General features: G+C 47.0%; 7 protein-coding genes across 9 annotated transcripts in view; 5 read left to right on the forward strand and 2 right to left on the reverse strand.

The window, feature by feature from the left end:
• The first annotated feature begins 4,407 nt into the window (after positions 1-4,407).
• On the forward strand, positions 4,408-30,759 carry SLC5A5 (solute carrier family 5 member 5). Its single transcript, XM_028713790.2, has 15 exons — positions 4,408-7,255; positions 14,559-14,624; positions 15,423-15,474; positions 15,758-15,825; positions 18,145-18,299; positions 18,418-18,558; positions 20,484-20,613; positions 21,099-21,187; positions 23,244-23,356; positions 23,762-23,832; positions 25,832-25,918; positions 26,259-26,464; positions 27,578-27,681; positions 28,071-28,174; positions 28,697-30,759. The coding sequence occupies exons 1-15, from the start codon at positions 6,884-6,886 to the stop codon at positions 28,889-28,891; spliced, it is 1,953 nt and encodes a 650-aa protein (XP_028569623.2). The 5' UTR covers positions 4,408-6,883; the 3' UTR covers positions 28,892-30,759.
• A 2,338-nt stretch (positions 30,760-33,097) lies between these two features.
• On the reverse strand, positions 33,098-34,701 carry LOC144326092 (vomeronasal type-2 receptor 26-like). Its single transcript, XM_077922014.1, has one exon. The coding sequence runs from the start codon at positions 34,517-34,519 to the stop codon at positions 33,608-33,610; it is 912 nt and encodes a 303-aa protein (XP_077778140.1). The 5' UTR covers positions 34,520-34,701; the 3' UTR covers positions 33,098-33,607.
• A 1,091-nt stretch (positions 34,702-35,792) lies between these two features.
• On the reverse strand, positions 35,793-38,457 carry LOC144326094 (extracellular calcium-sensing receptor-like). The gene is made up of 3 exons (XM_077922019.1): positions 37,421-38,457; positions 36,448-36,666; positions 35,793-35,861 (listed from the first exon to the last, which is right to left on the reverse strand). Exons 1-3 carry the CDS (start codon positions 38,312-38,314, stop codon positions 35,793-35,795), a joined length of 1,182 nt encoding a protein of 393 aa, XP_077778145.1. The 5' UTR covers positions 38,315-38,457.
• An 11,968-nt stretch (positions 38,458-50,425) lies between these two features.
• On the forward strand, positions 50,426-58,171 carry LOC114588655 (cathepsin S-like). Its single transcript, XM_077921827.1, has 7 exons — positions 50,426-50,554; positions 51,125-51,250; positions 51,968-52,126; positions 54,558-54,782; positions 55,781-55,940; positions 56,612-56,711; positions 57,909-58,171. The coding sequence occupies exons 1-7, from the start codon at positions 50,426-50,428 to the stop codon at positions 58,000-58,002; spliced, it is 993 nt and encodes a 330-aa protein (XP_077777953.1). The 3' UTR covers positions 58,003-58,171.
• A 9,830-nt stretch (positions 58,172-68,001) lies between these two features.
• On the forward strand, positions 68,002-88,945 carry LOC114588516 (cathepsin L2-like). Its single transcript, XM_077921825.1, has 8 exons — positions 68,002-68,092; positions 73,285-73,421; positions 76,927-77,037; positions 77,276-77,434; positions 78,690-78,914; positions 80,931-81,099; positions 86,147-86,261; positions 88,299-88,945. Exons 2-8 carry the CDS (start codon positions 73,293-73,295, stop codon positions 88,396-88,398), a joined length of 1,008 nt encoding a protein of 335 aa, XP_077777951.1. The 5' UTR covers positions 68,002-68,092; positions 73,285-73,292; the 3' UTR covers positions 88,399-88,945.
• Positions 88,946-92,517: 3,572 nt separating this feature from the next.
• LOC114588517 (interleukin-27 subunit beta) lies at positions 92,518-104,035 on the forward strand. 3 transcript variants are annotated; one of them, XM_028713878.2, is made up of 7 exons: positions 93,621-93,832; positions 94,955-95,072; positions 96,264-96,509; positions 98,957-99,071; positions 99,698-99,870; positions 100,655-100,818; positions 103,118-103,403. In XM_028713878.2, exons 2-7 carry the CDS (start codon positions 94,985-94,987, stop codon positions 103,268-103,270), a joined length of 939 nt encoding a protein of 312 aa, XP_028569711.2. In that variant the 5' UTR covers positions 93,621-93,832; positions 94,955-94,984; the 3' UTR covers positions 103,271-103,403. The 3 variants fall into 3 exon arrangements, with proteins under 3 accessions (XP_077777971.1, XP_028569712.2, XP_028569711.2); XM_077921845.1 differs by lacking the exons at positions 93,621-93,832; positions 100,655-100,818 and adding an exon at positions 92,518-92,666 and having other exon boundaries at positions 103,118-104,035; XM_028713879.2 differs by lacking the exon at positions 100,655-100,818 and having other exon boundaries at positions 93,604-93,832; positions 103,118-104,035.
• A 26,130-nt stretch (positions 104,036-130,165) lies between these two features.
• Positions 130,166-140,801, forward strand: part of YJU2 (YJU2 splicing factor homolog) — an 11,267-nt gene continuing 631 nt past the window's right edge. Inside the window, exons 1-8 of the mRNA XM_028713672.2 lie at positions 130,166-130,339; positions 133,249-133,349; positions 134,021-134,165; positions 135,251-135,385; positions 135,546-135,727; positions 136,716-136,839; positions 138,361-138,523; positions 140,252-140,801. The exon at positions 140,252-140,801 is cut by the window's right edge and continues 631 nt beyond it. Of these exons, the coding sequence (XP_028569505.1) occupies positions 130,316-130,339; positions 133,249-133,349; positions 134,021-134,165; positions 135,251-135,385; positions 135,546-135,727; positions 136,716-136,839; positions 138,361-138,523; positions 140,252-140,373 (996 nt within the window). The 5' untranslated portion in view covers positions 130,166-130,315 and the 3' untranslated portion in view covers positions 140,374-140,801. The remainder of the gene's footprint in view (positions 130,340-133,248; positions 133,350-134,020; positions 134,166-135,250; positions 135,386-135,545; positions 135,728-136,715; positions 136,840-138,360; positions 138,524-140,251) is intronic.

Here is a 140,801-nt window from a genome sequence, read left to right on the forward strand (position 1 = left end):
TTTTGGCCCGGTTCTCCAATCTGTTACAGCCATAGAATCATAGACTGGTATTTGGCCACTGGGCTAGATCACAGAATCATGGAAGAGTTGGGAGGGACCCCGAGGGTCATCTAGTCCAACCCTCTGCAATGCAGGAATCTTTTACCCAATGTGGGGCTCGAACCCACAACCCTGAGATTAAGAGTCTCTTGCTCTACTGACTGAGCTGTCCAGGCCCTTTGGGTCTCATCCAGCAGCCAGGCACTTCTTAGGTTCTTCTGCTTCTTTATCATAGCAAAATCTCAAGCAATGAAAGACGTCCACCATAAGGAATGTGGGGTTCGCAGTCTGCCCCGCTGCCTCTGGCACCCTGATCTTTCTTGCAAGATTAAAAGTATTTCCTTGCGAGGCAGGCGCACCCTGCGTGTAAGGGCCCCTCATGGCTTTCCCACCCACCCAGCCTGGATTATGAATTATGCAAGCGCTATTGATCTTGGCACCTGGGGAACAAAGGTGCACAGAGTGATGCAGCAGAAAGGAGGGAGATGCGTTTCTTCTCTAGGGTGTGGAAGGGAAAGATGATTAAGAGACGGGAAACTCTCAGGGAGAAGGAGGAAATGTTTCTTCATGGCGACTGAGGGAAAATGAAAAGAACATTTAGTTCAGAGGTCGTCCACAAGCCCTAGGCATGACGTGTCAACATTTGCTTTCTCATGAGGACTAGCGACATGGGGATTAAAAAAAGAGAGAACATTTACTTCGGTAGACAGAGGAAAGTCCGCAGACCCTGATCAATGACTCAGCGACATTTGCTTTCTCATGAGGACTAGCGTCAGGATGTGGTTCATTACATCATGGCCATAAGTTATATCAGACCAAAGGCCTTTCTAGTAAATGATGCTCAATGTGGCTGCCGAGACCATATAACACCGGTCCTGAAAGACCTTCTCAGTACGCCCTGTGGAAAGCCCTCCCGTCAGATGTCAAGGAGATAAACAACTATCTGACTTTTAGAAGACATCTGAAGGCAGCCCTGTTTAGGGAAGCTTTTAATGTCTGATGTTTTATCACTATCATCATCATCATCGCCATCATCACCATATGCGGAAGGACAAGCCTGTCAATTTCAAGGACTCTCCGTTCCACGTTTTCCCAATCCTCCATTTTGTTTGCCAGGTTTTTGGGAAATGTCCTTGTGAAAATCCACCAGAATTCCAGCCTGCCTTTCCCCTTCCTGCAAGCCCACATGCAGTGCATCCCTGTATGTTATTTTTGCAGGTACCTACCTGCATTTTTAAATGCACATTTCCCCCTAACATTTCTTTGGCTGCAGAGATGCATTGCAAAAATTCGGAGATGCACAATTTCCCCCCTGAAGGATAGAGAAGTTTTTGGTTCACGTGTTGTTTTGGAGAGGGCCACGAATCCCGACTTCTTCTCCATCTCCGCATCCTCTGCTCCACTAGGCTGATGCTCTTCATTCAGATTCTACCTGCAGGGTGGGAGAGATCCTGCCATTCAGGCCCTTCCCCACGTGCCCCATGAAACCAGCATCCTTCCTTCGCCACCTGCTGTTCCTGAACGGGAAAGGCAGGCTGCTCAAAGGGCAGGTTGCGCATGGCATCATAGAATCATAGAACTGTAGAGTTGGAAGGGACCCCAGGGGCCATCTAGTCCAACCTCCTTGCAATCCTGGAATCTCCCTCTGCTTAAAAACCTCCCAGAAGGAGAGTCCGCCACCTTCCATCCCATGGTTGAACAGCTCTTTCTGTCAGAAAGTTCTTCCTGATGTTGAGTTAAAAACTCCTCTCTTGTCACTTGAAGCCATGGGTTCGAGTCCTACCTTCCAGAGCAGGAGAAAACCGGTTTGCTCCATCTTCCCTGTGACAGCCCTTGAGCTATTGGAAGATGGCTCTCCTATCTCCTCTCAGTCTCCTCTTTCCCAGGCTAAACATCCCCAGCTGCTGCAACTGTTCTTGGACACATAATAATTGTGAGGATTCATTCTGTCACATGTGGCTGCTTGTACGGAGTTTTTGTCTCTCTGTGTGATGAAGGTTGTTGGGTCAAATTAGCCATGCTGTCAGGGGGCTTAGGTTGTTGTCTTTTGGGGCTATATATATAATAAAGGGGAGCCACAACAGGGTGAGGCCATCCACTTTCATTTGTGCTGATTTCAGTTTGTTGGTTAGCTTTTCCAGCAGGGCTGTTTCTGATTTCTGTTTGTTTGTTAGAGTATAAAGAAAAAATGCACAAAAATATCCCACCCCAAACAAAAACTTGAATCTAAATATCTTATCAAAGGAAAAGAGGGAAGAAAAAGAGTAAGGAAGAGGGAAGAGAAAGAAAGAAAGGGTAAAAAGGAATGCCAAGGTTGCAGGTTCGATTCCTGTAAGGGACAACTGCCTATTCCTGCATTGCAGGGGGTTGGACTGGATGACCCTCAGGGTCCCTTCCTACTTAGATTCTGTGGATTATGTCCCCCTCTAGTAGGGTTATTTCTCATACAGTTTTGTACCAGTGGCCCATGTTCACTCCTGACAGGTTTCTCCAATGTCTAGTTATGACACTCCTATCTGCAAGTAGCTTATGATTTTTTTTTGTAATGTTAGTGTGCATTGTCATCTTGAAAAATATTTAGTAGGGCCGGTTCTGGAGAGGCTCCTAATACATGCTTAGTTATTTTGCAGATTTCTCCTCAGAATGAGGTTCAAAAGCATTGGATTTCTGAGCTGAGGCATCCAGAACTACACACAGTATTCCTTACTCTCCATATACTCATTGTATGGAAATTGACAACAGCAAAAATGGATTCTAGGCTGCCCAGTGGTGGCCAAGAGACTGATATGGATGAATTGGAATAATAATAATAATAATAATAATTTTTTATTTATACCCCGCCCTTCCCGGTTCAGAAAACCGGGCTCAGGGTGGCTAACAACAAATTTAAACCACTTAATTGGTGCAACAAAAAACAGCATAAAATACAGTATAAAACGTGAATAACAATAAATTTAGAATTCAAAAATCAGTTTAGGGGGAAAATCCATCAAATAAACATTAGATGTTTATTTAGCCGGGGCTAGCTGGCTAAATTAGTCCTATTTGGGCCAGCGAGGAGACCAGGGGAGAATTAGCTGTGGGGTCTCAGAGCGGGTAATCTTCATAAAAAGGGGAGAGGGAGGGAAGGAAGGAAGGGGAATAAAAGATCAGACTAAGTTCAAACTGAAAGCCAGGCTGAATAGCTCTGTCTTACAGGCCCTGCGGAAGGAGGTTAAATCCTGCAGGGCCCTGGTCTCATGGGACAGAGCATTCCTCCAGGTCAGAGCCATCACTGAAAAGGCCCTGGCCCTGGTGGAGGATAGTCTGACTTATTCATGGACCTTAAGGTCCTCTGTGGGGCAGACCAGGAGAGGCGGCTCCGTAAATACGAGGGCCTTATTCCCTCATCAATGGCTTGACAACATGACAATATTGGCAGTGTATGAATGGACTTCTTATAGAGGCAGACTTCCTTTGGATAAATACCATGATATTGGGAATGAGTTTTACACAGAATATATTAGGTTACTGACAGTTACTGCAGAGGTTGGCTGGCCATCTTTCCTGGAAGTTTGAGCTGAGATTCCTGTATTGCAGGGGTTGGACTGGATGACCCTCGGGGTCCCTCCCAGCTATACGGTTCTATGATTCTATTTGTATTAGGATAATAAGAATATACACACCTGCATATTCATGTATGTTAATGTAACAGTCTTTTTTATTTTATTTTCCAATCTCATTGTTTAAAAAACAATGTTGCTCGCTCTCAAATGACCTGGTCCCTTCCAGTGATTATAAGTGTGCCGCCAAATCCCATGCATGCAACTTGACCGCGTGGGCCTTGCAGCAATCGGGGAATTTTCCAGCCCGTGTCTCTGATGACACATTTCTCTCCACAAACTTTCTGTTTTGTTTTGTTGGGGCTGTTTGAGTAAGGAAGGGATTTTGAAGAGAGGCAGCCACACAATTCAGCAGCTGCAGGCAAGACATGGTCATGTGAGAGTAGGGCTGCCGTATTTTGTGAAATGTGAAAATCCAGACAAAAAGTTGGCAAAGTTGTTGTTGAGCAACCCTAGACTTACTGTTCTTACTGATTTTGGGCCTTTTTGCAGGTTATTCAGGTGGCAGGGAGTGAAAGGGCAGGTGCTGGGAGAGCAACAGCCAGTAGCCACCAAGGGACCCCCAAGGGTTATCTAGCTGAACCCTCTGCAAGGAAGGGATGTGTTTGCATATATATTTTTTTTAAAAAGAGTACAGTATTTATTTGCAAATGACTGGGTCCTTTCTGACAGATGCAAGAAGGCTTGCAGTGCGTGCAGAAGGAAAAGAGAAATTTCCTGGTTGCACAATAACACAACCCAGAGATGTGGGGCTTTTTTCTCTTGCAGGTTATGCAGGTATGGGGAGGGCAGAGAGCTGGCCTTCTTCTGAACTCCCTCATTTCCTGAAGGTGTGTGTGCCTAAGAGATGCCAGTGGGCTGGCAGGCGATGGGCGATGGGAGATCTGAAGGGCTGCCCCATGGGAGATGCCCCATGGAAATACCCCTAAGGAACCCTAAGGAATCGAGATAGACTGCCTCTGGTGCTGGAGGTTTCATAAAGGCACAAGACAAGCCTCTTGGATCAGGCCAATGGGGGCCCATCTGGCCCACAAGCAGGATTCAAACACGAGACCAGCCTCTGATAGACCTCTCCTCCATGAATTTATTGAATCCTCTGCTGAAGCCGTCAGGGTTGGTGGAATGGGTTCATAATCCCCCCATAGACTATTTGTTTATTGGTAAGTGACTTTTTCAATGTTTTGCGACATCATTTCACTTGAGGCAGATCTAAACCATACATTTGAAGTTCATACATCATTACCACGGGAACTGCAGTTTTCCCTCTTACAGAGCTGCAATGCCCAGCTTGCTTAACACACTACAGTTCCCAGGATTCGGGAATCCTGTGCTTTAAATATCCCTGCATTGCAGGGGGTTGGACTAGATGACCCTTTAAGATCCCTTCTGTCTACAGACAAACGCCGGCTCCCTCAGTCTGAAAAGTGAGATGAGTGCCGCACCCCCATACTTGAATTTGCCTGGACTTAACTGTCTAGGGGTCCTTTACCTTACAATTCTATGATTTTATGAAATTTGCTTTCAATGTTAGGTGTTAGTTAGGACACTTCTCCCTAACAAACTCATCTTTCTCTCTTTTGCGAATTTGCAAATAGGTAGCTCTGCTTTCAAATGCCGGAAAAATGAAAATTCTACCCCATACCTGCAACTGAGCAGCTTTGCTTGTTGCTTCTATAGGATATTTTGTCTTTTTATATATGCTGCAAGCCACCCAGAGTGGCTGGGGAAATCCACCCAGATGGGTGGAATATAAATTTAAAAAGAAAGGAAATAGCCGGTGTTCAGCCCTTGTAAACAGCGTCTGAGTGGAAATCACTGACTGTCTGAGAAAAGAGCTCAAAAACTCTTTTTGTGTCTGGATTTTCACTTTTTGAAATATGGCCGTCATGGATGCTTGACAGATGTCAAGGTTGGACGGACACCCTGGGGGTCATCTAGTCCAGCCCTCTTGCAAGGCAGGAATCTCAGCTCAAGCACCATTGACAGACCCAACCTTTGCTTAAAAACCTCTCGGCAAGCATTTCATTTTCCAGTATTCTGATTATTTCTATTTTTATTTGTTTCCTTGATTTAGGGGGTGGGCAGCTGCCCCCTGCCTACGCCCAGGACCTCGCCCTCTGGAAGACTTCCTCTTGCAGAAACCCCAGGTTATTTTTGTGCCTGGGCTTCCTGATCTCAGGGCTGAAAGGGCGCAGAGAAAGGGGGGGGGGGGAGAAAGAGAGGGAACCTGGAGCCAGAATTGCACTCGCCCGGGTCCTTCTTTCCACCAAACAGATCACCTTTGATAAAGAAGAAAGGGATGGGGGGGGGCGGGAAAGGGTGACGCCTCCCTCTCTCATCGCTGGCTTCATAAAAGTCCTCGCAGGTGGCTGCAAGGAAGCTCTGCCAACAGCTGATCTCGCCTTTGCAACCCGGGCAATTCCTCTCTCGGCTTCCCCTTTTGCTTCTTCTCAGCCGAATTTCTCTTTTTCCGCTCACCTCGGGATCTCGGCCTCTTCGCTGAACCTCACAGGACAAATCGCTCGCTTTCTCCCCTTTTATCCACCTGGCTCCTTTGCTCGTCTGTTCATTCATTTCCTTTTGAACTTGCTATCACCTAAACCAGATTTTCGTTTTTTCAAGAGACAGTGGCAGAGAGGATAGAGTAGACTCTATAATTGCAAGATATAACTTATCTTCTTATTTGATTCCTACTTTACAAACACCAATTCTGGTGGCGCTGTGTGTGTGTGGGGGGGGGTCTTTGCTGACTTTTTATCCCTGAGAGATTTTGGGTGGGTTTTATTTTCCTAGCTTGATTCCTTCGCCCTTCCTTGGGTGGGGGGCTCTCCTTTTGCTTTCCACACTTTTTTTGTTTCTGTTTAAATAAAACCTTTGCTCCTTTCCTCCTCGCCTGCAAACTTTTTGCTATTCCAATGTATCACATCTTGTGGTTAAGTTGTTTGCTATCCAGGCACCTCCAAATCTTGTAAATAGTAATTTGTGGAGTCTCTCTCTCTCTCTCCCTCCCTCTCTCTCTCTCTCTCTCTCTCCATCCCTCCCCCCTCTCTTTCACCCCACTTCCTGTACTGAGCAGAGTTGGACCTTTACTCCCTTCTCCCCAAAGGACTGAAGCTCATTTCTCTTCCCTCTGCTGTTCTCCTTCCAACCCTCCAAGTCCTCCTCCTTTTTCTTTCTCCGCTGGACCCACCAGGGGTTGACCTCTCCATCTGCTGTGGTGCTGGTCCTCTCAGCTGCCCAATATGGCGCTAGGAGGTGGTTTAGAGGTCTTCCGAGCAGAGATGCTCACCTTCAGTTTATGGGATTATGGGGTCTTTGCCTTGATGCTCCTCATCTCCACCAGCATCGGCCTCTTCTATGCCCTCTCCAAAGGAGGCCAGAAGACTTCTGAGGACTTCTTCACAGGCGGGCGGCAGATGTCGGCCATCCCCGTGGGGCTCTCCCTGTCCGCCAGCTTCATGTCGGCCATCCAGGTTCTGGGGGTCCCGGCCGAGGCCTATCGCTATGGGGTGAAGTTCCTGTGGATGTGCTTGGGGCAGCTGCTGAACACACTCCTGACCGCTTACCTCTTCCTGCCGGTCTTCTACCGCCTCGGCCTCACCAGCACCTACGAGGTGAGCTCATTGCTTGGTTTCCTTTATTGCAATTCTTTTAAAAAATGTATTCATCAGTTTTTGAGTGTTACAATTTTTTTGCAGCAAATCACAGTGCATAAAATACCATGAAGCATACAAAACCATGTAAAAGGATCAAACATGTCATGCATTTTAGTTATCCTTTCCCACTGCATGTTCCAATCAATCTGTGTTCTTTTCTTTTTCAATCTTCTCTGTTAGGTTTACACTGCTGAATTTACTCTAAACCTACTAACGCCTTAATCCGTTCAAAATAATATTTTTAGATATTCCAGAAAACTTTTCCAATCTTGCTTAAAGACTCTTTTCTTCCTGATCTCTTGATTGCTTTGTTGCATCTCTGCATCTCTGTCCCAAGATAAACTGACGCACGTGGTTCTTCTTCCACTCCTGATTTAGCCCCCACAACAGCCCTGTGAGGTAGAGCAGGCTGAGAGGCAGAGGCTGCCCCCCAAGGTCGCTCCCACTGAGCTTCATGGTTGAGTGAGACCTCTTCCTAGCTCAGTCAGTAGAGCAGGAGCCTCAGGATTGCAGGTTCAAGCCCCACATTGGGCAAAAGATTCCTGCATTGCAGTGGGTTGGGCTAGATGACCCCCGGGGTCCCTTCCAACTCTACAAGTCTAGAATTCTATCACTTGAACCCTGGTTTCTTCCAGCTCCTGGTCCTCATTTAATCCCCACAACAACCCTGTGAGGTAGACTAGTGCCCGCCAGGTCCCGCCTAGTGGACTTCATGGCTGAGTGGGAGGACTTGAACCCCGGTCTCTTCCAGGTCTTAGATTGTGCTGTGATTCCTGCATTGCAGCAGGCTGGGCTAGGAGGACCCTTGGAGCAATTTATGATCCATTGAAGGTTTTTAAACAGGGCTCCTTCCAACTAGGAGATATCTGTGAGAGTTTGGACAGGCATCTGTGAGTGATTCTCGGCAGGGAGTTGCCAGACTCCTTCTTGTGGGCTTCCCATCGGGGCAGGAGGAAGCGCTGGATGGGCCCCTTTGGCAGGTCCAGCTGCTGCCCGGCTCCTATGTCCCTAAGGAACTTCCCAGGCCAGAGGCAAACTCTCTGGATTCCTAGGTTCTATGGGGTATTGGGCCCCTGGGAGAACAGGGGGCTGGGCTCTGTCCAGTTCTGCAGATCGGAGAGGTGACGTGTTTATTGTGGTTTGACCATGTGAAGCACCTTGAGACTTCCTCCCTGAAATCTCCACCATCTGGGGATCCCTGGATCTGGACTGTTTTCACTCACTGATACCCCATCCTGTAGAATTTAATCAGTTATATTTCATCTGCACAATTGGAACGAATTTCTGGAACCAAAATGCCTTTTCTGTGCAGCCTGAGCAGGATCAGTGAACAATGCAATAGTGAATTGTTGTTGCTTGTCTTCACTCCCCCCCCCCCACCTGCCCTGCTCAGAGTTGAGAAGAATATTCTTACATTATGAATGGTCCATGTCTCTGGTATAGAGGCTAATATATATGCAGACTGTTCAAGTGACTTTCCTTTAAGTTATCACAGCTCTTAACCCAGTTCAGGGTCGTCCTCAGAACTAGTCAGATGTTTCACTGAGAATCAAGCACTGTCAGCCCATCATTTGAAAAATAAGATTTTAGAGCTGTCTTGCCCCAAAATGGCAACTAGACATTCCATTTTGGTTACTGCAACCTCAGTTTAGGGAGGCTTAACTGGTTGCTGGCTGCTGCTCTGCGGGTGAGAGAAGGAGCTCTGAGCGAACTTTAGCTGCTTTGCACCCAGCCTTCCAGCAGCAAAGTGACCTCAGGATAAACCGAGGTCAGTCCTTTTGCACAGCACTAATCTTTGTACCGTCTCCTGTGGACCTTGTGGTTTTGTTTGGGTGCTTGTCACTTTGGCACAGTTAAAAACATACCAGATGATTTGTGTTGCCTGCTCAAAACAACCTGAAACAAAACAGAGTAAAAGGCAAGGCTGTCCATCACCTTGACCCTAACACTGGGTGATCCTCGCACTCGCATCCCACTTGCGGGTTTCCCATAACAGGAGGCTGGACTAGGTGGACCATTTGCCTGATCCAGCCGGGGTCTTTTTATGCTCATAAGGGCATTAGGAACACAGGAAGCTGCCTTAGAATCATAGCATTGGAAGGGGTCTGCTGCTCTGCGGGTGAGAGAAGGAGCTCTGAGCGAACTTTAGCTGCTTTGCACCCAGCCTTCCAGCAGCAAAGTGACCTCAGGATAAACCGAGGTCAGTCCTTTTGCACAGCACTAATCTTTGTACCGTCTCCTGTGGACCTTGTGGTTTTGTTTGGGTGCTTGTCACTTTGGCACAGTTAAAAACATACCAGATGATTTGTGTTGCCTGCTCAAAACAACCTGAAACAAAACAGAGTAAAAGGCAAGGCTGTCCATCACCTTGACCCTAACACTGGGTGATCCTCGCACTCGCATCCCACTTGCGGGTTTCCCATAACAGGAGGCTGGACTAGGTGGACCATTTGCCTGATCCAGCCGGGGTCTTTTTATGCTCATAAGGGCATTAGGAACACAGGAAGCTGCCTTAGAATCATAGCATTGGAAGGGGTCTGAGGGTCATCTAGTCCAACCCCGTACAATGTAGGAATCTTGGCTAAAGCATCTGTGACAGATGGCCACCCAACCTCTGCTTAAAAAAGGAGGAGTGTCCTGAGGGAGACAGTTCCATTGTGGAACAGCTCTCACTGTCAGAAAGTTCTTCCTGATGTTTAGTTGGAATCTCCTTTTTTTGTAACTTGAAGCCATTGGTTTGGGACCTACCCTCCAGAGCAGGAGACAACAAGCTTGTTCCCTCTTCCATGTGACAGCCCTTCAGATATTGGAAGATGGCTCCTATCTCCCCTCAGTCTCCTCTTCACCTGGCTAAACATACCCAGCTCCTTCAACCATTCCTCGTAAGGCCTGGATTTGACCATCTTGGTTGCCCTCCTTTGCACATGTTCTAGTTTGTCGATATCCTTCTTAAATTGTGGTGCCCAGAATTGGACACAATATCCCAGGTGTGGTCTGACCAAGGCAGAATAGTAGAAGTACTAATCTCCAGGATCTGGACACAAGACTTCATGAAAGATGAACCCCTTGGGCCAAGCTATTGCTTTGGGTGTGTGCTGCAAGAGCTGAGCTTTGCAAAAGGTTGGCTGCAAACCCAACTCCCTCAACCATTCCTCATCAGGCTTGGTTTCCAGACCCTTGATTATCTCAGCTGCCCTCCTCTGCACACCTTCCAGCTTAAATTGTGGAGGGTATTCTAGTGTTCCCTGAGTTATAGTGTTAGGACAGAGGAAGAAAAATGCCCCTCTGCTCACGTTCTCCAGGCCCAGCTTGGTTTTACAAACCCACGTGACCACATGCATGTTTCCAGCGCACATGCCCATGCGCTGCAGAGGCCTCTCCTGAACCAGATGGCAGGATAAGGGTGTTTTCTTAGCGTATCTTGAGACTCCCAAAACAAACCACCTCTTGACTTTTGAATCAGCCCTGTCTGAGCACCCTCTTGCAGAGCAAACATATCCAGGCCAGCTGAGAAGAGATTTTGGCAGCCGAGGCAGCCTTGTTCTCACTCCGGGAATGTTGGCCAGGAATGTGCCAACCTGTGTAAAATTTACAAAGCAAACGTAGCCCATTGGAGCTCTCTCCTCAGTTAGGTTCCTCGTGCTTCTGATCTAAAATCCCGTTTTTGCAGCAATTTGCTATTTTCTTTTTTTTAACCCTACCACCGCATGCAATTTTACTAATACTTTAGAGCAGATTTCTCCCAATAAACACATTTTTGCTGTCACTTTTAGAATCATAGACTTGTAGAGACTTGGGTCTTGAACCTACAACCCTGAGATTAAGGCTCTCATGCTCTACCTGCAGAGCTATCAGAATACATTTTTCTACGTCATATTCACCCATGAATCCATGTGGCACAGTGGGTCTGACTGTTCACCCAAAAGGCTGGTGGTGCATTGAAGGGGGTTGGACTGAATGACCTCTGGGGGTCCCTTCCTTTCCCCCTCTACCATTCTAGGATTCTGCGATATAGCAAAGGTGTGACGAGGTGGCTTCCTGTCTTCCAGCTAAGTACATGCCCTCCAACATTTCTCTGATGAAAACAGGCATGTCCTATTAAATAACAATAACAATAACAATAATACCATAATAATTAATTTTATTATTTATACCCCATCATTTATATCACAGGCACTCTGGGCAGCTTCCAACATATATAAAACATAATGAAACATTACACATTAAAAAAAGCTTCCCTATCCAGGGCTGCGTTCAGATGTTCTCCAAAGGTTGTCTAGTGACTTATCTCCTTGGCTCGGGGGTTGCATAACTCCAGACCCCCCAACATTTCTCCAGAGAAAATAGGGATGTCCTAAACAGTGGCGGAGTTTCATCCTCCGGCACCGGGGGGCGGAGAGCAGGCGGGGTGGGACTGGTGTGTGTCCTGGGGACGTGGTGCCCAGTGTGGGCGGGGGGAGCAGCCGCCATGGCACCCCCCCCCCACCAGGATCGCGCTGCCGGGGGCGGTGCACGCCCCCCGCACTCCTCTTCCTCCACCTAAAGGAAAGCAGGACATTTCGGGATCAAATCAGAAATCGGGCTGGCTTCTGTAAATCAGGGAGTTTCCCTGGAAAATAGGGACACTTGGTGGTCTGAAAGTACGCAGTGGATTACATTTGGAGGAATGTTGCATATAAAGGATTATATTGTTTGCCTCGGAGTCGGTTGATGCTGTCAGGCAGATCAACAAATGACTCAAGGAGTGAACCTCAAGTCTGAGTCACCTGTTGACTGATTTCAGATTTAATTCTCCACATCTGGACTAGATCCCTGGGATCACACTGCGGTGTCCCAAAGCCCTGCAGTCATCTTGTTTGCATTGCATAGCAGCCTGCAGTTAGCTGGGATTACTATTCTTAAAGAAATTGGGGTTTAGGAACTGCCAATCTTGCAAAGTGGTTTGGATTGCGAAAGAGAAGGGCTGAGAGTTTCCCTACCTGTCGCGCAACACAAGAACTTGTAGCCAACGGAAACTGAGGTCAGATAAACGAAGAAACCGTCTGCACACAGCAAGTAGTTGAACTGTGGAACTCCCTGCCACAGGGGGGAGTGAGGGATTCCAAACTGGATGGCTTTAAACTGTGCCTTTCCCCCCCTAAAAATAATGTTTAGGGTTATTCTCATTTTCCTACTCATATTGAAATACTGCCCCTCAATGAGGCCAAACTTTGATTCACAAAATGTTTGGCAGTATGCGTACCTGTTTGGAGTCAGCCATGCTTCTGAGTCCCAGTTGCTGGAAACCGCAGGAGGGGAGAGATGCTCTTGAATCCTGCTTGCGGGTTTCCCTGCTTTGGGGCATCTGGTGCACTACCGTGAGGACAGGACCCTGGGCTAGATGGGCTTCCGTTGGCCTGATCCAGCTGGCCCTGGTTATCTTCTTCTAGAACTTCCAAGTCCAGAAGCAGTTTACCCAGATTCCTAGGTGCTATGGGGCCTTTGGCCACTCTGAGGACAGGGTGAAGGACTAGATGGGCCCCTTGGACCTGGGTTCTCACATGAAACCCAGGCAGCCAGGCCTCACCTGACGCAAAAGCCACCATCACGGACTGGGTGCTTTTGCTTTCATGGCTGGGCAGGGAGCCAAGAAGCATCATCAAGAGCTTTCAAAGAGGCAGAGAGCCATGTAGCTCTGGAGTGAAGGTATCTCGGGTGGGTTGAGGAAGCCAGCCGTGGAAGGATGTGGTGCGCATTTGCGTATGGTAGTGCCGCAGATGGGCCGATGTGGAAGCTTGGTTCCACAAGGAGCTCTCAAGGACATCATGGCAACGTGGAAGGTGCCTCATAATCCAGGTGGACCTGTAAGAACATCAGAGGAACCCCTGTTGGGTCAGGTCAAAACCGCAGACCATTGAGCTAGAGGTGAGAGAAGGCTCAGGGGCAAAGTCCCCATCCCTGCACTTCTTGACCTCCTGGAAATCATCAGAGATGGTGTGAAAGGCAAAACACACACACACAGTGGGGTGTCTCTGTGTGTTTGCAAAATCAATAAACAAAATGTGTGTGTGTGTGTGTTTTGGAACAAGGGAGGCAGTCAGCTGAGATGCTGCCCTGAACGAAGACTGCTTACTATCTTTGGCAGGGAATGGCTGAGCTGAAAGAATGATGGAAACAGCTGGAATCCTGCCATAGTGCTGAAAGGAACCCCGGGGTCATCTAGCCCAACCCCACTCAAATCCATGACTCTGAGATTTGGAGTCTCGTGCTTTGCTGAGTGGGCTGCCCGAGCCAGACCACTAGGCGCATCTAACCCAGTGGTGCCCACACTGACTGGCAGCCGCTCTCAAGAGTTTCAGGACAGGAGTCTTTCCCAGCCTTCCCTGGAGGGGCCCTTTGGGACTGAATCGGGGACCTTCTGCTTGCAAGGATGCTGAACCGTGACCCTTCCACTGAAAATATTTTTTAAAAAAGATTCTAGTCCACACCCTTATTAGAATCATGGAACTGTAAAGTTGGAAGGAACCTCAAGAGTCATCTAGTCCAACCCCCTGCAAGGCTGGGATTCAGCTAAAGCAACCATGGCCAGTTGATTCAAGAGGAACAAAGGAATCTCCCTTGTAGCCTTGACCCATTCACCACTGTGTTGTCTAGACAGCCTGGCAGCTATGGCTCTTCAGGGTTTCAGATTCGGGGGTCTCTCCCTGCAGCCCGTCCTGGAGATGCCCCTGGGTGACCTTCTGCATGCAATATAGGGGCTTGACTGCTGAGTGAAGGTCCTTCTTCTCCATGCCCTTGGCTCAGTTGGTAGAGCATGAGGCTCTCTATCTCAGGGTCATGAGTTCGAGCCCCGTGTTGGGCAAAAGATTCCTGCACTGCAGGGGGTTGGGCTAGATGGCCCTTGAGGTCCCTTCCAACGCTACAATGTTACCTGAATCTACAATTCTAGGATTCTTCTTAAACCAAGATGAGGCTCCTGCCCTCTTGTTTCTGAAAAAAGGAGGGATTTAATTGCAATCTGCGTCATACCAAGTTAGATTGCTAGTCCATGTAGCTCAGTACTGTCTACACTGGCTGGCAGCAATGAATCACCCGGACTTCAGAGAAGAGGTCTTTCCCAGTCCCACTTGGAGATGCCACCATGGGACTGATCCTGGGACCTTCTGCCAGCAAGGCAGTCACTCTTCTGAGAGGAATCTCCTGTGGAGACTCCTTTGGAAAGATCCCACGTGTTCTTCTCCCTCTCCTCTCAACTCTCCACCCCTCCATCTTCTCTTGACAGTACCTGGAAATGAGGTTCTCCAAAGCAGTTCGCCTGTGTGGGACGATCCAGTATATCATTGCCACAGTAAGTCGCTGGGGGTCAGTTGGGCGGGCAAAGAATCTGTGGGAGAGAGGAGGGCAGAATCAGGGCAGAAGCTGAAGCAGGAGAGGAGGGGTCAAGGGGGAGAGAGGAGTCTGGCTGGGGAAGAAGCCAGGGGGTCTCCCCCCTGCTGCTGCGACAAGCTCCCCTCCTGCCTGATCTCCCAGAACCAGGAGAGGCATGAAGAGGGTGGAGGAGAGGTTGGCTTGGTCTTTGATTGCTTGGGGAAAACCCTGGAAGGGAGGAGTCTTGGGCAGTTGACATGGACAGGTTGGATGCAGAGGAATGGGGGCAGGAAGCAGCTAGGGAACCCCCAAGGGAAGAAGGCTCAGAGCCCGGGGCATGGCGGTGGGACGCCAATGAGTGGTCAGAGGAGGAAGAGGGAGCAGACGGGGGGGGGGGAGAAGCAGAAGTGGTAACAGGGTATTAGTGAGCAGGTAGAAGCTGAAGCAGGAGAGGAAGGAGGCAGAGAGGAGTCTGGCTGGTGAAGAAGCCAGGGGGTCTCCCTCCTCCTGCTGCAACAAGCTCCCCTCCCCGCTGGTCTCCCAGAAGCAGGAGAGGTGGGTTTAGGGTAGCACAACTGGGCGCTATGCTGCAGGGGACACCAAAACAACACTGTAGAACGGAGTGCAAGAAGTGGGGGGGGGGGCACCAAATTTTAGCGTTGCACAGGGCACTGTTGAAGTTTGAAAGCCCAAAGTCCACCCCTGTTTCCTCCAAAGTTCCTTCTTCTAAGACATGGATGCAGATGTTGAAACAATTCCTTCTCCCCATCCAACACAGATGCTGTATACCGGGATTGTCATCTATGCTCCAGCCTTGATCCTCAACCAAGGTCAGTCTTGTGTTGTCTCTCAGGTCTGGAGAGCAAGCCAGATGAGGAGTGGTTGAGGGAGTGGGGTCCGTTCAGTGGAAGGGCTCTCGCATGGAAGGTGGAGCAAGCTTTGTAGAATGGCAGAGTTGGAAGGGGTCCCCGGGGGTCATGCAGGGATCTCAGCTGACAGGTGGCCCACCAGCCTCTGCTTGAAAACCCTGAGCTCACAGTCCTCCCCTTTTGAGGAGCAACGCTTTTCGCCGGCAGCTTCAAGACCAACCTTTCCTCTTGCTTATGTCTCTAGTGACTGGGCTGGATATCTGGGCCTCCCTGCTCTCCACGGGGATCATCTGCACCTTCTACACAACCATTGTGAGTACGACTGGGTGGGCTCATTTATTTATTTCCATTAATTAATTTCTTTTTTAAAAATATTTTTATTGCCCAATTTCCAAATAACAAATTATCAAACCATACAATCACCTACGTAATCCCCCCCCCCATGGACTTCCCTCAGCTCCTCTCTCTGATTTTGCTGCACATATTTTCTCTGCATATTATAAAATTATATATATCCTTCCATATCTGCCCTTCATGTTATCAACAATAAATTTGTGTATTCAAAACCTGCCAAGGAGTCCAGTTCATTTTGTTGTATTTTTAAATAAGTTGTCTAAACTTCCCATTCCTCCTTGGAGTCACAGTTGTCCTTGTCTCGCAGTTTGTATGTCAATTTGTATGTTTTTATGGAGCAGTCAAGTAATTTCGTTGTCCCCGAGAGGGGGTAATGACAATAAATATATTATTATTATTATTATTATTATTATTATTATTATTATTATTATTATTAATTTGGTCCGTTCTGTGTAGTTCATCAATTTCTCTTGCCACTGTTCTTTTGTCGGGATTTCTTCATTCTTCCATCCTTGTGCTATCAAGACTCTTGCCGCTGTTGTAACATACATAAATAAGTTCCTTATTTTCCTTGGCAGGTCTTGCCCTACAATCCCTAACAAAAATGCTTCTGGGTTTTTTTTCCAAATGTCATTTTAAACATTTTCTTCAATTCATTATATATCATTTCCCAAATTTTTAAAATTTCTTTACAATTAATTAATTTCTATTTATGCACATTCAGTTTGTGTGCAACCTCACACACACACACACTGATCCCGGAAGTGGCCTGGAAACGTCACCAGAAGGGACGGGGCATTTGCTTAGCTTTGCAAATGTGCTGGCAGTTTTATCGTTGCACCACCTGGAGGGTAAAAATGCACAAGCCTGCTTTAAAATAAAAATACTAAAACTAATTACTATGACCTCACCCTTCTTAAGGTAGGCTTGGAGAAACAAGGTTGTTTTTAGCAGGGGCCAAAAAGGGAGCAGGGAGAGTGCCTGCCTGATGCCAAGAGGCAGGGAGTTCCAAAGGTTAGGCACTGCCATCCTAAGTGATTGATGTGCTTGGGGGTCCCTCTCCACCCGGGGGTGAGCCAAAGTCCTCCCTGACCCATTCCGTTAGATACCTGCTCTCCAAGTGGTATGCAACAAAACTACCAATAAAATAAATAAAGTAAAATAAAAAAATAAAATGAGAAAACCACTCTTAAAAATAAGAAATCAGTATGACACACTGTTCCTGGAAGAATGGAATATTTGAAATAATATTTTGGAATATTTGTAAAAATATCACAATCAGATGACATTATGAGCAGGATTTGGAATATGAGCAGCAGCAGAGAATGATAATATATGAAAAAGGAGAATATATCTTGGGTGAAATGTTTATTAGAGTGCAGTGTGTTGTTATTTGATATAATTTTGTTTTATCTACATACAAAAGTTGGTAAAGGGACAGCTTGAAGGACAAGGAATTTGCTTAAAAATGGGTGTTAATTTGAGATATATCTGTAAAATAAGCAGCATGTAAAAGGGTATGAAGGGACACGGGTGGCGCTGTGGGTAAAAGCCTCAGCGCCTAGGGCTTGCCGATCGAAAGGTCGGCGGTTCGAATCCCCGCGGCGGGGTGCGCTCCCGTTGCTCGGTCCCAGCGCCTGCCAACATAGCAGTTCGAAAGCACCCCCGGGTGCAAGTAGATAAATAGGGACCGCTTACTAGCGGGAAGGTAAACAGCGTTTCCGTGTGCGGCTCTGGCTCGCCAGAGCAGCGATGTCACGCTGGCCACGTGACCCGGAAGTGTCTGCGGACAGCGCTGGCCCCCGGCCTCTTGAGTGAGATGGGCGCACAACCCTAGAGTCTGTCAAGACTGGCCCGTACGGGCAGGGGTACCTTTACCTTTAAAAGGGTATGAACTGGAATATATCTGAGAGAGTGGGAAGCCAGTTTTTGCAGAAACCTGTATGAAATTAATTTTAATTTGGTTTTGATGTGTTTTAAATTTGAAAATGAATAAAAATTAATTGGCAGAAAAAAATAGAATACATTCTGTAAATGGGATGGGATTAAGAATGGCATGGAGAGAAAGACCAGAAGTCAAAGTTGAAAGAGAAATGCATAACAAATTTGGAATGTAGAATTTATATGTAAAGATGTTAGTATTTAATTAAATAATTGACAGAGTGCGACACTTTTAAAAGCATTTGAAAGAGGAAACCAGCCACGACGCGTTTATTTCTCTGTGCGTTCTGCAGCCAGGCGACTTGGGCGCCCCTAACTTTCCCCTCCGTCTTCCAGGGAGGAATGAAAGCCGTGATCTGGACGGACGTCTTCCAAGTGGTGGTGATGCTTTCGGGTTTTGTCGCCATCTTGATCCAGGGGACCATCCTGGTGGGGAGCCCCGCACAAGTCCTGGCCATTGCCTACAATAACTCCCGCATCAACTTCAATGAGTACGTCCTGGGTTGTGGAAACTATAGCGCTGTCGGCGCCATCTCTGGGGGGTCCAGAGGCAGTCTATTGTGATTCCTAGGTCTGTCTTCCCACATTCCTCCCTCTCTGTTTCCCCAGCTTTAACCTGGATCCTCGCAGCCGCTACACTTTTTGGACCTTCATCTTTGGCGGGACAATGGTCTGGCTTTCCATGTACGGGGTGAATCAGGCCCAGGTCCAGCGCTACGTGGCCTGCAAGACAGAGAGAGAGGCGAAATTGTGAGTTGAGTGGAAGGGGAAAACCTGAAGGGAGGGCTCATTTAAGCATCGCCCTTAGACGCCGGAGGGAACTGAGAAGGAATAACCTGGGGCGTCTTTTCTCAGTAGAGCAAGCAGAGACCCCCAACCCAAAAGGGGTGCATATTTGTGTCTGATTTTCCTAGAAGCTGCATCTGATCAGCTTCTCAGTTCCCCATTTCAGAGGGAACTAACAGAATATAGAGAAAAGCTGCCCCTATTTTCACTGAAGAAATGTTGGAGGGGCCGGAGGGAACTGAATCGCCAAAGTGGTGGAGGCTGATATACATCATAAGGAATATCAATCAATCAATCAATCAATTAATCAATCAGTTAGTCATAGACCAGCAGTTTAAAAAAGGCTAAGAATACAGTAGTTGTAAGAACAAGCCGGATAAAAGCAGGGAGACGAGTCGTCAACCAGCTAGAATTTTAGTTGTTACTAAAATGATTCGAAGAAGAGCCATGTGTCTGAAATGCAAGATTTCATAAAAGGAATTATAATAATGCCTCTCTTGGGCTTGCTGTCTTGATTTATCATGATTTTCCTGCAGGTAACAGCAGATGCACAGAATTGTGCTACATTGTGTGTAATCAGAGGGTTTCAATCTGATAATAGGTATTTTAAATAGAATGCTTCAGATCTCCCTGAATTGGGGTAATGAGCTGTTTGCGGAGGTTGTAATTAAAAGGGCAATGGAATAATACATTGGCACTTCCCATGTCACAGGGAAATTACCACTTTTAAACAGGGATCTTATTATTTCTGCCTCTGAGGAGTAGGGAAGGTAGAATTTTAAATCTGGTTAGCATAAAAGCTTTCCTATATTGGGGGATGGGTAAATTTGACATCTATTTCGGCATTATAAATGCTCCCGCATAGCCCTTAATAGGGACTAATCCAAGGTGACTTTTGCACTGGGGCGAACAGAGACTCCCCGCCCCCCAAGGGCTGATTTTTGTGTCCTGTTTCCTCGGAAGCTGCTGGCTGTTTCTCTGTCCGAGGCTTCTGAGATCCCCATGGCAGATCCTGCCAGGTAGTTGCGTTGCTCCGTGTCCTTGAGTCTATAGACTCAAGCTGTATTCCTGGGGAGGCTCGATAACCTGGGGGCACCCTCTTGGCCACCCCACCCAGGTGCCCATCCCACAGCCCCACAAAGCTATCAGCACCTGGCTGGGCTGTGCTGATAAAAAGGTTGGCTGGGGACAGACTGGGAGATCCAGGGCCTTCCTGCCTAGACCAGGCAAGGTGCCAGACCTCAGTGCTTCATTTAATCAGGGCATTTATATCACAGCCTGCCTGGGTCTCCTCATTTACCGCCCCCCCCATGACCCTGGAAGGTGGGCTAATGCCACAGGAGGGGAGAGAGGGCTCTTGTGTTCAAATCCTGCTCCCCTTCGGGGCACCTGGTTGGCCGCTGTGGAAACATGACACTGGACTAGAAGGGGCCATTGCCCTGATCCAGCGGAAGCCTCTGATTACAGAATCACAGAATTGTGAGTTGGAAAGGACACCGAGGGTCATCTAGACCAACCCCCTTCAGCGCAGAAGTATGCAGCCGGCCCATACAGGGATTGAACCCATGAACTGAGAAGATAGCTCAGTCAGCAGAGCATGGGACTCTTAATCTCAAGGTCGTGGGTTCAAGCCATTCATTGTGCAGAAGATTCCTGCCTTGCAGGGGGTTGGACTAGATGACCCTCAGGGTCCCTTCAAACTTGACAATTCTGTAATTCTACAATTCTACCTTGGCACTACACTCTGACCAACTGAGCCACCTTCTGGGCTTCCCATCCCTCTTCCAGACCCTTGTAAGCTCCTCAATTGCTTGATTTCCCCTATTCTCCCTGTCCTGGGTTCAAATTTTATTTTTGTCCTCTCTGCTTCCCCTCTTCTCTCTCCCCAGAGCTCTCCTTGTCAACCAGGTGGGCCTCTTCTTCATCGTCTCCAGCGCTGTGGGCTGTGGGATTGTCATGTTCACCCTCTACAAGGACTGTGACCCCCTTCTGGCCGGATACATCTCTGCACCTGACCAGGTACCCCTCTGCCTCGCGGGGTGGGGCTGGGGCTCAGAGGGGGCTTGGAAAGCCAAAGCAAACTGCTTGCCGTAGGAAAGAACAAAGGGTCAAACGGGCAAACAAACAACCCCCAACAGAGAAGTTCTCGTGCTGCAGTCGTGCAAAAATGTTATGGGATGGCGGGAGGTAGAACACACATTGGAGAAATGATGAAGAAAGCAGACGGGGTGGAAATTGCTGAAGTCTGTTTGTTTAATTTAAGAAATTTATTAGTTAGCTTGTCGGGGGTGGGCATAGAATCATGGAACTCTTCCAACTTTATGATTCTATCATTTTCTTGTTAACAGTTCCTGCATTGCAGGGGGTGGACTGGATGACCCTCGGGGTCCCTTTTGACTCTACCATTCTATGTGCATCTTGTGGCCAGCTTCAAATCATGGCCATCTCCCTGCCCTCCTGCTGCCCCTGAAACAGAACTGACACTTTCTCTCCTTTTCTCTCAGTACATGCCTTATTTGGTCTTGGATATCTTTGAGAAATACCCCGGGGTGCCTGGACTTTTCCTGGCTTGTGCATACAGCGGGACTCTGAGGTGAGTGTGGGAGACCCCCTCTTTGCCCCACGCAGAATGAACCCCCCCCCCCCAAATACATTTCCTGCAAAGGAGACACAAAACTTTGATTCCTGCGTATAGCTAAAGCTATCCAATATTAGAAGCTCTAACTTCTTTTATTGCATCTGCTTCTGGGGTGGAGCATGGTGCCCCCAAAGTCCCCAGCTTGTGGCTTCTCAGTGAGCGTTTCCGTTTCAGATATTCTGAGTATTTCCAGCACTCTGGTTCAGCGCAGGATGCTGACCTGAAATTCAACAGCCATCCTAGTTACCGTAGGTTTTGTACACAGAATGGCAGTGGCAAAATGTCCTGGGCTCAGCCTGAGGATCTCTAGGGGCCTCAATAGGGGAGGCCTTGTGAGTTAGGAACACCAGAAATACACGCCTCACTTTCTTCTAGAACGGGACGGGTGTTGGTTTACGCAGATTAAAACGCTGCAGGTGAGATGCAAAAAGCGAGGAACATATAAAAATAATCATGAATTTAATAGAATTAAAACAATATTTCTACATTGCAGGGGGTTGGACTAGATGATCACTGGGGTCCCTTCCAACACTACAGATTCTAATATGAAAAAGATTATTTTAATATGAATAGATTCTAATATGATTCTAATATGACACATTAGAGAACTGGGCCAAAACAAAGAAGATGAATTTTAACAGGGAGAAATGTAAAGTATTGCACTTGGGCAAAAAAAATGAGAGGCACAAATACAAGATGGGGGACACCTGGCTTGAGAGCAGTACATGTGAAAAGGATCTAGGAGTCTTGGTTGACCACAAACTTGACATGAGCCAACAGTGTGACGCGGCAGCTAAAAAAGCCAATGCAATTCTGGGCCTCATCAATAGGAGTATAGCATCTAGATCAAGGGAAGTAATAGTGCCACTGTATTCTGCTCTGGTCAGACCTCACCTGGAGTACTGTGTCCAGTTCTGGGCACCACAGTTCAAGAAGGACACTGACAAACTCGAACGTGTCCAGAGGAGGGCAACCAAAATGGTCAAAGGCCTGGAAACGATGCCTTATGAGGAACGGCTAAGGGAGCTGGGCATGTTTAGCCTGGAGAAGAGGAGGTTACGGGGTGATATGATAGCCATGTACAAATATATAAAAGGATGTCACATAGAGGAGGGAGAAAGGCTGTTTTCTGCTGCTCCAGAGAAGCGGACACGGAGCAATGGATCCAAACTACAAGAAAGAAGATTCCACCTAAACATTAGGAAGAACTTCCTGACAGTAAGAGCTGTTCGACAGTGGAATTTGCTGCCAAGGAGTGTGGTGGAGTCTCCTTCTTTGGAGGTCTTTAAGCAGAGGCTTGACAACCATATGTCAGGAGTGCTCTGATGGTGTTTCCTGCTTGGCAGGGGGTTGGACTCGATGGCCCTTGTGGTCTCTTCCAACTCTATGATTCTATGATTCTATTCTATGATTCTAATATGAACATCTATTAAAAGACACATAATAAAAACAACACAGCACTCTTAAAAACCGTTTCCTTTTGTAAAAAAAGACCCATTGAAATAGAACAGGATTCACTTGCCAGCAGAAGGTCAGCAAGGAGGGAGCCAGCTTAGCTTCTCTAGGCAGGGAGTTCCATAGTTGTCTGGGAGGAGCCACCACCAAAAAGCTCCTCTCCCGCTGTATGGGAAGATATAGTCCTTCAGATAGCCTTCAGGATCAGGCCAAAGGATCATCAGGGTCTGCATTTTGTTCCTGGAGGGGCCAAATTACCCCAAAGGACCTAGGGATCTAGATAAACTGCCTCTGGACCTGGAGGTTCCACAAGTCGATGGCACCCACCTGAGAGGTGCTGGAACTGCACTCTGGCATTCTCTGGCTGGAAAAAAGCACTGCCAGAAAAGCATGGCGTGAGCTGAACGGCCGTCTCTTGGGATTGCTTCCCCGGTGCATTTGATGATAGACTGCTCTTGAAGCTGGAGGCTCCTTCCTAGCTAATTCAGGCTGTTGGTGGCTTTGTCCTCCGTGACACGTCATTGTAGCATCTGCCCCGTCCTCCCTCCCTCTGCAGCACGGCTTCCACCAGCATCAACGCCATGGCCGCCGTCACTGTGGAGGACCTGATCAAGCCGAACTTGCCCAGTCTCTCCCCACGGAAGCTGACCCTCATCTCCAAAGGGCTCTGTGAGTGAAGGTGGCCAGGGCATCCTCCAAAGCATGGGGAGGCTGAGCTGGGCATCCCAGGAGACCCCTTGGGAACAAGCCTAGTTCCGTCAGGAGATTCTTAATTTCGGGGTTGTGGGTTTGAGCCCCACATTGGGTAAAAAGATTCCTGCATTGCAGGGGGTTGGACTAGATGGCCCCCGGGTCCCTTCCAGCTCGATGATTCTACCATCCTAAGCCAATTGTTTTCAACAGATCTACTCCTGAGGATTTGTTCATTTCATAAAATTTATACACTGCTTGATTGTAAACAAACAAACAAGCAGTCTCCAGCAAGGCCAAAATACTAAAATGGCCAATGAGAAAAAATAGCAGTAATAATAATAATAATAATGGAAATTGTGCTTTTATTCTTAACATTTCCAGCACTGATTTATGGGACATCGTGCATCACCGTTGCAGCGCTGTCTTCGTTACTGGGAGGCGGGGTGTTGCAGGTAATAATAATTTTATTATTACTATTTTATTATTTTTACTATTTATGCACTGCCCATCTGGCTGGGTAACTGTCTCCGCTTATGACCCCGTCCCTCAATTTCTTCTCTTTCTTCCACAAGGTTTTGGCTCATGTGTTTTTTCCTGAAAGCACAATCTGCATTCGAGATAGCAACAGGGTATTTTGCAGGCCACACTTCTCCAGTGTCTTCTTCAGGGAGCCAAACTACTTAAGAACCCAAGAAGAAGAGGCTACTGGATCAGGCCAAAGCCCCCCCCCCCCAGTTCAGCATCCTGCACTCACAGCAGCCAAATGTCCTTAGGAACCTGGGAATTGAGATAGACTGCCTCTGGACCAGGAGGTTCCATAAGAAGATCATAAGAGTTTGGCTGCCTGGATGAGGCCAAAGCCTCCTGTTCTCGCAGGGGCCAGCCTGCAAGGGACGCCCACAAGCAGGATCTGAGCACAGCTGCTGCTTCCCCAGCATCTAGTATCCAGAGGTAGACTGCTCCTGGGCATGGAGGTTCTGCTGTCACAGGAGTCCTCCTTAAGAAGAGCTTGGCTGCTGGATCAGGCCCATCTCACCCTGTACCTGTTCTCACAGGTACCCCCAAAGGAAACCCAGAAGGAGGTCCTTTTAGGATTCCTCTTGCAGGGAGTTCCCCAACCCTTCTTTTTATCTGTAGCTGTAGAGTCTAGTAACCACTGATAGCCTCCTCCTCCTCCTCCATGAATTTGCCCCGCCTCTTTCGAAGTCCTCCAAGTCATTGGCCTCTTGTGGCAGGGAGTTCTGTAGGTTAACTACACGGTCCAGCTTAACTACGCTGCTTGGTGTAGCAGTTCTTCAACAAGCTTGAGAGGGTGGGCTGCCAGGCTTTTAAAAGGACAAATCCAGCCCTTTGCATCAGGCCCTGGGAATGTACTGAGGACCAACGCAGGCTGATATGCGTTCTTGCCAACAGTCTCCAAGGGGCAGCCCCATATGAGGTGCATTGCAGTAGTCCAGCCTGGAGGCCGCCGAGGCACGGAAGCTGGCAGCCAGGCCTCTGCCTTCCAGTCATGTGTGTCGGTGGCTGGTTTTATGACGTAGGGAGTTGATTCTCACGCTCAGCCCAGTATTGTCTCATCTTGTTTCAACAAGGAGGCCACTCCACCCGCCTTTGTAGCAACCAGGAAAAGTTTGCATTCACAGATGTGTGCACACACGGCTTATCGGTTTCTGCATTGTATCTCACATGTTAACAACTCGAGCTGCATAGCTGCATATCTGGGAGCTGATTGGCACTTTCAGATTGCAGCTGCTACTCGTGTCTTAGAGGTGACGCGATAGAGGTTTGCACAATTGTGCGTGGCGGGGAGACAGTGGACAGAGAAAAGTGTTCCTCCTTCTCTCGTGACATGAGACTCTTGGACAGCCAGCAGAGGATTTAAGACGGATAAGAGAAAGTCATTCTTCACAGAGTTAATCTGCAGAACTCCCTCCCACAGGCCACCAACTTTAAAAGGCAGATTTGACCAGAGGCGGTTTTAGGGCAGTGTGACAGCTTGCCCTGCGCTGGGCGCCTGGTAAGCAGTTGCCCAGCTTTGGGAAGGAGGTGTGAGGCCTCTAACAGAATCATAGAATGGTAGAGTTGGAAGGGACCCCGAGGGTCATCCAGCCCAACCCTCTGCAATTCAGGAATCCCAGCTAAAGCATCCAGGACATCCTTGTGACTTGAAGCCATGGGTTCGAGTCCTACCCTCCAGAGCAGGAGAAAACAAGCTTGCTCCCTCTTCCATGTCATTGAAATATTAGAAGATGGTTCTCCTCTCTCCTGTCAGTCTCCTCTTTTCCAGGCAGAACATCCCCAGCTCCTTCAACCGTTCCTCATCAGGCTTGTCTTCCAGACCCTTCACCATCTTGGTCGCTCTCCTCTGCTGCACACCTTCCAGCTTGACAACCTCGTAACAACAACACGCTTACCCTTGCCTTCTCTGCCCCACTTTGTGTTTCTGCACAGGGTTCGTTCACCGTCATGGGCGTCATCAGTGGGCCCCTTCTGGGAGCCTTCATCCTGGGGATGTTTATCCCAGCTTGCAACACCGTGGTAAGTCCCAAAGAGGATGCTTTTGGGTGCCTTCACCCTTCATAAAAGGCTGTTGGAAGAAAGGTGCTGTGCTATGGAGGGGCCTTACAGCAAAGCAGCAGGATTGGAACGAAAGAACACAAAAATACCCCTAACAATGCAGGAATCTAGATAGACTGCCCCTGGACTTGGAGGTTCCATAAGGACATCAAAGGGTGCCCATGTATCCCAGCATCCTCTTCTCACAGTGGCCAACTGGATGCCTGTGGGGAATCTCCCTTCCCATGCAAAAATTCCTGGGTGGGGGGTGGGACTTTCAGCTCAGCAGCAGCATAAGACCCGACCTCTCCTTCCTTCCCAGGGGGTGTTGACTGGGCTTCTTGTGGGATTCGCCCTCTCTTTCTGGGTGGCTGTGGGGGGCACCCTCTACCCGCCCAGTGCCGCCACCATGGGGGTGCTCCCATCCTACGGAGACTTGTGCCTGCTCTACAACGCCTCCGAGGGAGCCAACGCCACCATCGTGCTCGGCCCACTGCCACCCCGGAACATCACGGAAGTCGCAGACAGGTGAGATGGTTGTTGATCTCTGGTGCAAATTCAAATAAGTGGCTGGGGCAGCCCAGCCAGATGAGCGGGGTATAAGTAATAAGATATAATATAACACTAAAGGAAAACACAGCAAAACAACATTTCTTTGCCCAGAGTAGAATTCAGGAGGATTCAGTAGAATTCAGTAATGGGGCAACACCATTTATGGCCTGTAAGAACTAAGGAGATTCTACAGTGCGCCTCAATGCACTTTGGTGCTGTTCAATGTGCTTACAAGCCCTGGGACAAGGCATTGCTGAAGGTTCATAACAAGCATAAGAAGATCTTGCTGGATCAGGCCAAAGGGAGCCAATTTGGTCCTCACAGTGCCCCCCCCCCAATAAGCTACGAACTGTCTGCCTGCAGAGCTGGAGGTTCCATGAGAACATGAGAGGAATCTGCCTGCTGGACAGGCCAAAGGGGGGCCACTGACCCCAGCATCCTCTTCTCACAGGGGCCAACCAGGACAAGCAGGGACAATGTCAGGTTCTGCACTTGGGCAGGAAGAGCCAGATCCACACTTGGCACACTTGCAGGACATGTGAAAAGGATCTAGGGATCTGGGTGGAAACTTAAAGAGTTGGAAGGGACCTTGAGGGTCCTCTGTTCCAACCCCCTGCAATACAGAAATCCTAGTAAAAGCATCCATGAGACATGGCCCCCCAGCCTCTGCTTAAAAACCTGCAAGGAGGTTTCTGGGTCACTGTCCCCCGCCCCCCCCCCCCAGGAGTCCCTTCCACATCGAACAGCTCTCAGTGTCAGAAAGTTTCTCCTGATGTTTAGTCAGAATCTCCTTTCTTCTAACTTGAAGCCAAGGGTTCGAGTCCTACCCTCCAGAGCAGGAAAAAGCAAGCTTGCTCCATCTTCCCTGTGACAGCCCTTAAGATGGCTCTCCTGTCTGCTCTCAGTCTCCTCTTTTCCAGGTTAAACATCCCCAGCTCCTTCAACCGTTCCTCATCAGGCTTGGTTTCCAGACCCTTGATCATCCTGGTCTCCCTCCTCTGTACTCCTCCCAGATTGCCAACACCTTCTAGGAGCCAGAACTCAATTATTCCTCTTCCTGCGGATCTCACCATCTCACTTCCTTTGCAGGTCGGCCATTGTGGATGACTTCTACGCCATTTCCTACCTCTACTACGGTGCCTTGGGAACACTCACCACGGTTGTAGTTGGGGTTCTGGCAAGCTGCCTAACCGGTAAATTGGTGGGGTGGAGCCATTAGCTAGCTATTAATTTGCTTCATTTGTTTTTTTAAATAATATTTTTAAAATTAAATTTCCAATTTTAACCAATCCTTTTAAAATGCAACCAGCACAAATCTCTCATATCTGTTGACACATTCCATGGTGTTCTTTTATTCCCTTATAAAGCTTCTATATTACTGATATTTTATCCATTCTGTACATCAATTCCAAATTTTTAAATGACAAATTCTCATCTGCGTACATTTTGACATAACCATTATGCCCCCCCCCCAATATTCTACAAAAGAATACCATTTTAGAAGTTGATTTCAATACTTCATGTTTCATTGCCTTAAAGTGTGCAAATTCTCTCTCCCTCGTGGTTCTGGGTTTTGCTGCAGGGCCTGCGAAAAGGAGCTCAAAGAAGCCAGGCGTGCTCTGGTGGGACGTCATGAAGCAGACCGCCATGGTCTCCCCAGAGGGGCTGAAGAAACCGTTCACCAAGGTAGGACAGTGGGGAAACTGGGCACTCCGATAATGGTGGGCAGTGGGCAGTGCGTTGGAGCTGCCATCATTCAGCGTAGAGAACAGGGACCACCTGAACCCTCATATTCCAGCTTGATCATCGTGATCACCTGCAGCTGCAGGAGCATCGCTGGCCGTTCCCTGGTTTGGAGAGGCTCATTTGACAGCAGCCTTTAGTATCATCATTCCGGTCCTGTGGAGCTCTCTGCCACTAGAGCAGCATTACCTGAATTTGGGTCTTCAGCTGTTTTTGGACTACAGTTCCCTCCAACCCTTCCCACTGGTCCTGCTAGCTAGAGATTTCTATTGATCAATTCCTGCTCATATACCCTTACAAGGAAAACAGAAACAAAACAAACAAGGTTACTCTGCCCCTTGCCTTTCCACTTTAAATCATTATTTGTGGTTTCTTTATCATTTCTTTCTTTTCATCTTGCTTGGGTGTAAATCTGGATCCATCCTTTCTCAATGGCTTCCTTCCATTTCTCAACCGTCCACACAGGATGCAGGGAACTCTCCCAATCTGCAGAAGAAAGCCTTTGGCTCAACGTCTCTGGTGCCCAGCTTCCCGGCCGAGGAGAAGACCCTGATGGCCAAGGAGGAGAAGGCATCATCAGAGCCCTCTGAGGAGAACCTCTGCGTCTGCAACGCTTTTGAGAGCAGCTATTTCCACCTGCTCAGAGAGACCAACGTGTAAAGGGTTGGGCAGCTGGAGGCCAGAAGCTTCCTGGACCAGCTTTACTTGGGAAAGGACCCCATTTGGGGAGGGATGGACCTCATTCCACAAAGAGATATTTGTTGGCCAGACCAAGCTGCAACCTCTGGAGAAATTTGGGCAGGGCATTCCTGGCCTGTTATCAAAATCTGGCCAACAGCACGGAGCGACGTGGACCCTTGGAGGCTTCTGTTTGTCCTTTTAGAGGACACGCCTCACCAACTGGGTCCTGTCACGAGGGAGCTTCTTCATCAGTTCATTTATTAGTATCAAACAGAAGCACAGGAGATCCATCAAGGCTTGAGCTGCTGCCCAGGGGGCCTGCTCCTCTCCCCAGAAGCTCGCTTTCTGCGTATCAGACCCAAACTGCTGTCTACGGTGGCTGCCAAGGGACCCTTCTAGTTTTCTGCTCTCTGACATGGTGGAAACACCTGGTTTTAAGGGAAGGAGGGGGATCTATCAGGCTCTCAAGGGACATCATATCAACTGGCTCTGGTACTCTCCCTATCACATCTGACTCCTGTCTCTATTCAGGGCTGGTGCATCTGCTAGCTCGCCCCTGTTCCTTGCCCTCCAATATTTCCCAGTTCTCCTCCTTCTCCTTCTCCTCCTCCTGTTTCCCACCACCAAGGACCTGGGTCCACACTATCTTCTTCTGCCCCCTCCCTGGGCGCCTCTTAGGGTGGCCGTCTCCACTCCTCCTCCTCATCTAGCCTGATACCTATTCTCCATTTTCACCTGGAAATGGAGGAGTTTGAGATTGGCAAAGATGAGAAAAAGCAGATGTTGCAAACTGGAATAATAATAATAATAATAATAATAATAATAATAGTTTTACTATTTTACCCCACCCATCTGACTGGGTTGCCCCAGCCACTCTGGGCAGCTGATGTATATTTTGCTCTCGGAGGCTTCATTTGTTCAGAATCGAGTCAGCACTTCCAGAGTTAACACTAAATACATCTCTTCTAGTTAAGGAACCACCATCGCTGCTAGAAGGCTGTGGAAATTTGTGTCCTGGGCTTTTTAGACTCATCTACCCACGTACTATCAGAAACTAAAGGGGTGCCCCGGTTGCCAGGTGTGAAATATTTCCAGCTCACCTGCCCCCGCCATCCTTGCCACTTCTCAGGGCCCCCTGCATCGTTTCCTTTTGGACCTTGATCCTCCTGCTTGCCTCCACCTGTCATGGAAAAGCCACTCTGTGCACGCTCAGAGGCTGGAGGATGGGAATAGAGTCCAGCTGGGTCCCTGCTGTGCCCTCTCCTCCATATTCCGTCCCATGTTGGCCGTCCTCCTGTCGGAAGTGTGTAGACAGGAGTATTGGCATCTCCTTCTGTCCTCTTCTCCACCCCCCCACCCCCCGCCTGATATTTGCCATGTAAATAAGATGCACCAGGATGGAGATTTGGGACCTTCAAGCTGCACAGGGGCTACAGGGCCTGGGTTGAATGGTTGGGCTTCGCCAGAAGGTGTATGTTCCTATCTATGCATATAAAGATATATATTCAGTCTGCTCTGGCTTCCAATGATCAAAGGACTCTGGTGTTGTACCATTTGAGGGGAAACGCTCGGCAGGAAATAAAGAGAATGTTGTACAAAAGCCAATGCTAATTCTGTGTTTGGAATGACAAATTCAGAAGGGAACGGATACATATCCCTGTGGCCCAAATGAGGACGTTGTGCAAAGCTGAGCAGGGTGGCTACAGGACCAGCTTAGCTTAATTGCCATTGCTCATTTATTTGTGTAGCCGAAGGTATTACAAAGCCAGATGCATAAGAACAAAAAAACGCTGCACAGATTTTTAAAAAATTGTTTTTATTAAAGATTTTCTGGGGTTGCAAAAGTACATCCATCGTCTCTGTTTTCAAATCACGAAGCCCTTTCTACAGATCTGCAAGGTTTTTACAAGCCCTCTACTCTCAGCAGCCAGGAGCATCATAGCAGGACACTAGAGTGATAACTTTTTGACTTTCCTTTTTTCTTCAAAAACAAAAATGATTTCCTGTATCATAAAGGGATGAACTTCTGCTTAGAAACACTGAAAAATGGACTAATTCTTCTCAGTTGTGAAAAATGGTCACCCCAAAATGAAAAATTGGAATCACTGTACATATAACCTTACTACTCATAAGTATGAACACTTTTAAAAACTTCAAGGAACTGTTTGGAACTTTTACAGCTGTCTGAAACTACCTAAAACTGTCTTGTAGAAGCCCTGGAAGTGGGAGCCATCCAGATCCCATCTGTGCGCAGAACATGCAACCAAACTGATGTGGGAAATTTATGGTGCTTGAAGCAGAAACCAAGGCTTGATTTATTCTAAGCAATAAGAGGGGATGTACAATGTATAACACTTTGTGCAAGTATTAGAAAATTTGCAAGCTCAATTTTCCCCTGTATTATACAAAAAGTACATTATACAGTTACATATACGAAAAATGATTTGTGGATTTTGGGGTGACTTTTTTTCAAAAGATTTGGAAATGACAGTTCATTCCTTTTTAGGCAAAAGTTTATCTAACTAAGCTTCAGGAACAGCAGGTTGTAAAAAAAGTTATAATCCTACTGGAAACTAGAGGGATCTGTCTGGAATGAACATGGACCACTGGTACCAAACTGTATGGATAACAGCTGTACTACAAAAACTAAAGGGACGCGGCTGGCGCTGTGGGTAAAACCTCAGCGCCTAGGACTTGCCGATCGCATGGTCGGCGGTTCGAATCCCTGCAGCGGGGTGCGCTCCTGTTGCTCGGTCCCAGCGCCTGCCAACCTAGCAGTTCGAAAGCACCCCCGGGTGCAAGTAGATAAATAGGGACCGCTTACTGGCAGGAAGGTAAACGGCGTTTCCGTGTGTGGCTCTGGCTCGCCAGATGCAGCTTTGTCACGCTGGCCACGTGACCTGGAAGTGTCTCCGGACAGCGCTGGCCCCCGGCCTCTTGAGTGAGATGGGCGCACAACCCTAGAGTCTGGCAAGACTGGCCCGTACGGGCAGGGGTACCTTTACCTTTACTTTACAAAAACTAACCAACAGACTGAAACTGACACGGGGACAAATAACAGGACGCCTTCACCCTGGGGTGGCTCCTCTTTCATACACACACAGCCGAACAAGATAATAACAAGAACCCACTGACAGCATCCAAATCGATAGGGCTAAGTTGACCCAACACACACATGCAAATAATACACTGCACAGTTATAATCATTTTTGGTACCCAGCATTCCATCAGGTAGAAATGTGCTCCCCTGAACTTTTTAACTTACTGTTCCTGCAAGCTGTCCTTAAAAGGGCCGCTCTAGAGGCAACTCAAGCCACCTTTCAGAAACGGAAGAACTTCCCAGCCCCCCGCAGGGCCTATATGGCCAAGGCCTGGACCTTCACAGGCACCTTCTCTTGAGTTTGAAGAACCAGGTGCCTCCCACTACCCATCACCAGCCTGGAATTGCCCCAGAAGGGAGGCTCTGGGATGGAGGAGCATCTTCAGGTCACAGGGTTGACCCTTGTAAGACTCTGAAGTCCCTTCCCACAGGGGTAGAGCCTGGAGGACTTAGTCTGGACCCAGAGGGATAAAAGGCCTCTGCTGGCTCCCAACCTCGCTTGCAGCAACTGTCTCACTGGGAACACTCTCTGGTCTGGCAACCTCCAGTCTTTCTCTGTGGGACCTAGCACTGGAGCAGAATATATTATTCCTCTGGAGAAGGGGACACAGCTAGGTTTTCAGAGACGGGCATCCCCCACTGCCCAGGGGAAGAAGCGATGGTGGGGAGAGAGCCAACCATAGAATTGTAGGGTTGGAAGGCCCCTCTAGAGTCATTCAGCCCAACCCCCAAAGCGTCCATGCCAGATGGCCCACCTCCGAGGAAGGGAGAAGACACAGCAACTTCAACACTGGAATAGAATGGCACAATTCTCTCTGGTTTTTCACAGTTTTTATTGATTGAGAGAAAAAGGATATTCGGGGGAAATACAGAGAATTGCTTAGACTTTTTGGAAAGTAACCAAACCTGCTCTCATTGCCAACAGCAGAATTTGACAGGAGAGTTTGTATTGATAACTAGGAAACTGTGATTCATTTTTGTGGGGATGATTAGGGAGGCAGGAGAGGATATATTATTTAATCATATCCTTCCTAACTTGTGCTAGCAAGTTCCATATTCTAGCAGAGGTCCAGACATCCCCCCTTTTAAATTACACAGCGGATAGCTTGTTGCTGGCTTGTCGGAGCTTCACTACTTAAGATTCCTGGTGAGATCCCTTCTACTCCCTCTTAAAAAGAATAGACATGAGAATCTGATTAAACTTAATATAAAAGTAGTTTATTCACAGATTCATTCAGGTTCACAGACATATCCCTGAAGGCAGGCTTAGGTTACATAACAACTAGAACTATTCCATAAAGAAGTTAGTCCCAAGTGACGGCGACTAAGGAGTCACTTCTCCAAACACACAGCAACATACACAATGGAGAACACACACTCATCCAAACATGGAGGCCGTGGGCTCCTCTATGCTAGTACAACAGACCGCACCCTCTTCAAGTCTGTCCCAGCTCAGGAGGAAACAGGAACTCTTCTCCTGAGTGAGACAAAACATCCCCTAACATGTCCACTGTATGAATGTTGTACTTGACTGCTATAAGTTTTAAATCCTACAATTTTGTGAAAATTTAACTGGCAGGGAAGATTGAAGTGGGTTAGATTCCCGTTTTCCTCATTAGATGCTCTCTGCTGTTGAGGTTGGGCTTCAGAAGAATGATGTAGCATTTGGGGAGAAAGATGCAAGCCAGAAGACCAGCACCAGAGGCCAAGATGGAGAAGATCTCCACAGCCACCATGATCTTCCCTTTGGTGCTCAGGTAGGTTGGGACAAAGGAGACCCAAACGCTGCAAAAGACCAACATGCTGAAGGTGATAAACTTGGCTTCATTAAAACTATCAGGGAGCTTCCTAGCTAGGAAGGCCACCGTGAAGCTGACGAGGGCCAGGAAACCCAGGAAACTCAGGACATTATAAAACATGGTGGTTGAACCTTCATTACATTCCACTACAATCTCTCCAGCTATGGAATGGAAGTCCAGGTTTGGAAATGGGGGAGAGGTTGCCAGCCAAACAACACAAATAGCAGTTTGGATGAGGGGGCAGATCAGAACAATAGAATTTGCTGGTTGTCTCGCCAACAGTTTTCTTGCCATGTTTCCCGGCTTGGTGGCCATGAAAGCCAGGACCACCGTGATGGTCTTTGCCAGGACGGAAGAAATGGCAACAGAGAAGACGATGCCAAAAGTAGTTTGTCGGAGAAGACAAGTGACCCTTCTGGGTCGACCGATGAAGAGGAAGGAGCAGAGGAAGCAGAGCAGGAGGGAGACGAGGAGGACGTAGGTGAGGTTGCGGTTGTTGGCTTTGACGATTGGTGTGTCCCGTTGTTTGATGAAGGTTGCCAGCATGAGAAGTGTGATCAGAGAGAGGAAGAGGGCAAGGGAAGCTAAAAGAAGACCCCCAGTCTCTTGGTATGGAAGGAAGTTGATCTTCTTCAGGAGGCACTGGTCACTGTCCTTGTTTGGGCATTGGTCTTCAGGGCAGCTGGTACACTGAGTGGCATCTGGCATAAGGAAACACTATTGAAATATATCACATGTGCCATTTGTGTTTTTGACTGTGGTTGCCGCTCTGTCAGGCATCAGGGAATTGGCTTCCTCCCCTCTTTGGCAGTAGATAAGCAGAACAAAGGAAAAGGAGTCTTCTTACCAGTTAGAAACTTTAATGATCACAGCGAGAGAACAAAGAATCCATTTCCTAGGGATGGAGGTGCTCCCAGTTAAGAATCCCACCCACTTCCTCCCTAGTCACTCCCGCGTCTTGTAACCTGATCTCGTAACCACTGTGCTTTCTGTGCTGCCTCCTTTTCAGCTCTTCTTGACCTTGGGCTGCGCGGATGGATGCTTTCCAGAGACAGCGAATCTGTTAACTCTCTCTCTCCCAGTGCTTCTTCTAGTAGCTGTTCCCCACTCAGTATTTCCCAGCTTCTGCCTTCTGAACTATGTCCCTCTGCAAACCGCTGTTCCACATCTATACTACTTCCCTGCTCCTGGGAAGATTCAGGATCCTGATCAGGAGCTGAGGGGGGAGGCTCCCACCATTTCTCCTTAGTGCAGCCCTCCTCAGCACGATCCCTGACACACTTGGGGGGGGGGGGTTAGACAATTCTGTTTTGGATCACAGGGTCAGATTAAAACCCCAATTAGCTGAGTCTTTAACCACAGCTACGGAAACATGTCTTGATGTGAAGTGCTTAATCTGGGCTCATCATCACCTTCACTAATAATAATAATAATAATAATAATAATAATAATAATAATTTGCATACCACCCTATCCCCGCAGGTCCTAGGGCGCTTCACAGGATAAAATCACAATATAAAAACACAAAAGACATAATCAAAATAAAAACAAGAACAGCCCAATACCCACCCACCCCATTTTAACACGCTTTTAAAATGTATATGTTTATTAAAACAGAGGCTATGAAAATATGGAACAGTTTCTCATAATTAGCAATGGTTTAGAACTTATTAAACTATTGATAACTATTCTGATGAATCCTAGAGTCATACTTTAGAGTTGGAAGGGACCCCAAGAGCCATCTAGTCGAACCTCTGCAATGTAGGAATCTTTTGCCCAAAATTCACGACATCTTTGTGAAGAGGTAAAATCATAGACCCAAATCCAAGTTGCAGGGGATTTTTCCACTTCTCCTCATCCAGGATTTCTCTCTCTCTCCACAAGCCACGCTTCTCCTAACAACTTCTGCACCTCAATAGGGGTTTCTAGATTTGACAAACCTGTCTGGTTAGAAAAGGTCCCTTCTGGGCAAGAAATGCATTCATAGCAGCAAACCGGCTTCTCCTCTGGGACTCTTCTGCTCTGCCCCGGAGGACACCTCCTCACACACCTGGCAAAGGGGATCTTCTGAAAGGGAAGAGCGAAATTGCTGAGTTTTGCTGCACAAGGTCAATGCTTGTCTTGCAGTGAAAAAGGACTTGGAGGGATTTATCTACTTGAGTGGTCCAAATCTCTTCCATACCTCTGCAGGTCATAGGGAACTACAAAAACTGAGGCTCACAGAATAAATGAATCATTTAGGGGGACATTGTGTACCAAGACCACTTTGCTTTGATTAAATAGATTTTAAGAAACCCCAAAAATTAACAGGACTTGGAAGAGGTGACGGGAGATTCCCTATTGATGGAGAGAGACAACCAGCTTGGGAGTGCCAGATCCATTTCCGAACTTTGCAGTTTCTTTAAATGTTGCAAAAATGAAGACTCAGATCAAGTTTTGTCAAATGTAGTCCACATTTCAAGACTAAATGAGACTGTGGTTTGATCTGGTCTGGGGAACAGCACCCCCACAATGCAGTGTGCATATGTGGGGCCCACTGATCCCACCATGAAAGAAAGGGCAGGTAGTGATGGCTGCGGAGAGATGGGAGCCAACTCTTGTGCTGGCCTTGGCCTTATGCCCTCATTTTGCCCCACCTGGGAATCCCACACAATGGTGTCTGGGTTGATGCTGAAGTCCTCGCCTGGCGGAGCCTGAGGATCCAGACCTCCAACTTCCACAACAGCACAAGAGTCATTGGGGAAGAAGGCCCAGTTCAGGATATCAAAGCCAGCTGGTCTCCTGCCATGTTCAGAAAAGGAGACTTCGTCCCCAGCGCTGTTGTTAAACCGAGTCTTCCTCAAAGCGGCAAGAATCTGAAATGGAAGAGACACTCAGAAAACGGGGAGGGGGGGTTGTTGGTCTGGCTCCCTTGGATCCACTGGTTTCTGACCTTTTTGAGTCCACTGCTCCCTCAACCAGCCACATTATTTCTGCAGTTCCCTGGTAGAACTCCCTTGCATAGAGGTTCTGTTACAGTAAGTTGGGATTTCCCCATTCCGGCACCATTTTTGGTGCTCATGTAAGTGGGAGCGCATACGTTGATGGGAACCCAAGCAGCTCCGCTGCTCTGCAGGGCCCTGCATGGCAGCCCCAGCCTGCCTTTTCCAAAATTAGGGTGCGCATGGGTGGGTGGGGGACGAGGAGAGGGCAAAACCAGATGAAGATCAGAAGCAGCCATATTTTGTCCTTGTGGGGAAGGAAAGCAAGAAACACAGCGCAGGGCACATGTGCCAATATGGTCCTTTCCTGCAACTCTCTCCCTGTCACCTTAAAGCTGGGTGACTATTAAGGAGGACAGTCTATATCAATATATCGCAATGCTTAGCTGGTGATATATCACAAAGTTTAAAAGCAGCTCCATCCTTATTTCAGACATTGTGATATATATATCCCAAAGTTGAAAACTAAATCTTCTCCAGCCCTACTGAGGAGTTCTGAGGATCAGAAAGAGAACCCAGATGGGTCACATGCAGCCCTAGACCTGTGGTTCCCCATCTCTGTTGCAGCTTCTGCAACATTCTTGCTGCTCCAATCAAGTCACCAAACTAGGCAGCGCGAGGACATTACCTGCCATGGCTGGAGTTTTGGAAGACGGTTGACACCTCCCATCACTGCACGGTTGGTTGAGCGCATGGTGTCATGCAATGCGTGGGCCACAGAATGAACGGCGTTGTAGATGCTGTAACTGTGGCCAGTCATGGTCACTGAGAACACAAAGGCCGGCAGGTCCTCTAGTTTTTCCTCTCCTGTGCATTTTCTCTTGCTCCGTGAAGGTAGGAGGCCTGATCCCAGAAACTCACAGTCAAACACAACTCTCCACCAGCGACAGAGGAAGGCATCTGCCTGTGGCTGGTGTGGATCTAACTCTGAGAGAAACTGGGCAAATCCTGGCACTTCCTTTGAGTGGATTTGGAAGGAAAGGGCCCCATGGAAAGATTTCAGCCCCTTCCATTGCTTCTGGGACCCCTCAGTGACAAAATCCCACTGGGCTGTCAGGACCCAAACTTTCCTAGCTGAGATCTTGTTGAGCTTTTTCATGACGTACATGGGACCCAATAGGTTCCGCAAGGTGTTGGAGTCCAAAAAGACAATCACCACCTGAACGTCGCTCTTGAAAAGATCTGAAACGTGTTTCATCCATATTTTTCCATGCTGCAGAAAAGCCACCGTTTCTGGAATGACCCTTCTGGCAAACGCCACACAGATATCGTTCTGGGTGAGGAGGGGTGTCAGAGTCTGGATGAAGTTTTCACCACTGCTCTCCTCCGGAGCAAGGAGTCCAATCCAATTCCAGTGGAAGTACAGGAGTAACTGGACTAAACCCCTGTACTGGAGGACTTGGTTGGGGTCAATGCGGCAAAAAGACGAGGATACCGTTTCATCTTCCTTGTCAGAGTTAAAGGAGCCATAGCCCAGCTGAAAAGAGCAAGAACTGTGCTTTGAAAGTGACCTTTGAGACATAATGTGAACGTTCCGTGGTGCCTTCTGGGCCCCTCAGTTCCTGCCACCCCGTCCTCCATCCAAACTATACACACACAAATTTTTATTACATTTTTTGAACATTTTCACCAGAAGCAGCACCTCCACAGTGTCTTTACTCAAACATTTTCTACTGCATTCAATCTTTATCTATTACAAAAAGTTTCTTCTTCTCCTCCTCCTCCTCCTCTTTCTCCTTCTTCTTCTTCTTCTTCTTCTTCTTCTTCTTCTTCTTCTTCTTCTTCTTCTTCTTCTTCTTCTTCCCCGCCCATCTGACTGGGCAGCTTCCAACATATATAAAAACATTAAACATTACAAGCATCCCTATTGCAATTATTTTGTCATTTCTGCTGCTTTTATCTCAAATGCTCCCCACAATTTCATTTGGCTGTAATATTTTTTTAAGTCATCCACGGAAGATCTATAAAAAGTTCATCATAAAAACAGGGCTTTCAAGGAGTTACTTGCAGTTTCCAATGAAGCCTGAGCAAAATGCCATCCTTAAAGTTCAGCCTGTCTCCCAAAATTCACTTTCAGCACCGACTGAAAGTTGTCCTTTTGAGAATGCAGGACTCTGGATTCCCTGGACTTTGCATAATGCAATTATACCCCCCCCCCATATATATTTTATTGAATATAATGCTTCAATATTTTTCACTCTGTCATTTCCCCCTCCTTCATGTGTCTAAAGTTTGAATGAAACTATTATCTGGGTCAACATGGTAGTTTAGGAAACTGCAACAGGTGAGTAAATTTTGTCAACTGTAGCCAAATTTGCTCTGGCAGCTAAAAGCTCTGTTCAAGATATATTAATGCTCTCTAATTTTAAAATTTTATGCTGTAAACTTTCTATGCTGTAAACTTGTATAGGGTATGTTGTGTGATTTCAGAGGAAAGCCTTGTAAAGGCCTTTGGTTCTGCACAATAAATTGATGGGGGGAGAGTAAATTTTGGGGCAGGAGTTCTTCATTGTTTTTCTAAAAAGAACTCTTCCCTCACAGAGAGAGGTGGAATAATACCACCGGTAATATGCAATGGGATTATAATCAGGACATTCATTGGGCTGGAGAAAGAAACTAAGGGATAAAAATGGATTAAAAATGGGATAAGAGGGAATGGGTAAGTGGGCATTAGGATCAATTGTACCATATCTGATCACGATTCATTGTCAACAGCTTAATGAGGCGCTTGAAGACCAAACTGATCACTAACCATCACAGTCATTGAATCGTGGAGTTGGAAGGGACCCCTGAGGATCATCCAGTCCACCCCCTGCAATGCAGGAATATGCAGCTGCCCCATGCAGGCATCAAACCTGCAACCTTGGCGTTCCCAGCACCACGCTCTAAACAGCTGAGCTATCCAGGCATTATAACAGAAGCAGTTTACAGAGAATGGGTTTTTGTATCTTTATAGCTTCTGCAAGTGGCTCTCCTCACCTGCGGGATCTTGAAGGAGCCCAGGATGGATGACATCTGTCTTGAAGTCGTGGCGTCTAGGCTCCCAATGACGGACAGCAGCTGGTCCCGACTGTCGCACTTGTAGTTTGGCACCATTTGTCTCTGCGTGGAGAGCAGAGACAGCGTGGCCTCCGCGGTCTTGCTTGCAAAATTGCATTCTGTGTAGATACGGGAACCCAGAGTGACATTGGGGAGGAGAGTCCGGTCCTCGTTGATCTCTTTGATAGCAAACTGCAAGGCCAGGATGTACTGGTAGTTTTTGGGGACAAGCCTGCGATGCAAGTAAAATGGTTATGGGTGGAACGATAGAAAAGTTGAGCCCTGTATCAGGAAGTTTTCAATGTTTGATGTTATGTTTTGATATACAGTCATACTTCGAGTTGAAGTAGCTTCGGGATAAGTATTTGCGGGTTGCGCGCTACAGTGACCTGGAAGTGACAGAGCGCGTTACTTCCGGGTTTTGCCGCTCGCGCATGCGCAGATGGTCAAAATGACGTCGTGTGCATGCGCAGAAGTGGCAAATCACGACCCGCGCAGACGCGGGTTGCGTTCGCTTCTGGATGCGAATGGGGCTCTGGAATGGATTCCGTTCGCATCCAGAGGTACCACTGTATGTTGGAAGCCGCCCAGAGTGGCTGGGGCATCCCAACTAGTTGGGCAGGGTATAAATATAATAATAATAATAATAATAATAATAATAATAATAATAATAATAATAATAATAATATATTGGAACCCCAGAAAATCATGGAAATGGGTTTAACTGGGAAGAGAGAGAAACATTTGAATCTCACAAAATTAACAGTGATGTTGAACAATAAGGAAGCAACTGGATGCAAAGCAGTGATTTCTTACTAAATGAAATGGTGACATTGAGAGGGAGACTATACAGCAAATTGCTGTAGAGATATTTTACTCCTTTCAACCTCCACAGCAGATCCCACCCCACTCCTGCCCTAGCATAGGACGCCCCCAGATTGCACAAGAAAGATGAACAGCATTTCAGTTGGGGGCGGGGGCGGGGGCAGGGAAAGCAACCCAGTTTCCAACTCAGAGCCCTACCTGTCTGAATACTTACTTTAAATCAGGATGTTCTCTGGAATACTCTTTAAAGGATGGGTCTTTGACCACAGCCCTGAACAGGGGTAAATTCCCACCCACAATGAGATCTCCCTCCCTATGGAAGTTTTCGTAGAGTCGAAAGGGCTTCATGGATCGTGTCTGTGTCCTCTTCCTCAAGCAGCTGACTTGAGGCAGGAGCCAGGACAAGAGCAGCAACCGAATCATCTGCAGCTCAGAGAGATATTATATTCCCCTTGAAACAACAATTGCACCTTTGCAGAACCTGATTTGAAAACTACCAATTTCAGCTGGGGGTTTAGGTCAGAGAGATCAATAGTCAGGCATAAAATGGAGTAGCTCAACATGATCATTTTTCTTATTATCACAAGACGGTTTTGTCCTGTATTTTGCTTTATTATTGACTCGATGGTTGTAAGTCTCCAGAGGTTCAACAGGAATGACTGTTATTGCGATAATTTCAGGGAAGAGAAGATAATTCATGCTGTAAGTTCTTTTTGCACCATCTTAGGAAGAAATGATAAACATGTTTTCTGGAACCATGGAAATTCGCTATAGGCCATACCAGCCTGGATGGACCACTCTCCTGGCAAGCCTATCAGAACGATTCATTCAAATCAAAGGGACTAGAATCACAACTTTGCTTTCTAATGGAAAGGTCCATAGTTCAATATCTGAGTGCCCACTTTGCATGCAGAAGGTCTCAGGTTCACTTTCCAGGAGGAGTTTCTGTCTGAAAATATGGAAGGGCATTGCCCATGTTCAGTGGCGTAGCGTGGGGGGTGCCAGGGGTGCCGGCCGCACCGGGCGCAACATTTTGGGGGGCGCGTTTGGCCGGCCCCCCTCGAGGAAGCGGGAACCTCTCCAAGGCACAGCGTGCCGTCGGTAGAGGAAAAAAGCCGCGCAGCAGCAGCAGCAGCAAAGTCGGGAGGAGGAGGAGGTGGAGCGAGCCTGCTAATTCCTTGCTGGGAATTAAGCGGCTCAAGACTCTCTCCACTGGCCGCCTGGGTAGTGAGCCGAGCCGAGCAGGGAGTCTGGCGAGGGGGTGGGAAGAGACTTTCCCCCCTTTTTTCCACCTCGCCTGGTCAAAAAGGAGAGCGGAGTCTCCTCAGGGCGCCCTCAGGCAGGGCAGGGAAAGGCAAGCAGAGCGAGGAGGAGAGAGGGGGGAGGGGGGTAGCAGCCAGGAAACGCCGCGGTGTGGAGGAGGAATCAACTTAGGAGAGAAAGCGAAAAGCCTTGGAGAAAGGGGAAAAAGGAAAGAAAAGAGGCAGCTCCAGGAGAGCGCGGGGGAAAGAGAAGCCTCGCTGCTGCTGCTTGGGAGAGTAAATTACTGTACTTGCCTTGCCCCGGGTTAGGGGGCGCAAATTACTTGCCTTGCCCCGGGTTAGGGGGCGCAAATTACTTGCCTTGCCCCGGGTGCTGATAACCCACGCTACGCCGCTGCCCATGTTTGCTATAACAATTTTATGAAAGGTGGGTTTTTTTACACATTAAACAATAAAATTCAAGCTCATTTATAAAAAAAATGCAAAACACAATTGTATAGAAAAGAAAAAGAGGGGAAAGAATAGAAAAAGGGTAACTAAAAGACCCTTTGTCACATTTATATAGTGCATATCTTATCATTTATCCGCCCATAGAAAAGCAGACTCCCCCAGCTCTCACCTGGGCGCCCCCCTCTTCTCCCAGCCTCCCACCCTGATGAAGATCCGTCCTACTTTTCTTGCAGGTATCTCCCAAGGAGAGTGAACATTAAGAACAGGATGATGTGGCTACCTTCCTTGTGGTTTGTTTATTGGATAACTTCAATGTGTTAAACTTCAATGTGTTAAATTTCCTAATTATTTTTTCCTCATTAGATGTTCTCTGCTGTTGAGATCGGGTCTCAGAAGAATAATGTAGCATTTTGGGAGAAAGAAGCAAGCCAGGAGACCAGTACCAGAGGCCAAGATGGAGAAGACCTCCACAGCCACCATGAACTTCCCTTTGGTGCTCAGGTAGGTTGGGACGAAGGAGACCCAAACGCTGCAAAAGACCAGCATGCTGAAGGTGATAAACTTGGCTTCATTAAAACTATCAGGGAGCTTCCTAGCTAGGAAGGCCACCGTGAAGCTGGCGAGGGCCAGGAAACCCATGTAAGCCAAGACAGAGTAAAACATGGCAAGGGAGCCTTCACTGCATTCCACTACAATCTCGCTGGGTAGAGAAGGAAGCTCCCAGTTTGGGAACGGGGAGAAGTGAGCAGCCAGGCAGCACAGAGACCAGCCTGGATGAGGGGACAGGCCAGGACTATCAAAGTTGCTGTTTGTCCCTTCAACAATCTTCTGGCCATGTTTCCTGGCTTTAGATCCATACTGACCCCACAGTGATGTTTTTCTCAGTGACTGGTGGGAAGTTGTGTTTGACTATGAGGTTCTGAAACCAGGCCACGCTTCACCAGATGGCCAGGGACGTTGCACAGGAGAGGAGAAGCTGAAGGACCTGCCAGCCTTTGTGTTTGATATGAGCATGACCGGCCACAGCTACAGCATCTACAATGCGGTCTCTTCTGTGGCACAGGCGTTGCATGCCCTGTACACATCTGCATCGAAACACAAAAACACAGAAGATGGAAAGGGGGCATTTCTTCTGAACCTGGAACCATGGCAGGAAGCATTCTATTCCCGCTTGCTCCTGATTTTCTCCCAGCAGAGTTTCAGAAATCCAAGTCAACTGACCACAAAGTTAGTGTGAACATTGCTTATTGGATTGTCGTGGTCCTGCCCCTCACAAGATGTTTTCTAAACTGTATTGTTTACATCTGCAAACGTTGGGGTTCTCCTGGGCCTGATGGTGCCACTTGGAGAACAGAGGATGCTATTAGTTCATGGATGGAGCTAGAGCAGCGGTTCTCAACCTGTGGGTCCCCAGATGTTGTTGGACTACAACTCCCATCATCCCTGACCACTGGTCATGCTGGCTCAGAATGATGGGAGTTGTAGTCCAACAACATCTGGGGACCCACAGGTTGAGAAACACTGAGCTAGAGAGAGATTGTGCATTTCTGTATCACCAAGACTGGGTTTTAGCTGCTAGATCTCTAAACTTTGTTTTCTACATCTGCAAACATTGGGGTTCTCCAGGGCCTGATGCCGTTATGTGTCATGTGGAGAATGGAGGATGCTATTAGTTCATGGATGGAGCTAGAAATGATTATGTGGGAAATGGAACTCCCATTAGCTGGAATGTTTCGATCCAATCCATGGCCCCTTGCCAACCCACCCCTACCAACAATGTTTCATCCCAGATCCATTCTTCTTTGAGGAACATCCGCTTCAACAACAGCACTGGGGATGAAATCTCCTTTGGGGAACATGGGATGGAGTCTGCCGGGTTCGATATCATCAACTGGGCCATCTTCTCGAACAAATCTATGGCGTAGAGGAACGTGGGGTGGATGGACCCTGGGGCTGCTGCAGGAGCAGATTTTGAGATGGGCCCAGAAGTCATTGTATGGGCTAACCAGGTGGGGACCAAACTGGGTGGAAACAGAGCGGTAGCCACTGGAGCTGCTGCAGCAAGGAAGTCCTCTGCTCACTATAACCAACCACCATCCATTAACCCAACTAGGCTTTGGGAAGGAGGAGGGAGAACTCCAGAACCCTGTCCAAGCCCCCACACCTATTTTCTGAAGCCAGCATTTACAGGCTTTGAGAAGGAGGTGGGAAGGTGCCCTCTCAGCTCAGAACCCGGTGTGGGGGAACTGGTCACACTGGCCTAACTGTGCTGGGCCTGGGGGTAACCTGAGTAACAGGTCCAGGTCCAGTCCTGTTATGTACTGAGTTGAATAGGATTCAAACTGCAGCAGTCTGATTGGTCCTAGAACAATAGGATCCAAAATGCAGCAGTCTGATTGGTCCTAGGACAATAGGATTCAGAATGCAGCAGTCTGATTGGTCCTAGAACAATGCAGCAGTATGATTGGTTGGCAGGAGCCACCCAATCCAGCTCCAGATAGAAGTGAATCCACAACCTGATTGGCCTACAGGAGAATTCCGGAATTAGCCAATCACGTGCAGCCCATTGTGTAAATAATGTATATAAAGCAGATACTTTGAGGGGACATTCATTCCCTCCTCACCACTATGAGCTGAATAAAGAGCATGAAATCCGCTATCGACTCTGAGTATATTTCAAGTCCCAAATCCAAGGGTTCCGTGAGGAGTCAGTCCGACAGGGCCAAGGCAGGACACGAGGCAGGAAACCAGGCAAGGCCAGGCACAGGATCACAGGCAGGTTCTGGCAAACAGCAATGTTGCTCCTGCAACCTGGGGCGGGGTCCAGCAGCCTTTTATCTCTGTCGGGTAATGGCCGGTCCTGATCCCCCGGTGACTCACCTCCCTGTCTCGCCCGAAGGCAAGCACTCCTCCTGCAAGTACCCAGGTCTCTCCTTCTCTCAGACCTCCGTCTCTGCAGCCCGGGAGGCGGTGGTGGGTTACCAGACCCAGGGGCCGCCTCAGCCTCCCCTGACCCAACTGGTAGTGGCGCAGCTGGAAGTGATGGCCCAGCTGAAGGCAACGAGGTCATCCCTGCATCTGGAGCCAGAGCAGGATCAGGCCCCTGACTCGGCCCAGCTGGTGCTTGTTGCAGGGGAACCTGTGCAGACTGGGGCTCTTCAGAATCAAACTAGGTTCAGACACCGCCTGAGGCAAAGGATCTGGTGCAGACCGAGATTCCTCTGGCTCTGAGTCCGAGCCTGAGTCCCAGGCCATCACACTAACTCCACGTCTGCTTCTATCACACAGAACCATGAACATTTCACTCATGGCCAACTGCCTTCCTTTGCAGATACAACCATTCTCTTGGTGTGTTAAGTGCTGCCTGCCTGGGCAAGTTAGGAAACTCAAGGATGAGAAGCCCGTCTGCTGCTATGAGTGCATTCCTGTCGCCACCCTAAAAGGAACAGATCTCTAAACAGTTGTTTTGCTCATTCCAGGAGCCACTCACTGCACAAAGTGCCCAGGCGATCAACACCCAAACCAGCCTAGTATTGTGAAGATAATCCAGCCTTTGCTTGAGCTTCTCTTGCCTTCTCCCTCTTTCTCCTCACACCTCTGTGCTGGTGATCTTCATCAAACACCAAGACGCCAGTCGTCAAAGCCAACAACCGAGACTCACCTACCTCATCTCCCTCCTGCTCTGCTTCCTCGGCTCCTTCCTCTTCCTCACCTGTTGCCTCCGACAAACGGCTTTTGGAACCATCTTCTCCCTTGCCGTTTCTTCTGTGTTGGCAAGAACTGTCCTGGTGGTTCTTGCCTTCACGGCCACCAAGCCAGGAAACAGGTCCAGCGGCGTGCAGCGTCAATTAAGAGTTTTAGAGAAGAAGAGCTTTACTGGGTAAAAAGCAACTTCTTCCTAAACACCATGCTTCCAAACAGTCTGACTGAGATTCCATACTGCTCAGAACCGAGGTGACTGCCTCTGACTGACATCTTACAGAGAACACAAAAGTGAAACTGGCCGCCAAGTCCCATGACTCAGAGTGACTCCCCAGTTGGCAGTCAGGCCTGGATGACTTGACTCGGCCCCAAGGACTGGGCAGCCCCAGCACTTCCCAGCCTGCCTTGTGGCTTCGGCTCTCAGGGGTCTTGGTCACATGACAGCCAGAAGAGGAGACAGTTCCCAAGCCCCTTGTCCTGCCTCATCCAGGCTGTTCTCTGGGCTGCCTGGCTGCTCACTTCTCCCCGTTCTCAAACTTCCTTCTCTACCCAGCGAGATGGCAGTGGAATGCAGGGAAGGCTCCCTCGCCATGTTTTACTCTGTCTTGGCTTACATGGGTTTCCTGGCTCTCGCCAGCTTCACGGTGGCTTTCTTAGCAAGGAGGTCAAAGATATGGGGTTCAGTTTAAATTGCACATGATTTCTGTGGGGTTGGGTTTTTTTTGCATAGATCTCAGATATGGTTGCTCAGCTAATACGTCTAAACATCACTCTTGCCAAGTCCAAACTCTTGCCCTGCCCTCAATTGATACAGGTTTACATGCTTGTTTTCCTTAACAAATTAGTGATGCCTTTATTAATTAATTCATTCAGCCTTTATTGGCACAATTTAGACAACAAAAGCGTTAAAAATCGAGAAAACATTGGTAATCCAGACATATGAAATACATAAAACAATAGCCACCAATAAGTAAAAATAAATAGTTTTAAATTTGACTTTGAAAATATCCTTGAACAATTTCAGTAGTTTCAGAAATATTATCCCTCCAAAAATATTGGATTACAGATACTTTGCAAATAGATACTTTAAGCTTCAAAGGAGTCGGCTGTAGGTCTCTCCAAAGAGTGCTGAAGAGAGGAAGTCCCAAATTATGTGGTATATTGTATCTGGTGTGTTCATACCACAAGAGCAAAGTCTATTCTGGAAGGGGATTTTGGGGATCTCCCTGACCATACAAACGAGGGGGGTGCATTTAAATGGGCTAGCATAAAAACTCTATGATACAATGGGGTATCTAAGTTGTAAAAATAGCTGGGCCTTTATTAATGATGGCTCAAATGTACCGTAAGTGGCTGGTCACTTGAAATTATGAACAGGATTTATTCCCTAGCTAAGAGTGTGGGAATTAATGTTATCAGAGCAGCTGAAGCATCACGCTGAGCTTTCCAAGGAAGTGATGCAGTGTGATAATTTTATTGATACGTGGCTTCTATTTGTAGTGCATTTTAACAAAACTTGCCAAGGACGTGCTGGGCTAAATGGCACAGCTCCAAGGCTCTTTTGGTGTGGAAGTGAAGCGATGGCTCTCATCCATCCAGCCCTGCAGGACAAACACATTGCTGCACTTTCCTCGTTGCTATGTTAATGTTCTGCTTATGGATACAATAATATATATATATATATAGCAAAATAAAATAAAGTTGCACCACTGAAATGCAACCAGGATGGTTTATTTAATTATTTCACGAAACCCACACACCCTCTGATTGTGGAAAAACCTCGGAACGGTTTAGAAAAAGGGATAAAACTTTAAAACTACAGTGGTACCTCAGGTTAACTACTTAATTCGTTCCGGAAGTCCGTTCTTAACCTGAAACTGTTCATAACCTGAAGCACCACTTTAGCTAATGGGGCCTCCCGCTGCTACCACGCTGCCGCCGCACAATTTCTGTTCTCATCCTGAAGCAAAGTTCTTAACCTGAGGTACTATTTCTGGGTTAGCGGAGTCTGTAACCTGAAGCATATGTAGCCCAAGGTACCACTGTACCATTATTTAAGAGTTTCAAAAAGTGAAAATGACAATAAACTTCTGCAAGGACAAATCCCACCACACAACTTTTTTTAGTTTGTTGAGAGTGTCCACAAGCATATAAACAGTGGTGATCCACTAGCTCTGCCACGCTAGGAATCCAGCAGTGAAGATAACAGCAATGAAGACCCCCCTCTTGGCCTAGCGGATGGGGACCAAAGGAAAGCAGAACAATACGCTGGGCACTTGCTTGGCAGCAGGAGTTGCTGGAAGGAGGCGTACAAGGTGCCACCCCAGCCGTCTTAGGGACTCCACTCCAGATTTGTGTAGGGTTTTCTCCTGAGCCCTTTCTTCTCCTGAAGCTGGGAGTGGAGGTTTAGGGTCCTTCTCCTAGAGGGGGTTCCCTTCCCAGGTGGATGAGCCCCACCTGCCCCTCACTTCCCCCTGCAGCACAGGTAGAAACCGCCTGCTTGGCCATTGGACCCCCCTCTTGGCCTCATCCACTTTGTCTTCACATGCAGGGATGTCCCTAACTCACCAAGGCTTCGAGACGCATCGGCTCCCCTCACCTGGTTTAGCCAACCAGCTAAAGCTGTTCCCAGGATTGTGGCCACTTTCGCCTGCTGGCAGCTTCCACAGGTGAGAGCTGAGCACAGGGTGGGGACCAAAGGTGGACAAACTGTCCTAGAAGGAGCAGGATGAGTCCCCCACTAGAGGTACTGCCTCTCCCAGCACCCCAAACACCCCTTCCAAAGACTCTATAAATATTCCAAAACCTCTCCATATTTTTTGTACTCATCATCATCATCAAACCTTTTATTGGCATCACATACAAACATCCATAGTAAATCAATACAGAATTACCACCTCCCCAATGTCACAGAACATTTGTCAAATGAAAAGAGGCGAAAAAGTCTAACGTTACATCTCTAGGTCATTTTTGTACTCAATTATGGTCTGGTCAATGATTAGTGTGAGTGCAGGGGGTGTTGTTGGGTGTGAATGTATTACTTTATGTGTGTATGAAACCAAACAAAAGTTATACAAAGAGTGGGTACAGGAAAAAGCTGTGCCTGTCTTCCTTTGGACATTACGTTTCTGAAACTGTAACAAGGTTCCCTAAATTTGTGATAAGGTGAGGTTTTTGAAAGCTGAATCTGGAACGCCCATGTGTGGCTTTTCCCACCAAATTGGTCAGAAGGAAGGTACCACACCTCTTCCTTTGACCATGAAATGTCACTATTGCTCTGTTAAGTTTTGACAAATTGTTTCTAGGAACTTAAGGTGGGAGAGGAAATTAGATACGCACACTCTTTATAAAAAGGGGACTGGAACTTATTCTGCCCAGACAGACGGGGTGGACAGACATCCAAGATCCTGTTCTCTGAATATTTCCACTTGAGGGAAAGGTAAGGTTTGTTGGAAGCCAGATTGGAGATTATTTATAAAGAGTAGACAGGGCATGTTCAGAGAGATTTAAATTAAAATGATTTCCCGCCCCTCAAAGCACCATTGCTGTGAATGTTCATGCTGGATATTACCTGCATTCAGCAAATGTTTGATATTCAGAAACAGCATTTAATAATAATATAATAGTTATTTATTATTTATTTTCCCCAGCCACACTGGGCAGCTCCCAACAGAAAGTTAAAAACATGATAAAACATCAAACATTAAAAATTTCCCTAAACTTCATCTAACAAATTTCATGAGTCACTAAGGATAATCAAACCTGAAAATTTCAGTTCCTCTCAGTTACTTATTTCCCTAGTCTTGAATACAGTTCTCCACATCACTTTGCAATTTTTTTTAATCCTCTTGAAAATTTATCATTTTAGTGCACATTCTTGCACAGCAATTTCACTATTTTCTCCAGTATACACATTTTTAATGCAGACTTTATGTATGAATTTCCACATTACTTGGCTGCAGAATTGCATTTGATCCAACACAACTAGGTTTCAGTTGCCCAGGAAGACACATTTTGCGGTCCTTTGAGAGCAGTGAAATTACTGAGACAGAGCAACTGGTGTTGGAAGGGACCCAAGGGTCATCTAGTCCAACCCCCTTGCAATGCAGGAATCTCAGCTAAAGCATCCATCCAATCTCTGCTCCCATCACCACCATCACACATAAAGCTTAATGCAAAAATGGAATGAAATTAACATGTATTTTAGAAAAATGTGTACTAAATGTGTATGTTTAGCAGGTGTATATATTTGGGGAGATGTGTGCATTTTGAAACTATTTTTTAGAGAAAATACTCGCTTGAGAGAAAACATACATGAAATTATCTTAGAGGTTTAGATTGTCTCCTGTGCAGATATGCATCTGATCTCTTTGGTGGCATTGACCGGCCTGGTCTTGCTGAAGACGTTCACCTTGGCCAGGGACCCAGCTCTGGATGAAGCCTGGAGTGACTGGAAGAGGACCCATAATAAAATATACCGTGAGGTGAGTTTGCTCCAACTTAACTAGAATGAACACCATGCTTGTGTCTCAGAAAACCTTGCACTTTGAACCATGTGCTTCTGAGCATGGGCAGTGTGTAAAGGATTCAGCCTTTGTCCAGCAATAGCAGCAAAAACATAGGCAGGGCATGAAAACAATCCCTCTGCCTTCTAACGCCAAGAAAATTGCATGTGCAACAATGCACCAAGACGCACATTCCTCGTCGACTGGTAAGAAATTGGTGCATCCTGGTGCAGCTAAATTCTGATCTGGAACCATTTTCCTGCAACTGGCAGACCCTCCAAGTGTCCCTATTTTCCAGGGACAGTCCTGGATTTACAGAAGCCATCCTGGCTTCTGATTTGATCCTGGAATGTCCCGCTTTTCTTTAGAACGTCCTTATTTTAATCAGAGAAACGTTGGAGGGTACGGAATAGGATGTGCCTATTTTCATTGAGAAAACGTCAGAGAGTATGAGCTGAGCTCTTTTGGCCTCAAGGCCTTCTAATTTTTTGAGGCAAGAATGATCTTGGGCTCTGTCCGTTCGTTCTTAACCAAGAGGCTTCCCTGCAGAGGAATGCAGAAGACTTCCGGAGAACCGTCTGGGAGGACAATCTCCATACCATCGAAGAGCACAACCGTGAAGCTGCCCAGGGGAAACACACCTTTCAGATGGCGTTGAACCAGTTCAGCGATTTGGTAAGCAAACTCGGAGTCTGGCTTGTATCATGGATTTTGCGGCTCGTCAATCCTCTCTCAGCCCAATAGACGAGTTTATAATTCTGCTCAGTCCTCCTCTTGTAGCTCCTACGCTGAGGTCCAAAACTAGGTATTTTGGAGCCTGGGACAAATAACATGAAAAGCACCCTTAAACCAAATTTGTATTTTATAACATAAGACATTAACAGCAATTACAATGAAAATCATGTACGTTTCCAGGTTTGGGTAAGACTCCACTAGTGATGATGATGATGATTATTATTATTATTATTAAAATAAATAAATAGCTTTATTGTTATGCTAGCCAAAGGCCATGACAAATTGAAAACTAGAACACAAAACAGAAAAATAAAGCACACGTTACATACTACTAGGGCTGTCTAGGCTTAAGCTAGATGAAAACACATAACTAGGAGATTCTGTGCTGCATATAATAGTCCCTGTTTAGATCTCTGCGTCCCCCTTGCAGTTCCTAGTGAATATTCACGGATTATTTTTAGGATGTCTAAACTGGTTGTTGACTCTGGAGTTGCAACAGGCAGCCTGGGAGGTTGGGGCAGCCCAGCCCATTTCACCACCTGAAGCAAACTGGAAAGGGACCTCCCTGCTCCTGCGAAGCCTGGTTTACCGGGGGGGGGGGGGGTGCACAGCTACTTCTGGTGAGATTGACATGGACGACTCTCCTCTGCTCCCCAGACAAAAGAAGAATTTAAGGAGAAGCTGAATGGGCTCCGCCCTGACCTGCCCAGGCAGCAGGGGGGCGGCACAACCATGCACGAAAAATCTGGCACTCTGGCGCTCCCTGAATTCGTGGACTGGCGCAACACAGGTTGTGTCACCCCGGTGAAGGATCAGGTGAGAAGAAGGCTGCGTGGGAGGGAAGGCTTGAAGGACCAGGCCAGGGACTCAAGGTGTGCTGCAATGATGAGAATCCCTCAGGTGGGGGTAGCGATGTCAGAAGGTCCCCCCCCCCCACATCTGAATCAAAAGGGACCCGGAGGGTCTAGTCCAGTGGCGGCGAATCTTTTAGAGACCGAGTGCCCAAACTGCAACCCAAAACCCACTTATTTATTGCAAAGTGCCAACACGGCAATTTAATATGGGATAATAATGATTGGGACACAGGTGGCGCTGTGGGTAAAAGCCTCAGCGCCTAGGGCTTGCCGATCAAAAGGTTGGCGGTTCGAACCCCCACGGCGGGGTGCGCTCCCATCGCTCGGTCCCAGCGCCTGCCAACCTAGCAGTTCGAAAGCACCTCTGAGTGCAAGTAGATAAATAGGGACCGCTTACTAGCGGGAAGGTAAATGGCATTTCCGTGTGCTGCGCTGGCTCGCCAGATGCAGCTTTGTCACGCTGGCCACGTGACCCGGAAGTGTCTGCGGACAGCGCTGGCTCCCGGCCTCTTAAGTGAGATGGGCGCACAACCCCAGAGTCTGTCAAGACTGGCCCGTACGGGCAGGGGTACCTTTACCTTTACCTTTTAATAATGATTATCTGCATGCACACATACATACAAATAAATATAAATAAATAAACCCAGCCAGATGGGCGGGGTATTATTATTATTATTACTACTATTATATTTTGTTCTTTTTTGTGACTGGCAACCCAGCAGCTGCAGCACTTGTGTGTGTTGTGAAGCAGGCTCTTAGGCAGAGCGCTCTCGGGATACTTTCCTTGTGCGTGTGTAGAAGTCTGTCTGGTTCTCTCTCTCTGCGGCCCCTTCGGTGCTTCTCTCTGGGGCATCAGAGAACAAGAGAGAAGCAGAGTGGAAACAGACAGACAGACAGGCAGAGAGAGGACTAAGCGGGGGACTTGGGGAACCCGCGTCTGGCGAGCGAGCGGCCCCTTCACCAGGGAAGCTGGCGTGGCTCTCTTGGGTTGGGGTTTGGGTGGGCAGGAAGGAGAACTGCGGCTCCTTGGGCTTCGCCGCGTCCTGCTGTGAGGTTAATGGGCAGAATTAGGCCACAACTTTTATTGCTTACAGCATGTGAGTAGCATTGGATGGAACAGCAATACAAGACTCCACTCCCCGCAGCCGGGGGGGGGGGGGAGGCAGGGAAACCAGGCTGATGCCAAAGCCAGGCAGAAGCATCCCGAGGTGGCCCCGCGGAGCGTCCCCCTCGCTGGCATCGCAGGGTGGGCTGCCCCCCCCCGCCCCACATCTTGGAAACAGCAGCACAGCCTGAGCCCCCTGTTTGCCCTCAAGGGTAAGAGACAGACCCTTCTGTTACTCGATGGCTAGCTGAGCTGGCGCTCCCCGCCAAAATAAAAAATAAAAACCCAAACCCACACCATCACAACCCACTGTCTCCATGCTTCCTTACCCAGCGCCCTGTCTGTTTTAAATTGCGGCGTGGGGTGGGGGGAACTGGTTGGCCAGCAGACAGCTCTCCCCGATGCTACTACTGCGGGTGGGGTGCACTCAAGGGAGAGTTTCCTGCCCGCGTTGGCATGGCGGGGGAGAGGCTGTCCCTTTGCCCACCCCCAGCAACGGCCCTGCTGGGGCTATGGCGCCGTCAGAGAGGGCTCTGGGTGCCCACTCTGCCACACATGCCATAGGTTCGCTGCCACTGGTCTAGTCTGTTGAATAGTGGGTAGGCATGGCAGACGACACAGCGATTTCTCCAAAGCAGCTCTTTATTTTGTAAGCTGGAACAGAAACTGAACAGCAAACAGCTCAGCCGGCCTGCTTTTATAGGCAGCCGGCTGTCAACATTGTAGCAACAACAACCCAGGGTTTCCCGCCTAAAATAACTGACGTGGACCTGAGTGAAAACTATCTACAGTATCCCCCTGCTGGCCCAGGGTGAGAACTTCAGTACATAACATAGTCCAACCCCCTTGCAAAGGAGGCTTAAGTTTGGTCAAAATCAACGCTAAATACATTTCTTCCGATAAATGAACCTCCATAGTCACTAGAGGGCTGTAGAAATTTGTGTCTTGGGCTTTGTAGACTCATCTACCCATGTACTATCTGAAACCAAAAGGGCTCATTGGTTGCCAGATGTGAAATTATCCAAACCCCAAGGGGGACAGTGGTTGCCAGATGTGATTTTTTCAACTCCCTTACCCCACTAATCTGCTCAGCTGCTGAGTTAAATGGGGAGTCCCAGCATCTGTCAGATTCCTGCCCCAGCTTCATTCATTTCCCCACTTTCTTAGCCGAAGGCCTGGGAGTATAGAGGAGGAGCAAATTGCCCGAGGTGAGTCTGCTGCAGAGAGTGTGGCGCAGACCCTGACCCACCTCTGAGCACCAAATCAAACTGTTTTCCCCCTTCCGCAGGGCAGCTGTGGCTCGTGCTGGGCGTTTGCTGCCGTCGGAGCCCTGGAAAGTCTCCTTTGCCTTCAGACTCGCAGGCTGATCATGCTGAGTGAACAAAACCTTGTGGACTGTGCTTGGCCACAGGGGAACTATGGCTGCAATGGAGGGTGGCCGAATCGGGCCTTCCAGTACGTCCTGCAGAACAACGGGATGAACTCAGAACGCGTCTACCCCTACACAGGACAGGTAGCATTCGAGCATGACATGCCATTTTGCAACCATGGGGCATACGCACAGGGGCCTCCCATTTCATTTTACCACCCGAGGCCAAATGGGAAGTGTTTGCAGCCGGAACTCACCATGAACATCTCCCTTGTTCTCTTATGATGGTCACGGCGCCCACCTGAGAGGGGCCACAAGGGAGTTTTGGCAAGTTTGGACTGAAGAAAACAAGCCCTGAACTTCTCACCTTTGTCTGTGAGAGACACCAGCTCCAGTGTGGTTTTGCCCTTATAATTATTCATCAAAATATCTATTTCTTTTCTCCCTCAATATTTAGTCCATAAGACTTTGAATTCCTCTGGACAATGGGAAGGAGAGAAAGAAACATTTAGTGATAGTCAGGTGGCAAATTTTGGCTCACACCTGTCAATTGCTTGCCACTGCAGTGCCTGGTGGTGGTTTTACCACATCCCAAAGAATGGTTATTATTTTTACTACTACTACTATTATTCTTATTCTTATTTCAATACCAGTAATTTCATTATTGGTACCAAACATTAAAAACCATTATAGTAACCAAAGAGGCGGGAGTCCCATTTGAACAGATTTGTTTCCCCCACCAATGACCCATGATGGTGCAGTTTATTGGGATGAAGAATAAGAATAAGAAAGCTTCATCGGGACCTCGTCTGCATCTGCGTCACATTTAAATGTGCCATGCATTGTACTGTTATTAAATGGAAATACTGTGTCATTCTGTGAACCACCCTGAGATCTGGGTGGTATGTAAGAAATCAATAAACCAAAAAATAATTGTTGGTTTCATAAAAAAAGAATTGTTTCTGCCCTCCCATATACAGAAAACCAAAATATTGGTTACCATTATTTCTGTTACTATAGATGTTATATGGCTGTTTCTTTGTATATATTTCCGTTTTTTAGTATATGGATGTTTTAAGATAGTCTATATCTTTAATGCCCAATAAAGGTTTGGAGAAAGAAAATTTCCTATTACTTTGCAGGATGGAAACTGTAAATTTCAAAGCTCAGACCGAGCGGTCAGGATCCGAGGGTGGGTCGATCTCCCTCAAGATGATGAGAGGGCCCTGGAAGAAGCTGTGGCCTTCAATGTGCCAGTTACTGTTGCGGTGGATGCTTCCTACTTCAACCTTTATGGTTCAGGTAAGGGGCTGCAACACTCTTGCAAGAATGAGCCCCGTCTCTGGGTGACGCTCAACGCACAGCAGTCGAGCATGAGAATATAAGAAGAGCCTGCTGGATCAGGCCCATATAAGTCCAGCATCCTCTTCTCACAGTGGTGAAGCAGATGCCCGCAGCGGCACAGCATGTGTTGCCAGTGCCCAGGGCAAGGCAAGGACTGCAGCCACTAGCCTCATTGCAGATGTCGCGTGGGAGGCAACACCTGCTGGTCGCTGCGTTTGCCCTCTCAGCTTGGCGAGCTCTGGCACTCTTGGGTGGGCTTGGCAGTGTCCCAGCAGCACTTGAGTCGCTGCTGCAATGTGCCTGAGAGGATGGCGTTGGAGAGCAGGCCAGCTCATTTACTCAGAGAGGGAATCCTAAATTTGCTGCCAAATCCCTCAGCTTTTCCTTGAAGGAAGTGTGGAAGGGCAGTGGCTCAGGGAGCAACCTGCAACTAAGCCCTACTCAGAGCAGACCAAATGGAAATAAATAGGCTGAAGTTGGTTGTGTCCCTTCATTCAATGGGACCAATGCTGGATAGTGCCCAGAATGTGAGTTGCCTTCCCCAGAGACAACCCAGGAATGTCCTCCCCATCTTCTCTTTCATTCTCACCTCGTCTCCCTCCCCCTTCCCCAACTCCTTCTTCATCCAGGAATCTTTGACTACCCCTGCGGGACCAACCTGAACCATGCGGTGCTGGCAGTTGGCTATGGCGTTCAGAATGGAATTCCTTATTGGATCATAAAGAACAGGTAACGTGGGGAGCCCAGGAGACAGAGAAGGCAGCCTCATCCTCTGACCTTCAGCGTACCTGGCCTGGGCTTTCAACAGCTAAACATTGTGATATACTGATATATGACAATGTCTGAAATCAGGATGGAGCGCTGGAGAGGCACTGAGTGTCTTCACGGTTTCTCCAGCATCATGATTTTTGCATAGCACACACACCTCATGATTCGTGATATATTACCAGATCTAAAACTATGAAACTGGTATCACAATATGGACTTCAAATTGGGTTTGGACGATATATCAATATATCACTCAGCCTTACCTGGCTCCTGGTAACGGTAATCCTTTTTTGTGCTCCTGTTGCCTCCCCAGACTTTCAGTGGCCACAGGACAAGATCCCACTTCTCAGTGCCCTGCAGATCTGTTGCCAGGCATCAGGTCTGGATAATACAAGCAGGGGCTTGGGTGTCCTCATTTGGACAGATAATATTGAACAGCGATAAGAAACAAAATTAAAGGATGCACTGGTGATATTTCTGTGGTGGGAACTAAGCCTGCCCTCAGCCTCAGGTGCCCCTTATAGGTCCCCCATAATGCAACACATGGGTCACTGCAATGCCATGGACTTTTAATTATGAATTAAAGGGTCACCTGTCCTTGAATATAACCCAAAATAACCTATGCCATCTGCATAGATCCACTTTGGTCCAATTATACCCCCCAACCTCAAATCCACCAACATTTTATTCACTGGATAACCCTAAACTGTTATGGTGCAAGAAATTGGATTCAGTTTGCATTTGAAGGCAAACTGACCCATTTTGCACTTTCTGAAACAATACCACACCCATCCTTTGAAATTTGCCCATATTCGGATTTTACACTGCTGTTCCCCCGCCAAGAGATGGGTGAAGTATAGAACATCAAAATGCATATTACTGAAAATAACAGAAATGCATTATATTAGGAGACGTTGCTCTGCAAAAATGTGTTCATTGAGGAAAATTCACAGGACAACATGCTTCTGAGTTTTTGGGGTGTTTTTTTAAAAAAATGCAAACTAGATTTAAGATTGGAAAAATGTGGAACTAAGAGGACTGAAACTGACAGATCCATGCACCCAGAGTCTGACTCCACTTTGATTCACCCGACTCTCCTGTCATTTCCTCTTGAAGCATTTTAGAGAGACCCCCTCCTTCTCTCTCTTGCTTCCATAGCTGGGGGCCTTACTGGGGTGAGAACGGCTACATGCGGATGCGAAGAGGCGTCAATCTGTGTGGCGTGGCACGTGTGGCCAGTTACCCCGTGTGACCAGCTAAGGCTCCACAACCCTTCCTTCTGGAATCTTCCAAACTTCAGAGCAACGAATCATCAGGACGCTTCACCTCTTATTTCATAGCTACCAAATAAAGCACTTTGAAATCAAATAATATAGAGTGCCATCTCGATTTTCAGATATTAATAAATACTTAAGCATCCGCTTGGCTGTTTTGTGTGAGTTCTTGCATAAATCCAGCACATTCTGTGTTTTCTGAAGGTTGCATTTAGTTTGGATTTGGGTGAGGATCACATCCAAGGCACTTTTGGTGCAAATCTAAAGCCCATGGCTTCACCCAGAGAATTCTGGTTTGTTGAGGGCTCTGGGGATTGCGGCTCTTTAGGTTGGGGGTGGGAATCCATAGTTCCCAAGATTCTCTGGGAGAAGCGGCATGTTTTAAATGTGCTTTAAATGTATGGTGCAGATGTCACCAAGGCCACTGTTTCAAATCCCCGCTCTGCCAGTATTTGTATTGCATTTGCATTGTGAGTATTTCACAAAGAATAAGTGTCATTGGGGAAAGGAGTTGGTTGGACATTGTGTCAATTGACTCTTTGGCCGAGAACATGGCAGTGTGGTGACTCCGAGGAATTTGTGAGGACAAGCAAGCTATGGATTAATAACTTATGCCCTGCTATGGAGGTGTTTTGAAAGCAAAATGAATAATAATAATAATAATAATAATAATAATAATAATAATAATAATAATTTTATTATTTATATCCCACCCATCTGACTGTAATATGCAGCAGCCACGCTGGGCGACTTACAGTATATATAAAAACATCAAACATTAAAAAAAATTCCCGATACAGGGCTGCCTTCAGATGTCTTTTAAAAATCAGGTTGCTTATCTCCTTGACATCTGGTGGGAGGGTGTTCCACAGGGCGGAGCCACCACTGAGAAGGCCCTCTGCCTGGTTCCCTGTACCTTAAAAATGTAACTGTCTAATTGGCATTATTGGGAGAAAACAAGGTGAGATAGGCAAATAAAAATATTAAACTGAACAGCTAGTGGTAAAGCATGTCTGTTAATGATTGTCAGTCAAATCCCACCAGCAATGTGTTTCTCCCTTGAGCCCAAGAGAAGGACCAAGTTTGTACTTGGGAGTAATTTTGGACTCACAGCTGTCCATGGAGGCACAGGCCAATTCTGTGTCCAGGGCGGCTGTCTACCAGCTCCATCTGAGACCCGCCCTGCCTGTTCATTGTCTTGCTCTGGTTAGGTGCCTGTAACATCATAGTGAGGGAACTGCCAGAAGGCCCTCGGAGCTGGACCTCAGTGTCCAGACTGGACAATGGAGGTGGAGATGCCCCTTCGGGTATACTGGGCCGAGGGCATTTAGGGGTTTAAAGGTCAACACCAGCAATTTGAATTGAGCTCAGAAATGTACTGGGAGCCAGTGAAGATCCTTTAGGACTGGGGTTATGTGGTCCCAGTCTCCAGTCTGGCAGCTGCATTCTGGATTAGTTGTTATTTCTGAGTCACCTTCCAAGGTAGCCCCACATCTTCGCTAAATTATTCAGTGCCAGATATCATCTATAAATAATTTTCACATAATTTTCTTTCAAAGTATAACATGCTATGAATTTCAGATCAGTTTTCCACAATTTATCCCGTAAGCTGAATTCAGTGTTATGTCCTACATCCCTTGCCCCAACGAGTAGCATCTAAATCACAAAACTTGTTTGACCTTAGATTGACACCCACCTCTAGCCATCGAGTTGACCACAGAAATTCTTCCTTTTGCTGTTTCGTCTGCTTGTATTTAGACAAATTGTTGTGTGGCGAGTCCCCCCCCCCCCCCGCCATGAAAATAAAGACACATGACACAATTATTAAGGTTAATGGGCTAAATAAGGCAACAGCTTCATTAGTTACAGGTGATGAGCGGTATTGGCTTAGGCATTGGTCCTAACAGACTATATCTGACTTCAGCCCGTCTGCTTGAAGTCCGGGAAGGGTTAACCACCAGTAGGGGGCGTCCTGCTGAAGCACATCAACTAGGAACACCCCCAGGGTCACCAATAGGGGGGCGTGCCTTAGGCCCTCACCTCCATTGGCTTCGGACAGGGCCACGCCCCCCAGAATCCTTTATCGGACTACCCTTCAATATGCGAGGCAAGTGATGGTGCTACCTCCCTTCTTCTACCTACAAAACTATACGAATGCCTAACCGCCAATACCCAGAAAGTTCTGACGATTGACTACGAGGTAGGCGAAAACCAAGTGGCTAGTGGCAATTTGCCAAGTGCAAAAATTCCTACCAGACCGCTCAACGGCGACCAACTGAGGTCCATAGCAAGGCCAAGGAACGAAAACCTTATAGAGTGGGAGGGTGGGAAACAGGAACAGCTGGCAGGCGGGGAAAGAGGGAGATCCTGGCTTAAGTATGTCAGGCCACGCCCCCAGAGCCAGCCAATTGGCTGGCCAGGGGATGACGCTGCTGGGAATTCCCCCAATTGCTCCAGCCGCCGCCCACGTGGTGGGGCCGTGAAGCCCCCAACTCCACCTCCTTTTAGGGCGGAAGTGGCTTTAGAGAAGGCAAATGTTGGAAAACAAGCAAGGCAATAAGGACATGTCCATGCAAGGACAAAGACCCCTTTCTACCAATAGGGGCACAGCAGAGACCGCAGGGGAGGGCGAGGGAGAAGAAGACACATCAAGAAAGCAGATGACAGTATCACCCGGTGTCCTTTGTCCAGCCTTGGGAGATGACTCCACTGGACTATTCAAACTAGCCTGAATAAACCTGTGTTTCCCCACTCACTTGTTGTCCTGTTTGGCTGGAGAAATGGACAAGTTGGGCCTTTGTTGCTGCAGGGCTCTTCTTTGGTTCTTGTGAGCAAAGTTCAAGCCAAACTCCCCCCTCCCAAACTCACACATTGACTTATGTCAAACTCTGGATGTTTAACACAAGCATGTTTATCTCCAGCTCTGCAGCTTGAGCCATTCAAGACTCCAAAAAGCTGCAGAGGTGAAATTTTATCCATGTATAATCATCTAAATCATAGTGATTTCTTCTTTTAAAGCTCAAGAGATATTTCTGCAGGTGGCGTAAGCCTCGGAAGCAACAACAACATGACAATATTAATTGCACTGTGACAAGAGAGGGGAAAGTTAGTGCAAAGAACATTTTCTGTGTTGGAGACACACAGAGTCAAGATTTAGAGCTTAGAGATATAGTGCTTAATACTTCTGAAGCCAGATCTGAGCTTCACCCTGATCACGAAAGTCTCTGTCACTTGGGTCTCACCAGAGTTTTCTCTTCTTCTGCTTCCCTGGTCTAGGAAGTAAGAGGGGCTACTGACAATACAGTTGTAGGAAGGAGAGTCAGAATGAGACCCCTGCTCCTCCTCCTGCTTTTAATGATGCCCCATGGAGTCTGTGGGAACCAGAAGGCAAAGTGTCCTTTGAATCTGGTCAGGGATGAAACAGATGCTCGCAATTACTACAGGCCTGGAGACTTTCTCATCAGTGGGATCGTATCTTCAAAACTTTACCTAAAACAAGCTGCTGTACAGTGGTTCCGCTCCTTCCTCCTGGGCCGTGTTCAGAAAGTGGTGGTGGGGGATGAGTGTTCAGACCCTTGGGCTCTCACATGTGGGCTGCCTCAGGGTTCCGTCCTCTCCCCCATGCTTTTTAACATCTATATGAAGCCGCTGGGAGAGATCATCAGGGGGTTTGGACTGGGTGTTCATCAATATGCAGATGATACCCAGCTCTACCTCTCTTTTAAATCAGAACCAGTGAAGGCAGTGAAGGTCCTGTGTGAGTGCCTGGAGGAGGTTGGAGGATGGATGGTGGCTAATGGATTGAGGTTGAATCCTGACAAGACAGAAGTACTGACAGGGGGCGGGCTCGTGTGGAGGACTCCCTGGTCCTGAATGGGGTAACTGTGCCCCTGAAGGACCAGGTGCGCAGCCTGGGAGTCATTTTGGACTCACAGCTGTCCATGGAGGCGCAGGTCAATTCTGTATCCAGGGCAGCTGTCTACCAACTCCACCTGGTACGCAGGCTGAGACCCTACCTGCCCGCGGACTGTCTCGCCAGAGTGGTGCATGCTCTGGTTATCTCCCGCTTGGACTACTGCAATGCGCTCTACGTGGGGCTACCTTTGAAGGTGACTCGGAAACTACAACTAATCCAGAATGCGGCAGCTAGACTGGTGACTGGGGGCGGCCGCCGAGACCACATAACACCGGTCTTGAAAGACCTACATTGGCTCCCAGTACGTTTCCGAGCACAATTCAAAGTGCTGGTGTTGACCTTTAAAGCCCTAAACGGCCTCGGCCCAGTATACCTGAAGGAGCGTCTCCACCCCCATCGTTCTGCCCGGACGCTGAGGTCCAGCGCCGAGGGCCTTCTGGCGGTTCCCTCATTGCGAGAAGCCAACTTACAGGGAACCAGGCAGAGGGCCTTCTCGGTAGTGGCGCCCGCCCTGTGGAACGCCCTCCCATCAGATGTCAAAGCGATAAATAACTACCTGACATTCAGAAGGCATCTTAAGGCAGCCCTGTTCAGGGAAGTTTTTAATCTGTGATATTTTACTGTATCTTTGGTTTTTATGGAAGCCGCCCAGAGTGGCTGGGGAAACCCAGCCAGATGGGCGGGGTACAAATAATAAATTATTATTATTATTATTATTATTATTATTATTATTATTATTATTATTATTTCTGTCCTCATCCTGAAACAAAGTTCTTAACCTGAGGTACCATTTCTGTACAAGCCAAGCCCTGGCTCCATGGCTCACCTGAATTAATGGAATCCTCTTGCCGCCAAGGTGGGAGAGACCCCCTTCTCTCAGCACTGAACGGCCACATGCTCAGAGCGATGGCGGCTGTGCTGCTGCTTCTAAGTCCAGCTCAGCTTCAGCCCCTCCCCTCGTGCACCCTTCTAGAACCCACAGCTCTCCACCGACTCACCCCCCCCTTCAAACTCCCTTTCCAAGCCTCCTTCCATCTTCCGTCTCCACCAGAACTCCACTTTCTCTTCCCCCTCCCTCCCTGCTTGACATTCCCTTTGGAATTGTAATAGCATCACCTCACAATAATAATATTGCCACTCATCTCCTCTAGGCCTCCTACCTGGAGAATCCATCTTTCTCTACCAACTCTCACTGTCATCTGACAGGCACCCCCCTTGCAGGGCATTATAAGGCTTGCTTGCAAAGCAGCACTTTGTGACATCAGCTGGGTTATCCGGCAGCTGAATGAAGAAAAATAAAACCAGGGGGGTCAAAGTGTGCTGGGATGAGGCCACTGTGGGTCAGGCCAGAGGGGGCTGGTGGGGTGTGTGGTTGTGCCTCCCTTTCTTCTGCATCTTGCTCCCCCGCCCGTTCCTTCAGCTGCTCAAGAGAATCAGAGCATGGAAGAGTTGGAAGGGGTGCCAAGGGGCATCTAGTCCAACCCCCAGCAGTGCAAGGATCCTGCCCACAGCCAGCCCCTGGCTGGGCTCCACACTCCCACCACCTTCTTCCCAGCCGGATGCACAGACCCCTTGCCATTCTGCATGGGGTGGGGAAAGGGGAGAGAGAGATGTTTTGCTCCCTGTCCCTCCGGACATGGATATGAGAGCCCTGTCAACATCTCAAGGGCGTCCCAGGGAGGAGGCTTGTCTTCTCCTGCTCCAGAGGCCCTCAGGACCTGAAGCCATGGCTTCAAGCGACCAGAAAGGAGATTCCGACTCCAGGAAGAACTTCCTGGCAGCAAGAGCTGCTTGACAGTGGGAGGAAATCCCTCGGAAGGCAGTCGACTATCCTTCCTTGGAGGTTTTTCAGCAGAGCTTGGACGGCCACCTGCCATGGGTTCTTGAGTTGAGATTCCTGCATTGTAGGGGGTTGGACTAGATGATCCTCAGGGTTCCTCCCAAATCAACAGTTCTAGGATCCTTTGATTTAAAGTGCATCCAGTGAGCATTTAAAGCACATGGCGTCCCCCAAAGGATCCTGGGCATACAGCTTCCCTGTCAGAGAGGCCAGTGTGGTGTAGTGGTTAAGAGCGGTGGACTCGTAATCTGGTGAACCGGGTTCGTTTCCCCTCTCCTCCACATGCAGCTGCTGGGTAACCTTGGGCTAATCACACTTCTCTGAAGTCTCTCAGCGGGGGGGGGGGGGCAAGTTCTCATCTGCACCATCTGGCTGGGCTCTTCTCCCCCATTCCCAGAGCCCGACATGCTCTCCCAGCTGGAAGAGATCATCCTGCAATGCAACGAAGGGTCTGTGGCCATGTTTTACGTTGCCCTCGGCTCCCTGGGCTTCTTGGCTGCCACCTGCTTCACGGTGGCTTTCCTAGCCAGGAAGCTGCCCGGCTCCTTCAACGAAGCCAAGCTGATCACCTTCAGCATGCTGGTCTTCTGCAGCGTTTGGGTGTCTTTTGTGCCCACCTACCTGAGCACCAAGGGCAAGTACATGGTGGCCGTGCAGATCTTCTCTATGTTGGCCTCCAGTGCTGGGCTTCTGGGCTGCATCTTCCTCCCCAAGTGCTACATGATTGTGCTGAGGCCTGATCTGAACACAAAGGAGCACCTGGGAACAAGAACTTAAGATGGCATCGGATTCAGTGTTGACAATGGCCATCACTGCAGTGATGAAACACAAGTAGTTGTCTTTGGATTACAGCTCCACATAGCTCTCTTCCTTTTACATGAATCATGAAAGATGAAAATAACTGTAGAAAACCTGCAATGGCCACAAGGCTACTGGGTCCAATGTTTAGCCTGTCCTGCTTTATCACTGCCTGATTCCCACTAGAGAACTGGTGATGAGCTATGTTGGCCTTGATGCTGCTAAGAGGTCACAGTCCTATCCTTTTCAGAAGTTGGAGCTTAGGGAGACTGTGGCAAAAACTTTGTTTTAGCCTCTTCTCTTTATATTTTAGGGATTTTTCCAAATATAACGGAACTTTCCCTTTGACCCACTATAACGCCTTACCATCTGCTCTATCCCCCCCCCATTTAGTAATGAAAAACCGAATTAGAATGGCAAATAAAAACCCATTAACCCAACAGTTGTTGCTAAAGCATGCGTATGAATAAGCCCTGAGTGGCATGCTCCTCAACCCTTCAACAATGGAAATCAGTGGAGCGCTTACTAAACTCCCACCATTATAGAAACAATACCTAATGATTCTTGGGGTGAGGATGTGGAGGCTGCACGAGAGGCTGAAGAGGAGAAGGCAGGGCGAAATTTCCTGCTTTGCCTCAAACCGTGAAGCATCCTAGGCTGCCCCTGCCCCCTTACAAAGTGTTCCTGTTGCTTCCACAGGCAAATGCCCAAACACTTTCCCTTCAGCCAGGCATTTGATAAATAATAATCTCCACACACTTTAACTCAGTGGGTCTGACATCTGAGGAGATGCACAGAGAAACATTCTTGGCTGAGTTTTGCTTTTACTGGTATAATTTTATTCATTTATTCATTCATTTCATAAAATTTATATACCATATGATTGTAAGAAATACTCCAAAGGGGTTTAATATGAAGTTTCTGGACTGTGAGGTGGATTTGTAGATGGTTGACTGAATGAGCCCAAAGAGGGCTTATAAATGGTTCCTCATCATCCTGGAAAAAAGTCACAAGTGGTCTGCTGTCGGGTTCTGTCCTGGGTCCGTTGTTGTTCAACGTCTTTATTAATGACTAAGGATGGAGGAATTGATGGGACGCTCATCAAATTTGCAGGTGGCACCAAATTGGGAAGGGTAGCAGCAAACAGAATCGGGATTCATCCCTGACAACTGGTCCTCTTAGCTAGGGATGATGGGAGTTGTAGTCCCAAAACATTAGGGCCGAGTTTGCCTAGGCCTGCCTTAACATTTGGGTGCACATTTGGTTCTACTCCAGGAGGTTCCATTGCTCGGAAAGGTTGAGCGTCAGGAGAGAGGAACATTTCCTTCTGTTTTAAATCTAAGGGCTTAGCCACACTTAAATTTTGCCCTGTTCTTTCCAGGTCTGTGCTTTAAGTCTCCGTCTCTGAGTGTGTTCGGGGGGGGGGGGGGGGCTTTCCCTGCTAAAATCTGCTCTTTTAGGCCAGGAAGGTTGAAGTGGCCGAAACTTGAAAGATTTGAGGCCTAGACCTCCAACTGTCTCTCCTCAGACCAGGCAAGGAAGCATTGAAGAGGCTTCATTACTGACCTTCACACAACCTGAGGCCTTTTCTTGAGGCTTGCTGGTAGGACATGTAAAAAGGATCTAGGGGTCTTAGTAGACCACACATTTAACATGAGTCAACAGTGAGATGCAGCAGCATGAAGACCCTAATGCTATTCTAGGCTGGCTCCACAGAAGTCTAGTGTCCAGGTCAAGGGAAGTCATAGTCTATTCTGCCCTGGTGAGACCACACCTGGAGTCCTGTGTCCAGTTCTGGGCACCACAATTTAAGAGGATGGTTTACAAGCTGGAACATGTGCAGAGGAGGGTGACCAAGATGATCAAGGATCTGGAAACCAGGCCTTATGAGGAACAGTTGAAGGAGCTGCATCTGTTTAGCCTGGAAAAGAAGAGACTGGGAGAAGATAGGATAGACATCTTCCTATAATAAATGACGCTTCTGCAACTCGGGCCCTTAATGAGGTTACGAGTTTTGTGGGGGGAGTCAGTCTGGATGATGCCTGGGTCTCTTCCAATTCGTTATTCCAGCATTCTGCCCGGACGCTGAGGTCCAGCGCCAAGGGCCTTCTGGCGGTTCCCTCATTGCGAGAAGCAAAGCTACAGGGAACCAGGCAGAGGGCCTTCTCGGTAGTGGCACCCGCCCTGTGGAACGCCCTCCCATCAGATGTCAAAGCGATAAACAACTACCTGACATTCAGAAGACATCTTAAGGCAGCCCTGTTCAGGGAAGTTTTTAACGTGTGATATTTTACTGTATTTTTGGTTTCTATGGAAGCTGGGGAGGCCCAGCCAGATGGGCGGGGTTTAAATAATAAATTATTATTATTATTATTATTATTATTATTATTATTATTATTATTATTATTATTATGTACCACCCTAGATGACCTTCCTGGTTTCTTCCAACTCTGATTCTATGATTCTGTGAAAGGAGATTCTAAATGGAAGAACTATCTGATGGCAAGAGCTGTTCGAGAGTGGAACAGACTCTCTCAGAAGGTGCTGGACTCCCTGTCCTTGGAGGTTTCTAAGCAGTGGTTGGGTGGCCATCTGCAAAGGATTCCTTAGTTGTGGTTCCTACATTGCAGAGGGTTGACCTCCAGGATCGCTTCTACCTCTGTAAGTCTATGATTCCAGGAAGTGGTGCAATTTTTGTAGCTTGGTACAAAGTTTGGTCATTTACCAACAACTCGTGCATCCACAATTCTAAGCAGGCATTGTCCACAGACTTCCATAAGGGTGAGAAACTTTTAAGTCTGAATTTCTTAGGAAGCCGCAAAATTGACCTGCAACATGGCCCTTCTAGCAGAGGGAATCTGCAGAAATAAGCTATAGTACAGGTCAACATGTGGACTGGACCCCAAGTTTATGATTGTTAACTATTTTTAAAGAAGGGCAATCTGACCTATGTTATAAAGAACTAATTACTTTTCTTTTAGTAGTGGCATGCCAACTAGTGACACAGAATTGGAAGATTGGAAAATCTGTGTATCTCTTGTTGGAAGCAGAATGTATGGTCTGTTGCTGTATCAGAAAAATTAACAAAGATACTGCATACATTTTGCTGAATTATGGCATCCTTTTATAAAATACTTCACTGATAATCTTGAAGAATGGCAACTACCGAAACCACAGATTTGACTTTTGCAAACTTAACTAGATTGATCCGTCCTGGAGAGGAAAAGAGTTGGGATTTTGTTTTTGTATTTTTTCTCCTTTTTGTAATTGTTATATATTGGAAATTAATAACACTATATTAAAAAACAAAAACATGGCTTTTTGTTTCCGGCCTGTTCTTCCAGCAACCTGACTTGTGCAAGCAGGCAGACCAGTGTGTGTGTGTGAACAAAAGGAAGTTGTGCTTTTTAGGGCACACTGTCTGCATAAGTGTCACGGTTGGTTTTCCTCTCACAGAGTGAGGCAAACCAACAGGCAGTCTATTTCCCCCCAACCCGCCTTGCTGCACAGAGAGGTAGGTTGTGTCGGTCTGTCTGTGTGGGAATCGATGGCAGGGGCTGCTTTGCATGCAGGAATCTGCAGGTTTAATGCCTGCTGGCACTGCCAGCTAAAACAGACTGAAGAGCAGTTGGTGCGAAAGACCTGGGTCCCTGTTTTGGGAGGTGGCCATCTTCCTAAATTCCTGTATTGTATAGAGATTGGAACCAGAGCTCATTCATTCAATCCCCAGGCATCTCCCGTGAGAAGGAGAGGCTGAAGGTTCTGCCCCAGAGGCCGTAAATGCCTCTGAATATCAGTTTCTGGGAATCACAAATGGGGAGACTTGCTATTGGACAGAACTCCTGCTCTTGGGCTCTGCATCTGTTGGGCCACTCTGAGGACAGGGTGGTGGGTGAGAGGGGGCATTGGCCTGGCCCAGCTGGCTCTTCTTAAGGAAAGAACACCTCTCTGATTGAGATCCTAGTAAGCTGCTGCCAGCCAGAGCTAACAGTCCTGGGCTAGATCAATGAATAGTCTGACCTGCTGCCCTAGGCTCAGAGGTCATTATTTGCACTCCAGCTGCCACCAAACTACAGCACCCATCAGTGACATCTGGAGGGCCAGATCAGGGCTGAAATTAGACTTGAAAGAACCATTCTGTTGTAGGCAAGAGGCTCTGTCAAGGGGTGTGCTTTGTAAATGTGCCTAGCCCTCCCCACAACCTGCAGCATCCATGACTGGTGGCTGGCTGGCCTGCCTCTTCAGCAAAAGCAAGGCCACCATCTCCTGAGACAGCCTGTTCCCTTGTCCTATACTTTGCATCCTCAGGAAGATAGCAAGCCACTTCCTGTGTGTTTCAGGCTATTGAAATGGTGTGTGTGTGTGTGTGTGTGTGTGTGTGTGTGTGTGTTAGTGGTGAGCGAATGGACCTGTGGAGAGCTTAGCCGGTAGAGCATGAAACTCTTCATCTCAGGGTAGTGGGTTCAACCTTGGACAAAAGATTCCTGCATTGCAGGGGGGTAGATTATTTGACCCTCATGGTCCCTTTCAGCTCGACAGTTCTAGGATTCTAGAGGCCACTTTCTGTGTGTGGCTTTTGATACACTTGATTTTAAAAAGAATCTATGATTTAAAACAGAATCTAACAGCAGAGAACTTAAATCCTTTTGGAAGTCTTGTTCCACCGGTGCTGAAAAGGCACCTGAAATGGTGCCTGTCCAATATCTAAGAGGAGGGAGTTTCCAAGAGTTGGGGCCACAAAGGCCTGATTCCTACATTGTGTGGAACTAGGATTCCCAGGGCAGGAGCATCCCAGACCCTGAGATTTCAGGACCCAAACCTGAGGCTGAGTGGCCACCCCCGTGATATTACCTGGGGTGGGCGCCGTGCCAGGCGTGCATGAGCACGCAGCTCTCTCCTCCTAAGCCCAGACCAGTTCTATTCTCTCCCACCGCTAAGCCCTGGAGAAAGAGGTGAATTGGGAGAGGGGGAAGAGGACACAAACACCCCCCCCCCTTGCAGGAATCCTTGCAATGATTTGCAGTCAGCTCCTGAATGTTGCAAGCCCAGTCTTCTTCTTCTTGTGGACTCTCCTTCCTGGGAGGTATTTCAGCAGCACTTGGGTGGGGGCCCCTTCCAGCCCTGCAGTTCTGGGGTGGTTGTGCTCCAATTTGTGTGTGGTTTTCCAATGCACAAGTTAGGAAGGGTTGTCATTAAATGCGAACTGAGGAAGCTTCCTATGTTCTGTGATAGGAATTTTGAGGTCTTAGATATATGTTCATAAGTGTACCAACCAAGCACATACATAGATCAGCACAGGAAGACCGACCTGGAACCATTTTGATTCCCAAACTGTCCCAAACTGACCAAATGTTTTCTCTGCAAGGTCAAAGGAAAATGGAAAAGCCTCCCCATTGTCTTTTCCTTCACAAATCCTGTCTTAAGGGCATGTCTGTGTATGAATAGGGTGTGAGCCTGTGACCTGGCCCAGGAACTAAGTATCACTACAAAAGACTAGCCAGGCTCCCCAGGAAATCCAATCAAGGAACCTGCCAGCCAGGAGAAAAACAAGGACAGGAGAAAAACAACATTCAAAATTTCTGTTTTGGACCGCCTTTTTTGTGATGTATCTGGTGAAGAAATTCTTAGCAGGCATCAAAAATAATAATAATAATAATAATAATATTTTTTTTATTTATACCCCACCTTCCCCTGCCAAGACCGGGCTTAGGGTGGCTAACATCAGGTATAAAAACAATTGATTAAAATACAACTTAAAAACAGGATTAAAGTACAACTTAAAATGCAGTCTCATTTCAGTGGAAGCCCATATCAAAAACTGTTTTGGGGGGAGAAAACGTCAAATCTTCACCAAGGCCAACTATCCAGACTGGTCCTACGTGGACCAGAAAAAGCCAGGGAAGTCCCCAAATAGGAGTTCCATCACAGAGGGGAAAAGGGGGGGAGGGGATCAAGTTGATTCCAAGCCAAAGGCCAGGCAGAACAACTCTGTCTTACAGGCCCTGCGGAAAGAAATCAGATCCCACAGGGCCCTGGTCTCAGGAGACAGAACGTTCCACCAGGCCGGAGCCATCACTGAGAAGGCCCTGGCTCTGCTTGAGGAAACTCAATGAAACAACTCAGTGAAGATGCCTGCCTCAATATCAATAGGAAAGGAGTTCTGGAGAATACCTTCTACCACACTGAAAGATCCATTTCATGCAGGTGGGGGGGGGATGTCCAAAAGTAACTTGAATGATGCACATAAATACACAAATAGTTCCAGCGTTAGCTGAAGGTTCAGCATGAAGAAGAACCAGAATATAGAAAGGTTTTCAAAGGCTCTAAGGAAGTGTCCTCTGCAGCTTTGGTTCCCCCCTTCTGCCTTATCTTGCTCAAGCAATGGGTTTTGCAAAACCCCTAGTCCACATCCGCTGCTGCAGAGGACAAGATAAGCCTCTGCAGTGAGCCGGGTGGGGGGGCTGGGGGGGCTGGTGCAGGAGAGCTGGTTTCGCAAGGGGAAGGTGAGAACATCATTTGCTTGCCGGCTTCTTGATGCAGCACATAGTTAAACTATGCAACTCACTCCTGCAGGAGACAGCGATAAAAGAGGATTGGATAAATTGTGGAATTTTGTGACAAAATCGTGGAGGGGTCATGTGATTGGTGCCTGCCGGCCAGGATGGCTCTGCTTCCATAGTCAGAGGGGGAAATGCTTCTGAATGCCAGGGGCTGGGGGGGGGGGGAGCAGCTCTTGCGCTCAGATCCTACTTGCAGGTTTCCCCCCCGGCACCTGGCTGGCCCCTGGGAGGACAGAATGCTGGACCGTGTGCCATTGGCTTGATCCAGCAGCCAAGGCTCTTCTTATGTTCTTATGGAACCTCCCAGACCAGAGGCAGTCTATCTGGATCCCGGCAGGGGTGGCCTGTGGGGCTGGGGCTCTGGGTGCATTTTTTATGGGGTGCTTAGGTTCGCAGCATCAACACCCCAAAGGGGTCTTGTTTCTTCCATAGCCGCAGCCTTGGACCCCAGTGGGAATCAGCTATGGCTCTCTCTCTCTCTCTCTCTGCCTTCCCAGCCTGCTGCTTCTGTCTCCAGCTTCTAGTTCCAATAACTCCTCCCAAACTCTGGCTTTTGTCCTTCTCACTATTTGCAAGTTTAGTTGCGATTCATGCATTGCAGGTTAGACTAGGTGACTCATGGGGTCCCTTCCAACTCTATGATCTGCCATATTGCACAGAGCCCTCTTTCCTTTGATCTCTTAATGGCCCATCAGGGAGGTAGCCTGGCTTATATTTTAACACATGCTGAATCCAGGGATTAGAGAGGTCTGTCACCTACAAACTCATAACAATAGACAGACAGACAGACAGACAGATGCATGTCGCCCCAATCTCTGAGCAGAGAGATATTTCAGGGGTCCCTGGTGCTTACCCAGGGTTGGTTTCCTTCGAATGAGGGACAGTGGAGAGCCAGGCGCTGCATCAGTTTCACAGCAGCGGGACGGTCCCTCTTCAGCCAGCCAGCCTCCGCTGACACTCAGATCACGAAGGGTCTTGCCGGTTGCTGAGCAGCAGGCCAGAGAAGCCCAGAGGGGGGTCCCTCCTTCTCACCATAGCTTGCATCTGCTTGGGAGGAGTCCAGAGGCAGATGCCAGTCCCAGCAACGTCTTCCACTAGGGCCAGTGAGCCTAGGCGAACTCTGCTGTGTTTTCCCTTTTCTGAATAAAAAGCTGACTTCACCTTGAGTCTGGCGTCCCCCTTCTCCCGACCCAGCCTTGGAATCCAGCAGAAGTCCAGCATGGCTCTGTCTCTCTCGCTTCGGCCTGCAGCCTCTTCCAGTTCATCTCTTACACAACTGGGGGGGGGGGGGCAAGGCCCGTTTATTTGCCCAGAGGGCACCATCACAGGGGTCCTTAGGTGGCAACTGTGACCATTAAGAAGAAACTTGCCTGGCTAGTTCAACAATGGAAATCTGTTAGATTTTCTCTTTGCTGAGGAGGAATTAGAAGAGCATCATGCTGATTAAATCCTCTCACCAAACTAATATATATATACAGTGGTACCTCGGGTTAAGTACTTAATTCATTCCAGAGGTCCGTACATAACCTGAAACTGTTCTTAACCTGAAGCACCACTTTAGCTAATGGGGCCTCCTGCTGCCACTGCACCGCCGGACCACGATTCCTGTTCTCATCCTGAAGCAAAGTTCTTAACCTGAAGCACTGGGTTAGCGGAGTCTGCAACCTGAGGTACCACTGTACCTTGGTTTACAAACTTAATCCATTTCAGAAGTCCGTTCTTAAACCGAGGTGCGCTTTCCTTAGTGAGGCCTCCTGCCGCTGGTGCCCTTCCACCATTTGGATTCCGTTCTTAGACCGAGGTAAAGTTCGCAAACTGGGACACTATTTCCGGTTTTGTGGAGTTTGTAAACTGAGTCGTTCTTAAATTGGACTGTTCTTAAACCGAGGTACCACTGTACACATGCTGCTTCCAAACTTCAGCCTGGCAGGTGCTGGCTGCAAATGATTGCAGAGATGCTCTGGGGGCCTGACCTGCTCTGCCCCCTCTCCCCAAGGTCTCTGGTCTGGGCCATTGCAGGGCTGGGGGGGGCACCTGCTGGGCAAGATCCCCACTCGCCAGGCCTCCATTATCGTCCAGAGGCTTTGGCCTCAAAGCTCATCCCTTCCAATGCCTGACGATGGTGCTGTTTGCCCATCTCTTGCAGACTAAGGCATGTCTCCGGTTTCAAGAGTCCCTCTGATCTTGCTGGCGCTCCTGGGAACATCCGCCAGTGCGCTGGATTGGGCCCTGGAAGGAGAATGGAAAGGATGGAAGGAAGTTCACGCCAAGCAATACCTCAAGGTGAGTTTGCCGTGACAAGATGTCAATTCCCCCGAAGTACTAGCACTGCTGATTATTGCAGAGAGAAATTTCCCTTGGGAAATCCAACTTTTCTTCAAGGGACCTAAAGGCAAAGACACTCTGTGCACATACAAAGTGCCTGGTTACTTATAAAAACATATTTGCTTTGTTGGATTAGACGAAGGTTCCCTCTAAATTCAGCATTTCGTTCTAATGATGGACCTCTGGGCCTCAGCCCTTCTGTGCCCCCAGCAGCTGCTATTCAGAGGTAGACGCTCCTGGGCACGACCAGCTGGGAAAGGAACAATTCAGAGGCAGGCAGCACCAAATGGGCTCCTTTGGAGGAAGGTGAGAGGTATAAATAAATATAATAGTGGTGGCCTTTTAGTAGAATAAAAATAATGCTGAGGTCCAGCGCCGAGGGCCTTCTGGCGGTTCCCTCACTGCGAGAAGCCAAGTTACAGGGAACCAGGCAGAGGGCCTTCTTGGTGGTGGCACCCGCCCTGTGGAACACTCTCCCATCAGATGTCAAAGAGAAAAATAACTACCAGACTTTTAGAAGACATCTGAAGGCAGCCCTGTTTAGGGAAGCTTTTAATGTTTAATAGGTTATTTTATTTTAGTGTTTTGTTGGAAGCCGTCCAGAGTGGCTGGGGAAACCCAGCCAGATGGGCGGGGTATAAATAATAATTTATTATTATTATATAAAAGCATTATTTTCCCCCCTTGCTTTTTATTTTTGTCCTAAATTTATTTGCCGAGATAAAGAAGAAAATACATTTATAAAAGGGGGAATCAGTGAAAGTTATAAAATATTAGAAGAAATGGAGTATCAAAAAGATCAGTTAAAAGAGGTGTGAGAAAAGGCAACAACAAGGCACAGATTATCAAAGCTAGGGGGAAATATGAGAGAAACGTACGTTGAAAATGTTGTCTATAAAAATAAAAGAAAATTGTTATAAGTTAGTTTGGAGATGGTATTTAACACCAGTGAGATTAAATCAAATAAACAAGGGATATTTGGCATTATATTGGTGGGGATGCCAGGAAACAGGGAATTATGTTCACATGTGGTGGGGGTGTAAATATTTAAAAAATAGTAATAATGGCAAAGGGACGCGGGTGGCGCTGTGGGTAAAAGCCTCAGCGCCTAGGGCTTGCCGATCGAAAGGTCGGCGGTTCGAATCCCCGCGGCGGGGTGCGCTCCCTTCGCTCGGTCCCAGCGCCTGCCAACCTAGCAGTTCGAAAGCACTCCCGGGTGCAAGTAGATAAATAGGGACCGCTTACTGGCGGGAAGGTAAACAGCGTTTCCGTGTGCGGCTCTGGCTCGCCAGAGCAGCGATGTCACGCTGGCCACGTGACCTGGAAGTGTCTCCGGACAGCGCTGGCCCCCGGCCTCTTGAGTGAGATGGGCGCACAACCCTAGAGTCTGTCAAGACTGGCCCGTACGGGCAGGGGTACCTTTACCTTTACCTAATAATGGCAAAGGGTGTTTAAGGAGATAGGAGAAATTACGGGGTTAATGATGACCCAAAGTCCAGAGGTTGCCCTATTATCAATTTGCGATGGGGCTAGGAAGGACTTGCTCAGAAATACTTTGACAGCCGCACAAATCATTATAGCTGGGAAGTGGAAGGGGCAAGGAGAATATAAAACGGAAGAATGGTACAAAGAGCTTTGGGATATAGCTATTCATGACATGTACCATTAGGGTAAGACGGGGAGGAATAATTTTGAAAAGATATGGAGGGTGTTTTTGGAGTTTGTATTATTAACACAGAAAAGGGTTGGACCACCACACAGGAGGTGTTGAGATGGTGGGAAGCTGAACAGGTATTGTGGAGGGGTCTCAGCACATTTTTATTCTTATTTATGTATGATTAGTTGTATGATTTTTATTACATTAATAAACAACAATATTTTTTAAAAAGAAAGAAATTCATATCAAATCATTCCCGTGGTGGATTTTCATCATTCCAGCGTTGCTTTACTCAGGAAAAAGATGGCCATCAGAGGAGGGAACTTGAAGCGAGGCCATAATCCCTGAAGCGTGTGGTCACACACTCACCAGCCATGCTGCCTCGGGGTTAAGTCTCATCATCCTGACTCAGGATTGCCACTCAAAACCATTCAGAGAACAATGTCCAACCGGTTTCAGTGTACTGGGATACTGGGAGAGACAAAGGGGGATATTTGACTTGGCCTGGGGAGTCGGAGGTTGCAGCTTACCCAGTGATAGGAATGTAGCATATCTCTGATTGACATGGCATCAGTTTTCAGCCCAAATGCCACTCCTAGTTCATGACATGTTTATGACATATGTGTGACATCAAGTGGTTATGGGTAATCTAGGGAAACTTTTAAAAGAGCACCCCTTGCTTAAAAGAGTACCCCTCACTGCATCTTCTGTGTTGAAGTTTGGAGTCTTGTTGCAACAATAAAGATCAGGCCTCCTGGCTGCTGGTTTGCTTCAATTTCTTGACTACAGTCTTGTTTGACCTTCCAGCCTAAGCCTGCGGAACTCATTGCTGCAAGAGAGAAACACAGGAGCAGAATAGAGAGAGAGAATGAAGAGAGAACGAATAAGACTCCTTCTGGCCTGTCCAAACAGTGTAGCATTGAGATAAGATAACAGGGCTGATCTCAATCCCGCTCAGTCCAGCTGCTCCCAGCTCCTCTGAAAAACATTCCAGATAGAAAGAACAGATGAGAATCTTCTGCTTGTTTCTTAGCAGAATGGAAATGTACTGGCCATGTTCTGGCATGTTTCAGCTTCCAGCTTGGAATACACACAATATGCTATAAAACTTCTGTAATTTGAAGTGATTTCTGTCCCTCAGAAATGCCATTTAGATTTAATACTTGGCACACATACATCCCCATTTTTAAAGTTGGATTTTCCATAGCATCAATTTATTGTGGGAGAATTGATCAAATTTATTTTTACTAGCCATCATTCTCCATAATTTCCTGACTGACTTAATTCTGTCAGGTGGATTTTGAATTATAACATATTTTGATCCCAGTGCTGTCCATTCAACTGATGGGGTTATAGCTGCATATTCAAGGGACACCCAAGCCAGAAAAATATTGTTGGAATTTACTTTCCAACATCTAACATTTGGTAGTAAATAAACTTGGTGGTACAGTTCTAGATTTGGGATGCCAAATCCTCCTTTTTTGTTGGTAACTTGCATTCTTTAGTAAGGATATTCTTGGAGTTGCAGAACCCCTTAGGCATTTCCTAATTAAGGAGTTCATTTTACATAAATATTTACTAGATAAATGAAGTGGAATTCCTCTCAAAATGTAGATCATTCTGGGAATAACGTTCATCTTGAGAGCGTGTTCTGTGTTACAAATCAAGCATTGCTGGAGGTGTTTCTTTTTGTTTTCTAAGGTTATTTCTTACCAAGAAAAAAGTCAGTGTGGCATGAGAAAATTTTGGTGTGGTCAGAGAAAAAGCTTGAGAACCCCTGATCCGCAATTGAACTTCCCATTGCAGGAGGAAGAGGCATTTCGTCGGGCCGTCTGGGAGAAGAACCTGCGGAGGATTGAGCAGCATAACCAGGAGGGGAACAGCTTCCAGCTGGCAATGAACCACCTGGGCGATTTGGTAACTGGAACTCTCTTGCATTGCCTTGTTGAGTCGGCATTTGTGAGCGCTCTCTTTGGGGGAACGCAGGTCTTGGGAATGGCTGCAGTCCAGCTGCTGGGAGTGGAGAGGGAGGATGCTGGTGTTGGCCAGTGATTTAAAGCTTTGCCCTGGGATGCAGCTCAGGAGTAGCTTGGCAGGAGTGGGCATTCTGAAAATCTGGAAGTAAGAGCACAGCAACTATGGTTTCCTTCCGCAGACGGACGAAGAGTTTAACGAGATGCTCAGCAGCTTCCGTTCTGACTTGGCCGACCAACCCGGTAAGAAGGTTGCCTTGTTCCAAGAATCAGCCAGCCTGGAGACCCCCAAGGAAGTTGACTGGCGCACCAAAGGATATGTCACCCCAGTCAAGAACCAGGTGAGCCCAGAACCACCTGGGGAGACTTAATGGCCAAGCTCAGGATTCCTGGAGGGGCCTTTTTTAACATCTCTCTGTTGGAGCAGGCCAATGGCTCGTCTAGTCCAGCATCCGGTTCCCACAGGGCAAGAGCCCTCTGCCCACTTGTGATACCCAGGAACTGGCTTTCAGAGGTGGACTGCCCCTGGCCATTGAGGTTCTGCACATGGAGGACACTACTGGAGGTCCATTTAGCCCAGCGTCCTGTTCTCACAGGACTCAGCCTGATGGCCCAGGACCCAAATACAAGAGCAGGGCCATCCTGGCTAGAAGCCAGCCTGACCTTCTCCTCCACATATCTGAGCAGCCCTCGTTTAAAGCCATCCAAGTTGGTGGCCCTCACTGCCTCCCTTGGGAGGGAGTTCCGCCCTTTAAATGTCCTTCTGAAGGGCTTTGCTCCCTCCGTCCTGAATCTTCCAACATCTGCCTTCATTGCATGTCCACCAGTTCTAGTGTTATGGGAGAGGGAGAAAAACTTTTTGCTTTATCATAGAATTGCAGAATTGGAAGGGACCCTCGGGGTCCAGCCCCCTGCAATGCAGGAATCTTAGCTAAAGCTGGCAGGTGGCCACCCAGCCCCTGCTCAGAAACCTCCAAGGAAGGAGAGGCCACCACCTTCCTAGCTAGTCCATTCTCCACTCTCAAAGAGCTCTTTCTGTCAGAAAGTTCTTCCTGATGTTTACCGTAATTTTCGCTCTATAAGACGCACTTTTTCCCTCCTAAAAAGCAAGGGGAAATGTGTGTGTGTCTTATGGAGCGAATGCAGGCTGCGCGGCTATCCCAGAAGCCAAATCCCTCTTGCTGTTCTGGCTTCTGGGATTCAGAATATTTTTTTCCTTGTTTTCCTCCTCCAAAAACTAGGTGCGTCCTATGGTCTGGTGTGTCTTATAGAGCGAAAAATACGGTAGTTGGAGTCTCCTTTTTTGTAACTTGAAGCCATTGGTTTGGGTCCTACCCTCCAGAGCAGGAGAAAACAAGCTTGTTCCCTCATCCATGTGAGAGCCCTTGAGATGTTGGAAGATGGCTCTCCTATCTCCTCACTCTCCCCTTCTCTAGGCTAAACATACCCAACTCCTTCAACCTTTCTACATAAGGCCTGCTTTCCAGACCCTCCTCGGCACATGTTCCTTCTTAAATTGTGGCTCCCAGAACGGGACCCAAGACCCAGGTGGGGTCTACCCAGGTGGGGTCTCACCACCTCTTGCTGCTCCCACAGGGCCACTGCGGATCCTGCTGGGCATTCAGCGCCACCGGAGCACTTGAAGGGCTGCGCTTCAACAGGACAGGGAAGCTGATCCCGCTAAGCGAACAGAACCTCATTGATTGCTCCTGGAAGCTGGGCAACCAGGGCTGCCATGGAGGGTACATCACCCGGGCCTTCGAGTACGTGCGGGAAAACGGAGGCATAAACTCAGAGACCAGCTACCCCTACTTGGAGAAAGTAAGACGGAAGGAGGAATCAGTGCACATGCCTCGCTGATCTGGGCCACACACGTGCACAATTCTGCGGTCAAGCGCAGACCTTTGCCACCTTCACATTACTTCTAATTTATAGTCTGCCCTATTGCATATATTAATATTTTGCATATATTGTCCAGACTCAAAAGCTTCACTCACAATTACTCCTAATATCGTTTTTATAAGAAGATGAACCTATGCTGGATGTGCACATGATATTACACAACTATCTGAATGTAACACTGACTGTTTGATGTTCTGTTTTGAAGAAAGTTCTGTTTGGACCCAAAATCAGAGGTCTGTCTCTCCCCACAGCATCCATTAGCCCGCAGTTGTTTTCTCTCCAGGAGAGACCTCATTATCACATCCTTTGTTCTCTGTGGCTTCCAGAGAAACACTCAAAGGCAACTCCCTTCAAAATGGCAGTTTGCAATTTAATAACCCTCACACATGATCTAAAGTTAAACATGATATGAGAGAGCAGAGAACACCCTAAATTGATTATCAACCCATTTATTTTATTTTTTCAAGTTTTGTTTATCATTTCCATTTTTACACATGAAACAAGAACCTCCCCTTCCATGGTTCATTTTGCTACTTTCTTTACTTTCTTTTCCACTACATATTCTAGTTTTCCCCTATATCTTATTTTTTCTCAACTTTATATCTCAATATTTCTTACTGCTTTTACTGTTAACTTTTTGACATGCTTTCAACATGTTTCCAAATAATCTATAAAACATTTCCAGCCATCTTTGAATACTTTCTTTTATCCTGACCCTTATTCTATTTGTCAATCTTGCCATTTCTAAATATTCTATTAACTTTGTCTGCCATTCCTCCTTTGTTGGGATCTTCCCTCCACTTCTGAGCATACGCCATGCGCAGACCCCTTCATGGTGCTCAGAGGGATCTGCTTTGCTTTATTATAGCCCAATGGGGTTTTCCAATTTTCAGCAGCACACATACAAGCACATACAGTTATTTTCTATTTCAATGTTAATTAAACAAATAATAATAATAATAATAATAATAATAATAATAATAATGCTTAACACGCCCTTCACAGGTGGAAAACACAATTAGGAGAGAAGGGAGAGAAGGGATCCTTTTGCTAGACCTCTGGTCCATCTAAGAAGAAATCAATCTCTTAGTGTGGCAGCACTTTGGAACTCCCTGCTGACTGACATCTGACAGGTGCCTTCACTGTGCTCCTCTCTGGACCGCCGGCACCTGCCCTCGTGCCGCACAGCCAAGGAGTGGTGCCTGGGCAAGGGCTGCGCCAGGAGCCTCGGCTCTCTCCGCCACCCTCCTCCTCGGCCTGCTGCAGCTGCAGCTCCAGGGCTGCTGGGATGCCGCCAAGCCTGCCAAGGAGCGCCACCGCTGCTCCCACTGGGAGCTCACTAAGCTGAAAGGGCGAATGTGGTCCCCTCAGGCGTGCAGAGAAGTCCACCTGTTGCCCCCTGCACGACACCCACAAGGAGGTTGGGGGGTGCAACCCTTGCCTTGCCCTGGGCGCTGTCAACACAGGTTAGACCACTGGGACCAGCGCAGGAAGGAAATGCATAAGCCCACACCAAATTTTACACCTAGTTTGGAAGCAGCAAACTGCTCAGTAAAGTCCGCTTCTCGTGGATCCTTCATAGCCTTGCAAAGTCTGCACTGCAGCCCTTCCTCTGAGGAGGGCAGATTGAAATGTTTCCCTTTTTTGTGGAGCTCAGTTTCCAAAACGAGTTTCTGTCATTCATAGAATTGTAGAGTTGGGACGGACCCCGGGGGTCCACTAGTCCAACCCCCTGCAATGCAGGAATCCTGCCCACAGCCCCACGGGGCTTGGCTTGGACCACCAGCCTTCTGATTAACAGCCAGGCGCCCTGAGCCCTGGAAGCCCTGAGGGCTCTTCTGAGCTGCAAATGCAGCCCTGGGGAATCTGCCCCAGCCACTCTCCTCACTCGCCCTGCTCTGCAACCGCCTCCAGGTGATTGTCGCTTCTCTGCAGGATGGATCCACGTGCAGTTACAACTCTCAGGACCGCGCTGCCAACTGCACATCCGTCGTGGTGGTCCCAGTGGGGAACGAGGTGGCCCTGGAGCAGGCTGTGGCAACCATTGGGCCGGTTTCGGTGGCCGTGGACAGCAGGAGCTTCTACTTCCATTTCTACAAGTCAGGTGAGGGGCCAAACGTTTGCAGCCTCTGGTCTGATTTTGGTGGCAGATATATTGCCATTATTAATATTGCGCAGAATGAAGCAATTGGATGCATAAAAACAGACTCCTTTTGGAATGAAAATTGTCCAGATCCATAAATACGATTCAAAGCTTTAAACAGGTACAAAACAATCAGCAATACATCCAGAAAGTTGTATAAAGCATTTGCATCAAGGATAGGCTCTTCTTAAATTATGACCAGAGCAAAAATCCACGCTGTGTCTCTGTGCAGCTCCTGGAGGTGCGACTTATCACGTCCTCCTCTCACTGTGTTTGGGTACAAAAGAGCAAGCCAGCTCCCTCCAGAATGATGAATTTGCAATTGAACACATTAACTGCATCATCTAAGGTTAAACTCCCATGTGAAGGCTAGCAGAGAATTGTTGTTGTTGTTTAGTCGTTTAGTCGTGTCCGACTCTTCGTGACCCCCTGGACCAGAGCACGCCAGGCACTCCTGTCTTCCACCACCTCCCGCAGTTTGGTCAGGCTCATGTTTGTAGCTTCGAGAACACTATCCAACCATCTCATCCTCTGTCGTCCCCTTCTCCTTGTGCCCTCCATCTTTCCCAACATCAAGGTCTTTTCCAGGGAGTCTTCTCTTCTCATGAGGTGGCCAAAGTATTGGAGCCTCAACTTCAGGATCTGTCCTTCCAGTGAGCACTCAGGTCTGATTTCCTTAAGAATGGATAGGTTTGATCTTCTTGCAGTCCATGGGACCCTCAAGAGTCTCCTCCAGCACCATAATTCAAAAGCATCAAAGCAGAGAATATGAACAGTTAATTATAGACTCAGCTAGATGCCTAGAGAGAGCTCTTTCTAACTTAGTATACAGTGTGCAATTATACAATTACTGTATACTTAACAAGCTAAGGGATAATTGGCAACTCCTGGGCACAGATGACTAATTTGTGGGCCTCATCTAAGGTGGGCTGCAGCAGCAGTGCCAGACACTGTAGTCCATGCAGCGGTGAGCTTGAGGTTAGCGCTTGGGGCTGCCCTTTGGAAGCGCTGGCAGGCGCAGAATGCAGTGACCAGACTGCTGATGGGGGCATCTGGCCGAGAACGAGAGACACCCTTGTTAAAAATATTTGTACCGGCTGCCCAACCCCTGCCAAGTCATGTTTAAAGTCCTTGCATTGATTTACAAATCTCTGAACAACTTAGGTCCAGGCTGCCTCAGGGATCACCTGAACCCTTCTTTCCCAGCTCAGTTACTGAGATCACCTGCAGGAGCATTGTAGGGTCATTCCCCAACTCAGGCTCACCTGACAGCAACAAGAATCAGAACCCTATCCTATGACCTTATCCTGTGGAACTCTCTGCCACTAGTAAGCCAGCAGGCACCACCTGTGCTGACTTTTAATCACCTGCTGAAAACTTTTCCACTCTAGGTCTAAGCAGAGAAGGAAGAATGCATCTTCCCACAATAGTTAGCTGATTTCTAGTTTAAACTTTTTAATATGGTTTTGCACTATATGGTTTTATGTACTAGTACTGTAAAGAACACACACACACATAATATTTTTATGTTGCACTGGATGTGCTTGGCTTAAAGGCCAGTTCTGTGCCTGAAAACTTTGAAACTCGGACCTTCCACATGCTAAAAACCAGGATGATGATGCTGATGCTGATGATGATAATAATAATAATAATAATAATAATAATAATAATAATTTCTTATTTGTACCCCGCCCATCTGGCTGGGTTTCTTCAGCCACTCTGGGCGGCTTCCAACAAAGATTAAAAATACATTAAAATGTCACACATTAAAAACTTCCCTGAAAACAGCCTTCAAATGTCTTCTAAATCAGTGTTTCCCAACCGGTGTTCCGCGGCACACTAGTGTGCCGCGATACGTTGCCTGGTGTGCCGCGGGAAAAATTGGCGGGGGGGGGGGGGAATAAAGGGGAAAAAAATTATTCCCCCACCGCCAGGCGTGGGGCTGGGGCAGGGGAAGCCCGAGCTTCCCCCTCCCCCAGAACGGGACCCAGAGCCATGCCGAAGCTGCGCGCAGCTTTGGCATCGCTCTGGGAGCTTGCGGGGCTGGGGGAGGAAGAAGCCCTCCGCCAGCCTCCAAACCATGTCGGGAGACAGCGGGATGGCGCGCTGCGCCTCTCCCGCTGTCCCCCGAGTTTGCGGGGCTGGCGATGGGGAGGAGCAGGCTTCTCCCCCCGCCAGCCTTCCAGCCAAGTCGGGGGACAGCGGCAATGGCGAGCTGCGCCTCTCCCGCTGTCCCCCGAGTTTGCGGGGCTGGCGATGGGGAGGAGCAGGCTTCTCCCCCCGCCAGCCTTCCAGCCAAGTCGGGGGACAGCGGCAAGGGCGCGCTGCGCCTCTCCCGCTGTCCCCCGAGTTTGCGGGGCTGGCGATGGGGAGGAGCAGGCTTCTCCCCCCGCCAGCCTCCCAGCCAAGTCGGGGGGCAGCGGGAAGGGCGCGCTGGGTTTCTCCGCTGTCCCGGACGGCTTTCAAAAGCCTGCCTTCAAAAGCCGTCCGGGACAGCGGAGAAAAGCCCCTGGGAAGGCAGGCAGGGGGGACAAAGATTTTCGCCCCCCGCCCGCCTTCAGAAGAGGTCCAGGACCTCTTCTGAAGGCCGGCGGGGGGCAAAAGTCTTTGCTCCCCCCTGCCTGCCTTCCCGGGAGAGCGGAGAAAGGCAGCGCGTTTCTCCGCTGTCCCCGACGGCTTTTGAAGGCAGGCGGGGGGGAGCAAAGACTTTCACCCCTGCCTGCCTTCCCGGGAGAGCGGAGAAACGCACTGCCTTTCTCCGCTCTCCCAGGAAGGCAGGCAGGGGGGAGCAAAGACTTTTGACCCCCGCCGGCCTTCAGAAGAGGTCCAGGACCTCTTCTGAAGGCGGGCGGGGGGCGAAAATCTTTGTCCCCCCTGCCTGCCTTCCCAGGGGCTTTTAAATCGCCCCGGACAGCGGAGAAGTCCTCCGCTGTCCCGGGCGATTTTAAAATGCCGCCCGCTAGCATTTTAAGATTGCCCCGGACAGCGGAGAAGTCCTCCGCTGTCCCGGGGTTTTTTAAAATGCTGGGGGTGGGAAGAAAAGCCCTTGTCCCCCCCCCCAGCGGGTAAGGAGCTCAGCCCTGGGCAGGAGGAAGCGGGGCTACCAGATGTGAGTCCTCTTTCCCACCCTGCTCGGGAGTCCAGAGCACTTGGTCGCATTCAGGATCTAGAGTGGGGAAGCGGGGCTTGTGTCTGGGCTGGACACATTGGGCTGCCTGTGCCGCTCGACCTGCGGGGAGAAATCAGGGTGGGAGTCACGACCGTGAGGCAGGGCTGCCAAGTGTGGCAGAAGAGGACACGGCCGTCGCACCTGTCCTTAGGTAGGAGCTTCTTCCGTGTCGACCTGCTGCCCTAAAGTCTTGGCTTTTTTCTTGGCTTTTTGGCGGTTGGCACAGAAGGAAGGCAAGGGGGAGGGGAAAAAATGGAAACTTACACTTTCGTGCGTCCCTCCCGGCGTGACGCTGCGCGCTGACGTCACAGGGCTGTAATGGTGGTGTGCCTCGAGATTTTTTTCATGAAACAAGTGTGCCTTTGCCCAAAAAAGGTTGGGAAACACTGTTCTAAATGTCAGGTAGTTGTTTATCTCTTTGACATCTGATGGGAGGGTGTTCCGCAGGTCGGGCTCCACCACTGAGAAGGCCCTCTGCCTGGTTCCCTATAATCTCACTTCTAGCAGGGAGGGAACCGCCACAAGGCCCTCGGAGCTGGACCTCAGTGTCGGGACTGAACGACGGGGGTGGAGACGCTCCTTCAGGTATACTGGGCCGAGGCCGTTTAGGGCTTTAATGGTCACCACCAACACTTTATATCAAGTTGGATGGTTGGGGAAGTTTGTACAATTATAGAGCTAGCCCATCTGTGAGGCAGAGGATGCTGCCATTGCTCCATCTAGCTCAGTATTGTCTACACTGGCTGGCAGCAGCTTTCTGGAGTTTCAGGCCGAGGGGTCTCTCTCTCCCAGCCCCACCTGGAGATGCCATCAGGGATTGAGCCGATGTGGTAAATGCTCTACCACTGAGCTACACTCCTTCCCTTGTTAATAAAGTAAGATTCTAGTCCTCATGGGCCTGATTTAAAGAGGAAGCTGTATTATGGGAAGTCAGGCCATTGGTCTATAACATGGGTAGGCAAACTAAAGCCCGGGGGCCGGATCCGGCCCAATCGCCTTCTCAATCCAGCCCGTGGACGGTCCGGGAATCAGCGTGTTTTTACATGAGTAGAATATGTGCTTTTATTGAAAATGCATCTCTGGGTTATTTGTGGAGCATAGGAATTCGTTCTTCTTTTTTCTTCCAAAATATAGTCTGCCCCCCCCCCAAGGTCTGAGGGACAGTGGACCAGCCCCCTGCTGGAAAGGGTTGCTGACCCCTGGTCTATAATATATACCTCAGGACGTACACAAAGGGCTCGCCCACACGTCTACTTGTGTGCCACAGAAAGTGTGGTCCAAGTGCTCTCCCCCTTGCCCTGCTCCTTTCCGAGGGAAAACTGGCTCTTTTGGTAATCAATTGGAACAAATGGCAAACCAGGGAAAACCCAAATTGGCTATTGAGCGCTAAAGAGCAGTTTTCTTTGGGGTGGCAGGACAAGCCCTGACTTTCTACAGCTCTTCCTTCTCCATACCCCTTCCCTCTTTGTGCATTACCCCTTCAAAGATCCGGGTGCTCTTAAAAAAATAGAACTTGGAATTTATTTACTTTTTTAAACCCAAAAAGCTTCCCATTGGAAAGTCATACTTGACACACAAAGTAGATAACTAGATTGCAGAGTGATGGTGGTGTTGAAGTGTTTGTGCATCCGGTTATGGTCTACTCTGAGTGGTCTCAGTTGGTCATTGTTATTTTATTTGTTTATTAAATTTGTATTTATGTTAAATATGTCCCCTACATTCATATCGGAGGATCTGCTGCCAGCAAGGCTCACACTGGATGAAGCCCCTTGGGCGCGCCTTCCTCCCCGCTTTGCCCCGTTCTGATCCTGCCTCACTCCAGGTCTCTTCCCCTGCCAGGGGTGTTTGACAGCTCCTCGTGTACCCAGCTGGTGAGCCACGCCATGCTGGCTGTTGGTTATGGGACGCTCCAGGACGGTGGGAACAACACGGCTTATTGGATCCTAAAGAACAGGTGACCAAAGGGGTATCTGAGCCGGGGCGGGAATGGTCGGGAAAAGCTCAGAAGAACGTAAGAGAAGCTCTTCTGTGAGGGCTGGCCCACCCATGAGGTGAGGTGAGGGAACCGCCTCAGGCGGCAGGATCCATGGGGCAGCAGATCCAGCCTCCATAGCGGCCCCTTGGCAATGGGAAGCTCCTCTCCTCCCACCTTGGTGGTGGGACACCACTGAGTGATTGTCTCAGGTGCCCAGATGTCTTGGGCCATCTAGTCCAGCCTCCTGTTCTCACAGTGGCCAACCAGGTGCCCCCAAGCCTGGGAGCAGGATTTGGGCACAAGGGCAGCCCTCTTCTCCTCCCATGGTCGCCAGCAACCACATGTCTGAAACAGTACAGGAAAATAGTCCTGAAGCCATTTTGACTCCCCAAATTGACCTCAAATATTTCTCTGCAAGGAGGAAGGAAATGGGAAAGCTTCCTCTTTGTCTCTTTGCTCACAAATCCTGTCTTAAGGGCATCTTTGTGCATGACTAGGGTGAGCCTTCAGGAACTAAAGTATTTGCCATTACAAAAGAATGGCTAGGCTGCCCTGGCAATGTAATCAGGAACCATTAACAGGTATCCTGACAGACAGGATGTCTGCTGGAGACCACCTCCTTCTGTGATGTATGTCCTTGGGGGTGGGGGGGCAATTTCAAAAGTCTACATAAGGGCTTGCACACCATTGTTCTGGGTTCCTCCTCCCTCCTGTGTGTGGGGAGTGGGGACCCTGTTGCAACAGTTTAATACAGTGGTACCTGGGGTTACAGATACTTCAGGTTATGTGATTTCGGGTTGCGCACCGCGCCGAACCCGGAAGTACCAGAACAGGTTACTTCTGGGTTTCGGCGCTCACGCATACATGCATGCGCAGAAGCGTCGAATCACGACCCGCGCATGTGGTTTAGACCACAGCGCCACCCGTGCCCTAAAATTATATTACAAAGTAATTATATTACGAATTATATTCCGTCTCCCATTATTAGAATGGGATACAAAAGACGAAATGTTTAAATCAAGAATATACACTGGGCTAAAGATCTGGGACATAATATGGAAATAGGTGCATGAGAAAAGCTGTGGAAAGTAGATATGAAATATACTGCTTGGTATGCTTTAAAAGTAAATTACATGAAAATTACATGTATTGCTTAAGTGATATACTTAACACCTAACCAATTATCTAAAATGTGTAAGGATATTCCTAACAATTGCTGGAAGTGTAAACCCGCAGATGGATCTTTTTTCATATGTGATAGAATTGCAAGAAAGCGAGGGAATTTTGGGAAATGAAACATGATGAAATAAAAAAGATATCCAAAATAGATAAAAAAGATATCCAAAAGATATCCAAAGCATTTTTGTTAGGGATTATAGGGGCAGAAATCCCCCCCCCAAAATATTAAAGTTGTTTATGTAACAACAGCTGCTAGGATTTTATATGTGCAGAAATGGAAGGAAGAAGAAGTTCCCACCAACGAAGAATGGAAAAGTAAGATAATGGACTTTGCAGAACTCTCAAAATTAACAGCAAAATTAAGAGAATCTAATGACGAGTGTTTTATGAACGAATGGATGCCATTTTTGGACTATTTAAAGAAATATTATAGTATGTTGAGCTTTTGATTTGAGATATGAGCAACAGAAATAATTAGATTATAATACTGTGGTTATGATTTAATAGAAGAGAAAGTGTAGCAGAAGGAGAAGAACAACTCCTCCATGGAAAACTGGGAAGCAGATAAAAAAATCAAGAAAAGATGAAATTGTGTTTTGATTGTATATGCTAAACATCTGAAAACTTAACAAAATATAATTTTTAAAAAGAGATTTCACCCCCTTAAAAATATAAAGCGGTATGGAAATGAAACTACTACTACTGACAATATACAGTTATGATGGTGATAATGGCTTTGAGGGTTTGGGGGGGCTTTTTTTTTAACAATCAAGTGTTATATAAATTGCATGAAATAAAATAATGTACTGATCCCTCCTTTCTCTCTCTTTCTGTCAGCTGGTCTGAGAAATGGGGAGAGCAAGGCTACATGCGATTGGTGAAAGGCACTGGCAATCACTGTGGCATAGCCAATCAAGCCAGCTACCCTGCCCTGTAAGCTTCTCAAGAGCCAGAATCCCACCCCTCCCGACCTGCCCCACCTGAACCTGTTGCACAGCTGTGAATCCTCAGTTGCTGAACATGCAATTTCACGTTCTCTGAGAAAAGCTGAAATTGCAAAGGAAATCAAGTACAGTGGTACCTCGGGTTAAGAACTTAATTCGTTCCGGAGGTCCGTACTTAACCTGAAACTGTTCTTCACCTGAAGCACCACTTTAGCTAATGGGGCCTCCTGCTGCTGCCGCGCTGCCAGAGCACGATTCCTGTTCTCATCCTGAAGCAAAGTTCTGAACCTGAAGCACTATTTCTGGGTTAGTGGAGTGTGTAACCTGAAGCGTATGTAACCTGAAGTACCACTGTACTATTATTACCTGCTGGGCTTCCTGACTCCTTAGATGTTCCTCCTGTTCCTTAGATGTTGTTGTTGTTTTAAACGTCTCTGTCCTGCATATAATTCTGATGCACACTTTATCCTTCTATTGCTTTCCATTTGGCAGCGGCAACCTGCATTTTGTTGCCTTATTAAATAAATGTGGAATTCTGAAGTGCCTGTTGGTGCCGGAAACTGTGATGAACTTCTTGGGGAAAGTGGCAAATGAATATTTTAATAACTCGGTCGGTTGAGCATGAGAATCTCAGGGTCATGAATTCGAGCCCCAGTTGGGCAAAAAGATTCCTGCATCTCAGGGGCTTGGGCTAGACTCCAGGATCAATGAATGCCATCTGCACGATACAGGATTCGACCACACGTGGATTTCCTACACCCTGGGGATGTTTGGAAGTCAACACCTAGTTAACAATGCTTTTCTAGCATTTGCTGGACGTCAGTTTGGCATTGTGTGTGTGTGTGTGTGTGTGTGTGTGTGTGTGTGTGTGTAAGTGCTTCAAGCAAGGGGTATGAAATGTGGTCCAGCTACCATCAGAGCAGCAGGGCCACAGTTTATAACTGGATTCCTCTCCAAACATTATGGCCTTTCTACATTGAGGACATTGTTCTTGCTGTCCATCCTGACATGTTGTGACATAGAATTGTAGGGGGACCCCAGGGTCATCTAGTCCAACCCCCTGCAATGCAGGAATCTCGACTAAAGCATCCTTGACAGATGGCCACCCAACCTCTGCTTAAAAATCCCCAAGGAAGGAGAGCTCATCACCTCTCATGGGAGTCTGTGCCACTGTCAAACAGCTCTCACTGTCAGAAAGTTCTTTCTGATGTTTAGTTGGAATCTCCTTTCTTGTAACTTGAAGTCATGGGTTCGAGTCCTACCCTCCAGAGAAGGAGAAAACAAGCTGGCTCCTCCTTCCATGTGACAGCCCTTCAGATATTGGAAGATGGCTCTCCTATCTCCTCTTTCCCAGTCTAAACATACCCAGCTCCTTCAAGCGCTCCTCATCAGGCTTGGTCTCCAGACCCCTGATCATCTTGGCCTCCCTCCTCTGCACACCTTCCAGCTTGTCAACATCCTTCTTAAATTGTGGTGCCCAGAACTTGACGCAGTCTTCCAGGTGTGGTCTGACCAAGGCAGAATAGAGTGGGACTATGACTTCCCTTGATCTGGACACTAGACTTCTGTGGATGCAGCCCAAAATAGCATTAGCTCCCCCCCCCCCCCACTGCTACATCATACTGTTGTTAAGCTTGTGGCCCACTAGGACTCCTAGTTCCTTTTCTCATGTACTACTGAATGCCAGGCGTCCCCCATCTTATATTTGTGCAGCTCTACACTTAAGCAGGTTATTTTTTGTACTTTTGTGTATGCAAACCACTTTGAGATCCTTTAGATAAAGTGGTCTTTAAATTGAAATAATATTATATTTGTTGGCATCGGATGGTCTGCCCCCGCCACTTAATGGGTCCAAATGGTTTCCAGAGAGTGGTAGGGGATGCTTTATCCCATGTTGATGGCCTTTCAGCCGATTCCCTGGTGGCCCGCTGGAATGTGGAGTTAACCAGGGCTATTGACTGTCTGGCTCCGAAGCGCCCTCTCCGATTGCATGGAGCCCGGACAGCCCCGTGGTTTTCTTTGGAGCTGAGGGCGATGAAACAATCGCTGAGACGGCTAGAGCGTCGGTGGCAGAAAACTCACTCCGAATCTGACCGGACACAGGTTAGAGCTCAACGTCGAGCCTACCAAGTGGCGATAGCGACGGCGAAGAAGACTTTCTTCACCGCCTCTATTGCATCTGCAGAAAATAGTAGCAGGAGACTCTTTCAGGTGGTCCGCAATTTAACAGAACCACCTTTACCACCGGGGCCTTGTAAAGACCCCAAGATCTCCTGCAACGATTTTGCAAAGTTTTTTGCAGATAAAATCACTCATATTCGGAAGGAGCTAGACACCACCGTGGGAGCAGGGCTGGGGCGGGAGAGTGCTAGAGCCCTGTCTGGTCAAGTTGCATGGAATCAGTTTCAATCCGTTACCTCCGAGGATGTGGACAGGCTGCTTGGACGCGTGAAACCAACCACTTGTCTCCTTGATCCTTGCCCATCCTGGCTAATAAAAGCAAGCCGGGAAGGGCTGGGCGATGGGCTCTGCGGGGTGGTGAATGCTTCCCTCTATGAGGGAGCCTTCCCAGACCCGCTGAAAGAGGCGGTCATTAAACCGCTTCTTAAAAAACCATCTTTAGACCCGGCCAGTATGGCCAACTATCGCCCAGGCTCAAATCTTCCATTCTTGGGCAAGGTGATTGAGTGTGTGGTTGCTGAACAACTCCAGGCACGCCTGGAGGATGCGGACCATTTGGATCCCTTCCAGTCGGGATTCAGGCCTCACCATGGGACTGAAACTGCCTTGGTCGCACTGGTTGATGATCTCTGGCAGGCTAGGGACAAAGGTGAGAGCTGTTTCCTGGTTCTGCTGGATCTCTCAGCGGCCTTTGACACCATCAACCATAACATCCTTCTGGACCGTCTAGAGGGGTTGGGAGCTGGGGGCACTGTCATACAGTGGTTCCGCTCCTTCCTCCTGGGCCGTGTTCAGAAAGTGGTGTGGGGGGATGAGTGTTCAGACCCCTGGGCCCTCACTTGTGGGGTGCCTCAGGGTTCCGTCCTCTCCCCCATGCTTTTTAACATCTATATGAAGCCGCTGGGAGAGATCATCAGGGGGTTTGGACTGGGTGTCCATCAATATGCAGATGATACCCAGCTCTACCTCTCTTTCAAATCAGAACCAGTGAAGGCGGTGAAGGTCCTGTGTGAGTGCCTGGAGGCGGTTGGAGGATGGATGGCGGCTAATGGATTGAAGCTGAATCCTGACAAGACAGAAGTACTGTTTTTGGGGGACAGGGGGCGGGCTGGTGTGGAGGACTCCCTGGTCCTGAATGGGGTAACTGTGCCCCTGAAGGACCAGGTGCGTAGCCTGGGAGTCATTTTGGACTCACAGCTGTCCATGGAGGCGCAGGTCAATTCTGTGTCCAGGGCAGCTGTCTACCAACTCCACCTGGTACGCAGGCTGAGACCCTCCCTGCCCGCGGACTGTCTCGCCAGAGTGGTGCATGCTCTAGTTATCTCCCGCTTGGACTACTGCAATGCGCTCTACGTGGGGCTACCTTTGAAGGTGACTCGGAAACTACAGCTAATCCAGAATGCGGCAGCTAGACTGGTGACTGGGGGCGGCCGCCGAGACGACATAACAGTGGTCTTGAAAGACCTACATTGGCTCCCAGTACATTTCCGAGCACAATTCAAAGTGCTGGTGTTGACCTTTAAAACCCTAAACGGCCTCGGTCCAGTATACCTGAAGGAGCGTCTCCACCCCCATCGTTCTGCCCGGACGCTGAGGTCCAGCGCCGAGGGCCTTCTGGCGGTTCCCTCATTGCGAGAAGCAAAGCTACAGGGAACCAGGCAGAGGGCCTTTTCGGTAGTGGCGCCCGCCCTGTGGAATGCCCTCCCATCAGATGTCAAAACGATAAACAACTACCTGACATTCAAAAGACATCTTAAGGCAGCCCTGTTCAGGAAAGTTTTTAATGTATGATATTTTAGTGTTTTTTGGTTTCTATGGAAGCCGCCCAGAGTGGCTGGGGAAACCCAGCCAGATGGGCGGGGTACAAATAATAAATTATTATTATTATTATATATCTGTCTTGAGAAACATTGGAGTATGCTTCTAGTCAAACTGCGCTAGCAGCACTGAAGTGACCCCCACAGGGCACAAGCCTGGGCAGTGGTTCTGAATGTCCTGGGCTGTCCAGATGACAAGATTCCGGTACTTTTGGGTTCGGCGCAACCCGAAATCGCACAACCCAAAGCATCGTTAACCCGAGGTATGACTAGTTTTGAAAACTGTTGATTTCACCTGTCTTTTGATAATTTTTTATTGTCCCTGGCTGTTTTATAAGTTTGATTTTATCGGCAATTTCATATATTGTTTTATGTACTGTAAACTGCTTAGAGGTGGGTGGTTGTTTCTTTTGATTCAGCAATGTCTCCGATAATTTTTACACATTCTTGGGAAGTCAGGCGAACTAATGCCAGTGTACTGGAAGAAGCAAAGATCACCAGTGTTGAAGCAATGATTCTTCAACATCAGCTTTGTTGTACTGGCCGTGTTGTGCAGATGCCTGATTATTGTATTCCAAACTAAATAAAAGGGTAAACTTGCACACTGGCCAGTTTCCGTTTTGACTTGAAATGTTTGTTTCGGTACTCACTGCAACGACACCCGCCTGAGAGAAGCCAGGGCTTCACCTGGCACCCACTACTCATAACTCTAGCAAAGGAAGCTAAAATGAGTAGCAGGGATATTCTCTCTGCATGAGCCTTTGCAAACTTATTGCTCTCCAGATATTTCAGGCGGCTCTTCCTATCGGCCCCAGCCGGAACAGTTTTGGACTACAACTCCCATCAACCCCCAGTCAGCAAATCTGTTGGATGCTGCCTTCAAATCATCTGGAAGGCATCTGTAGGCTTATAGATAAACTTGGCACAATAGTTATCAACAGCCTTGCCACTTGTGCTTCTAATAACTGCTTTAAAATGAAGGGGGGGAATACTGAATAACTCACATTCCCACCCCCATTTCTGGTCAGTTAGCCTACCTCACAGGGTCATTGTGAGAGAATCAGGAATGCCCCTTGCTAAACAAAAATTGCTCCAAGAAGTGTTAAATGGGGGAACACACACACACACACACAGAGAGAGAGAGAGAGAGAGAGAGAGAGAGAGAGACTTGGGGAAGTTTCGGGAAGCCTGTTTTGTCATTCTGGGTGTTCTGTCCGGGATGTGTGACAGGAGGGGAAATCCGAGCCAGTGGGGGGGGGGGGCTGTTATGGGAATCCGGCCCTTCTTAGGAGAAAAGGCTTTCTAAGATCAGCTGTGAGCCAGGAAGTGAGGGGAAGCCAGCGGTTGAGACAAAACCACAGAAGAACCTCCTGAAGAGAGACGGGGTCGGTAACCAGCCCAGACTCGGAAGGCAAAATCTTTGCTACTGGTGAGTCCCCCCCACCCTTAAAAATAAAAATGACAGCAGCATGCAATGCAGTGCCTTTAACAAATCATAGCATAAAAGGATCTTTGCCCCAATGAGCCTGCAATGGCATCGCATGCCTGTTGCTCTCCCAATGTTCCCGGGGGCCACGCCATCTCCCCCTTAGGACTGAACTTTGGGGCCCTAGCTAGTCATGGAGAGCTGGGCTAACCTGTCAATTTTGGTTTCTCTCATATTCTCATATTTTCCAGCCTTGAGTTCAGTCCTTGACATCAGTTTGCAATTAAAACATCTCTCTCTCTCTCTCTCAGCTGCCAATTTTAATTGTCTAATTTTAATTATGTTTTTAGTTACTTGTTTTGACTGTTGATAATTTTAATATTTTGTTTTATAATTTTGTAAATCATTTAGAGGTGTTGTGGTTTTTTAATTTAAGAAAAAATCTAATGGTTTACAAATTTTGTTAAATAAAATGAATGCTAGGTGCCCCCCCCCCCGCTCACTCTGCTTGCCACCCCTGCCTACCCGCCAACCCCTCCTGCCTTTACACTTCACTCACCTATCACCTCCCAGCTTGCCCCAAACATTTCCTCTTCCCCTCTCAGCTTGCCCCTGATCACCTGGGCAACCTGCCATCATGCTAAAGTTCACCACCTCCTGGCAGCCACATGAACTACAGTGTGATGACAGCCTTGCATTTGTATGTATATAGGAATAAAGACCATTTGTGCCTGTAAAAGCTTTCAGGTAGTCATACTGCTTCACTTGCAATTGGTGGGCATCCTCTTGTTTCCTGCTAAAATCTTGTAAGTTTTAATAACACAAATTTTCCTGAGTTGTAGTTTCTTGTCCTACTTTTGTTGCACTGTGGTACAAGAGTGCCACTCCAGACGGCAATAATGTGGTAACATTGCAGAACTAATAAACCAGAATGACCTGTGGATGGTCCAGTGTAAATCTACCATTACTGTAATGCACTCCTACTGCATCAATAACACGCTACAGAATATACCCACCCAAAAACCAGCCGTCTGGCGGGGTCCTTCTTAGTTAAGTTGTAAGCTTGGAAAATACTGCATATTAAGTATTTTACATAAGCTGAGTTTTGATGACTCTTTCACACAGGATTCGGAGCTGCACAAGCACTGAAGGAAGATGCAGCGGATAATACTGACAATCTCATTTGTCCTGTCACCCGGTTTCCCTTCCCAAGAGGACATTGTTTGGTTCAACGGATCAAAAGGTATGGCAGGGAGAGAGGCAACTGACGGGAGAGGCTTGGCAGTGTGGCTGCTTTGCTGCTCCAAAGCTGCATGCAAATTCTCCAGAGCTCCATGAGGTCTAGCACCTTGCGTCCTGGAGCAACTCTTGCCATATCATCCGGAGGACCCCTTTCCAACCTTTTAATACTGTGTTGGGTTAAAACTGGTGGGATCCCCCAGTCTTGAAACTCTTACTTAGCAGCCCCTGTGGTCCCCTTTAATTTGTGTTGTGGTTAATTTGGGGGCTTCACTGCGCATTTCAGTGCATTGTGTAGAATTATCAAGAGTTGGAACAAATCTTCTACTGCCCAAATTGCAAGCTTGGGGTGCCTATCAATTATTATTGTTGTTGTTGTTGTTGTTGTTGTTGTATTTGTATTATTAAATGGGTCTGGGAAGGCTCCCTTGTAGTCCCAGCAAGTCATAGCAAGGTGACATTGAAAACTTTTATAGGGGATCAGGCATTGGTGTTATTGTCCTGGTTCAAAGGCCATATGAAGGGATATCCTTGATGTTTCCCATGTACACTTAGCAGCTGAGCAGCAGACTGAGCAGACACAGTCTATAGCACCAGGGCAAGAGGCACTGAAGCAGCTCAGCCCAGCTAGCCAAGACCGCTGAGTACAGGGCAGTATAACAGCAACAACAACCTCACGGGGTCATTGTGAGAATAGAAGGCTGAGAGGTGATATGAGAGCCACCTTCAAATATCTGAAGAGCTTCATATGGAAGATAAAGCAAGTTTGCTTTCTGCTGCTCCAGAGAGGAGGACCGGAATTAACTGATTCAAATGACAATAAAGGAGATCCCAACTAAACATTAAGATGAGCATTAATGGCCAGTGGAACGGACTCCCTCAGAAAGTGGTGGCCTCTCCTTCCTTGAAGGTTTGTAAACAGAGGCCAGAGGACCATCTGTCAGGGATTCATTAGCTGTGGTTCCTGCATTGTAAAGGTTTGGACTAGATGACCCTTGGGAGTCCCTCCCAACTCTATAATTCTATGATTGTAAGAAAATAGGAGTTCTCTCTTGTATTCTGCTTGTAAGCTCTGGAATAAAAGATAAGTGCTGCAAGCTTATCTCTTCCTCTGATGCAATACCACGCAACTGTTGTATATTATTAATTGTTCCCCCCTTCCATTGTTCTTTTTTGGGGGGTGGGGGGGACACAGGAGTTCCACTAGACCAGCAGTACGCCAGCCTTGGGGCGCCTGAAGTCCTCTTGCATTGCCCCGTCCCTGAAGGCAATTCCACGGTGGGATGGAAAATGAGCAGCACATTCCGTGGGATTTTGAAGGCAGTGAGGAGAGATGGCAGCCTTGTTTTGCAGAACGCCAGCCTGGCTCAGAATGGGGAATACAGTTGCCATGATCTCGCCACTGGGCGGGTGCTGCGGAGAATTCGCCTGAAGCTGGGCTGTGAGTAGAAAAAGACCATTGCAGTCCACATTCCTTGTGCCTCAGGTTCTTGATGTTTGGTCTTTTGGGACTCTGCCCCCACTAAGAGTCTGCCTTTCTGTAATCCAGGATTTCCCAAACTTGGGTCTCCAGCTGTTGTTGGACTACAATTCCCATTATCCCTAGCTGCAGGACTAGGACGATGGGAACTGTAGTCCAAAAACAGCTGGAGACCCAAGTTTGGGAAACCCTACTTTGAATTGGTTGGAAGAAGAATCAAAATTCAGCGTAGCACTTAATTGCATGCTATCGTGCAATGCCTTTCCCATGACCAATATTCTTCTATAGTATTTTCTTAGAAAGAGGTCCTGCTCACCAAAGGCCCCTGCAATGTTTATTAGAAGCTTGCTCCTTGGGTCTTCTTCATCTTAAGGCATTGGCTGCCCCTTAATTTGGTCTGGTCTTGGTCTGTGGGAGGTGACTGAAATCACTAAGCTTCTTTCAATTTTTAAAAATTGGAATAGAGGGGGGATTTGCGGGGGGTGGGGTGGTAAATTAGGAAACAAGTACCTGTAATCTGCCACTTGGGGTGCTGATGGCAGGAAAATGGGAACAGAATAAGTAAAGGCATAAGAGAGAGCAATTCAGCAGTGCTTTTGCTTTTGCAATTGGTTGTAGAAGCCACAAGGAATAAGCTTCTAATTAAAGGCACAGTAGGGTTTAAAAGTTATAACGTCCACAGGAATTTACCCTTAGCCATGGCAACATCCTAATGATTTGGTTTTTGTTTCAATTTACCATATACCATAATTGGCAGGGAAGGTAAATGTCACAGAGGTCCCCATTATTAAAAAAAAGAGGGTTTCATACTTATGAATATCCTATTGCATCAGCTGGGCAGCAACTTTTCTTTTCAGTTTCCCAGTCTCAGACTCAACAAAGTTGCCAACTGACACCAGTACCTCAATTGCTGTTTTTGCACTTTCTTTTGAGATAATCACATGTCCCACAATGGCATTATTCCCTGTGTTTGTGGTGTTTATTGTGTTAAAAATCCATTTACACTTTGTTCAAGACTGCTTTCAACCATTTTCAGGGTGGCTTACAATGCCTGTTTAGTTCTTTTGCATATTTCTTGTAGAATTGCTGTCCAAAAGGGTTGGATCAAAATCCCACTACATGTGGAGGTATGTGCCTGTAGAGCTGCAGCCTCTCCAGCCCAATTAAAAAATGGAAAGAAGCTTAGTGATTTAAGTCACCTCCCACAGACCAAGACCAGAGCTTCCTGGTTGTGTCAGCACTAATTTCTGTAGTGTTAGGTACCATCTATAAGTAAGTTCCCTTCTTTTAGCTAAGATGGCTTTCAAGGGAGGTTTAGACCACATTTTAGTCTATTGGGTAGGGTTTATTTCGTAGCCTATGTCGTGCTCCTATTGTTTTTTGATTGTGTTGAGGGATTCTGGAGAAGTATCTTGTATACTGTGGATACCATCTTCTAGCCGTGTCCCTCTGCTGTCAGGCAAAGGTTTTCAAATGTGGTCAAGGGCCTAGTGGCTACTGATTTTACTGCTGGATTAAGAAGGTGTGGTGTGTTAGCCAAGGTATTTGGGTGTCCCCTAGTTTTGTCTTTGTGGTGTTGGTGAACAAAAATTATTCTTGAAGTGATGTAGAACATCTTAGCTGAATATGAAAATGAAAAATGTGTTTGTTGGTTGACATTTTCATGGAATTACTCAAATGTAACTGTCTCCCCACCAGATAGTAAAGTGGAGAGAGAGCAATGACCAAAATGGGTCATGTGACTCATTGACTGGGTAAACACCATGCATTTAATGCATAATTTCCCACCCACAGACCCCTGGGAACTGTCAGGGACTGGGCAGATGAGAGTGTGGTGCAGTGGCAGATCCTCCTTCCCCTAGGACCAGACAGAATTAAGAACATTGTCCTTAGCAGCCACCATAGGCAGCTGGAGGGGTCTGATTGCTAGGAAGCAGCTAGAATTGGCAGTATTACATGTGCCACATAAAACCCATTCTACACATGTAAGAAACTCAATCTTTTAGTGTGGCAGCACCTACACTTTGGAACTCCCTGCCTCTAGATATCAAGAAGGCGCCTTCACTGTATTATTTTGGTGCCTGCTAAAAGCCTTCCTTTAGACAAGCCTACCCAGAGGCTTAGAAAGTCAAGGTGATTTGAATCTGTTGTGGTCTTTTAACTTTTGTATGCTTTAAAGAATGGTTATGGATCCCCCCCCCCCAGTTTTATTGATTTATTATTGATGGTGTTTCCTGCTTGGCAGGGGGTTGGACTCGATGGTCCTTGTGGTCTCTTCCAACTCTATGATTCTATGATCTTTTTTTTTGTAAACCGCCTTGAGGGTTTTTTTTATACTATCAAGCAATGCATAAATTTTATGAAATAATTAATTAAGCCCCCTTTTCTGCTCCTCCCCTTTCCTCCAGACCCACCTGATAACCCTTTAGTATGGTGCTGGTCCACCACCTACCCAGCCATCAATTGCTCCTGGAGGTTGGAGACAAAGACACACCTGCCTACTTTTTTTTCCTCCATGTACAGGTAAAAAGGAGAAACTCCCTCTTATTGGTATCATAGATACAGCTGTGGCAATTCGGCTTCTCTCTTCACAGAAACGGAGCAAACAATATTTATCAAATTAAAGTGAAGCTTTCAGAAGGGCTGCGGGGCTACCCATGGCGCTCATAAAGCAACTTGTTTCCTTAGTAGGTGTCATGGACTGGTTGGACACAGGGATGGTGGGAGGAACCAGCTAGAAACCCCAAGGGAAGAAGGCTCAGAGCCCAGGGACTGCAGGTGGGACGACAATGAGTGGTCAGAGGAGGAAGAGGGAGCAGACTGAGAAAAGGCGTCAGAAGCTGAGGAGGCAACAGGTTTTAGTGAGCAGGGAGAGTCTGTGGCAGAGAGAAGTCCAGAATCAGAGGCAGAAGAGGAATCTGGAGAGGAGGAGACTTAGGCAGCTGTGGGGAGCCAGGGACCTTTAGTCTCAGCAACTGATCCATAGGGCAAGAATTGCTGTGCTCGCGAGGCCTGACACTCCTGTGCAGCTCCTGTTTTGCTAATATAGAGTTAACTCCAGCTCGCTTGGGGTGATTCGTTGCTGGTTTGCTCTTGTCACTAGGTGGCCTGGGCAGCCCATGCTAATCTCTGACTTCTTTGCAATCCAGGCTTGGCATGGGAGGGGAAGTAAAGGAGTGTGTCCAAGCTACCACAGTGGCCAACAGCTGCTCTATTGACAATGTCCAGATGTTCTCTATCAATCCCTATGTGCTGAATGTAACAGCGGTGAACCCCCTGGGGGCAGCAACGACCCACTACTACTTCTTCCAGAATGAGATCCGTAAGTTTTCATAGAATCACAACACACATGATTTCCTGCAACTTTTCTAAGGGAAGGAAACAGGATTCATGCTGACGGCAGTAACATGCTGTTGCTCTTTAGACATTGCTGGACTACAGCTTCCATCATCGCTGACCATTGGTCATGATGGCTGGGGCTGATGAGTCACTAGCCAAGACCTGGCCACACTAGCTAGCCCAAAGAAGGATCCCTGGTCCTCTGGTGGAGGCAGATGAGCAAGAGTCTTCCACTGCTTCATTGGGGCAAAAGTCTGTACAGTGCAGAGATAGGGAACTTGTCCATCACTGGGGGATTTAAAAGGTTTCAAGCCACAAGGGTGACAGAAACAGGTTTGTAGGTTCAGAGTTTTGAGGGCACGTTGTGTTATTCAGAGTGGCTTTTACAGGGCTGGCAGGATTGACTCCAAATGTTGTCCACATTAACACCACACATTTATAGCGCTTTAAACAAGCATGGCTTCCCCCAAAGAATCCTGGGTAATGTAGTTTGTAAAGGGTGCTGAGAGTTGTAAGGAGGGCTCTATCCCCCTCAGAGCCACAATTCCCAGAGTTCCTCTCTGGAAACTGTAGTTCCATGAGGGGACTAGTGGGGTCTCCTAACAATCCTCAGCACCCTTAACAAACTACAGTTCCCAGGATTCTTTGGGATCCATAACCATTTAGTGCCTGGTGTGAAGGTGGCACTGCAGGCCACACCTGCTTCTTCCATCTCTCCACTTGCTTGCTTGTTTTGTATTATTTTCTCTGCACTGGCTTTGTCTTAGTCAAGCCTGACCCTCCAGAAGACTTGACCGTCTCCCAGATCCCGGGCCAGAGGAAGAAGATACTTTTGGTGTGGAAGCCCCCCAGCTCCTGGAAATTCCCAGAATACTTCCCCCTCAAATACTTGATCCGTTACTCAAGGGATGGAACCAACACCATCAAAACGGTGAGAGAGAGCCCCATATATGAGTCAGGGCTCTGTAGCTTCACGACAAAATTGCTGCGCTTCCTTTATTTGACCGTTGTGCTTCTTCTTGCAGCCCTTCCTTTAATGCTTTGGTGCACAGGCTGCTGGCTTATTGGAGATAATAGAAATAGTAGTAGTAGTAGTAGTGCTAGTAGTAGTGTAGCAAATGGTCAGGCCAGTCAAATGACCAGCAAGAAAGCTTTAATTGTTTGCCGGCAGCAAGCAATGGCACCGAGGAATAAGTTCCGAAGTCCGGCCCCTCCCAACAGGGGAGGCTTCCCTTTAGACAGTCTTGAATCAGGTCTTTATCCAGTCAAAAGTTACAGCATTGCACATACTCGATAGATACATTAGGTTCCGCCTGGAGACGGGGCATGAGGAGTTGGACATGACCCTTCCATGTACTAATTTGGTAATCCTTATCAGCCTATCTCTGTGTGTCTCTGGGTCGTGGGTGTCTGAGTGTATTTATTGGATATGGGGACCTGGCCGAGAGCAACAAAATGGCTTCCTTGCTTAATATTTTAACTCTCAAAATGGCTTCCCTGAGCACATTGCCACAGTAGTAGTAGTAGTAGCAGCAGCAGTGATTTATTTTTGTACCCCAGCCACTCTAGGCGGCCTCCAATGTAATATCATGGCCCACTTGGATACGAGTCAGACTATCAGCTAAGCATGGCTGTAAGTCTGAAACACGATTGCCAGCAGGACCTGTAAGAAATTGTGCTGTGAATTTTAGGCGAGGGGGGTCCAAATACTGTGATACCTTGGTTCTCAAACTTAATCCATTCTGGAAGTCCGTTCCAAAACCAAAGCATGCTTTCCCATAGAAAGTAATGTAAAATGGATTAATTCGTTCCAGACTTTTAAAAACAACCACTAAACAGCAATTTAACATGAATTTTACTATCTAATGAGACCACAGATCCATAAAAGGAAAGCAATAAACAATGTACTGCAGTCACACAATCAATCCATCAGTTCCACACAGTCACAAAAACAAAACAAAAACGCAAAATAAATAGCAAAAACAGACAGACTTCAGTGTAACACTCAAAATGGAAGTGTGTCACTCAAAACGGAGCATGCTCAGCTTCCAAAAGAAGTTTGCAAACCAGGTTTGCAGTGTTTGGGTTCCAAGTTGTTTGAGTGCCAAGGCGTTTGAGAACCAAAGCACCACTGTAGAAGGGTATATAATTAAGCAGGGTGAGTGGGCAGAGAAAGCTTTTTCTCTCACTCTCTTGACACTAGAACTCGGGGACCTCCGATGAAAGTGAATGTGGGAAGATTCTGGATAAAAGAAGCCCCTTCTCCACACATTCCCACAGGAAGCAGCGATGGGCACCAACTTGGATGCCTTTAAAGTTGCTTAAGGTCTCTGCCCTCACATTTTATCTTCACAACAAACTTTGAGGTAGATAAGGCAGAGATACTGTGATAGGAATTTTGAGGTTTTAGATATATGTTAAATGTTCATAAGTGTTACCAACCAAGCACGTATATAGATCAGCACAGGAAGACCAACCTGAAACCATTTTTGATTCCCAAACTGACCAAATGTTTTCTCTGCAAGGTCAAAGGAAAATGGAAAAGCCTCCCCATTGTCTTTTCCTTCACAAATCCTGTCTTGAGGGCACATTTAAGATATGAATAGGGTGTGAGCCTGTGACCTGGCTCAGGAACTAAGTATCATTACAAAAGACTGGCCAGGCTCCCCAGGCAATCCAATCAAGTGACCATTAAACAGGTAACCTGGCAGACAGGAGGTTAAACAAAGCACTCAGATTTCTGCTGTAGACCGCCCTCTCTGTGATGTAAGTATGATGTATCTGGGGGTGGCCTTGGACTCCAGGGAGGGAATTTAAAATGTCTATATAAGGACAGGCACACTTTTGTTCTGAGTTCCTCCTTCCTCCTGCATGTGGTGAGTGAGGACCCTGTTGCAACAGATCCATAAAGATCAGGCTTACTAGCTGCTTTGCTTCTCAATATTCTCTGCTTGGCCTCTGTTATTTTCTCCTACCAATAGGGAACCTACGTAAGGACTCTATATGGGCTCTTGGATACCCCATAAGGGGGAAAAGGGCAGATTTTTCTTTACAACAATACCGGAACTGGCTGAAGCATCGTGTTGGGGGGGGATTTGAACCCATCTCCCCACTTCCAGTCAGTAGCCACTAGACTGGGCCACACTGGCTTCCTTTTTCTTCAGAGTGGCATGGTGGGTGTCAGGTTTTTGAGAAATGAAATTATAGCTGTGGTCTTTTGTCTCTCGCAGACAAGGCCCACCGAGCAGACATCCTATGTGTTGACTGGGATCCGCCCTGGGGTGACGTATCAGGTCCAGGTGGCAGCGAAGGACTTCCTCGATCACGGCGAGTACAGTGCCTGGAGTCCGGCAGCATCAGGGGCAGCCTGGATGCCAAAGTGATGCGCTTGAAGAGCATCTGGAGTTCCTGTGGATTTCGGATGAGCCCCCACTTCCCAGGGATGCCCAAGAGTTCTTCATCACCTTTTGCAATTCTGGAGTTCACACAGAGCCTGAAGTCTAATTTCTATTTGCATGGGGAAATTTCAGCTCCTTTTCCTCCTTTTCCTTTACTGGGAACTAATTTGACTCCCCTTTTTCTTCTATATACCGTATTTTTCGCTCCATAGGACGCACCGGACCATAGGAGGGGGAGAACAGGGGAAATTTTTTTTTCTTGTTCTCCCCCTCTAAAACAAGGTGCGTTCAAGGTACATTCACCAGAGCTTGTGGGGCTGGCGGTGGGGGGAAGCGCTGCTTTCCCCCACCGCCAGCCTTAAAGATCCCTGAAGCCTTTGGAGCGCAGCGCCCCGCTGCCCTGCAGAGGTTTGCGCGCAGCCATCCCCAAGCTAGAACAGCGAGACGGAGGGCTCCGCAGTGCTCCGTCTTCCTGTTCTGGCTTTGGGCTTAGCGGCGCAGCCTGCATTCGCTCTATAGGACGCACACACATTTCCCCTTAATTTTTGGAGGGGAAAATGTGCGTCCTATAGAACGAAAAATACGGTATGTGATAAATGTATACTCTCATTGCACTCTCAGTTGTTTCCTGGTTTTCCCCTCCCCTCTGTATTTTCAGTTTATTTTTCTATTTGCATTTCTTACATTCATTATTCTCCTTGCATTTGGTATGTGCTTATGCCAATAAACATTCTGTATAAAAAATGACAACAGATTCTTGTTGAAAAAGAAAAAAACCTAGTTTCTTTCACACACCCTCCCCAAAAGATCATAAACCACCAATCCGGAAGTTTCTGACAAGGGCTTTTTGAGAAAGCACTATCTATATCACACTGCAACCAATGGCAGTATTCAAATTTATCTTAATAGGAATTAATAACATCTCATTACTCAAAAGGCTCATATCAGCCAGTCTTCTTATATAATGTTACTGTTGGAAAACAAGAGCAAGAACATAACAAAATCCTACTGAATCAGGCCAGTGACCCAACTAGTCCAGCATCCTGTTCTCACAGGGGCCAACCAGATGTCCTTGTAAGCAGGACATCAGATTATTATATTATATTATATTATATTAGTCCAATCACTGCATTAGTATAGGATACTTCAGTTATTTCTGTTTACATTTTAAGAAAATATGCATTTTAACAGTATTGCACATTTATTTTTATATTAACAATGCACTTAAAATTACTACTCAAAGCAATGAATACATAATTGCATTGCACACATAGTTAAGCAGTATAAAAATGTGTAAACAATGTTCTTAAAAACAATTGTTAACGATGCCTAATATCTTTCTTACTGTGATTAGTGTTACCTTTATTGCTACTAATACCAGTGGCTTACAAGATCAAGCCCTATTCTGGGGTCTGGAAACCAAGCCTTATGAGGAATGGTTGAGGGAGCTGGGTTTGTTTAGCCTGGAGAAACAGAGAGCCATCTTCCAATATCTCGAGGGCTGTCACATGGAAGAGGGAACAAGCTTGTTTTCTCCTGTTCTGGAGAGTACGACTCAAACCCATGACTTCAAGTTACCAGAAAGGAGATTCCAACCAAACATCGGGAAGAACTTTCTGACAGAAAGAGCTGTCCGAGAGTGGAGAATGGACTAGCTAGGAAGGTGGCGGCCTCTCCTTCCTTGGAGGTTTTTAAGCAGAGGTTGGGTGGCCATCTGTTATGAATGAACTAGCTGAGATTCCTCATTGCAGGGGGTTGGGCTAGATGACCCTTGGGTCCCTTCCAACTCTATGATTCTATAAGTACCAGTGATAAGACAGTCCACAAAAGGAAAAGGGGCTGGAATGGAGGAGGGCAGGGGAAAGAAAACTCCTGGCACACATTCTTTCTTGTTACAGAACTAAAAGATTTCCCAAGATCAGAGCAGGCAGAACATTTCTTCTTGCTTCATTAACAAATTACTTCTTAGGAAGCAGTACAAAGCACTGGACGAAAAAAACAGAAACAATGATAGACACACATAATAAACTATTTCCAGGCCCATTTCTCTCCACATCCTTCAACTTGAGGTTTGGATAGAGAGAGCTGAGGACTGGAGTTGAACTCCACAGCAAGAACATCTCCAGGAGAGAGCTGCATGTTCTGTCAAGAACTCATAGAATCATAGAATCATAGAATCATAGAGTTGGAAGAGACCACAAGGGCCATCGAGTCCAACCCCCTGCCAAGCAGGAAACACCATCAGAGCACTCCTGACATATGGTTGTCAAGCCTCTGCTTAAAGACCTCCAAAGAAGGAGACTCCACCACACTCCTTGGCAGCAAATTCCACTGTCGAACAGCTCTTACTGTCAGGAAGTTCTTCCTAATGTTTAGGTGGAATCTTCTTTCTTGTAGTTTGGATCCATTGCTCCGTGTCCGCTTCTCTGGAGCAGCAGAAAACAACCTTTCTCCCTCCTCTATGTGACATCCTTTTATATATTTGAACATGGCTTTCATATCACCCCTTAACCTCCTCTTCTCCAGGCTAAACATGCCCAGCTCCCTTAGCCGTTCCTCATAAGGCATCGTTTCCAGGCCTTTGACCATTTTGGTTGCCCTCCTCTGGACACGTTCGAGTTTGTCAGTGTCCTTCTTGAACTGTGGTGCCCAGAACTGGACACAGTACTCCAGGTGAGGTCTGACCAGAGCAGAATACAGTGGCACTATTACTTCCCTTGATCTAGATGCTATACTCCTATTGATGAGGCCCAGAATTGCATTGGCTTTTTTAGCTGCCGCGTCACATTGTTGGCTCATGTCAAGTTTGTGGTCAACCAAGACTCCTAGATCCTTTTCACATGTACTGCTCTCAAGCCAGGTGTCCCCCATCTTGTATTTGTGCCTCTCATTTTTTTTGCCCAAGTGCAATACTTTACATTTCTCCCTGTTAAAATTCATCTTGTTTGTTTTGGCCCAGTTCTCTAATCTGTCAAGGTCGTTTTGAAGTGTGATCCTGTCCTCTGGGATGTTAGTCACCCCTCCCAGTTTGGTGTCATCTGCAAATTTGATCAGGATGCCCTTGAGTCCATCATCCAAGTCATAGAATCATAGAATCATAGAATCATAGAATCATAGAGTTGGAAGAGACCACAAGGGCCATCGAGTCCAACCCCCTGCCAAGCAGGAAACACCATCAGAGCACTCCTGACATATGGTTGTCAAGCCTCTGCTTAAAGACCTCCAAAGAAGGAGACTCCACCACACTCCTTGGCAGCAAATTCCACTGTCGAACAGCTCTTACTGTCAGGAAGTTCTTCCTAATGTTTAGGTGGAATCTTCTTTCTTGTAGTTTGGATCCATTGCTCCGTGTCCGCTTCTCTGGAGCAGCAGAAAACAGCCTTTCTCCCTCCTCTATGTGACATCCTTTTATATATTTGTACATGGCTATCATATCACCCCGTAACCTCCTCTTCTCCAGGCTAAACATGCCCAGCTCCCTTAGCCGTTCCTCATAAGGCATCATTTCCAGGCCTTTGACCATTTTGGTTGCCCTCCTCTGGACACGTTCCAGTTTGTCAGTGTCCTTCTTGAACTGTGGTGCCCAGAACTGGACACAGTACTCCAGGTGAGGTCTGACCAGAGCAGAATACAGTGGCACTATTACTTCCCTTGATCTAGATGCTATACTCCTATTGATGAGGCCCAGAATTGCATTGGCTTTTTTAGCTGCCGCGTCACACTGTTGGCTCATGTCAAGTTTGTGGTCAACCAAGACTCCTAGATCCTTTTCACATGTACTGCTCTCAAGCCAGGTGTCACCCATCTTGTATTTGTGCCTCTCGTTTTTTTTGCCCAAGTGCAATACTTTACATTTCTCCCTGTTAAAATTCATCTTGTTTGTTTTGGCCCAGTTCTCTAATCTGTCAAGGTCGTTTTGAAGTGTGATCCTGTCCTCTGGGGTGTTAGCCACCCCTCCCAGTTTGGTGTCATCTGCAAATTTGATCAGGATGCCCTTGAGTCCATCATCCAAGTCGTTGATAAAGATGTTGAATAAGACCGGGCCCAAGACAGAACCCTGTGGCACCCCACTAGTCACTCTTCTCCAGGATGAAGAGGAACCATTGATGAGCACCCTTTGGGTTCGGTCAGTCAGCCAGTTACAAATCCACTGAGTGGTAGCATAGTCAAGACCGCATTTTACCAGCTTCTTTACAAGAATATCATGGGGCACCTTATCAAATGCCTTGCTGAAATCAAGGTAGACTACATCCACTGCGTTCCCTTCATCTACCAGGCTTGTAATTCTGTCAAAAAACGAGATCAGGTTAGTCTGACATGACTTATTTTTCAGAAATCCATGCTGACTATTGGTGATCACAGCATTCCTTTCTAGGTGCTCACAGACTGTTTGCTTAATGATCTGCTCCAGAATCTTCCCTGGTATTGATGTCAGACTGACTGGGCGGTAATTATTTGGGTCCTCTCTTTTCCCCTTTTTGAAAATAGGGACAACATTTGCCCTCCTCCAGTCTGCGGGGACTTCGCCTGTTCTCCAGGAATTCTCAAAGATGACTGCCAGTGGTTCTGAAATCACATCTGCCAGTTCTTTTAATACTCTTGGATGCAGTTCATCTGGCCCTGGAGACTTGAATACATCTAGACTAGCCAAGTATTCTTGTACTATCTCCTTAGTTATTCTGGGCTGTGTTTCCTCTGCTGAATCATTTGCTCCAAATTCTTCAGGTCGGGCATTGTTTTCTTTATCGGAGAAGACTGAGGCAAAGAAGGCATTGAGGAGTTCAGCCCTTTCTGTGTCCCCTGTTTGCATTTCACCATCTTCTCCTCTGAGTGACCCCACGGTTTCTTTGTTCTTCCTTTTGCTACGAACATACCCATAAAAGCCTTTTTTGTTGCTTTTAACCTCTCTAGCAAGCCTGAGTTCATTTTGTGCTTTAGCTTTTCTGACACGTACACAGCCCAGTTGCTTTGCCAGGCAGGGTCCTGGGTCATCAAAGACAGTGGGAAGCTTCTTTGAAGTAGCCTCTCCAATAGGTTAATCTTAGGATGTTAATCTTAGGGCCAGGAAACAGGTTTCACATAAAGGTGATAATGATCGCTGTCCTCCTGGCCATCCTCCTTACCATGTATATTTATTCTCCCAACTCTGGATTCAGCACGGATTTCCCCAGGGGAATTGGAGGATGCACAGAGGATGGGGAGACGGGAGGTGTGGACAGGCCCCCAAACTGTGCAATTCCCTAAATAGAAGTTTTCAGAGTTTCAGAGTCTCCCCCCCCCCCCCCGGTGGGAATAAGGGCAGAGACGAGATGCTCAAGCAAAAGTGAGTTTTTAATTCGTTGTGTGATCAATATCCTTATTGTTTTAAACAGCAATTCCACAAAATATTAAACACTGTGCGAGGAAAGAAACTGGTCTATGGCACACGGGAAGAAAAGAACGACGAAGGGCTTGGCCAAAAGAGAAAGGAAGCCAAGGAGGAGAGAGATGATCAAGCCTACCGTCACGCCCAATCAGATTAAGAGGCTAATCGCAAGCCAACTAGCTAATAAAGCTCCAGGAGAAGACATGATCCCAATGGAGATCTATAAGATAAGACCTGATTTTTGGTCTCCCATTTTTGCAAAATTGTTTTCATACATTAACAGCTCGGGTTGCATACCTGAAGGGTGGAAGTTGAGTATAATTGCCCCAATATATAAAAAGGGTGATAAGAAAAACCCTGTCAATTATAAACCCATTAGTTTGTTAGCTGTAGCCTCCAAACTATATGCCAGGCTCCTTCTTGGGAGACTAGAAGAATGGGCAGATACAAATAAGGTGATATCTGAAGTCCAGGCAGGTTTCCAAAGAGGGAAATCCACGTTGGACCAGTGCTTTGTGATGAACTTTCTGCTATGTAAATACATCCATAATTTGAAGCAAAAATTATATGTTGCTTTTATTGATTTAAAGTCAGCTTTCGATACGGTCCCAGGACATGCATTATGGCAAAAATTGGAATAGACAAACATAGACCCCCGTCTATTATTTCTCATCAAAACATTATATACTGACACATCAATACAAGTAAAGGTGGATCTGGCTGGCCATCTCACCGCTAGAATTAAGACCATTACTGGAGTCAAACAGGGATGCATTCTGGCACCTTTCCTGTTTAATTTTTATATGAATGACATGGTTAAAGAACTGGAGGGCCTACAGTTTGCCCCTGTCACAATTCTTGACCAAAAACTCTCAGTTTTAATGTATGCTGATGATTTAGTACTTGTATCTAGAACCCAGGTGGGCCTGAGATGGCTGCTTGCAAAATTAAGTTCATAGAATCATAGAGTTGGAAGAGACCACAAGGGCCATCGAGTCCAACCCCCTGCCAAGCAGGAAACACCATCAGAGCACTCCTGACATATGGTTGTCAAGCCTCTGCTTAAAGACCTCCAAAGAAGGAGACTCCACCACGGGGAATGCCACGGTTCATATTGCACGAGGAATGCTTTATCTATAAACTATGATAAGACGCAGGTCATTGTATTTGGGAAGCGTTCTAAAAAGCATGTTTGGCACCTGGATGAACACATCATAAACCAAGTAAATACATTTAAATATCTGGGATTGATTTATTCAGAAACGGCATCTTGGAATACACAGCTATCCAATATTAAATTGCAAGCCTTTAAATCAGCAAAAGCTATTTTGAAATTCGCTGCCTGTAAAGGGGGAAATTTGGTCAACCCAGCTCTATCTGTGTATAAAGCAAAAACAATGGCCCAGATTCTATATGGTGCAGAGGTTTGGGGTACCTCAAAGGTCTCCGGTCTGGAACCCCCACATAATTATTTTTTAAGAGTTCTTTTAGGTTTACCCAAAGACGTGCAATCTGCCATGGTCAGGTTGGAAACTCGCATGTTGAGCATAGAGAGCCAAATAGATAAAAGAATTCTCTGTTACTGGTTTAGAGTTCAACAGATGGACAACACTAGGCCAGTGTTTCCCAACCGGTGTTCCGCGGCACACTAGTGTGCCGCGAGACGTTGCCTGGTGTGCCGTGGGAGGGAGGCGGGCGAGTCGGGCGGCGAGAGGCGGGGGGGCGGCGGCGAGCACACGCGGGGCGGCGAGCGAGCTCCCTCCCACATCCCATCGCCGCTCGCTACTGGGCCTGCGCATGCGCGAAGTTTTCGCGCATCCCATCGCCGCTCGCTACATCCCATCGTCGCTCGCTACTGGGCCTGCGCATGCGTGAAGTTTTCGCGCCTTCGGGATTCCCTTCAGCAGGCATCAAGCAGCCTACCTCCCTGCTTTTTCCAATTAAGGCAACCTCCACTCTCCTGCCCCTCCGCGTTTCTCACCCCAAAGCCTTGTGGGCAGCAGGAAGTGGGGCCGTCCTGCCTCTACCCCACGCCGGGTGGCTGCTGACACGTCCCTTGGGCAGGAGAGGCATCCGGCTGGATGAAGGCAGCGACGCCGGGGGAACGAAACAGCACGGCAGGTCTGAGCTGGCGCCTGGAAGGACACAGATTGCTTCATGTCGCTGCATTCCACAGCTCCGAGGCTGGCAGGTGAATGCGTGCACTTCTCTCTCTCGTTTTATTTAATGTGCATTTTAGAAGCATGTGGAAATATCCTGCGTCATCAACCACTTTGGGGAAAGTGTGCGTGTGTGTGTTTGGGGCTAGATTTCATGCATGCCTTTTTTTTTTAAGTTCTCTTCCTGCTTCATCCACATTCACCCCCCAAAAGGCCATTTTCTGCGTGCTGAATAAATTCTGCAACTCAAACAGCACGAGGTGCCAATGCATCGGGGCTGTGGAATTTATTCTGCTTGCAGAATTCTGCAACTCAACCGCATTTTGATGTTTAAATGTTGTATTTTAATCTTGTTTTTAAGTTATATTTCAATCAACTTGTTTTATTATTGGTTTTTTTTATTTCAATCAACTTGTTTTTTATTATTGTTTTTATTTCAATCGACTTATTATTTATTATTTATTATATTTCAATTGACTTGTTTTTTATTACTTGTTGTTAGCCGCCCTGAGCCCGGTCTTGGCTGGGGAGGGCGGGGTATAAATAAAATTTATTTGGGAAAGATGGTTTAGGTATGTCCAAGCAGGCTTGATAGCAAAAACTGTTTCTCACAAACTTAACAGCGTATACAGCCATTAAGTGACAGTGGCCTTATTACAGTGTTTTTCAACCGCTGTTAGTGTTTTTCAACCTTTTTAGGTTTTCTGTAAACTGGGGAAGACATCCATGTTGGAAGTTCAATTCCTTGCTTAGCCATGAAGCTCAATGGAAATTGCCTTGCTCTTGCCCTCTCTAATCCAGTGTTTTTCAACCGCTGTTCCGCGGCACACTAGGCCCTCAGGGACCTCGTGGCTTCCGCTTTTGCGTGTGCTGCCGTCACTCTTCCCGCCATTCCCATGTATAATTCGTGCCCGTAATACAGGCAGTAAAAACTGTTCTGTACAACGACTACCCCGCCTCTCCCCCCCCATCTAAACCCATTTTTTTTCCTTTGCAGAAATGAGCCGCTGCATTGAGCTCACACAGTATGCATGTTTTTGCCTGGCTGTGATTGGTCCGGACTCCAGCCTGGACCTATCACAGTAGGACATCATCTTCCGACTTCCTTCCCGCCCGAGCACAGAGACCAGGACTCAGCGGGAGTCGGCACTGCAGAGAGGCCGGATACTACAGTGATGGAAAAGTTTTTGAAAAGAAAAGAACTGGACTCTGAACAAAATTTGGAGCCAGATGAGAGCCCAAGTATGAGTGGGCATGAAAAGAAAGCAAAGATGGTTAGCTCAAGCAAATTCTCTGGCACAAGGCAATATAGCGAAAGCTATATTTCATTTGGATTTACTTTCACCGGAGATGCAAACCAACCAACTCCACTGTGCGTGGTGTGTGGTGAAAAGCTAGCTAACAGTGCTATGGTCCCAAGCAAACTTAAACGCCATCTCCAAACGAAACACCCTTCGCTTCAAAACAAGAATGCGGACTATTTTGTTCGCCTGCGTGAAAACACGGAGAAACAGGCAACTTTCATGAGACAAACCTCAAAGGTAAATGAAAGAGATCTTAAAGCTAGCTATCACGTTGCTGAACTTATAGCCAAGTCAAAAAAGTCGCACACTGTGGCAGAGACATTAATACTTCCCGCCTGCAAAGCTATTGTAGAGGAGATGCTCGGACCTGAAGCAGCTAAGGAAATAGCCAAAGTCCCTCTCTCAAACAACACAATTTCCAGACGTATTAATGACATGTCTGCAGACATTGAAAGTGTGGTTTTGGAAAAGATCCATAGCAGTGAGAAATTTGCATTACAACTTGACGAGTCTACTGATATCAGTGGACATGCTCAACTCTTGGCCAATGTGCGTTTTGTTGATGGTGATGCAATTAGAGAAAACTTCTTTTTCTGCAAGGCATTGCCAGAAAAAGCAACAGGAGAAGAAATTTTTCGGGTCACATCAGAATACCTTGAACAAGGAGGACTTAAGTGGGAAAACTGCACAAGTGTCTGCACCGATGGAGCTGCAGCCATGGTCGGGCACACCAAAGGCTTTGTAAGCAGAGTGAAGGAAAGAAATCCAGATGTGATTGTTACGCATTGTTTTTTGCACCATGAGGCCCTCGTAGCCAAGACTTTACCAGCAGACCTAGTTCATGTGTTGGATGATGTTGTGCGCATGGTAAACTTTGTAAAGTCACGACCCGTGAAAAGTCGCATATTTGCAGCTTTGTGTGAGGAGATGGGAGCGAAGCATAAAACCTTGCTGTTTCATACGGAGGTCCGGTGGTTGTCGCGTGGCAAGGTCTTGGTTCGTGTGTATGAGCTGCGGGAGGAACTTAAAGTGTTTCTGACAAATGCAAGAAACAGATCAATTTTTGCAAAAACACCATCTGGAACAAATTGTAGAAGATGAAAGAGCAGCACTGGATGAGATAATAACACAGGAAGAGATAAAAAAGGCTATCAAAAAGATGAAAGCTGGAAAGGCGCCGGGACCGGACGGCCTTCCGGCCAAATATTATAAAATATTAATTAACCAAATATCACCAGTGCTGGGAGAGGTTATGAACAATATACTGAGAAATGGAAAGATACCTAACACCTGGAAGGAAGCCTATGTTACATTGATTCCTAAGAAAGAGGTGGACACTATGGAAGTAAAGAACTATAGGCCAATTTTATTATTAAATAATGATTATAAGCTATTTGCGGATATAATGGCGGAAAGATTAAAGAAGGTCTTGACTAATAAAATTCATGGTGATCAGACAGGATTTCTCCCAGGGAGACAACTACGGGATAATGTAAGGAACCTGATTGACATTATTGAATACCTGGATATGAAAATAGACAGAAAAGCTGCATTGGTTTTCATAGATGCCGAAAAGGCATTTGACAATGTATCATGGAACTTCCTAAAGAAGGTTTTGGAGAGGATGGGAATTGGCGAAACATTTAGAAGAGGCTTAGAAGCAATATACAAAGAACAAAAAGCAAAGCTGGTGATAAATAATAATACAACAGAATACTTTAACATCTACAAAGGGACCAGACAAGGTTGCCCCCTATCCCCCCTATTATTCATTATAATTTTGGAAGTACTTAATAAGAGACTGAGAGAGGCAACAGAAGTGAAAGGAATTAGAGTAGGAAAGAGGGAATTTAAAATTAAAGCCTTTGCCGATGATATTGTTTTGACTTTGGAAGACCCACAAGATAGCGTAAAAGAAGCACTACAAATAATTGAGGAATTTGGAGAGGTGGCAGGTTTTAAGGTAAATAAGAATAAAACTAAAATGCTGGTTAAAAATCTAACTAAAGAAGAAACGAAAGATCTAGAACAAAAAGTGGAAATCATGGTGGTGAAAAAAGTCAAATATTTGGGAGTGTGGATCACGGCAAAAAACATAAATCTATATAAAGATAATTATGAAGTTACATGGCAAAAAATAAAGAAAGATTTGGAAATATGGGGGAGGATGAAATTTTCCTTTTTAGGGAGGATAGCAGTGGTTAAAATGAATGTTTTGCCGAGGATGCTGTTTTTATTTCAAACTCTTCCAGTTATTAAAGGTTTAAAACAATGTAAAGAATGGCAGAGAACCCTGATGAAATTCATCTGGCAGGGGAAAAGACCAAGGATTAAAATGAAAATATTAACTGATAAAAAGGAAAGAGGAGGTTTTGCTCTCCCAGATTTGAGTCTATATTATGAAGCAGCGTGCCTACTTTGGCTAAAAGATTGGATAAAATTGGAGAACAGAGACCTATTGGATTTAGAAGGTTTTAATAATTGCTATGGGTGGCACGCATATCTCTGGTATGAGAAGGTGAAAGTCCATCGGGCTTTCCTAAATCATATTTTCAGGGGCCCAATATATCAGGTCTGGGAAAGAAATAAGAATCTTCTTGAAAGAAAAACACCATGGTGGATCTCACCGGTAGAGGTCTTAACAATAAAAAAGATCAACATGGAAGGGAAGACAGCCACTTACGAAGATTTGGTAAGAAAATCAGAACAAGGGCTTAAACTTAAACCGTATGAGGAAATAAAGGATCAATTCACCGGTTGGCTACAATATCATCAGGTGAATGATATGTTAAAGCAAGATAAAAGAAAAATGGGTTTTGAGGACAAGAAATCAAAATTCAATATAGAAATAATAGAAGGTAAAAACAAAACATTGTCTAAATTATATGACATATTACTGGAATGGCATACAAAGGACGAGGAAGTCAAAGAGGCAATGATTAAATGGGCATCTGACTTCGGCTATAACATCGAGTTTGAAAAGTGGTTGAAATTGTGGAATAGAGATATTAAATTTACGGCCTGTACGAGCCTGAGAGAAAATGTTTGGAAAATGCTCTATAGATGGTACCTCACGCCGGCAAAACTGGCTAAAATGTATAGATCAGAAAATAAGATATGCTGGAAATGTGGTGAAGTGCAGGGAGATCTCTACCATATGTGGTGGCAATGCAACAAGGTGAAGGTTTTTTGGGAAGCAATTTATAATGAACTTAAAAAAGTTTTTAAATATACTTTCCCCAAAAGACCTGAGGCCTTTTTGCTGGGAATTATGGGTAAGGAAATAAAAAATGGAAGATAAAAAAATATTTCTCTATGCCACCACAGCCGCAAGAATTATGCTGGCACAAAACTGGAAAATAGAAACTATACCTAATGTAAGTGACTGGCAGGTCAAAATGATTAACTATGCTGAGCTAGATAGATTAACAAGCAGAATACGAGACCAAGATGACCAGAAATTTCAAAAAAATTGGAGTAAATTTTGGAAATATATTGGAATGGATATATAGGAGGAACTGGCGGTATTAGAAAAACTCTATCAGGTAATAACTATAAACTTTAATAAACTAATTACGCTACCTGGGATTTATTTGATACTTACCAAAAGGGTGAAGGGAAGTCAAAGGCTAAGTAGAGCCCAAGGTTTATATTATTTGTTGGTATGATTGTACATTTTTCTTTTTGTATAGCATGAAAATAGGATGAATAAGGCATGTTAAAATGTTTATTTTTGTATGTGTTTGTACTTTTTTCTTTTTTTTCTTCACAAATTTTGAATAAAAATTTACTTGCAAAAAAAAAATAAAGTGTTTCTGACAAATGAGAGGTCAGATTACACAAAGCTGCTTGCAAGTGATGAGTGGTGTGCAAGGCTGGCATACCTGGCAGATATATTTCATCATCTGAATGAACTGAACACATGAATGCAAGGCCGAAATGAAAACCTGCTTACAAGTACAGATAAAATAAATGGATTCCGTGCAAAGGTGCAACTCTGGCATCAACACGTGGAAAGTGGCAATCTTGAAATGTTCACACTCACCAAGCAATGGCAAGGTGTTCACACTGCTGCACTGTGTGAGATAATAGCTAAACATTTTAAAAACTCTCGAGGGGAAGTTGTCATTTTATTTCTCTTCAGTCTCCACTGAATGCCTTGACTGGGTTAGGGACCCTTATAGCTCAGCATCAGTTGGTGGAAAGGACATGACTTTACAGGAGCAGGAGGAACTAACTGAACTGAGACAAAATCGTGGTTTCAAGCTAAGATTTGCTGATCTACCTTTGGACAGTTTTTGGTTGGAAACTGCCAAGGAGTTCCCCCTTCTGGCAAACAAAGCTATTTTGACATTGCTCCCATTTTCCACTACATATCTCTGTGAGTTGAGCTTTTCAAGCATGATTGCTATAAAAACTAAAAACAGAGAGAGACTGAGAGCTGTTGACGAAGAGCTACGTGTGTGTCTTGCTTCGATTCCAGCCAGAATATCAGCTTTGTGTTCAGCCAAACAGGCCCAGGTTGCGCACTGAATAAAGTATTTTATAATTTTTCATATTTCTGTTTACTTACTATTTCATAATTAAGTAATTATAAAATACTTTCTTTGTGTTTATTTGATTCCTATTAAAGAGAGTTACTTTATTTATAGTCAATATAGGCACAGAGTTAATTTTTTAAACATTTTCTAATGGTGGTGTGCCTCGAGATTTTTTTCATGAAACAAGTGTGCCTTTGCCCAAAAAAGGTTGGGAAACACTGCACTAGGCTACCAAAAAAATGCCTGATTGAGCTCTCAAATGGATTACCGCTTAAAAACTGGGTACATCACGCTGCCCAACTGATGGGCAAATATGACCTCTCAGTGACTGAGATTAAAGAACTTCCCTTATATTCCCAGAAAAATATCTTGAAACCAACCATAAGGGCAGTGGCAACTAAAAACGATCTAAACTCTATGTGCACATCTACATGTGGCCCATTGCATTTTAAACTTAGAGAGGCCAATGAACACATATCTTATTTTAATGAACTGACTTTTGCACAGCTTCGAAAAGCTTTTACAGAGCTACGACTAAATAGAATCATAGAATCATAGAGTTGGAAGAGACCACAAGGGCCATCGAGTCCAACCCCCTGCCAAGCAGGAAACACCATCAGAGCACTCCTGACATGTGGTTGTCAAGCCTCTGCTTAAAGACCTCCAAAGAAGGAGACTCCACCACACTCCTTGGCAGCAAATTCCACTGTCAAACAGCTCTTACTGTCAGGAAGTTCTTCCTAATGTTTAGGTGGAATCTTCTTTCTTGTAGTTTAGATCCATTGCTCCGTGTCCGCTTCTCTGGAGCAGCAGAAAACAGCCTTTCTCCCTCCTCTATGTGACATCCTTTTATATATTTGAACATGGCTATCATATCACCCCTTAACCTCCTCTTCTCCAGGCTAAACATGCCCAGCTCCCTTAGCCGTTCCTCATAAGGCATCGTTTCCAGGCCTTTGACCATTTTGGTTGCCCTCCTCTGGACACGTTCCAGTTTGTCAGTGTCCTTCTTGAACTGTGGTGCCCAGAACTGGACACAGTACTCCAGGTGAGGTCTGACCAGAGCAGAATACAGTGGCACTATTACTTCCCTTGATCTAGATGCTATACTCCTATTGATGCGGCCCAGAATTGCATTGGCTTTTTTAGCTGCCGCGTCACACTGTTGGCTCATGTCAAGTTTGTGGTCAACCAAGACTCCTAGATCCTTTTCACATGTACTGCTCTCAAGCCAGGTGTCACCCATCTTGTATTTGTGCCTCTCATTTTTTTTGCCCAAGTGCAATACTTTACATTTCTCCCTGTTAAAATTCATCTTGTTTGTTTTGGCCCAGTTCTCTAATCTGTCAAGGTCATTTTGAAGTGTGATCCTGTCCTCTGGGGTGTTAGCCACCCCTCCCAGTTTGGTGTCATCTGCAAATTTGATCAGGATGCCCTTGAGTCCATCATCCAAGTCGTTGATAAAGATGTTGAATAAGACCGGGCCCAAGACAGAACCCTGTGGCACCCCACTAGTCACTCTTCTCCAGGATGAAGAGGAACCATTGATGAGCACCCTTTGGGTTCGGTCAGTCAGCCAGTTACAAATCCACTGAGTGGTAGCATAGTCAAGACCGCAATAATACAATAAGCTCTGCTTATAGAGATGGGAGACACAGAGGCATACCAAAAAACGAACGTGTCTGCATTAGGGGATGTTCTGAAGTAGAGGACCTTATGCATTATATATTGCACTGTCCCTTATATAATGATGCAAGAAAAAGATTTTTAACAGGGTCCCCTGGCCAGAACCCCTTTGACATGATTTTATATCTCCTCGCAGACACAGATAAGTATGTGACCTGGCGTGTAGCACTTTTTGCAACTGCTAGTAGGAAAATTGGAGCAAATTATATAGCCAAAGTAGCCATTAACTGTAAAGAAGATTAATTCATTTGATCCCATCTATCTACGTCAGGCTATGCTCTATCTATGAATTTTATTGTTTAATGTTTTTATTTGAACATTGGGGTACTTTTATAGATCTGTTTAGAGTACGTAATGTTTTAATAATATAAATGTTTTAAGTCTTTCTTATCAATTCAGTATATATATATATTTTAATTGTCAAATAATTCTGTGTACATTGCGGCAGCCTTTGGCTATGTGCAATAAAACTGAGACTGAGACTGTGATCAAGCCTACGTTACGGACACGGGTTTTCACTTCCCTAAAAATACAATCTTTAGAAATCTCGATTTGCTTTTGGCAAAAATATCCAGGTTATTGCTAATGCTAGTGGAATAATCCAGATGTTCGATTATTTCAGTCGTCGTACATAAAGTACTCACATTTGTAATCACTGGGCCTTTTCTTTGCAAATTGTTTGCCAATGGGGATTCCTTGGGTGTATTTCCTGACTCCTCCTCTTCCAAATATCTCATCTTTGTCCAATACTCCGGTGGTTCTATAGTTATTCTGTTGTGGCCATTGGGTCTATTATCAGTCTCTGCCTCCGGTTCTTTAATCTCTTTCAATGTCTGGCTCATAAGGTCAAGCCTCTTGATAACTGTTTGTTGCTCTTCCTGAGGGAGATTCCTAAAGGAGCTGAGAAAATCCTCTTCCAAGGGATTTACAGAGTGCTCAGATTCCTGAAGATGATTATCTAGAGGAATCGGCTGTTCCTTTTGGCTCACTGGTTATTTTGATGTTGGGCATGATCCTGCGGATTCAACTCAGGCATGTCTGTTTCCTCCCCGCCTGCCAAGTCTTTTTGTGATGTCATTACTTCCATTGGGGATCCAGGCTTTGGTTTTGTGGGCCCCTCTGAAGCACCAGTCCTCATCTTACATAAGGGTGCAACAATAGAATTGCAAAATACCCGGGTTGGAAAAACTCCTCTGCTTGACAATCTGAATTTCAGCTTGTGAATTAGTGAGGGGAGTCTAGTAGAGGAAAAAGTTAACATAATTTTTTGGCTTTGATTTGTGGTACTCAAGAGTTCAGTCCTAACGAGGTCGATCTCTATAAGTCCAATGCCAAGTAAGTCTGATAAATGTCGTTTGGAACGCTGGGCACCTTTCCAGCTAGGAGTTTGATCTGGCCTTCCACAAATTGTCATGCAGATCTTTTTCGGTTGGAAGATTAAACAAGAAGAGTTTGTTTTAAGAGCCTCTGCACATTCTATGTTGAGCTTAGGGGTCTGCTCTTGTTGTCGCCAATTTCCTTTGGTACTATGGTGTTCTGTTGATGCCTGCTTGTTATTAACTGATAAACTGTGGACCTCTTTGGATAACTGGGTTATTTGAGAGGCAAGACCTCTAATTTGCTGGAAGATATGCTCAACCGTTCTTGCAATTAGAGTTAATTGGGAGCTCTCCCTCCTTGTTATTTCTTCCTCTCTGAGGAGCACAGGATCAGCTTGCCCCATTGCTGGATCCAGTTCCACGCTCTCACCTTGAATACTCTCCCCACACTCACAATCATCTTCAAGAGGAGAAAACCGGTTTTTTGTTGGAACTGTAAAAGCAGATTTGTTAAAAAAGTCCTCTATTTTAGATTGTTTGGAAACCGGTGAGAGAGCTACATCCTCTGGGTCCCTGTGGCGTTTACTAGCAGGCATAGCGTCACCGCGGGGAGTAAACAAGGAGAGGTTCCCCCAACCAAAAAAGAGAGAAAAGAATAGAAAGTGCTCCGTTTGTTCTCTGTGTGGAGACTGCCAGGGGTTTCAGGGACAAAGTATAGAAGGGAGTTGGCGGTTAATAGCTAGCAGCTGGCGGCCTGCCCAGGATGCTTCACAGAACTTGCCCAGGATGTTTCTCATAGCATAGACTCTCCGTAAGTTAAAAAATAGAGAAGTAAAAAAGGAAAAATTACTTCCCTGGGTGGCAGTCAATGCTAATTACAGACCTGCTATCAGCGGAGCTCCGAAGCCTGCTTGCTAAGCCATCGCCATCTTGGCCCCAGAGTCGGCAAAAATATCAGGATTTTGCAAATAAGAACAAGGAATTGGAGAAAGAATTCAAAAGCACAAAACACCTGTGTGGCAGGCAATCTTTTTTCTTCTCAAAAAAGAAAAACCACCCCTGAAATCAATGCATCTTAAGCTTGTTAAATTAAAAAGAGAACCTCGGAAAGTACTTATTTCATCAGTTTGGCAAAAAGAGAGAAGGGGGCAAATTGGCACCTTTGGAGAGTCAGGGGGACGTAAGGCCTGGATCTCCGGAGAAGAGATGTGGGTTTTTAGGGGGGGGTCCCCCTGCTTCGGAGTGGGGTGCTGGGACAGGACAGCCGTGCCCCCTCCCCCTTCAACTGGAGCAGCGCAGAAGGAAGAGCTTGCAAGCGAGGGGCAGGGAGGGGGTTGCCGAGGAGGAGGCGGCCCTGGGGCATCTCTCTCTTGCCCCCCAGCCCAGCTGCCCAAACCCCCTCTTTGGTGCAGCAATGGCCCTGGGCAAGCAGGTGGAGAGGGGCAGGGAGCAGACATTCTCTGGCTGGCAAGCAAGGGGTTAAAGTGCCCCCCAGGGGAGAGGAGGGTTGGCGCACCTGCCATGGCTTTTTCTGGGGCTCCCGGGGGCTCCCCTCTCTTGCTCCCTCCCAGTTTGGGGCAAGGGCTGGGAAGGGAGGGCCGGTGCTCCCCTAGGACTGTGCGGACCCCCTAGGAGGAGCAAGCCCCCCCTCGCCAAAGAGATGCAGACAGCTACAAGCAGCAGCGCCCGTCTGCTCTGGGATGCAGCCAGGAAAAAGCAACCACGAGTCACAGCCACCCACAAGAAGATTTCTTTTACTATTAAAGGGGGGTGTCCTTCTGGACTCCCATTGCCTCCCCCCAAACGCAGAGGGCTCCCCCTCCCCACAGAGGTCAGAAGCGGGGAGCCCCAACCCCCCTGCCTCCTCCATGGGAAGCAGCTCCTCCTAGGGACCCTGGCAGGATGGGGCCATTGGATATGGCAGGGGTGCCCCCCCGCCCTTGAGCCACCATAGCTGTGGCACAGCCTGCCCCTCACTCTGTAGGTGAACCACACCCCTCCCTCACTCCCCCAGGCCCAAAGGACAGCAGAAAGGGGCCACATTTGCTGCTTTTCTGGTGTGCATGCGCCTTTGATTGATTGATCTTTATTACGGCCATTGGCCCGTTACACGACAGTTTCCCATACCAACATATTATACTTAAACCTCCAAATTTAAAATCGCCAAAACTTACAAAAGACAAACAATAATCGAAGCAAAACAAAAACAAAAACCACCATCATACAAAAACAGAAACCACCATCATACATTACAATAAATTTGTAACCTATACATCGCCCTCTGCTCATAAATTAATCAGGGATATCAATGGTGATATCGCCTAAAACATAGATCATGGTTTAAAACAATGGTGATATCACCTAAAACATGGGTCATGGTTTAAAGGGGTTATCCGAATCACACAGGAGACCGTTTCTCTTCTTTAGGGATAGGACGCTGATCAGGAATCTGGCAACCATGTGTGATTTTAGGGGGTCATCATCAGTTAGTAGATATCTCAGTTTGGCTTCAATCGTATCATCGGCAATTCCCTTAAGATATTGAGCAAGAAACTTGCTCCTGGCCGGTAAGTGAAAAGCACAGTCAAAGATTATGTGATGCAACAATTCCGGTGCCCCACTATTACAATCACATAAGAGCGATATCTGTCCATTGGAGAATCTATTTCTCAGCACGTTCGATGGGAAGGTGTTGAATCTTGCCTTTACAAAGGCATATCTATGAGCTGAGGGAGTTAGGGAATTCAAATAGTTTGGGAGCCTTAAGAGGGGTAATAAACCAAGATTTAGAGGTGAGCAGGTACCATTGCCCAAGATCATTTTCTGCTGCAAGTCCATCTCCTCTAGCTTACAGGTTACTGTTCTTTTAGCTGGGACTATGTCCTGCTCTAGTAATTTGGATGGGGAGATTCCCATTGCCGTTATTTTCAGCTGTAAATACCATGGGCTCTGGTAATCATCTCTCCACATACATTGTATCAAGTACAAGTTTGGGAGATTGTGCCATAGAGATAACCAGTGGCAAAGTATGTGCTTCCACAGAGCATTTTCCAGGGATACAATATTGAGTTCCATGCGTAACGCTGTATTACTTACACAGTTGGGCAGTTTCAATATCCCTCTTAAAAACTGATTTTGAATGACCTCCAGGTGAGATAGGTTGGCAAAAGTCCCCCAGATTGAGATGGCATAAGCAATTGTTGGGATCACCTTGGCCTTGAAGACTTTCAACGCCGATGGGATATGAAGGGCCCCATCGGTGAAGAAGAATCGCAAGATCGCCAAGGAGATAGCTTTGGCTCTATTTGTAACATAGGCTACATGGGCCTTCCATCTGAGGTTATGTTGTAACCAAACTCCCAAATATTGGAATCTATAGACTTGTTCGATGACTCTCCCATCAATTCTCCAATTATGGAGTTTCCAGCTCTTTGAGAAAATCAGGATCTTAGATTTCCCATAATTAATTGTAAGGGAATTTGCGTTACAGTATGATCCAAAAAATTTTAGGGCCCTCCTGAGACCTACTCTAGAAAAGGAAAGAATGACTGCGTCATCCGCATATAGTAACAAGGGGCAGCGATAAAGTGCTAGGCGGGGTGCATGAATCCTTTCTTGGGCCTATGTCTTGCTCTGGGGACCACCCCCCCAAAAAAGGTCCAGAGAGGGTCCGGGCTTGAGAGCGCTGGGGTAGAAAGCAAAGGGGAAATGGCTGGGTTCAACTCTCAGGGGTCAGCAGCCCAGCAGGAGGAGGAAGAAATGCCCAGGGAAGGCTGAAAGAATCTGGGGGTGGGGGGCTGCTTGAGTCACAGCAAGGCCACCCCCCTGGCGAGGAAGGGAAGGAAGGAATGGGACAGAGCAGCAGGGGCACCCCTTTGGATCCCCCCCCCCCAATCTGGCTCAATGTGTGACAAGGTGGAGAACGCAGACGCCACAGGGTTGGGGGGGGCTTTGGGGGGTGTCCCTTTCCGGAGAGTTCTTGATGAGAGGGCCAGAGAGAGGGCCAAGCTGCGAGCAGAACTTGATGAGCTTGCCAAGAGGTGAGGGAAGCCATGCTGCCAGGATGAACTTTTGGCCTTTCTTGCGGATATCCAGAGACTTGGTTCCTAAAGGGGCAAAAACGGAAATTTGCCCTAAAACCTGCTCGGATCATAATGCAGTTTCTATGGACTTGAAAATGTTTGTTCAGGGTTCCTTCAGATGGCAAGTGAATGACGATTTGTTGAGAAATTCATCAATTGTAAATAAGGCCCAAAAAACCCTAAAGGATTATTTTGAACTTAATATGACTCAAGGAATGGAAAAAAGGGTGATTTGGGAGGCCAGCAAAGCGTTAATGAGAGGCTTTCTGATACAACAAAACGCAATTAGGAGAAAGTCATAGAATGAGACAAAAGACAAAATTATGGAACAACTGAAAGACAAAGAGAAGAAGCTAAGAGGAAACCCAAAGAATTTGCAGATCCAAAAAGAAATTAAAGCCTTACAGGTTCAATATTCACAGTTAGTAAACCAAAAAATTGAATGGAAGATAAGGATGAGACAAAGAAATTTTGAATCTGCAAATAAATGTGGGAAACTATTAGCCTGGCAATTAAAAGAGAGACAAAAACAAAGTATTATTACAAACATTGTTACAGAAGGAAAATTGGTAGAGAAACCTGCAGACATTAGAAAATGTTTTTATAAATATTATAAGCAACTGTATAAAAAAGAAAATCGAGCAATTTATAAAGAACAACGGACTGCAACGGATTCCGAAAGATAAAAAGAATCTACTAAATGGCGTAATTACAAGTCAGGAAGTGGAACATGCAATAAATTCAATGCAACTTGGCAATATACCAGGACCTGATGGTCTATCAGCGAAATATTATAAGACATTGAAAGATTGGCTTATACAACCTCTGGTAGAAATATCTAATTTAATTTTATGGGGTGGGGGGGTGGAAGCACCTGAAACCTGGAAACAAGCTTACATTACTCTGATTCCTAAACAGGGTCAGGATAGATCCAACGTTAAAAACTACAGACCCTACTTAATGTGGATTATAAAAATTTTGCAAATATACTGGCTAATAGGCTAATAAAGGTTTTATCTGAGTATATTCATAAAGACCAGGCAGGATTTCTGCCTGGAAGACATATGAAAGACAATGTTAGAAATGTTGTGGATATTTTGGAAAAGTTAGAAGCAAGAAAGAGTTGTAAAGCAATGTTAATGTTTATCGATGCTGAGAAAGCCTTTGACAATGTTTCTTGGAGTTTTATGTTACATAACTTAGAGAGTATGGGGAGAGGTCATGATTTTATAAATGGTATTAAAGCGATCTATCTAGAACAAAAAGCTAAAATTATTGTAAATAATGTGATTTCAGAGGAAATTAGAATTGAGAAGGGAACCAGGCAAGGGTGCCCGCTGTCCCCTCTGCTGTTTATCTCGGTTCTGGAGGTCTTGCTAAGTATGATTAGAAAAGATGAACAAGTTAAAGGTATTACAGTAGGTTCAAAACAATACAAATTAAAAGCCTTTGCTGATGATTTGGTTCCGACATTACAAGATCCAGACTCCAGTGCAGTTAAAGCACTGGAGCTAATACATGAGTTTGGTCAGGTAGCAGGATTTAAATTAAACAAGAGCAAGACCAAAGTAATAGAGAAAAATCTGGATAATGAAGAAAGGAAAATATTACAAGAAAAAACGGGCCTAGATTTTGTGAAAAAAGTTAAATATTTGGGGGTGAACCTGTCTGGGAAAAATTTGAATCTGTATAAGGATAACTATGAGAAAATATGGAATGAAATTAAAAGAGATTTAGAGGTATGGTCTAACTTAAAATTGTCTTTAATGGGCCAGATTTCTGTGATTAAGATGAATGTGCTGCCAAAGATGCTTTTTTTGTTTCAAGCCCTCCCAATTGTAGACAATGTGAAATGTTTTAAAGAATGGCAAAAAGCTCTTTCTAGATTTATCTGGCAGGGGAGGAAACCCAGAATTAAATACAAATTACCGGTATTTACGGATTCTAAAGAAAGAGGGGGATTCTCTCTGCCAGACTTAAAAATCTATTTTGAAGCTGCCGCACTTTGTTGGATTAAAGAATGGATGAAATTAGAAGATACAGATTTACTAGATTTGGGGGGATTTGATAATGTGTTTGGTTGGCATGCATATTTGTGGTATGATAAAGTAGAAGTCCATAAAGCATTTAAAAATCATATAATTAGGAAATCGTTGTATAATGTTTGGATAAAATACAAAGACCTTTTAGAAAGAAAGACGCCCAGATGGCTTTCACCAATGGAGGCAAAGGCCCAGAAAAAGTTAAATATGGATACCAAATGGTTGAGATATTATGACTAATTAATAGAGGAAGAGGAAGGTTATAAATTAAGATCGTTTGAGCAAATTAAAGATAAGCTAAATTGGCTACATTACCACCAGATTAATGAATTGTATAAACTGGATAAGAAAAATGGTTTTGCCTTGGAAAAATCTAAGTTGGAGACGGAGTTGTTAGATACTGAAGGTAAAAACTTATCTAAAATGTACAAGCTTTTGCTGGAGTGGCATACGAAAGATGAACAGGTTAAATCGGTGATGATTGGGCAAGAGATTTAGGACATAATATAATGTTTGAGGACTGGGAAAGATTGTGGAAGAAAGGAGTGAAGTTCACCACATGTACTTTGTTAAAGGAAAATATTATGAAGATTATGTATAGATGGTATTTGACTCCTGTAAAATTAGCAAAGATGTACCATAATTGTGATAATACATGTTGGAAATGTAAAGAAAAAGAAGGAACATTCTTTCATATGTGGTGGACCTGCCCCAAGGTGAAAGACTTCTGGGAAAAGATTTATAATGAACTGAAAAAAATGTTGAAATATACATTTATAAAGAAACCAGAGGCCTTTCTTCTTGGAATAACAGGTTCGGAATTGCCCAAGAAAGATGTTAATCTATTTTTGTATGCCACAACTGCGGCTCGTATTTTGTTAGCTAAAAAGTGGAAAACTCAAGAATTACCAACAGTAGAAGAATGGCAGGTGAAGATGATGGATTTTATGGAGCTAGCCGATCTAACCGGAAGAGTCCGCGACCAGAAGGAGGAGGAACACCACGAAGAATGGAAGAAGTTTAATGATTATTTAGCTAAATTTGTTAAGCTAAAATAATTGGAAATAGCTTCCAGCTGCTTGCTCTTCTTTCAAAGGACTCAAGAAGAGCTTCTGAGATCCGAGGCAGCTCACGAGTAGGTACTCGCCTTCAGAGCCTGTTTAAACTCCCAGCACGGAAACATCAAATGGATGCACGAAGAATGCTTGCCAAACAGAAGTTGGCCGCATACAAAAATGGGCATTTCTCTGTCCCAGCAACTCCTCTAAGGACAACAATAGTTTCAAGGCAGAGACCAGAATGGGTTTTAAGGAAAGGTAATATAAAAGAGATTGTTGATCCTCTGCAAGCAATTCAGATGGTATTGGATACACTTGGAATTCCTTATTACTAAAGAATGACTTTTAAAATGATATTAAAAAAAGCATTGTCAGGATCAGCTTTCAGATTATGTAGAGTGTCATATAAATCTATATCCAGGAATAAAATTGAGAATGTATTGAAGAAAAAGAATCTTGATGTAATTTGTTTACAGGAAACGCAAGCGGCCAAAAAACATAAACATATTTTGACAAATAAAAGGTTAGGGGTTGAGTTTATTAACTCAAACGTGAACAAAAAAAGAGGGGTAGTGATCTATGTTAAGGAAAAATGGGAACCCAAACTAATCTGATTATCGGCCAAGTATTATAAAATTTTAGAAGATCAATTAACTCCGGTGTTATGCGAGGTCATGAACAGCATTTTGCGAGGAGGGAAGATACCAGACACTTGGAAGGAGGCACATAGCATGATGATTCCCAAACCCGACACTGATAGATTGAATATAAAAAATTACAGACCCATATCACTACTAAACAATGATTACAATTTATTTGCAGAAGTATTGGCAAATAGACTTAAAAAATAAAGGGCAGAAAATTTTGTCTGCAAATGGTAAGGGTGAAATGACTGAGAATGTTAAAGATCCTATGAATTCTGACTCTGGCCATTTTTTTCCATATATAAGGGCGTGGCTGATTGGTCCATGAATGACCAGAGGGAAATCACACAAAATGATAGCCCACATTTTTAAATAAACACCTGCTCTCAATTCCCTGTAAATAAAGGAAGCGCTCCCTTTGCTTGGGCTGCAGGAAAACAATATTGGCCAGATGAGAAGGAAACATGATCCCTTAGAACTGAGTTAACAGAAATTCAATTTGACCAACTTCTATTGCTAGCTTTGGTGAATACTTGAATTGCTGAGTTTCTTATTTTTTTAAAAAAATCTAACCCTATTTTTAAAATCTACTCCTTACCCTTCCCTTCCTTTATTCAAATGGTAATTTAGCCAAAAGATGCAACCCTTTAAAATGTATAAAAGATTTGCTGAGACATGAACTCTGCACATGCACAGAGGTTAGTTCAGCTTAAAAAAAATAAAACTAAATACATCAACAACCAGACCCAACCACCAACCCATCCCCCAGGGTAATGGGAGAGGAGCTAGGTGCTGCTCCTTATATACTAGACCCAATTGCTGACACAGCTTGATGAACACAACTCAGCAGCACCTGCTATATTTCACAGCGGTAAAGCTGGGTCTCGTTATTTGCCCTGGCCCTTAAAGACATACACAACTTGTGAAACAATAATGAACCTTTACATTTTACAGTGACGCTGATTCCTGAAGCGTCTGCGGGCCAGATTGAGAAGGCGATTGGGCCGGATCTGGCCCCCTGGCCTTAGGTTGCCAACCCCTGGCCAGGAATGATGGCAGCTGTTGTTTGTAGCTGAACAACAAAGGTTGTTGGAGGCCCAAAGGTTCCCCCCTCCTGCCCTACCCAGCGGTAGGCCTGGCCATAATGGAGATAGGTCTGTAAGCATCTCTATACATCAGGGATGGAGACTCCAACTTGCCTCTGCTCCAACAAGCATGACCAACGGGTAGGGATGATGGGAGTTGTTTTCCAGTGTGTGGTGTGGTGCCGAGAGACTACCAAGCCGTGGTCTGTTGGGGACCAGGAGGGTGGAGACTGTCAGTCTTTGTGGGCCAGAGGCAGGTTCGGGGTCCGAAACAGGGAAGGACCACAGCAGGTCAGGGCTGTAGCTCAGCGGTGGAGCAAAAGGTCCCTGGTTCAGTCCTGGCATCCCCAGGTATTAGCGCTGATGTGGAAGTGAGGAGAGCCGATCTTAAAAGATTGGGGGGAGGACACATGGGCTGCCCCCCAATAAAAAAATATACATGGCTAACTGAGGTTCTGCCCCCACCCCCCAACAAAAGGCCTGTCCCCACTAGCAAAGGCCTGATCCCTAACAAAAATCCTGGCTACATCTATGGGGAGGGGGAATGAAAAACTGAGAAATAGAGATTGTCAGATCTGCTCAACCCTATGCAATATTTTTCCCACCTGAGGGCAAAGCCTCATAAGGCTACAGTCATAAGGCCGTAAGGTTATTATGGTTGGGAGATTTTTATCTAGGGATGTTCTAATATAGCTTGTGGAACAAATTGTAGTTAAATATGCTAGCAAAAGAATAGTTGTTATATGCTTTTGCAGAAATTGCAGTTAAGAAGAACAGCAAAAAGAACAAATATACGCCTCAGTGAAATAGAGAACATGGCTTTATTGCTAAAAACCGCATGTAGAGGGGTGAAAACATAATGCCAAATAAGGAAAACCACAAATATGAGAGATGGTCGCCAGATTCAGAGGAATGGGAGAAGGGGAACAGGGGCGGGGAGTTTAATATTGTACTAGGCGGACGTGATAGGTTGTGACCCCTGGACAGGAGGGGAATTTTGCCCTCGGAGAGAGCAAAAAAGCTTCTGCGATGATTTCCGGGTGTGCCTGCCTTGGTCACCCATCTTGCAAGTATGTTTTTGTGATCACCCAAATAAATGTATGCTGCTTCATCAACTTTGCTTAGAATTTATTTCAGGGGACCAGTGTTTTTATATCTAGCAACTGTCTCTCAAGACAAATGCCAACATCCTATAAGCAAACATGTCCCAAATTCTGTGCGTGTTCTTCTCCGCTTTTCTTTTTCTCCTCTTGTGTTCAGCCATCAGCCTCAGGGGAAATGGACAAACTCTCCACCAAAGGGACAGGTCCGGAACCCGTTTGTGGTGTCGCCTCAGAACCCCTTGAGAAAGCAAGAAAACCGGATTGCGCACAGCAAATTCTGGAGCTCAATGGCTCCCCCTTCTTCGAATTCTGTCCTGCCTGAAAGACTCGCTCCTCCTTCGGCAGCGAACCTACAATGCTCGCGGAACCGCGCCTTCCCCGTCGCCCGCCCCGGAACCAAAATGCGCGGGGTCTCGTTGCCTGGACGGACGGCCTTGGAGCGAAGGACACCGCATCTCGCGCTGTACGCTCTAGGAGGAAGAGATTCGGTGACGGGAGGCTTCGGGCCTTCTGACGGACAGACACCGGGAGCCAATCGGAAAGCGCCGGGAACGCCGGCCGGAGAGGGCGCGCTTGCAGCCAATCGCAGGCGGGAAGAGGCGGGGCGGAGCGGAGAGATCCCGGCGAGGCTGAAGCGGCGAGATGTCGGAGAGGAAAGTGTTAAATGTGAGTGGCAGGGGGGAGGGGGGCTGTGACGTCAGCGGCCAGTTCTGGGGTCTCCCTCGCAGGGTGGTTGGGAAGATGAAAAGATGAGGGGACCCCCAAGTGAGGCTTGGCTGGGGGGGGGGAGGGGGTCGAGGTCTGCCCCCCAGGAGAGAGGGAGCCAGGACAGAGTCGGGCCCTACTGGACCTGGGGGTCCCTTCCAACTCTGGGATTCCAGTGGCCCCTTGGTTCTCAAACTTGATCCCTTCCGGAAGTCCATTCCAAAACCAAAGCGTTCCAGAACCAAGGCGCGCTTTCCCCGCCCCTGTTCCCCTTCTCCCATTGATCCATAAAAGGAAAGCAATAACCAATATAAGGTAAAGGTACCCCTGCCCGTATGGGCCAGTCTTGACAGACTCTAGGGTTGTGCGCCCATCTCACTCAAGAGGCCGGGGGCCAGCGCTGTCCGCAGACACTTCCGGGTCACGTGGCCAGCGTGACAAAGCTGCATCTGGCGAGCCAGTGCAGCACACGGAACGCCGTTTACCTTCCCGCTAGTAAGCGGTCCCTATTTATCTACTTGCACTTAAGGGTGCTTTCGAACTGCTAGGTTGGCAGGCGCTGGGACCGAGCGACGGGAGCGCACCCCGCCGCGGGGATTCGAACCGCCGACCATGCGATCGGCAAGCCCTAGGCGCTGAGGCTTTTACCCACAGCGCCACCTGCGTCCCAATAACCAATATACTGTACAATAAATAAGACACCATTGTATATGATAAAAATGAAAAGAAAAATCTTACCTGCACTGATGACGGTCATTGTTTGGATGGGGGGCTTTTATCCATTTCCGCAGTCACACAGTCAATCAATGAGGAGCTGAACTGGGTGCCACACAGTCACAAAAACGAATGAACCGAAAAAGCCACGAAAACACAAAATAAATAGCAAAAACAAAAGCGCCAAACTTAATCCATTCCAGAAGTCCGTTTGACTTCCAAAATGTTCAAAAACCAAGGCGCAGCTTCTGATTGGCACGGGCGCCCCTGAAACAATAGCCAACAGCCGCAGCAGACATTAGGCTTCCAAAAAACGTTCGAAAACCGGAACACTTCCCAAGGCATTTGGGAACCAAGTTACCACTGCATATGGTTCTGTGTTACTGGATAGAGAGAGAAGCAGATAAAAGGCTCCTGTGTGGCTGGAGGGATGAAGAGGAGAGGTGGGGGGGGGGCATTGGGAAACAGCAGGGCTGGCAATCAGTTAATGGGGAGGCCCAGGTTGGGGTGGGGGAGAGAAACCTACCTCGCAGGACTGGGGCACTTTGATAGATTGATTGATTTGAATCTGGGTTGCTACTTCACTGGCTTTTCTGTGCTCATAAACCCAAGTTCAAACCTTAGGAAAGACCCTCTTTGAGACCCTGATGAGCCAGCCAGACAATGCCGGGTTATTCATTTGTATTTTATTTTATTTATAAAATATATTCAACTTGACTGTAAGAACAAACAAGCCTCAGAGTGGTTTACAAACAACAAAGCAGTAAAACTGACAGAAAAAAACCACAAAAAATGTGCAAAAGTTAAAATACTAAAACAGATTCAGATAGCCTCCACTTTCTCTATGTCCTTATAGCATTTACATCTCATTTCCCTAAGAGATCTGGTTCTTCCAACCCCCATCCTATATCATTTATTACTGCTTTTACACCACTCCTTTCCTCCAAGGAGCTCAAGGTGGCATACTGATTTGCCCCCTCCCTCCCTCCCCATGTTATCCCCTGAGGAAGATTAGGCTGTTGGCATCAGCACTGTGTTACCAGCACAGAAATGACCTCTCCAAGGAAAAAGTGTAGGCTGTGAGTCTGGAGGTCCTGGGCTGGGTCCAAAGGAGAGCAGAGCAAGACGCTTGGCTGCAGGAGTTGCTGGAAGGAGGAGTACAAGGCACAATCCACGTGCCTTAGGCACTTGTGAGTTTGTGTAGGGATTACTCCTGAGCCTTTTCTTCTCCTGAAGATGCCCCACAAGGCAGCAGAAGTTTAGAACCAGGATTTTTCTTCTCCCAGATGGGCTCCCTTCCAGCAACTCCTGCAGCCCAGCTGGTGCCCAATGTCTTGCTCTGCTTTCCTTCGGACCACATCAGCGAGGCAGAGAGGGGGTCTTGTCATCTGGGCAGCCCAGGACCTCCAGACACACAGCCCAAGCTTGTGCCCCGGGGAGATCACCTGGGTGCTGCTAACGCAGCAAAAACAATGCGGGAGGTAGCAGTTGCAAGTTAGCAGACTCTTCAGCCACAGCAGGTGCTGTGATTCTCCAGCAGTTTGACTTCACCCCTGGAGGCGCAAGCTATGATCTCTCAAGACAGACGGATGTCAACACATGTGACATCAGGTGCGAGGCAGGTAGAGAGATGGTTTTCAATATACAACCAGGAACCTTGAAGTGCACTCCCAGTTGGCAAGGGAAATCTGGCTTCCTCAACTCCCTTGCTCCTCCAACACCAGTGTTGGTGCTTTTGAAGACACCGCGTGGTCAACTGGTGAGCAGATTTCTCAAGCAGACCCAAAAAGGTTCACCACTCCTTGCTGCAAGAGAGAACAGAGAGCCCAAGTTCACTGTGTCAGTTTCATGTCAGAGGAGCAAATTTCAGCCAGTCTCTCCAGGGCTGGGAAATTGGGGTAGACAAATAAATAAGGAGCTTGAAAAGCAAATTGACCAGAGAAGCTTGCGGAATAGAGAATTGGCTGGCCCTGTCCCATTTGGGATGGAGGTTGTGCTAAGTTGCTTAGTAGGTTTTTTTGTGCTACTAGAAAACAGATGTGGTTTTGTGACCACCAGCTCCTGGGCACTGCCAGAGCTTGAAGTGGGCGCTGCCAAAGCCTGCATGAGAACGATCTGCTCTTGCATCTGACCCATCTTTTTTCCTTGTGTCCTAGAAATACTACCCTCCAGACTTTGATCCATCTAAGATCCCCAAGCTTAAACTTCCAAAGGACAGGCAGTATGTGGTCCGACTGATGGCACCTTTCAACATGCGGTAAGGAAGAATGTTGCGTGAGACCCTTTCCCCCGCCCCTGAGAATTTTGGGGCCTTATTGACTCAGTTACATCGCCAGAGCTTTCTGTGTGAAATGATTTAGTTGTATGGAACCTAAAAAGATTTCATTTGAGATATAATAACGAAGAATAAAGAACCAGATGTGAACATGAGAATTGAGATGACAGTTTCTGGTCTAATAATAATAATAATAATAATAATAATAATAATAATAATGTATTACTTATACCCCACTCATCTGGCCAGCCACTCTGGGCGGCTTCCAACAGGATATTAAAAACACAATAAAACACCAGACATTAAAAACTTTCCTAAACAGGGAAGGAATACAGGGTTATAATACTCACAGCAATCTGTGCAGATTTACGTTTTCTTGTTCCTTATTACATCAATATACATACAGTACTGCATTTTTCAGTGAAAACATTGCCAGGCTCTCTTCTTTCCCTTACTCTTACCATACTTGTATGTTTAACCATATTTACAATATCCTAGTCTTAGTTATCTATTCCTCCAAAGCTGGCATTCTTAATTTTTTTGCCCCCAATATTAAGTAATAGTCATCCTAGCATCTTGTTCTCATACTGGCCACCCAGAGGCCCCAATGGGAGTCATTGATATAAGAAGAAGCAACTGTTTAAACTGTCTAGGTGCAAGACCTGTGGCGAGTACATCTACAAAGGAAAGAAGTTCAACGCCCGGAAGGAGACGGTCCAGAATGAGTCTTACCTGGGGCTTCCCATCTTCCGGTTTTATATCAAATGCACCCGCTGCCTGGCAGAAATCACCTTCAAGGTACGAGTTGTCTTCATCCTTCCTTTTCCCCAGTGCAGCTGAAAAACAAATAATGGAAAGACACCATTTGAGGCATCAATGCAATAGCAAATTGGAAACACCGGTCAGTGGGAAAGCATTCTGCACCAACTGCAGGTTCTGGGTCAAGCACAAGGGAACCCCCCAAATTGAGTGGCATTTCAGTGATCCAGCCTTGAGGTGACCAGCGCATAATGGAGATGAAAGTCCTTGTCTTTGAGGTGTGTTGATCATGCATTCCTTAGCACAGGGTAATTACAGGTATCTCCCCACATATGCAGAGGTTACATTCTGGGCTCCTGCAGATAAGCAACCACCCTCTAAACACCCTCTCTGCTGCTCTCTCTCCGATCTGGACCAAAAATACTGTATCCAGAAATTGTGGATAATTAGAATTGAAGCTCTGGGGCCTGCAGGAGGCAGGGAGGCTGAGCGGTTTAAACAAAACCCCACTGTGTCTCCAGACTTTTTGTGGCTTCCTCACTGACATTCACTTCGGGCTCTGGGGAGGGTCTCCTGGCAAGCCACATGGACTCTCCTGCCATTTCCAGCTTTGAATCAAATTATTTATTTCCCTGTACTGCTTGTATATGCAGTTGCGTGTGAGTTAATCGCGCGTAAGTGGAAGGACACCTGTAGAGCCAAGAGAATTGGCTTTGTGATTCTGCCTCCCTGCTATGCATCCTAAATAAATTGGCAGGGTTTGATTATTTGTGTTCCTTTAGCTAAGTATGGCTCAAGACAGCTTGGGCAAATAAAGTTTTTTGTTTAGTAAGAACATAACAAGAGTCCTGCTGGGTCAGACCCCAAAGGTACCTCATCTAGTCCAGCATCTTTCTTTCCCCAGTGGACAGACAGATGAGGGCTTGAAGGCCAGAGCCTCTCCTACTGCGAGGAACAAAGCAGCAGCTGCTGGATCAGGCTTAGCCCAGCATGCTGTCCTCACAGTGGCCAGCCGTGCGCTGATGGTGCGCTCCCTGACTAGCAGTCGTGCACAGGCCAGGAGCAACTTGGCCTATGGGTCTCCCACTGAAATAGCTCCCTCTTGCTTCCTGTGTCCCCGTCAGACAGACCCCGAGAACACAGACTATGCCATGGAGCATGGGGCCACGCGGAACTTCCAGGCTGAGAAGCTGCTGGAGGAAGAGGAGAAGCGCCTGCAGAAAGAGAGAGAGGATGAAGAGCTGAACAACCCAATGAAGGTATTTTCCACCAGTCCCACAAGGGAAACCTTCCCTTTCATTTAAGCTCCTCTTCGTTAATTGCTGTAGGTTGCTTTGAGTTAATTTGGTTAGTTAGTTTAATTGAGTGAGTGTAAGAATAACAAAGTAATGAAACACATGTTCCTGCTTTACCCCGAAGGTTTTGGAGAACAGGACCAAGGACTCCAAGCTGGAGATGGAAGTTCTGGAGAACCTCCAGGAGCTGAAGGAGCTGAACCAGCGCCAGGCCCACGTGGACTTTGAGTCCATGCTGCAGCAGTACAAAGACTATGAGGAGCAGCAGAAAGAGCGAGAGCTGGAGGAGGACGAGCAGGAGACAAAGTGAGAGCCAGGGCTGCCTCACATACACCAAAACGTGTGTGTGTGTGTGTGTGTGTGTGTGTGTGTTTTATTGCTAACTAGGGGCTGCTACCCCCACCTGCTTTGCTTGCCTAACCCTCTCCTTCCCCTTAAAGCTTGCCAGAAGCATGATGATGTTTGTTTAGACCCTGCCCATTGGCTGGGCTTCCCCAGTCACTCTGGACGGCTTACAGCATATATAAAAACTTAGTAAAACTGCCCCCCACCCCCACTTATCATTTCCCCTGCCAGGCCTGCCCCCACTTTGGAGCTGCAGGTGAGAAGGGCAGGGAGAACTGCAAAAAGCTTAAACCTTCCCATGCTGGCCATCTTGCCACCTCTTCTGGCAGTCTTGTTCCTTCCTGTGCTCCTCCTCCTGATGGAACAGCTCTTCTTCCTAATTTGCTGGGTGATAGAAGCAGAAGGAGCAGGTCCCTGAGCTGGCCCGGGAGGAGGGAGGTGGCTGATAGTAGCACCAGCCAGTTGTGTTGCTGGTCAGCCAGGCAAACTGGATCCTGGAGGCAGGGGCCCTGGCGCTGGGAGACTGAGGAGCCAATGGAGTTTGTGGGCAGCTGCAGCCCACCTGCCGTTTGCCTGGGCTTCCTATCCACTGCTTCCTGTCACACTATCAGTCAGGGTTTCCCAGACTTGGATCTCCAGCTGTTTTTGGACTGCGATTCCCATAATGCCAGACCACTGGTCCTGCTGACTAGGGATGATGGGAAGCCCTGCTGTAGCTCATCGTGCCACCTGCCTGTGGCCAACTAGCTAGCAGCATGGCTACATTTTTACATGTTTATTACACAGTAAAATTTAGAATTGCTTTCCACCCCCTAATCCCTGAACCCTGGTTTCCTTTGACAAAATATTTCCTATAGAGCAGCTAGCAGCAATCTGAAATTTGACTTGGGCACAATGAGCTAACCTTCTACATTCCTGGGTTCTGCCTGCTTGTATGTCGCCCTGCCAGAACTATGCTGGAACAAGCTCAGAGCAGGAGGCTGCTACAAGACTCTGATTCAGAGGACGAGGACTCTGCTTCACGTCCTGCTAAGCCGTTTGCAAAAGCGAAGCCTACAGACATCCTGCAAGAGGTATTGTGCAGAGAGGACTGTCCCACCACAGACAGCTGCCTTGAGAGACGTACCCCCACCCCACCCCCTGAGCCCCAGGTCATTGGTCATGTCGCCATTGCATTGCTAGTGGTGAGTTCAAACTTGGCACCTCTGCCTGCCCACACCATGCAAAAGGGAATTCCCTTCCCAATCTTGGGCATCACCTTGATTTTAGGTTGTGTTTACAGCAGCAGGAGGAAAACAGCTAGATCATGACTGTTGAGGCAGATGCAGCCAGAATAGTGTGGATTGCTGAACAATAGCTACATCTTTATGCGTGGTCTGGAGGCTCCATCTGGTGGGAAACACTGCAGCTGGAGTGTTGATGGGGACAGACTCAGGTGCTCAAAAGCTTGCACTGGCTGCCCCTTCGCTACCAGGCCAGGTGGAAGGTTCTTGTATTAATTTACGCGGCCTTTAACAATTTGGGTCTAATAATAATAATAATAATAATAATAATAATAATAATAATGTTTATACCCCACCCATCTGGCTGGGTTTCCCCAGCCACTCTGGGCGGCTTCCAACCAAATATTAAAAACAATACAGAATCAAACATTAAAAACATCCCTAAACAGGGCCGCCTTCAGTTGTCTTTTAAAAATAAATGCAGTATTATTGCCTTGACATCTGATGGGAGGGCGTTCCACAGGGCAGGCACCACTACCGAGAAGGCCCTCTGCCTGGTTCCCTGTATCTTCACTTCTCGCAGCGAGGGAACCGCCAGAAGGCCCTCAGAGCTGGACCTCAGTGTCTGGGCTGGACGATGGGGGTGGAGACACTCCTTCAGGTATACGAGGCCGAGGCCGTTTAGGGCTTTCAGGGTCAGCACTAACACTTTGAATTGTGCTCGGAAACGCCCTGGGGTTTCCCAGTGCCTCCAGGTGTGCCTCATCAGACTGTGTTAGTGCTTGGCTTGGATCCACCAGGAGCCCAGGCACCCATAAGCACATAAAAAGAAACACACAAGGAGGATCCGAGCTCAAGAGCACTCTCTTCTGTTGCCATTTCCAGCAGTGGGTTCTGTATTTGGGGCCTAATCTTACGGGAACTTCCGGTTGAGGTTTTTGAACTTCCAGCACTTACTGAAGGCTTTTCATTCCATCAGGAACTTCAGTCACATTCAGATTTTATAGTTTTCATTTTTGATCTTACTGCATTGGGCATCTGGTCCAGTGCTTAGAGGCAGCTGTGACAAAACAGTATTGAATTGTCGAAATAAATGAACTCCCATCATTGGCTGTGCTTGCTGGGGGTGTTGGGAGTTGTAGTTCAGTGAAACCTGGCAGAGTAGAGGGTCCTCTGCACCTGGTGCATTCAGTGGAAGAAAACAAAGATGACTTACTATTCATGCATAATTTTAAAGTTTATGTTTGTGCCAACCACAATTGCAGAGTTGAGCAGATAGGTTGCGGGAGTTGTTAGCCTTTTAACCCCCAGCGTGCAACACAAAATCTTATTGTGCTCCCCTGTCCCATCCCGCCCCCGGCCTCATCTTAGGACTCGGAGCCTCAGGCAAAGAAGCTGAAGGTGGAAAGCTGGGAGAGGAGCATCGGGAAACTCTCAAGCAAGGTCAAACTGTCTGGGCTGGTGACTGCCAAGAGGAAGCCAGTTAGTAGTGCAGCCAATGGAGCAGACAGTGGAGATGCACCGCCAGGCGCAGGTAAGGGGAGCTTAAAAGTATTTCTCTCTCTCTCTCTCTCTCTCTCTCTCTCTCTCTCTCTCTCTCACACACACACACACACACACACACACACACACACACACAAATAGCCATGTCAACTAGCTCCTTTATTAGGCTGACCAAAGTGTTACAAAATAGTGGACAAGGTTTTCGGGTTCTCTTCCATCAGATTTGATGGTAAACTTAAGTCAGGTTCTAGGGAGGGGGGGGGTGGGAATAATTGACTGGTGTCAAAACCCTAAGACCCTGCATTTCATCACAGTTGTGGGTGGAAGCCGCAGAAGCTAAGATAAGCTTCTGTTAGCTGCTTCAGAGGTTTTACATTGCCCCAAGGACTAATGGGATGATGATAATAATAGTAACTTTATTATTTGTACCCCAGCCACCTGGCTGGGTTGCCCCAGCCACTCAAGGCAGCTTCCAACAAATATAAAAGCATAACAAAACATCAAACATTAAAGACGTCCCAATACAGGGCTGCCTTCAGATGTCTTCTAAAAGTCATTTAGTTGTTTGTCTCCTTGACATCTGATGGTAGGGTGTTCCACAGGGCGGGCGCCACTACCAAGATGGCCCTCTGCCTGGTTCCCTGTAACTTCACTTCTCACAGGGAAGGGAACCCCCAGAAGACCCTCGGAGGCTGAACGATATGGGTGGAAATGTTCCTTCAGGTATACAGGGCCAAAGCCATTTAGGGCTCTAAAGGTCAGCACCAACACTTTGAATTGTGCTTGGAAATGTACTGGGATCAATGTAGAACCTTTAGGACTGGTGTTATATGGTCCCATCAGCCGCTCCCAGTCACCAGTCTGGCAGCTGCTTTCTGGATTAGTTGTAGTTTCCGTGTTGCCTTCCAAGGTAGCCCCACGTAGAGCGTGTGGCAGTAGTCTTACATGGCTTTCCAGGTAAGAATGCCAGAGCCTGCTAGATCAGGCCAGTGGCCCCTTAGTCCAGCCTCATGTTCTCCCAGTGGCCCCCCAGATCCCCAAAGGGAAATCCGCAAGGAGGATTTGAGCTCAAGTGCCGTGTCCCCAGCTGTGGTTTCCAGCAACTGGTATTCAGAAGCATTGCTGCCTCTGACTCTGGAAGTGGAGGAGAGTCTGTGTGGCTGGTAGCCATTGAGAGTCATAAATTAGTCTAAGCCTCTTTTAAAGCAACCCAGCTTGGTAGCCCTCCCTGCCATCTTGTGCCATCTAGCTCTGCGCTGCGCCAAGAAGCTCTTCCTTCAGCTGTCCTGAATCTTCCAGTCTTCAGCTTCATTGGATGCCCATGAGTTCCAGTATTACGAGAGAGAGGGGAAATGTGTCTCTGCCCTTTTTGTGAACTGACAAAGTCCCAAATGCTGCAACCTTTCCTTCCAGGAGAGTTACTCCATCTCCTTTCTATATTTGTTGGCCCTATTCGGAAGCTTTTCAAATTCTACAACCTCCTTTCTGAGGATACCGGAACTGTACACAGTATTCCCAAGGTGGTCGCACCATAGATTTGATAATGGCCTCATGATGCTGGCAGTTCTTGTTTCCCTTTGCTGCACTGCAGCTCCCACCATCCCTGAGTGTTGAGCCTGCTGGCTGTTGGAGCTGCTGGAAGTTGAGTCCAGCAGCATCTGGAGGATCCCCATCCCTGATCTGGAATATACTTTGAGGTCTCTGCCTCCCCAGCTTGTGCAAAACGTCCAACCTTTGCTTCTGTTTTGGCTGTTTCCAGGTGCTGGGAGTACAAGCAGCCCCTGTGGGGGGGCCTCTCTGGCCTCTGGCCCCAAAGCAGGAGCTTCCTCCCTCAGCCTTCTGGGAGCCTATTCTGACAGCGAGGACAGCAAGAGCGACTGAGCGCCACAGGAGAGTGACAACCCCCAAGCTTCACACAATACTTCCCTGGTAGTTGGTCTCCCTACACGGTGGTATCTCGTCCACCAAACCACCTGCAGATGTTTTTTCCTCTGTGGAATCTTTCCCCACCAGCTGCAACATTTGCCTTGGGCTTCTCCTCCCGATGTGACTTGGGCATCCGCTAACAGGTCTCCTTTCTGCCACCTCCAGACCGTGAGTCAGACAGGCCAGCCTCCTCCTGGATTCCTGTGGTGGTTTGGTGCAGAGAAAGCAAAGCTTGAAGGGCCCTCTGCAGAGCCAGCCCCGGGAGAGTGCTGAAGCCCCAGGCCAGGCCAGGGAAGTTCCCTCTCTGGTCTTCTCTGCAGTCCTCCTTTACCAGACCACTCGGTACAGCTGGTTCCTTCCAGAGGAGCAGGACCCCGAATGCA

This window comes from Podarcis muralis, chromosome 18 (genome assembly GCF_964188315.1).
Source record: "Podarcis muralis chromosome 18, rPodMur119.hap1.1, whole genome shotgun sequence".
NCBI lineage: Eukaryota > Metazoa > Chordata > Lepidosauria > Squamata > Lacertidae > Podarcis > Podarcis muralis.

Bases quoted from the DNA above. Each gene is read 5' to 3' on its own strand.
- SLC5A5 (XM_028713790.2), top strand. From the start codon at position 6,884: ATGGCGCTAGGAGGTGGTTTAGAGGTCTTCCGAGCAGAGATGCTCACC. The intron at 23,833-25,831 runs GTAATAATAATT...GTTTCTGCACAG, and splicing joins TGGGAGGCGGGGTGTTGCAG to GGTTCGTTCACCGTCATGGG. The intron at 25,919-26,258 runs GTAAGTCCCAAA...CTTCCTTCCCAG, and splicing joins TCCCAGCTTGCAACACCGTG to GGGGTGTTGACTGGGCTTCT.
- LOC144326092 (XM_077922014.1), bottom strand. From the start codon at position 34,519: ATGCCAGATGCCACTCAGTGTACCAGCTGCCCTGAAGACCAATGCCCA.
- LOC144326094 (XM_077922019.1), bottom strand. From the start codon at position 38,314: ATGTCTCAAAGGTCACTTTCAAAGCACAGTTCTTGCTCTTTTCAGCTG. The intron at 36,667-37,420 runs GTAATGTCCTCG...CTTCCATTTCAG, and splicing joins CAAAACTCCAGCCATGGCAG to ATTCTTGCCGCTTTGAGGAA. The intron at 35,862-36,447 runs GTGGGGCAAAAT...CCCCTTTGCCAG, and splicing joins CCATTGTGTGGGATTCCCAG to GTGTGTGAGGAGGTGTCCTC.
- LOC114588655 (XM_077921827.1), top strand. From the start codon at position 50,426: ATGCATCTGATCTCTTTGGTGGCATTGACCGGCCTGGTCTTGCTGAAG. The intron at 54,783-55,780 runs GTAGCATTCGAG...ATTACTTTGCAG, and splicing joins TCTACCCCTACACAGGACAG to GATGGAAACTGTAAATTTCA. The intron at 56,712-57,908 runs GTAACGTGGGGA...TTGCTTCCATAG, and splicing joins TATTGGATCATAAAGAACAG to CTGGGGGCCTTACTGGGGTG.
- LOC114588516 (XM_077921825.1), top strand. From the start codon at position 73,293: ATGTCTCCGGTTTCAAGAGTCCCTCTGATCTTGCTGGCGCTCCTGGGA. The intron at 81,100-86,146 runs GTGAGGGGCCAA...TTCCCCTGCCAG, and splicing joins CTTCCATTTCTACAAGTCAG to GGGTGTTTGACAGCTCCTCG. The intron at 86,262-88,298 runs GTGACCAAAGGG...TCTTTCTGTCAG, and splicing joins TATTGGATCCTAAAGAACAG to CTGGTCTGAGAAATGGGGAG.
- LOC114588517 (XM_077921845.1), top strand. From the start codon at position 94,985: ATGCAGCGGATAATACTGACAATCTCATTTGTCCTGTCACCCGGTTTC. The intron at 99,072-99,697 runs GTAAAAAGGAGA...TTTGCAATCCAG, and splicing joins TTTTTTTCCTCCATGTACAG to GCTTGGCATGGGAGGGGAAG. The intron at 99,871-103,117 runs GTAAGTTTTCAT...TGTCTCTCGCAG, and splicing joins CTTCTTCCAGAATGAGATCC to ACAAGGCCCACCGAGCAGAC.